General features: G+C 45.6%; 3 protein-coding genes across 5 annotated transcripts in view; all 3 read left to right on the top strand.

Annotated features, from left to right (window-relative positions):
* The window catches only part of PDILT (protein disulfide isomerase like, testis expressed), a 41,731-nt gene extending 7,785 nt beyond the window's left edge, over window positions 1-33,946 (top strand). The window contains exons 2-11 of the mRNA XM_004373306.1: window positions 6,610-6,816; window positions 12,544-12,677; window positions 13,874-14,011; window positions 17,149-17,259; window positions 17,344-17,469; window positions 21,710-21,907; window positions 25,700-25,820; window positions 30,675-30,853; window positions 32,304-32,393; window positions 33,722-33,946. Of these exons, the coding sequence (XP_004373363.1) occupies window positions 6,610-6,816; window positions 12,544-12,677; window positions 13,874-14,011; window positions 17,149-17,259; window positions 17,344-17,469; window positions 21,710-21,907; window positions 25,700-25,820; window positions 30,675-30,853; window positions 32,304-32,393; window positions 33,722-33,946 (1,529 nt within the window). The remainder of the gene's footprint in view (window positions 1-6,609; window positions 6,817-12,543; window positions 12,678-13,873; window positions 14,012-17,148; window positions 17,260-17,343; window positions 17,470-21,709; window positions 21,908-25,699; window positions 25,821-30,674; window positions 30,854-32,303; window positions 32,394-33,721) is intronic.
* Window positions 33,947-42,230: 8,284 nt separating this feature from the next.
* UMOD (uromodulin) lies at window positions 42,231-56,860 on the top strand. The gene is made up of 10 exons (XM_004373446.1): window positions 42,231-42,324; window positions 44,350-45,129; window positions 45,207-45,314; window positions 46,716-46,924; window positions 48,127-48,275; window positions 50,457-50,702; window positions 53,238-53,400; window positions 54,571-54,652; window positions 55,513-55,554; window positions 56,799-56,860. Exons 1-10 carry the CDS (start codon window positions 42,231-42,233, stop codon window positions 56,858-56,860), a joined length of 1,935 nt encoding a protein of 644 aa, XP_004373503.1.
* Window positions 56,861-63,022: 6,162 nt separating this feature from the next.
* GP2 (glycoprotein 2) lies at window positions 63,023-80,729 on the top strand. Of its 3 annotated transcripts, XM_004373305.1 has the most exons (12): window positions 63,023-63,176; window positions 64,204-64,217; window positions 64,490-64,613; window positions 67,419-67,427; window positions 69,035-69,145; window positions 70,712-70,923; window positions 71,420-71,568; window positions 73,295-73,540; window positions 74,435-74,597; window positions 75,814-75,892; window positions 77,463-77,507; window positions 80,671-80,729. In XM_004373305.1, the coding sequence occupies exons 3-12, from the start codon at window positions 64,532-64,534 to the stop codon at window positions 80,727-80,729; spliced, it is 1,155 nt and encodes a 384-aa protein (XP_004373362.1). In that variant the 5' UTR covers window positions 63,023-63,176; window positions 64,204-64,217; window positions 64,490-64,531. The 3 variants fall into 3 exon arrangements, with proteins under 3 accessions (XP_004373362.1, XP_004373361.1, XP_004373360.1); XM_004373304.3 differs by lacking the exons at window positions 63,023-63,176; window positions 64,204-64,217; window positions 67,419-67,427 and adding an exon at window positions 67,529-67,969 and having other exon boundaries at window positions 64,517-64,613; XM_004373303.1 differs by lacking the exons at window positions 63,023-63,176; window positions 64,204-64,217; window positions 67,419-67,427 and having other exon boundaries at window positions 64,532-64,613.
* Window positions 80,730-144,179: the final 63,450 nt, after the last annotated feature.

Below are 144,179 nucleotides of genomic sequence, written 5' to 3'. Positions count from 1 at the left end.
CACGTGTGTCCAAAACAGGCCTCAGTGTCTTTGACTCACTCTCAACGCTCTGCTTCCCCCCCACATCCTGCCTTAACTGACAGTACTACCACCACCCAATGTCAAAGGGAGACACCTCCAGGTCATTTTTGAGGCCTCTGTATATTCTCTCCCACTCCCCACATCTAATCCACCACTAAGTCCTGCTGATGCCACCTCCTAAGTCCCTTTCCAGTCTCCAGTTCTCCCCATCCCACTGCCACTGCCTCAGTTCTGGCCTCCTCATTCTTCTCAGCCACATAGCAGCCTCCAAGATGGTTTCCCTGCCCCTCCAACGCTGCCTCCACAATACACCCACAGAGGCTTTTTTCTAAAATGTAAATATGATTGTGTCACTCCCTGATTAAAAACCCTCTATGGTTCTCTAACATCACACACTCCTTAACATTGCTGTAAGGGTCTCTGCTTGCTCTAGCCTAGGCCTACCTTTCCACCCTACTTGAATGCTATGCTCTAGACTCTGAGTTATTTACGGGTGCCAGAATGGACTATACTCACTTAGGCCTCTGAGCCTTTGCACTTGCTGTTCCCTCTACCTATAGTGCCTTTCCTCCACGACTTCACTTGGTTTATGAGGTTTAAGCTCATGGAGCCATCTTGTCAGGAGACACTCCCATGCAGACTGGATAGGAGCCTGCCCACATGCTCACACAGCCCCCTGTACCCCCTCTCCATCATAGTTCTTGCCACACTGTATTGAAACTGCTTTTAAACTTGTAAGTTGCATGCGGGGCAGGGGCCAAATCTCATTAATCTCTTGATTCCTAACATGTGGCATTGTGCTTGGAACATGGTAGGCCTCCATAGATGTTGAATGAATGAATAAATTAATGAATAAATGAAATAAATGAGCCTTCCATTGGTCCATTATGTTCTCCATGGATGAGGCAAGAGAAAAGGAAAGGTTATCTTTAGTGGGGAGAGGTCAAGATGAAATTTATCAGGAGCTGTCTCTAGGGTCATTTAGTGATTGTCCTTAAGGCAGAGGTGGCAAGAGCCTGGCCCGGAAGCAGGTTAGATGATGATGGCAATGATAATGGTGATCTTGATGATGATAATAATGAAGATGGTGATGTGAGTGGTGACAGAGGTGAAGATGGTGATGATGAGGGTTATGCTGATGACTTTGATTGTGATGCTGACAACAATGGTGATGATGATGATGGCAGATAGTGATAATAACCACCATTATTACGCACTTGTGTTCCAGGCACTGTACTTGGTATGATTATCTTCATCTCACAGATGAGGCAAATAAGTCTCAGAAAGGTTAGATAATTTGCCCAAAGTCACAGTTAGTAAGTGATGAAGTCTGGATGTAAGCCTGGTCTGACACCAAAACCGGTGCTCAGTCCATCTTACAGCACCGCGCTAATAACCAGAACATTTATTTGTTCATTCATTATATATTTATTGAGCGTGTATTAGGTGCCAGATATACCCTAGGCACTGGAGGGTATAGTGGTGAACAAAGCAGACAAACACTCTTTTCTCGCATGAAACTTACATGCTGGAGGGGAGAGACACATGATAAACAGATAATTAAGTAAAATATGTAATATGTCGTATGGTTAAGGTACTATAGAGAAGAACAGAGAAGAGCAATAGGGAATGCAAGGTTGAGTGGAGATGGGCCTGCCAATTTAAATAAGGTGGCCAGGGAAGGCCTCCCTGAGAAGATGATACTTCAGCAAAGACCTGAGGGCAGTGAGAGAGCAAGTTATGCAAATATCTGGTGGTGGGGAGCAGGGAGAGCATTTCAGGCAGAGGGAACAGCAAGTGCAAAGGCCATGAGGTAGGAATGTGCCAGAGTGGTGAAAGCTGAGTTGCTGAAGAGGACAGTAGCAGAAGATGAGGTAAGAAAGATGAGATACAGATCTTTCAGGCCTTGGAGGCCATTGTAATGGCCAGAGCGGTATGTTGGCTGGACCCTGAGGAAATGCTGAGGAGCCAGACGGGGTTGACAAGCATCCTGAAGTTCATACCAGCTTGGAGCACCTCTGTACTCTGTAAATGGCCCTTTGGAATGGGGACTCATACTCAGAACACTTCTCTATGCTTGATCTGAGCTTGATCTAAAGAAGGATTTCTTATCCTCAACACTATTGACATTTGAGGCTAGATAATTTTTTTGTTTTGGGGGGCTATCCTGTGCATCACAGGATGTTTAGCAGCATCCCTGGCCTCTACCCACTAGATACCAGTAGCACCCATTCCCCTAATTGTGACAACCAAAAATGTTTCCAGACGTTGCCAAATGTCCCCCACTGAGAACCACTAGTCTAAAGGAAGGCAGATTCCAGCTCCCTATGCTGGCCACCCATTGTCCTCCTTTCCCCAGGAGCCAGAAGATCTGCTGGGATTGTCCATCTCCATAGGACTCTCTCTTCCCAGAGAGAACCTGGTCTGAGCAAGACCAAGGATTCCCCACCATTGTCATAGTAATAATAATTTTTAAAAAACCCATTGTCATCAAGTCAATTCCAACTCATAGTGACCCTATCGGACAGACTAGAACTTCTCCGTGAAGTTTCAAGGCTATAATCTTTATGGAAGCACAGTGCCACATCTTTCTCCCCTGGAGCAGCTGATGGGTTCAAACCACTGAGCTTTTAGTTAGCAGCCGAGCGCTTAACCACTGTGCCGCCAGGGCTTCTTAGGGGCCCCATGGATGTGCTATTTTGTCATCAAATCCAGTGAACTCCTCCAACAAAATCTCTCTAGATTCTGACCACTTCCCACCCTCTCTCACCTGGATTTTTATAGTAGCTTCCAACTGGTGTCCTTGCATCCAGCTTTTCCCAGCTTTGGTCTAATCTCCATCTACCATTTTGCTTTAAAGTAAGTCAGATTGCATCATAGTTCTGCTCCAAACCCTCCAGTGACTTTCCATGTCTTCAGAGAAAGCTCAAAGTCTGTTCAATGACCTTCAAGGCCTACTGACCCTCACTGCAGCTCACTCTTCTCAAACACGTCAGACACACTACAACCCCAGGGCAGCTTTGCCCTTGCTGTCCCCTCTGCCTGGGATGCTCTTCCTCTAGTTATCCACATGGCAGACTCCCCCAACTCCTTTTGTCTTTATCAAAATGTCTTTTCTCACCGAGGCCTTCTTTAACTTCCCTGCTTAAACTTGCAATCCCCCTGACACTTCCTCGCCTCCCGCAGTCTTGCACCTCTTTTCTCCATAGCCCCTACCATCTAACAGCATGCATTTTGCTTTTCTTTTCTGCCTTCTCCAAAAAGGGCGGGATTTCTTATCTGTTTGTGTCACTGGAGGCCTGGTGGCATAGTGGTTAAGAGCTTGGCTGCTAACCCAAAGGTCAGCAGTTTGAATCCACCAGCTGCTCCTTGGAAACCCTACGGGGCAGCTCTACTCTGGCCTCTAGGGTTGCTATGAGTTGGAATCAACTCGACAGCAACGGGTTTTGTTCACTGTTATATCCCCAGTAAGGGGCTCTGATGGTACAAATGTTAAGCACTCATCTGCTAATCAAAAGGTTTGCAGTTTGAACTCACCCAGTAGCTCTGTGGGAGGAAGGCCTGGTGATCTGCTTCCTTAAAGATGACAGCAAATAAAACCCTATGGGGCAGTTCTACTCTGTCACACGGGGTCGCTGTGAGTCAGAAATCAACTCAACGGTGCCCAATGACAACAACATATCCTTAGTATCTAGAACAGTGCCTAGCATGTGATGGATCTTAAAAATAATTTTTTTGAATAAATGAATGAGTGAATGAATGAATCCCCATTGCTATTATTGCTAGGTGCCTTTTGGAGGTCCCATCCACCTGGTTCTCAGATCTCAGCATTTCAGCAGTCACAGCCTCTTTCTCCCATTTTACTTTCAGACACTCAGAGGCACTGGGCCATGCGTAGAACATCCAACAACTCTGCTATTTGCACCATCATTCCAGGTGTCCCTCTTGTCCTGAGCTTCTGCCCTGAGAAACCCAGGTTTTGGGCATGATGTCTGCAAATGGTTTTAAAGATTGGCAGTTTAAACCCACCCAGTGGTGCCCCAAAGAAAGACCTGGCAATCTGCTTCCCTAAAGATTACAGCCAAGAAAACCCTATGGAGCAGTTCTATTCTCTAATACACGAGGTCACCATGAGTTGGAATCGACCCGGTGGCAACAGGTTCGGGTTTTTTGGGGGGGAGGTCAATCAGCAACCCTGTGCTGGGCCTGGCAGAATCCACAAGGAAGCCAGGGGAGACCAGCAGGCCAGACGCAGGCAAGAGTCCAGCGATGCTGGCGATGATGGATGGGGGCACTGCAGGCCATGATGGAGACAAAGCTGGCAGTGGAGAGACATCGATCCGTGGGGGAGGCGGAAGGGCCCATTTCCCGTCCACTGACTGGGACTTTAATGAAAGCAATCATTCACTTTTGGTGCCACTGCAGGGACAGGTGGGCTGGCTGGCAGTGGGGACTGTGTCAGCTGTTCTATGACTGGACTGCCTGGGCCACGCCTGACAAAACATCCTCTGTTGGACTTGGAACTTGCCCTCGGCCCGGGAGGTGATTTGCATTTTCTCAAAGGGCTCCAGATGGAAAGATTTGAAAAAGATAATGTGTTCTGGCTTGAAAGGGAATCAGTGACCTCTGCCCTGGCTAGGCCCACGTGCCGCAGACACGTGCCACGTGCCTCGCACACGTGCCACGTGCCGCGCACACGTGCCGCACACATCAGGCACCGTGGGGCTAGTTGAAGGATCTGCAGTCTCACACGCTATCAAGAGGAAGAAAGGCAGACTTAAGCGCCTTTTAGTTCCCTTCCATTTAGGGCATGAAGGCCTCTCCCACTGCCAAGGCCACTTGCCAGCTCTGAGGCTATTTCTAGAAAAGGGCTCCCGCAACCCCTTTGCAGAGCCCTGGTGGCGCAGCTGTTAATGAAAAGGTCAGCAGTTTGAATCCACCAGTCGTTCCTTGGAAATCCTATGGGACAGTTCTACTCTGTCCTATAGGGTCACTATGAGTTGGAATCGACTTGTTGGCAATGGGTAAACCCCTTTGCCCAGCCGTGCGAGGGGCCAAGAAAATGTGAGGTCTCTCAGGCCTGAGCATCAGGTCCCACTAAACGGGATGGCTCAGAGGGGTAGGGGGGTGCCATAACCTCCCCCATTACCCGACTCCTTTCATACCCAATCCCTACTCCCCCACCCTAGTTCTCTCACCCCAGTCTTCCTTACATGAGAGAGTCCTCAGATGTATTATGCAGCTACATGACAACTAAAACAAAACAAACACTAAACTAGTTGCTGTGGAGTCGATCTTGACTAGTCCCCAGTGGGTGGTGGAAACAGTTAAACATTCAGTTATTAACCAAAAAGTTGGTGGTTTGAATCCATCCAGAGGTGCCTTGGAAGAAAGTCCTGGCCATCTGCTTCCAAAAGGTCACAGCCATTGAAAACTCATGAGCATAGTTCTACTCTGCAACACATGGGGTCGCTATGACATAGCAACTGGAAGATCATGATCCCTCTCTGTTCTATAATTTTTGACTGTGAATTTGACAATAACGCTAATAATAATAATGTAGCATGTACGTACCATGTGCCAGACCTTGTGCTAAGTGTTTCTCATGCATAGTGTAGGTTGGAGAGTTGGAATTCTGCAATTCTGAATCCTGGCCATGCTTCTTATTGTCACAGGGCATTGGGCAAGTCGGTGATTTTGTTGCACATCAGTTTCTTCATTTGCAAAACTGAGATGATAATAATAATACCTACCCTAGAGTGGAAGGAGCCCTGGTGGCACGGTGGTTAAGTGGTGTCCTGCTAACCAAAAGGTTGGTGGTTCGAACCCACCAGCCACCCTGTGGGAGAAAGATGTGGCAGTTTGCTTCCTTAAAGATTACAGCCTAGGAAACCCTATGGTGCAGTTCTACTCCGTCCTATAGGGTCACTATGAGTCCAAATCGACCGGACGACAACAGGTTTGGTTTTGGTTTACCCCGTAGTGTTACTGGGAGGGTTAAATGAATTAATAAATATAAAGCTCTTAGAAAATAAAAACCTCTTGCCGATGAGTTGATTCTGACTCACAGTAACCCTATAGGATAGAGTAGAACTACCCCATGGGGTTTCCAAAGAGCGGCTGGTGGATTCGAACTGCCAACCTTTTGGTTAGCAGCCAGGCTCTTAGCCATGGTGACACCAGGGCTCCCTTAGAAAATAATAAGCACTATATCAGTGATTGTTAAATGACTCTTATTTATTTCTGACACCTCCTCGAGGTAGCCACTGTTATTTCCCCATCTTCCTTGCCAATGATGAAATTGAAGCGTAGGGAGACTGAGTAAGTTGCCCAAAGTTGTGTTGTTTCTAGGGTTGCTGAACCCAAATGTGTGAACCTTTATGTGTGTCTCTCCATTTGTCAATTTCATAAGCCATCATGTCTCATATCCTGTCGCATTTCTGAAAATTTACCCATCACCAGCTGCACAAAGGAAGGCTCAGGAGCTAGCCAACCCAAACCAAGAATCTTCCTTGGAAGATGGGGCAGGGGTTGGGGGGTGGGGCAAAGAGGCTCCAGCGAGTTCTGTCTTCATGCTGGCTTTTTCAGACAACCCATCCTCCAAGCGATCCAGGAATCTGGCTGAGGAGCTGGGCAGAGCTGTGGAGATCATGGGTAAAGGCAAGAATGGGCTTGGCTTCGGCAAAGTGGACATCACCACTGAGAAGGAGCTTCAGGAGGAATTTAATATTAAAAAGGCCCCAGAGGTGAAGCTGTTTTTTGAAGGCAACAGGTCTGAACCCATCAGCTGTGAAGGTAATGGGGCTTGTGGGTGAGTCAAGGTATGCTAGCTACAGAAACACATAAACACCAGAGTTTCAGCAGCTTAACAGAACAGTAAGTGTATTTCTTGATCACATAAATCCCAGTTGGCAGCCGGAGGGTGGACGTAGGGGATTCTACTCCACAGAACTTTTCTGGGACCCAGGCTCCTTCCTGCTTGTGGCTTTGCCCTTCACAAGGGCCTTGGAGCTACCCACTGTTTTCTCTGCATCTGGCCAGTATTTAGGACAAAGAAGCAGAGGGTCATCACCATGGGAGGTATCCATGGCCTCGGCCTGGAAGTGGTGAATATTTTCATTCCGTTGACCAGATTCTGTTACATGCCCACCCAGCTGCAAGAAAGACAGAAATACGTTCCGGTGCTCTGTCCATAAGGTTTTCCTTTGGGTTTTGGTGAATGTGTAGCTGCCTCTACCACAGCTAGTATGTCATAGGAACGCCATGAGGTAGGAGGGTGGGGTGCGTGGTTTAGAGCTATCAATTGAGTTCCTAACTCCAACCCCCTCGCCTTCTCTTTAGAATGATTTTGACATGGCTCCAGGCCAAGAAGTCCTGGTTTGTCAAAAGGAAGCCTGAGATGATGGAAAAAGACAGGCTTAGGATGGGATGTCTACTAAACACTGTAACTGCTCTCATGATCCATTTCATTCATTCACTTACCCGTTCATTTATTCATCACTCATTTACTGAGAACCTCCCATGTATCAAACCTTGTCTTGCTCTTGGAGATACTTGGAGAACGATGTGCCTCAGTGTGGCACATGTAGGCCCTAATTTAAAAATCGATGTTAAAATATATAAACGCATAAACGGATGCACATGGATGGATGGATGGATGGATGGATGGATGGAATAAAACTGGTGAACACAGTTCCGGTGAACACAGAAGTGTCCAGCACAGGTCCTACGGTGCTGACAGAATGTCCGCATTATATATGTGTTAGGAGCCTGGGTGACACAAGCATTTTGCGATCAGCTGCTAACCTAAAGGTTGGCAGTTCAAACCTACCAAGCAGCCCTGCGTAAGAAAGCCCTGGCAATCTGCTTCCATAAAGATTACAGCCAAGAAAACCCTATGGGACAGTTCTACTCTATAACACATGGGGTCACCGCGATTCAGAATTGGCTTGACGGCAACAGGTGATGATAACAGTATATGTATGTACTGAATGATTGAATCTCAGGCAGCTGAGACTGCCTTTCACAGGGCCTGGCATACAGAAGGCTTCTAAGAAGCGCATCTGAGTGTTGTTGCAAGAACCAAAGGGGCTGGAGAAGCACCACCACATGCAGGGGCAGCATGATGCCTTGCAGTTCTCAGAATGGACACCAGGGGGCATGAGAGACACAGGCTAGACTTGCAGGGGACGGTGCAGCAAACAAGAACTTTATGGCAGGTTACATAAGAGAGCTGACAGGCCTGTGGTTCCCAGCAGGCTTGCAGGAGGGAGGTGTGTGTGTGTGTGCAGGGGGAAGAAGAAGGGCAGATGAGGAGAGAGGGCAGGAGCAATGAGATAAGGGACAGAGACTGCTGCTTCCTATGAAAGCTGAATGCTGACCTTCAGCAAGGGGGACCTGTTGATCCCCAGCAAGGAGCCCTCAGGGAGGTGTTGGCTTTGAGAAGGACTCTAAAGAGACGTGAAGCCCCTAGGTTACTTTTCCAAGGTCCGTATATGCCCACAGAGTAGCTCAGGTGCTGTTGTGGGAGAAAGGGACCAGTTTTGCCTCCCAAAGGACAGGTGAGCTCTGACTCCCCAATTAGAGGAAATAAGATGAAGATGCGACAACTTGCAGGCTGTGGACGGGGCTGGTATAGAAGCTCCCGAGGCCTTTGGCCTCTGAGCCTCCTTCATGGTGGGAGCTAATACCTGGGACTTCCTCTGCCGTACAGGAAGCTTCATCCTCACCTCCTCCAGGAAGTCTCCCCTGATTGCCCTTCCTCTGTGATCCCACAGCACCTGTGCTTCCCCCACCAAGGTCCTCACCTCACAGAATTGCTTCTGTTGCTCATTTTTCCACTCCATGGAATGAGACCGCCACAAAGGCAGGGAGCTTATGTCCATTTCTGGGTCCTCTGAAAAGGCTAAGGAGCCCTGGTGGCACAGTGGTTAAACGCTTGGCTGCTAACCAAAAGGTCAGCAGTTCGAACCCACTAGCCACTCTGTGGGAGAAAGATGCGGCAGTCTTCTTCCTTAAAGATTACGGTCTTGGAAACATTATGGGGCAATTCTTCTCTGTCCTATAGGGTCAGTAAGAGTTGAAATTGACTTGACGGTAACAGGTTTGGTGTCTGGCTTTTGAAAAGAACTGGTGGGCTACCACGCCAAATTCAAATCCCAACACTATGCCTGAGGAAAAATTATTCTTGTTGAACCTTGTTTTCCTCATCTGTAAAAGGGGATGATAAAAGTCTCTACCTCCTAGGATTGCCCGGAAGATGAAAAAAATGTTTGCAGGGCACAGGGCCTGACACACACCTGCACGTACCTGTGTTCCAGGCACTGTTCTAGGCCCTTCTCAAGTGTCATGACAACTTCACGTGGAAGGTGCTATTTTCATCCCTCTTTTGCATATGGAGAAACTGAGGCACAGAGAGGCGGAATACTTTGCTCAAGACTCCCCAGCTAGTAAGCACTGGGGTCAGCAAATGTTTTCTGTAAAAGAGCCAGATAATAAATATTTTCGGCTTTATGGACCAGACGGTCTGTCACAACTACTCATCTCTGCTATTGTGTGAAAGCCTCGTCCTGTTGCTTTTGAGTCCATTGCAACTCATAGCGACCCTATAGGACAGAGTAGAACTGCCCCATAGGGTTTCCAAGGCTGTAATCTTTATGGAGGCAGACTGCCGCATCTTCCTCCCTCTGAGCAGCTGCAGCTATATGTAAATGAATAGCTGTGGCTTGGATCCAATAAAGCTTATAAAATCAAGTGATGGGCAGGCCAGATATGGCCCACTGGCTGTAGTTTGCTAACCCTGCTCTGCAATGTGCTACACTGTAAGTAAATGGCAGATGTGGTCATTATTATTATCAAGCCATTATCGTTGCCTAATCCTTGTCCCGTGCCTGGAGTCCCTCGGTGGTACAAACAGTTAATGTGCTTGGCTGCTAACTGAAAGACTGGAGGTTTGCGTCCACTAGAGATGCTTCGGAAGAAAGGCCTGATGATCTACTTCCAAGAAATCAGCCATTAAAAACCCTGTGGAGCACAGTTCTATTCTGACACACATGGGGTTGCCATGAGTTGGAGTTAACTCCACGGCAACTTTTTTTTTTTTTTTTTAATTTTTTCATCATCTTAGTCCAGTGCCCGGGACATTGTAGGATTGCAAGGGCGGACTGCAGGAAGTCATGGGAGCAACAGGCCAGTCCGTGCTTCAGCTGGACTGCCTGTCCCCCTTCTTCCTCAGGATTACCCAGCCAGGGAAAGAGGCAATGGATGCTAGGCTGCAGACTGGGCTGGGACCTAGGATGCCAGGGTTTTAGGACAACCTTTTGCCTGCACTAGCTGTGGGAATTGGAGCAAGCCTTTTAGATCCAACATTCCAGTTTCTCATTCTCTGTGGTTGTTGTTGTTAGGTGCCGTTTACTAGGTTCCAACTCATAGCGACCCCATGTACACAGGATGAAGCACTGCCCGGTCCTGCGCCATCCTCATCATCGTTGCTATGCTTGAGCCCATTGTTGCAGCCACTGTGTCAATCCATCTTGTTGAGGGCCTTCCTCTTTTTCGCTGACCCTCTACTTTACCAAGCATGATGCCCTTCTCCAGAGACTGGTTCCTCCTGATAATATGTCCAAAGTACATGAGACGAATTCTCGCCATCCTTGCTTCTAAGGAGCATTCTGGCTGTACTTCTTCCAAGACAGGATGAATAATGCCAGCAGCTCTGCCTCCTGAGCAGGGCTGCTCCAAGCTAACAGGAGAGATGGTGCTGGACATGGCTCCTGCAAAGTGACTTGTATTGAGATCTTCCTCAGCAGGCAGGAAGGATTCAGTCCTTGCCGGGTCAAAGCCCAGCCCCCATTCTCCTCTAATCTCCAAGGATTGATGTGGGAGACTTGGCCTTGGCTGCCTCCCTGGAGGGAGGGAGACTGGGTTGCCTCTGGGGCCTCTATTAATGAGGCATTCACAGCCTGTGCCTGCAAATATGCAGCCAAGCTCCGGCCCCAGTCAATCATTGACAGAGCTTTCATGTCTCAGTTGTCACCCTGTCCTCTGGGTCAGAGCCAAGCACCAGGGGAGACACCGTGACCAACAAGGGCAGGCACTCAGGAACAAAGTATTTGCCAAATTCAGAGCTCCTTTAGTCCTGTGGGGTTCAGAGGGACCAAATAGAGTTCATTCATCCCAGAGAAGATGGCCCAAGATCAAGTTTCCTCAAAGCCACATTAGCTAATGATTCATTCACCTCATTCATTCATCCTGTAATTGCTTCTGGGGTACCTAGTATGGGCCAGGCACCATAGGAGCTACCGTGAGCTCACATTAAACAAGTCTGCAAAAAGAATAATTTCAGGAAGTGAGAGACTCAATGAAGAAAATAAAACAGGTCATAAAGTAGAGAACAGTGGGCAATCGTAAGTGACTGAGGTGGGGTGGTAGGAGAGTGCTCTGCCACAGGGCCTTTGCACAGGCTGTTTTCTGTCTGGAAGCCCTTCCTTCTCCTTTTTGCCTCCATGTTAACTCCTATGCATCCTTCTGTTTTCAGCTCATACATGATTTCTTCCAGGAAGCCCTTGACCTCACAGTCTAGGTTGGGTATCTTTGCTACAGGTGCATAGAATTTTAGAATACTTACCTTGGGTGTGATTATACACTTGTTTGTGTGAGTGAAGGAAGAAACAAGAGAGTGAATGAATAAAGATCTGTGGATGTAGTCCAAATCTACTCCCAACAAACATGGCCTGCTAAAAATATATTGCTGTATGTTATAAACTCATTAAAATGTTCCATTCATTCTTTAGCAGGCTTTAATATAAAGTAATATTTTACATTACCTGCCATCATGTGAAATGAATGATCCGAGGAAACACACGTTCATCCGTAGCCTTATATAAAGTCTAGCACACCGTTATGTCTCCCCACACGATATATGTGTCCAATTTTAGAAGCTAAGACTATTGTGTGCCTGCCACACGATATTTGAGAAATGGAAGTCAGGATTGTATAATCTTAGAGGACATTTGGGTGTCAGCTGAGAAATCAGAGGCACAGGGGGATAATGGGATTTTCCCCAGGTCACAGAGCTTAGCTGGTCTCTATTTATACTTTACTTATTTATACTTAAAAAAAAAAATTTAATTGTGACCTTGGAGGGTAGATAAGTAAACAAAGCTGGAAATGTTTTCTCCTGGTTTGAGTCTACGGTTCACTAGTGGGTGTCTTTTGGCAAGTTGAATTTCTGTTTCCTTGCCTGTGTAACGGGGAGTATGTATTTCATGGGGTTGTTGTGAAGACTGAATAGGTGCAAAACACACAGCGCAGTGCCTTGCCCTTGGTAAGGGCTCAATAAAGTTTAGCTGCTGTTGTTAATGTTCATGTCTTGGGGCTTGGGGGAGGTGGGAGAACTGACACTGGCCTTCAAGGAAATGGGAGCCCAAGACAAGATACTTACATTCACTAAACATGGGGGAAGACAGGCCTTGCCTTGGTTCAAGAAGAAACCTTTGTGGGATCCACTGTATCTCTCTCCAGGTGTGGTTGAATCTGCTGCCTTGGTGGTTTGGTTGAGAAGACAAATTAGCAAGAAAGCATTTTTGTTCAACAACAGCCAGCAGGTTGTGGAGTTTGTGAGATCCAGGCCTTTGGTCATCGTTGGCTTCTTCCAGGTACTGGCATCAAGAGGTGGGGGGAGGCTTCTCGACTGGTGAGGAGTCCTATGTCGAGGAGGGTGGGTGATGAGGTGGGGAGTTCTTCTACTTGGGTTAATTCCATACCCATTCTTCCCCATCCGATGAGCTGGTTTTTGGAGGGAGCTGAAGGGTTAAAAATGAAGAACGAAAAACGGAAGCTGAAGTAGTAAGACAAGATAGCTAGAAAGGTACACAGGAACGGAGAAAGAGGAGAGAACACTGACGTATTGATTTAATTGGTTTTGACAGTAGCACTGATCTTTCCGGGGTCCATTTAGCACATCACTGAATAGAGGGATGTCTTATTTTCTGATTTGAGAGCCTTTCCTTTCTATGATTCTGAAAGCCATGAACCATGCTTGGGCCAGGCTAGTCTCTCTCCCTAACCTCTCTCCAATTATCCCCATACGTTGAAACCCATCACACATTATAAATATGCTGCCATTTGAAAATACGCTAATCCTCATCACAGGTGCATCAGGGGAAAATGTTTGGGGAAGGATATAAATAACTTAGATATGCTACTGAAAAGTCTCATGATAGTTTTCTACTGATTTTATTTTATGTATTGATACACACAAACAAAAGTTATTTTTTGCTCTTAAACAATGAGTTTCTCTTGTGTTTTAACTCATTTGATGTAACTTCAATGATACTTCTCCTTCTCTCAGTGGAAGTGAGAACGTTCAAGTTACATTTATACATGGGGAGAGTACGTGTCTTCCCCTCCCATTCTCTGACTGTTTTTTGTCCCAATTTTCTTTCAAACTAAAGAATTAAGGCTGATACTACAGCCCATATCTTGATACTGAGTTTATATTTTACACTATATGTGATCATACCAATTGCCTCTTCTGAAAGCAATTATGGAGAAAATGTTAAAATGCCTCAACCTCAGGATTAGGACAGCCTTCACTCTAATAATTGGAAAAGGTCAAGTTTATCAGTTCTTTCCATCAATCTCTGTGGATTTCCCTGTTTTGGTCTTAATCATAGCCAGAGAAGCATTCTGGGTATGAAACTCACATGAAAGGGGGTTTAGGTGACCAAGCAAAACTCTAGAACTTGGAAAAGTAAGGAGACAAATTGGCCACTATTTCCACCTTTGGCTTAAATAACCCAAAATTTTGCTTTTCTATCAAAACTTTACCAAGCATCCTTCCCTCAAACAGGATTTAGAGGAAGAAGTAGCAGAATTGTTCTATGATGTGATCAAAGACTTCCCAGAGCTAACTTTTGGAGTGATATCGATTCCCAATACCATTGGGCGGTTCCACGTCACCCTCGACAGTGTCCTGGTGTTCAAAAAGGTAGGACTTTGACCCCTTTGCTAGTGAGGAGGTCTCTAGTTCAATGCAGTGAGAAGCGTATGAGCTTTGAGTTCAGATTCTAGCTCTGCCGCTTGTGAACTACATGGCTTCGGACTAGTTGGCTTCTGTGAAACCACAATCTTCTGGTGTTTATCACCTTTCTAGCCATTCTCCACAGTAAGCTCCTTCTCCTTTCTTTAACCAGTAAAATGTTCATCCAGGCCCAGCCCTTGTGGTCCATGCTCCCTCATCCATCCATTGTCTGCAATTACCATCTATACACTCATGACTTACAAATATCCATCTCCTGTCAGCCTTCTCCAATCTCCAGATATTTATATCCATCACCAGGGGTTGATGGCTGAGCACAAAGTCTTAATCTGCCCTCCAGACCCTCTTCCAGGGCTTTTCTCCCTCTCAATGAATGGCACCACCATCTCTTCCACCCTGTTCAGCAAGCCAAAGCACCCAGGCATCATTCTAACACCTTCCTCTCACCATCTCTCATAACCAATTCATCACCCCAATCACACTGGTTTTATATTGAAAATATTCCTTGAGTGCATCCACTCCTCTCTGTCTTCACTGCTACTATCCTAGATGGAGTTGCTGCATCTACTGCAACAACCGCCCAGCTGGCCTGTCACATTCTCTCTTGTCCTCTAAAGAGCAATCTTCCCAAAATGCAGATCTGATGATGTCACTTCCCTCTCCCCACTGAAAGCCCCTTAAATGACTTCCTTCTTATTCTTAAGATAAAGACTCTAATCCTTCAGGAGGCCTGTAAGGTCTTTTGCAGCCTGGCCTCGATCTATCTCTCCAGCCTCATTGCACACCTTCCTTCTACTCCCTCTCTGAGCTCTAGACCTGCACTGTCCAATATGGTAGCTCCTAGGAAAAATCAGCCAATGAAAACTGTATGAATCACAATGGAACATTATCCAGTCCATAACCAATCCTGGAGATTGTGCAGGACTGGGCAGTGTTTTGTTTCGTTGTGTATGGGGTTGTCATGAGTTGGGGCCGACTCGACGGCAGCTAACAACAACCACATGTGGCTATTTAAATTAAAATTAATTCAGTTTAATACCTCAATTACACAGGCCACATTTCAAGTGCTCGCATGTGGCTTGTGGCTACCATATTAGACAGCACAGACTTATAGAGCATTCCAACCATCACAGAAAGTTCTACTGGGCAGTGCTGCTCCAGTTACTGTAGTCTTCTGGTTCCTGCAGTATGCCTTATTCCATTGCCGCAAAAAGCCATACCCTTGCAATAGCCATGTTGTTTATAGATCTGTCTCAGAGAGGTTAGGATAGTTTCCCAAGGCCACACAGGAGGTAGGTGGAGTTATACCCACATCTGCTTGACTTTGAAGGGAAGGCTCTGAACTCTTGTTTTTTTCCCAATGGTCCATGAAAGCCATTGAAAAGTTGTAAGCTGGGGAATAAAATAATCTGATTTGTATTTTTAAATAAAGCTGTATATAGCCCAGAATAGATTCAAATATATATGGAAATTTAGTATATAATAAAGATAGCATTTTAGATCAGTGGGGAAAATATGGATTAATCAATGAATAGTGAGGAGACAATTAGGTAGTCATCTGGAAAAAACAACAACAAAAAACCAAAAACTGAAGCTGGATCCTATCCATGTATCACATATTACACCAAACTAAATTCCAGATGGATTCCTAGTTTAAAAGTATAAAAAATGAAACCATGGAAAGACTATAAGATGACATGGGGGAGTTTGTTTTCTAACTTTGGAGTGGAAAAGCCCCTTTAGAAGCGTGGCATAATCCCCAGAACCCATAACAAGAAAATATTGATAAATTTCGACCATATAAACATTGAAAAGTTCTGCAGAAGAAACCCCATCTTCAAATTAAAAGACAAATAACAAACTTGGAAAATATATTTGTGAGGAATTTGACATATTTTAATGGTTAAGAGGATAGACCCTAGAATCAGACTGCTTGTGTTTGAATCTTGGCTCCATAACTTACTGGCTCAGCAACATTGAGCAAGTTAATTTACTTCTCTGTACCTCAATTTCCTCTTCTGTAAAATGGGAGGGGGATGAGTCAATGCATACAAAGTGCTTAGAACTGTGGCTGGCATAATGTGAGCTCTCAGTAAGTCTATTCAGTATTATTACTATTGCTACAAGCAGCAGAGAGTTTGGACTTTATCCAAAGGACAATAAGGGGCCTAAAAACTGTTTTAAGCAAGAGAATGACATGATCAGATTTGCGTTTAAGCGATTTCACTTTGGCTGAAGTGTGGGGAATGGGTGAGAAGACCAGTAGGAGGTTACTGAAGGAGTCCAGGTGAAAGATTTGGACTAGGGTGGGATTGGTGGAGATGAAGAGAAGGAGACGAAATAAAGAGAAATCAAGAGGTAGCTGCTTTTTTCTCCTTTCACTCAGACTTTGATCTTGGGCTACAAACCAAAAAATCCCATTGCTGTCGAGTCGATTCTGACTCATAGCAATCTATAAAGAACCACATAAGTTCCTGTGTTAGTCCAGGCCCTTCTGAGAAGCAATCACCAAGCAGAATTAGACATGCAAAGGATTTACCAGGGAGAACACCTGTGAAGGAAAATGGGGAGGGAGCTGGGAGAGACTCTGAGAGCCATCAGATCCTGATGTAGGTCTGATTCTTTTGAAGGAAGGAAGGTTGGGTGGATGGAAGAGGCTTAGGCTGCAGTGAGGTTCTAAGAATGTTCAGTGAAGTTGCCCATCAGAGAAGTCCCACATCTCCCAGAAATGGGCTTACTTTAGTATCCCTGGTGCATTCAGTCATTGGCTGAGAGCAGCATGTGACAAGCATGGCCTTAGCACAAATACAGTGATGGATTTCAGAGTGCAGCAGCTGGGGTTGTCATTCAATTATACTCCCTGTGACCCAAGAGCTAAAAGATTTTTCATAGCTGCCACATACCTGTGAACCACCCATAGGCTAGTCTGCTCAGCTTTCCATATTTATCAAACACCTAAGTTATGGATTACACACACCACCATTTCTCAATGCTTTTATCCAAAGAGAAAATTGTGCCATTTATATTTATTAAATGCCTACAGTATGGAAACTACTTCCTTTCATGTTTCTCTTTTTTTGTCCCAGGGAAAAGTTGTGAACCGCCAGGAGCTTATTAATGACAGTACCAATAAGCAAGTCCTCAGTCAAGTCATTAAACAGCACCTCACAGATCTTGTTATTGAATACAACACCGAGGTCAGTGAGTAAAGGGCCCCGGGAAAAGGGGAGATGGGGTGACTATGTGTGTGTGAGAATGACTGTTTTTCCTTGTAATTTCAGAATAAGGATCTGATTTATGAGTTGAACATCCTGAATCACATGATGCTGTTTGTCTCCAAAAGCTCAGAGTCATTTGGTACCATAATTCAGCAGTATAGGTTGACATCAAAGGAATTCCAAAACAAGGTGTGTGGAAGGTGTCACTGCTCTTTGGGGCTCTTGGATGGGGATCAAAGACCTGTAGATTCTGCTGCTATTCACCTGCCCTGCTTGTAAATTAAGCCAGAAATCATTCAGTTACCTACTCATCTTTTTAATAAGTATACTATGAAAATCTGATGGGTTGGCTCCTTTTGGATGGGTTACTTTCCAGCAAGAGTGGGAGACCACAGGGTGATCCTTGGGACAGTGATTAGGAATTAGGCTGGAGGTGAGAGGGAGGAAAGACCACTCCTGGCTGAGGTCATGGAATGTGAAAAGCATGAAAGAGTGGAACAGTACAGTTTGTTGAGATTGTGGGCTTTAACATCACACCGACCTGGGCTCAAATTCTCTACCTCTTATAAGCTGTATAGGATGAGTTTCTTAACCTCTCTGCCTCAGTTGTCTCATATGTTAAATAGAGAGTTGTGGTAAGAATTAGACATGCTTGGCGCGGTGGTTAAGAGCTCGGCTGCTAACCAAAATGTCGGCCTTTCTAATGTACCAGCTGCTCCTTGGAAACCCTATGAGGCAGTTCTACTTTGTCCTCTAGGGTCGCTTTGAGTTGGAATCGACTCGATGGCAGTGGTTTTGGCTTGGTTTATATATAAAGCAGTGAGAAAATACACAGTAAATGCTGTTTATGATTATTATCCTTATCATTTTTGGAAACAAATCCATTTCTCCTAAGTGTTCATTACTATATTTGTTGTAGTTACCACCATGCAGACTACGAGGGCTATTTATTTTATTTTATTTTTACAAGAAGGATGATAATGGCAGATTCTTTTTTCTTTTTGAAGAAAATTATTCTGATATTTAAATCAAACAATTAAATATTTTGAAACCCAAAATAAACATAGAGTAAAGCTACGAGGGTGTGAACATATTTAATGTCCATGCTTCGTCTGTCACATTGGTCTCCAGGAAAATTGTTCCAGTCACAGAAATAACCAGTTAACCAGTTGCTATCGAGCTTACTCCAACTCATGGTGACCCCATGTGTGTCAGAATAGAACGGTGCTCCATAAAGTTTTCAGTGGCTGATAGTTCAGGCCTTTTTTCAGAGGGGCCTCTGGGCGGACTCGAACCTCCAGCCTTTTGGTTAGCAGCTGAGCACGTCAACTGTTTGCGCCACCTAGGGACTCCATCACAGAAATACTTCTTGCAAACATATTTCCTGGTTTATTAAATTTTAAGATTTTTGACATAATTAAATTGATTACAATCTGAGGGTTTTCCCTCTATTTCTCCTGTGTTATAATAATCAATACTTAGCCATATTTTCTTCTAGTTTATGGCTTTATTTAACTCCTTAATCTAGCTGGAACTTATTTTGGCATATGTCTTAGTTACCTACTGCTGCTCTGTCATGGATTGAATTGTGTCCCCCAAAAATATATGTATCAATTTGGTTAGGCCATGATTCCCAGTATTGTGTAATTGTCCACCATTTTGTCATGTGATGTGATTTTCCTATGAGTTGTAAATCCTATCACTATGGTGTTGATGAGATGGGATTCGCAGCAGTTACTTAATGAGGCAGGACTCAATCTACAAGATTGGATTGTGTCTTGAGCCAACCTCTTTTGAGATATAAAAGAGAGAAGCAAGCAGAGAGACATGGGGACCTCATACCACCAAGAAAGCAGCACCGGGAGCAGAGCCTGTCCTTTGAACCTGGGGTCCCTGTGCCTGAGAAGCTCCTAGTCCAAGGAAAGATTGATGACAAGGACCATCCTCCAGAGCCAGCAGAGGGAAAGCCTTCCCCTGGAACTGACGCCCTGAATTCGGACTTCTAGCCTACTAGACTGTGAGAAAATAAACTTCTGTTTGTTGAAACCATCCACTTGTGGTATTTCTGCTATAGCAGCACTAGGTAACTGAGACATTCTATAACAGAAATACCACACATGAGTGGCCTTAACAAACAGAATATTTATTTTCTCATAGTTTAGGAGGCTAGAAATCTGAATTTAGGACACCAGCTCTAGGGGAAGGCTCTCTTTCTCCGTCCGTTCTGGGGAAAGGTCCTTGTCTCTTTTCATCTTTTATTCCTAGGTTCTTGGCAATCATGTGGTCCTCTGTTTGTGCTTGCTTAATGTCTCAAAAGACATTGACTTAAAATACACCTTACACTAATACTGCCTCATTAACATAACAAAGAAAACCCATTCCCAAATGGGATTATAACCACAGGTATAGGGGTTAGGATTTACAGCACATATTTCAGGGGGACACATTCAATCCATAACAACATATAGTGTGAGATGAATTTCTATACTGCTGTTACCCCCATTTGCAAGCTTCTCCAATGGGCTGTGATCCCTATTAGAGCCAAAGAGAAACAGCTGGATTAATATTATTATTCCAATAGATTGTACTGCCATGCCCGTTTTAGTCACCTCTCCACCTCAGTGCTCAGCATATAGCAGGTGGGCAATATTGGTTAAAAATACACAAGGGTGGTTTTAATATGTTCTTGATGTTTTTCACAGTCTCCCCAGCACCTAGAAGAGTGCCTGACATGGTGGGGCGCTTCATATTTTGAAGGATGTATGCCCTGAGAGCATCTGACTCCTAGTGGCTGCAGTAACCTCTAACTGGTCTCCCTGCTTCCACTCATGCTTCTTCTCTGCAACCCCATTCCCTGTGCAGAAACTAGAGTGATCTTTTAAAAAATTGTTATCATGTCACTCTCTGCCTTAAAAATCCTTCTGTGTCCTCTTAACACGTTCAAACTAAAATGCAAGCTCCTTACAGAAGCCACTAAAGTCCAACACATCCTTGACCTCATCTCCCATGACCCTCTTCCTCCTTCTCACTTCCTTACCCTTATGGTGCTGAAGTCACATGGGTCTTTCCTTTCTATTTCTAGAACATTCTAAACTCTTTTTTTTTCCTGCCTGCAGGCCCTTGCTTTGGCAGTTTCCATTGCCTGGATCACTGTCCCTTTGACCTGTTACTCATCGCCAAGTCCCTCCTCAGAGACTCCTCCTCCCAACCACCCTGCCTAGCACTGAGCCTCCACCTCGTCCCACCTGCACAGTCACTTTCTATCACTTTGCCCTGTTTTGTTGTCTAACTGGCACTCACCAATTATCAAGTTCGTCCACTCATTTATGGTCTGTTCTCCCCACTAGAACATAAGCCCCACAAGGGCAGGGATCTTGCCTTCCTTGGGCAGTGGTGTTCCCCCGTGCTTAGTAAAATGTTGAGCATGTAGTAAGCACTCCATGAATATCTGCTGAATGAATGAGGGAATGAAGTCATGCATTTTTTTCAAAGAATAATTCAGAAAAAGAATAAGAACAAGAGTTGATATATATGGAGCATTGTCCACCTGCTGGTCACTGAACTAAGTCCTTCGTATAGATTGTCCTATTTAATTCTCACAGTAACCCTCCGGAGTGGATAGCATTATAATCACCATTTTACAGGTAAGGAAACTGAGGCACAGAAAGGGAAAATTATTGTTTTGCCAAGGAGCTGGGATGTAAACTTAGGACTGTCTGACTTCCTGTGGTTGTGTGGGTGGTGTCCTGAGCAAGGGTGCTCTGACAAGCAGCAGATCGCTGCCACCTGGCACAGCTCGGGTGCAGGGCTGCACCACCCCGAAGGAAGGGGGCCTTTACTAAGTCCTACAGAGGTGCCCCATATGCTCCGCTATTTGCATTCCACAGTGCACTCCCAAAGGTCCTTGGGTGTTGCATACATTTTGTGCTCAGTTATTAACCTAAAAAGGTTGACAGTTTGAATCTACCCATCAGCACCATGATAGAAAGGCCTAGCAATCTGCTTCCCTAAAGTTTTTTAAAAAAGAAGCCAAACTCATTGCTGTCGATTCAACTCCAACTCATGGTGACCCTATGTGTTATAGAGTAGAACTGTTCCATAGGGTTTTCTTGGCTATCATCTTTACAGAAGGTCCCTAGGTGGTGAAAATGGTTTGCACTCAACTACTAACCTAAAGGTTGGTGGTTCAAACTCATCCCGCAGCTCCATTGAAGAAAGGCCTGGCTATTTGCTTCCGTAAGGATTACAGCCAAGAAAACCCTATGATGCAGTTCTACTCTGTAACATGTGGGGTTGCTATGTGTCGGAGTCCATTCAGTGGTAACGAGTTTGACTTTGGTTTTTGGTTAGTGCACTCCCAAAGTTTCCCAACAGTTTCTCTCCTTTGGCAAAGAATCCAGAGAGAAACAGATTTCATTTCATTTGGCAGATCCTTTTCATCCTTGTGAATACCGATGAACCCAGAAACAGACGTGTCTTCGAGTACTTCCGGATCACCGAGGTTGATATCCCATCTGTCCAAATCCTAAACTTAACCTCTGATGTGAGGTATAAAATGCCTGCGGAAGAGATAACCTATGAAAACCTTAAGAAATTCGGCATCAGCTTCTTGAGTAGAAGTGCCAAGGTAAGTTCCTTCTTGGACAAGATTTACCCAGAATCTCAGAATCGCCCCTTTCCCATAACTCTGCTGGCTTTGCTCACCCAAATGGGGAGGAAGGATAACGGTCAAACTCGTGGTTCAATGTGGAGAATTCTCTCATCTCCCTACCCCAAATCTGTCCAACTCCTGACCTGTCCTGAGCCTATAATTCCACCATTAGTACTTTATTCTTCTAGTGAAGTAATTTCCTCCCCAAGAATCTTCCCTTAAAATGCTGGCCCTCAGGAGGGCTAACTGATCAGTCTCTAATCCTTCTTTAAGACTCTAGTGTGAAAGTTATACTTATCCGCAGGGTAGATGCATGCTTATGAGGAGCAGAAGAGGGTGGCGCACAGAGCTATCGGCATTTAACCTCAAAGGTTTTAGGAGACATTTGGTTGGGTGGGGTGGAAGGGGGTCTACTTTGCCAAAAGGGAGAAGCAGCTGCAGAAATATCACCACATAACACACCAGCCACTGTTACTTAGCATCTACTGTATCCCTCAGCTGAGGGCAGTGGTGGTTCCATGGTAGAATTCTTACTTTCCGTGAGGAAGACACGGGCTTGATTCCTAGGCAATGCTCCTCATGTGCAGCCATCACCCATCTGTCTCACTCATTGTCTGTCTCCTTCACTAGAACATAAGCTCCACAAGGGCAGGGATTTTGCTTGCCTCGGGCAGTGGCGTATCCTCAGTGAAGGCTTACTTGTTGCTCTGATGCTAAACAGGTTTCAGTGGAGCTTCCAGACTAAGACAGACTAGGAAGAAAGGCCTGATGATCTACTTCTGAAAATCAGCCAGTGAAAACCCTATGGGTCACAACAGTCAGATCCTGTCATGCATAGGGTCGCCATGAATTGGGGGCCTACTCAACAGCAGCTAACAACAACAATACCCTCAACTACCCTGCTGAGTGAGGTGACCATACTGTTTATGGTCCAAACTGGGACACGTCTGAGAGTAAAGGGGACACTCTTTAAAGTATTCTGGAACAACAGGTGTAAATTGGGACTTTCACAAGCAAACTGAAATGTATGGTCACTTTACCTTTGAGGGCTTCCCTTATCTTCTGTCCATTCCCCTAAGCAAACTGCTTCCCTTGCACCTTCTCAAGAGGAAGCTGTTTTTCTCTTACACACAGTGTCATCAGGAGGTTGTTGTCTTTCCCAAACCATTCCTCCTCCTTCTACCATCCAAAACCCCAGATTCTTTGGATCCTATGCCTTTGGACTTTAGACCACCTGCTCCCTCCCCTCCTTGTTGTTCTCTGTCCGTCTCCCCTTCACTCTCTGAGGACTTAAGCTCCCAATCACAGACTTCCCTTCCACCTCTACTCCACCATCATTCCCAGAGACGTCAGTAACTAAAACCCTGGTCTCTCTTTGGAGTCCCTGGGTGGTACAAATGATTAATGTGCTCAGCTGTTAATCCAAAAGTTGGAGGTTCAAGTCTACCCAGAGGTGCCTCAGTAGAAAGACCTGGTGATTCACTTCCAAAGAATCAGTCATAGAAAACTCCCCGGAGTACAGTTGTACTCTGTAATACAATTTATTCCTGTTGTTCCAAATCGACTCTACAGCAACCGGTTTGGTTATTGGTTGGTCACACCTTTCCGATAACCAGTGTGTTCACTCCACCTCAGCCGCCTCTTCTTATGACCACACTCTGGAGATGGAAGCCCTTTGAAATCTTGATTTTAAGTTTCCTTCTCTAGTACCCACATAGCTACCATTTCTCAACTTCCTCATGGCCTCCAATCTTCCGATGGCACCTCTTTCACCACGTCAGCTCTTTCCTCTCTTTGCTGTCATTTTTGTGGACTTGGATTCTATGGCCCATCCCTCTGATGACAACTCCCTTAACTCCTTTACCCACTCCGCTTTCCACCTCCTCCATGCCCTAGAGTACTCACCAGGCAAAATCCAAACCCCAATTGAACCTGCTTACCTTCTCCATTTCACACCGTGAGCCTGGGTGGCTTCATGGAATCACAAACCAAAATTTCCCATGGGCTACCAGCCACGTTCTGGCATCTCTGTCTAACTTTCTCTTAATGGGTTCATTTTCTCAGTCTCTGAATCTGTTTCTCCTCATACATCATTTCTTTCACTGTTAGCTGAGTACTCTACACAATCGATTGTGAAGAAAATAGAAGGCTTCAGGAAGGTACCCCTTGTTTTCACCACCATATCTACAAACCTACCTAGAAAACTCCACCCATCTTCTGTCTTCCCTCTGGTTAGATCTGAGAACAGGTTAGACCTGCGAACAATACCTCCCTCTCAAGGGCCAACATGCCCTTTCTGCTTTTGGAAAGAAAATGGACATCCTTCATGTGCCTAGTGAACCCTGCCTGGTCTGACCCATTCCTAATTCCTAATTGTCCCTAATTCCCATTCCTAATTCTCCCTCATTTTCACTATTTCCCATCTCTGGCCCCCAGTCCTTCACCACTTTTATGCTCAGACTACAAGGGTGTTTTGGGTCTTTTCCAGAATCTGGGGCAGAGTGAGAGAGGGAATTGTGGGAGAAAAGGCTGGTGATCTGGGCAGAGGCCAGAAAACATGAGTGTCTTAAGCATATTAAGGATTTGGTATCCTAAGAGCAATGGGAAGCCAGGTTTGCATGGTGAACATAGAACCCTGCTTGTGGAAGAATAAGGGTGTGGAGAGGCTCAAGAGGAGATGCAGAAGGAACATTCAGGAAGCTATTTCAGTGGTCCAGATGAGAGATGAAGGCCACCTGGACTAAGGTGGTGGCAGCGTGGATGGAGAGAAGAGTGTGGATTCAAGCGATATTCAGCAGACAATAGTTCTAGAGAAAAATATGATATGGCCTGAGATTTGTACCATCTCCTTCAAGGAAAAGCAAGAGTTTGGTTTATTCTTTCATTCATTTATTCACAAAACATTTATTGAAGGAGCCTTTGGATGGCACAAGCAGTTAACTGCTTGGCTGCTAACCAAATTATTGGAAGTTCAAGTCTACCCACAGGCACCTCAGAAGAAAGGTCTGGTGAGCTACTTCCAAAAAATCACCTTTTGGAAACCCTATGGAGTGCAGTTCTGCTCTGACACACGTGGGGTAGCCATGAGTTGGAATCAACTGGACGGCAAGTGTGTACAACTATGTACCAGGAAGTGGATACTCAATGAGGGGAAAAAAGCCCTTCATGACATTCCGTCTACCTAGGAAGACACATATTAGTCAAATAACCGGACAAATAAATATAAATGATAATTTTGAATAAATGATACGAGAAAAAGTACTAAGTGTTATGGAGAAATTACGGTAGTGGGATCTAACCTACTCCGGGGGAGGGTCAGGGAAGGCTTCCCTTGAGTTCATTCTGAAGGATGAATCTGAGGAATTTATAAGAAGGCAGGGCAGAGGTGAGGAGTGGGGAAGACATTGCAGGCAGAGGGAACAGCATAAGCAAAGACTGAGGTTGGAGGGAGGCAGTCCTTTGTATTAATTAAAGATGTTAATGCGTGAACCCCACTCTCATCTAAAAATCCCAAGAATCATGTATTTGAAATGCTAGAGTCCATCCTAGTTTGGAGCTCTGTCTCCTCCTCAGCCTTCTAATCCCAATTTTCCCTGGACAATCCAGGGTAGTCATCAAGCTCACCATCTAGGTCAGCATTTCAAACTCCCTCCCAAGACTCTTGTGTAAGAATAAGAGAAAAACTTCCATTGTTTCCCATCAGAGTAGGGACCCCCAACTGCCAACCTCCTTCTGGAGACTGTTAGATCTCTTGAATTTGCTTCCTAGAAACATCAATCCAGTGAAGAGCTTCCAAAATATTGGGACCAGGGACCGGTTAAGCAGCTCGTGGGAAAGAACTTCCACATAGTCGTCTTTGACAAGGAAAGAGATGTGTTTGTGATGTTCTGTAAGTACCTCTGCAGGGGCAGAAGGGAGGCAATGCTCCCACGTTGTTACTTTTCAAGTGTTTCCTTCAATTCTTGGGCACTCATATCTCCAAAGCCCAACCAAGCAGCATGCCAAAGATGGTCTTCAGGCACCCAAAGAGTTTGGATCCAGATGCTATCAGCTACCTTGTGAAGCTGTGAACATGTGGAATATCTTCCACATAATCCAAGCTCTTGGCTATTTATAACAATAACAATGCGGATGGCTAACATTGATGGAATGCTGCAGTATAACTGAGCTGTTTTCTGTGTGTGTGTGTGTGTGTGTGTGTGTGTGTGTGTGTATACATATATATATATATATATATATGGAGCCCTGGGGGCACAGTGGTTAAGAACTCAGCTGCTAACCAAAGGTCAGCAGTTCAAATCCACCAGCTGCTCCTTGGAAACCCTATGGGGCAGTTCTAGTCTGTTCTGTAGGGTTGCTATGAGTCGGAATTGACTTGATCGCAACGGGTTTTGGGTTTTATATATATATGTATATATAATCTCATTTAATCCTTACAACATCCTTTGGAAAGTAGCTACTATTTTTGTTCCCACTTTGCCGATGATGAAGCACAATCTCAGGAAGATAAAGAAACCTTCCCAAAGTCACATAGATATTAAGTGCTGGAGATAGGGTTTGAACCCATAGAGTCTGACTCTTGGTGGCGTGGTGGTTAAAGCGCTTGGGTGCTAACTGAAAGTTGGTGGTTCGTATCCACCAGCCACTCTTTGGGAGAAAGATGTGGCAGTCTGCTTCTGTAAAAACTTACAGCCTTGGAAACCCTATGGGAGCAGTTCTACTCTGTCCTATAGGGTCGCTATGAGTTGGAATCGACTAGATGGCAACAGGTTTTTTTTTTTTTTTGGTTTAGTCTGACTCCAGAATCCACTCTCATAGCTGCTTTACAGAATGCCCCTGTTTCTGACTTTATGTGACTTATCAAATGTCCCATATTTAACCTACCTGAGTTGGTGTGGCTGAGGTGGGGACCCAAGTCCTGTGTGTAAAGGACTTAGCACACAGTGTCTGGCATATTATAAGCACTTGATGAATGACAACCATCGCTGCTGTTGCTGTTCCTCTAGTTTTAATTATTTCTGGTGCTCACGTTAAGTACTGTTGTCTTTTCTCCCGTTTGTGATCTGCACAGGAGAGCCAAAGCCAGGGGTGTTGTGTCCCATCCTGAGACACAGAGGAGGGTGACACTGAAGTTATCTCAGACATATCTGTTGTTTTTACAGAGGAGTTGCCATTGTTGAGCACTGCAATGAGCCAGGCATGAGTTTACTTTCGACATGTGTGCTCTGTCCTTCCTCACACAAGCCTGGGGGAATGTGTCTTCGCTCCCCTGGTGCTGCTATAACAGAAATACCACAAGTAGGTGGCTTGAGAGAACAGAAATTTATTTTCTCACAGTTTAGAAGGCTAAAAGTTCCGGGCTCTAGAGGAAGGCTTTTTCTGCTCCCTCCTGGAAAAAATCCTTGTCTCATCCTCTCTAGCATTCCTCTTCATGCTCCTTGGAGGTCTCCACGTGGCATGTAGCTTTCCCCATCTGTACTCCTTGCTTCTGTGCTTAATGGTCTCTTTTATAGCTCAAAAGCGATTGGCTTAAGATGCAGCCTACACAGATACAGTCTCATTAACATAACTAAGAAAGGCCTGTTCCCAAATGGGATTACATCCATATGTACAGGGGTTCGGATTTATGACACATACATGTATTTTTTTTTTTTTTACTTTTTTTCTTACTGTACTTTAGATGAAGGTTTACAGAGCATACGAGTTTCTCATTAAACAATACACATATTGTTTTGTAACATTGGTTGCCAACCCCACAACATGTCAACACATTCCCCTTCTCCACTTTGGGTTCCCCATTACCAGCTTTCCTATCCCCTCCTGCCTTCTCGTCCTTGCCCCTGGGTTGGTGTGCCATTTAGCCTCATTTTGTTTTATGGGCCTGTCTAATCTTTGGTGAGGTTGAACCTCAGGAGTAATTTCATTACTGAGCTATAAGGGTGTCCAGGGGCTATACTCACAGGGTTTCTCCAGTCTCTGTCAGACCAGTAAGTATGTGGGTTTTTTTTTTTTTTTTTTTTTTTTTTGTGAGCTAGAATTTTGTTCTACATTTTTTTCCAGCTCTTTCCGGGACCCTCTATTGTGATCCCTGTCAGAGCAGTCGGTGCTGGTAGCCAGGCACCATCTAGTTGTGCTAGACTAAGTCTGGTGGAGGCTGTGGTCCATTAGTCCATTTGGACTAATCTTTGCCTTGTGTCTTTGGTTTTCTTCTTTCCCCCTTGCTCCAGTCAGGGTGAGACCAGTGGAGTATCTTAGGTGGCTGCTCACAAGCTTTTAAGAACCCAGACGCTACTCTCCAAAGTAGAATATAGGACATTTTCTTTATAAACTATGTTATGCCAATTGAGCTAGATGTCCCCCTAGACCATGGTTCCCATGCCTCAGCCCAGTAATTTGGTCCCTCAGGGAGTTTGGATGTATCTATGGAGCTTCCATGACCTTGCCTTGGACAAGTTGTGCTGACTTCCATAGTATTGTGCACTGTCATACCCTTCACCAAAGTCACCACTCATCTATTGTCTAGTATTTTTCCCTCCCACCCCTACCTTCCCTCATAACCATCAAAGATTGTTTCTTTTTTTGTGTAAACCTTCTCATGAGTTTTTACAGTAGTGGTCTCATACAATATTTGTCCTTTTGTGATTGACTTATTTCACTCAGCATAATGCCCTCCACATTCATCCATGTTGTGATATGCTTCGAAGATTCATCACTGTTCTTTATCATTGCGTAGTATTCCATTGCATATGTATCGTAGTTCATTTATCCATTCATCTATTGATGGGCATCTAGATTGTTTCCATCTTTTTGCTATTGTGAACAATGCTGCAGTGAACATGGGTATGCATATGTCTATTCATGTGACAGCTCTTATTTCTTTACGATATATTCCTGCGAGTGGGATTGCTGGATGATATGGTATTTCTATTTCTAGATTTTTAAGGAAGTGCCATATAGCTTTCCAAAATCGTTGTACCATTTTGCATTCCCACCAGTAGTGTATAAGAGTTCCAGTCTCCCTGCAGCCCCTCCAACATTTGCTATTTTCTGTTTTTTTGTTTCGTGCCAGTAATGTTGGGGTGAGATGGTATCTCATTGTGGTTTTAATTTGCATTTCTCTAATGGCTAGTGATCGAGAGCATTTCCTCATGTATTTGTTAACCATTTGAATGTCTTCTTTGGTGAAGTACCTGTTCATATCCTTTGCCCATTTTTTAATTGGATTATTTGTCTTACTGTTGTAGAGGTGTTGAATTTTCCTGTAGATTTAGATTAGGCCTTTGTCAGATAAGTCATAGCCAAAAAATTTTTCCCAATCTGTATTTTCTGTTTTTACTCTTTTGGTGAAGTATTTTGTTGAGCATTAAGTGTTTAATTTTTAGAAGATCCCAGTTATCTAGCTTATCTTCTGGTGTTTATTATTAGTTACGGTTGTATCCTGTTAATGCCGACAACACATATTTTTTTGAGGATGCAATTCAGTCCATAACAGAAGGGCTAATGGCTTTCACCATGATATAGATTAGGGACCTTAGGGAGGTTAATTATTTTACCGCCTGGCCACATTGCACATACGTGGCAACAAGTTCAAAGGGAGGTCTGATGCCTCTACTTCCGTGAGGGTGAGACAAGGGCTCGACTGTATCAAGAAGCCTTTTAAATCTCACTGAAAGGGACACTCAGGCACGGGGCAAGGTGGTTAAGGTCTGCGGCTTTTCAGTGAGCAGCCGGAGCAGCCAATCTGTACTTACCTGACACTCAGAGTTAGGAGAATGCCCATTTGGTTCTTGTAAAAGCAGTCTCATTTTCTAGGAAGCAGGACTGTCAGATTGGCCCCCTGGGGCTGCAGCCATTATGCCCCTTCCTGTTCCAACCCAGGGGCCAACTGGCTCCAGGGGGCTGACGGGTTGTTTGTGCAGATGGAATGGAAATGGAGGCACTTGGTTTGTAAATGGGGGATGATCATCCAAATATAGTGTCCGAGGGTCTTTGAGGTCATTCTGCCCACAGAGCCAGAAACTTTGTGCTTCAGGCTTGAAAGGAAGGAGGAGCAGGCAAAGTTTGGTTTCCCTTTCTTTTTGGATCCGGGCACTGATTACTCACCAGAGGGCCAGGTGCCTGGGCCAGACTCGAAGCTCAAGGAGCTGTCCACAGAAGTCCAGTATCCCCTTCGAGGGGTAGTTGTACTGGTGACAAACTCCAGTTTATTTCTTGGGCGTGTTCTCCACTGGACTGAAAGGCAGTTGGGTGTAATGGTCACAAGTCCAAGCAGCCTGTCTTCATCCCACCTCCTCTGCTTGATAACTGGATGGCCTTGGACAAGTAGCTTAACATCTGTTGAAGAACCCTAACATGCACACCACACACACACACGCTTTTTGGCAGAGCATAAGGAATCATCTAAGGCAAATATTTTTTCTTGCTTTTCTTCTTCAGCAGGAGTGGAAAGTTATGTTAAAATAAAGGATTAAACAACAAAGATTAGCAGAGAACCCCACAACATGTTAAAGAGTCCCTGTCTAGAGTGGAAAGGGACTAGGCTACTTTTTAAAATTTATTTAATAATCATCTGGTACCATGTTTAAATGAAAAGAATTTACCTAATACACCATTAAAGAAAGAGGGAGTGCAATTTGCAAAGCAGCAGAAATATGAATAAGACACAGTGGTGGAGCTTACTGGGTGGTACTGGCTTCCAGATCCTCCGTCAGTGTAAGCCTGAGTAATGGCTCTTCTCTTCCAGATGCGCCCTGGTCTAAAAAGTGCAGGGCGCTATTCCCACTGTGGGAAGAATTGGGCAGAAAGTATCAAAACCACTCCACAGTCACCATCGCCAAGATTGACATCACGGCAAACGACATTCAGCTCATGAACCTGGACCGGTACCCATTCTTCAGGTTTTTCCCCATCAACTCTGAACAAGTAAGAGGCTCCTGGGACGCACATAACTGAAAATGTTATGTTGTCATCAGGCACTCAGTTTCTCCCTTTCTCCAGCTTTGCCTTCTACCAAACAAGCTTCATTCTCAGCTCCAGCCTCTATTATCCACCCATGTTCAAGTCCAAAGAGTATTTTCCAGTAACGTCTACAAAAGTTCCTAAGACTACCTATAGCTGAGTCTTGCTTAGATCAGTTGCCCATCTCTGACCCAATCATTGTGGCCAATGACTCCTAATAAACCAATGAGTGTTTTGATTTATCAGACCTGGGTTACATTGTTCCCTCTGGTATGGAGGCTAAGCCTGACCCTGACTGTATGGGATAAAGTGGGGGAATCTCCATGTGAATGTTGGGGGTGGGGTGCTACCAGTAGAAGGAAGAATGCACATTAAAGACAAACAGTGGCTTTTACGTCTTGGGATTATAGTTATTGACCATCACCAGTGTTGATGGAACATACTCTTCATGCCACTTAGACATGTTGGGGGGATGTGTCAATCAAAGAAGTGCAAGCAGAGGTCCCTGCTCCCAAGAAGAGTATGACTAAGTGTGGGCAAGAAGTCACCATGGTATGATATGGGCCTGTCTCTAAATGCAACTGGACTTGAGGGGAGGGACAGATTCTGGAGGGCAGTTATGGCTGGAGGTCTTCATGCAGACACTGGAGCTTTGAAGAATGGTAGGGATTTAAGCTGGATTAGAGGAGGGGATGTAACTATAGGTAGAGAAGGACAGCATGAGCAAAGAGGGCAGGAGGATAACCAAAGCATTTTGAAGAGATGCCATTCTCCTCGTGCAGGAGATCCAAGTGGAGGATGAGGCTGGAGTGAGAGGAAGGGTCTTAAGTCATCAGAAAAGGAGTTTAGATAACCAGCGGATAGTAAACCACTTCTCATCCTTCTTGAAGACTGAATGAGGAAAGGGAACTAGTGATGGCTGAGCACCCAGGATGTCCTGGATGCTTTGTGAAATTATTATTATTATCATTATTATTATAGTAATAGGAAATACATAGACTGCTCACTATGAGCCAGCCCTGGTTTTAAGTACTCTGCATATATTAACTTATTTAGTCCTTAAAACAACACTCTGAGGTAGATACTATTATTATTCCCATATTACAGATGAAGAAGCTGAGTCATAGAGAGGTTAAGCAACAAGATCACACCACTAAGTGATGAAGCTAGGCCTTGTGCCCTGGCAGTCTGGCTCCAGAGCCCATGCTTTGAACCATTACATTACAACCCTATGATGGAGTATTTGTTAGGATTGATATTTTAGAACCATGGTAATGGAGGCTCAGAAAGCTTAAGTAGTCTGTTCATGATCACTCAGGTTGTTAGGAATTTGAACCTGGATGTACCTATGGAGCAATTCCTGAACATCTTGCAGGAAAAGGCCACCGTCCTGACTGTTCTGTTTTCTCCCTAGGGTGTAATATATAAGGGAGAATATACTGTGAAGGGCTTTTCTGATTTCCTGGAAAGTCAAATCAATACCAGGATTGAGGAAGAGGACGAGGTAAGGGGAAACAGCAACACCCTGAATTACTCTGTCCCACAAAGAATTAGCAGGAACTCAATGGACTGGAGAAGAGTGTGCCAAGAGTTCTCATGATCTTGTCCACTCTGAAGATAGCTGAGGATGGGTGGGCAACCACTGAGTTTGGATGACTTTACTGTGGTTGTTTTTAGGTGCCATTGAGTCAGTTCTGACTAATAATTACCTTATGTACAAGGAATGAAACACTGCCTGGTACTGCGCCATCCTCACAATCATTGCTATGTTTGAGCCCATTGTTGCAGCCACTGTGTAAATCCATCTCATTGAGTGTCTTACTCTTTTTCACTGGCCCTCCACTTTATCAAGCATGATGTCTGTCTCTGGGGACTGGTCCGTTCTGATAACATGTCCAAAGTACGTAAGACAAAGTCTCACCATCCTCCCTTCTAAGGAACGTGACTTTACTAGTCACCTAATTTCAAGGGTATTTACTATGAGGAAGCAGAAATGGGAGGCTTTAAAAAACATGGGGAAGGGCAAAAGTTCTCCCATGGCTCCTACAAGCTGCTTCCCTTGGCCTACAGTTGCTGAGGTGGCAGCCAGATACTTTGATGGGGTCTTGCCTTCTGGCATTATGGATGGGACCACAATTCCCCTCTCCCAATCTTGCCTCTGTGATGCCATCTTCTGGAAGTTTCCATCAGTATTAATCAGGACCCATTCAATTGCAGATGTTAGGAACTCACTGGTGTGAAGAACAATGGGGATTTATCTCATGAAACTGGTAGACTGTCAGGCGGGGATAGATTCAGAAGCTCAAACAGTAATGCTAAGACGTTGTCTCTCTCCATCTCTGTTTTCTTCTACATTGGCTTCATTCTCAAGCAATGGCTTCGTTCTTAAGCAATCTCTTCCCCCACAAAGGACCAGAGATTGCTCCACAGTTCCAATCTAACATCCTACCACTTAGAAAGAAACCACCTCTTCTCAGCCTCAGCAAATACCCTGGGCAGAGATCTCATTGGCTAGGCCTGGGTCACGTGTGCAGCCCTGGAGCTAGAGATGGGGCAGCCACACCTGTGAATTTAGAGTAGGGGAGGGGTGGTTCCTCACAGGTGCTCTTACCAAAAGGGTAAAATCATAGTTAGACACTCCTGCATCCAAGCCAAATGGACCTTTTCCAGTTCTGAAGACCTCTAGGCCAAGAACTGATTCTTTCTGGGTACTTCCTCCCAGAAATAGAGGTCTTGACAATTGCAGTCACAATTATCATATATTTTTTTCTCTTCATTTCTTTGTGCCCTTTTTTCCTCCATTCCTTCTTCTTCTTCTTTTTTTTTTAATAGATATTATTTGTTGAGCAAAGCGAGCTGGTAGAAGAGAAGGTATTGCCTGAGGAAGAGGAGGAAACTTTTGAGAAGAAAGAGTTATCTGAGCAGAAGTTGCCTGTGCTAGAGAACGTGACCAGGCTGGAAGAGCCAGATGGGCAGAAGGAACTAGTGGAGGAGGTGGCTAAGCCAATGGGACCTCCAAGACAAGAGAAGAAACCAAGAGTCAAGGAAGAACTTTAGCTTCTCCAAAACCAGGGGGAAAAGCGTCCATCTTCCTGATCCTGGTATCATTTTCCGAGTGGATCTCCTCCAAATAAAATTTTGTATTATTGTGGTGGGGTGGGTAGGGGCTGGAAAATAAAGTTCCTAAATGCCTTTTGCTCTGTTTTACTCATTACCTCTTATTCCTGATTGATGCTGTCTTAGAAGAGCTGTTTGACCTGGAATTCAGATAGGCTGCAACATTTAATAAGTGCTTACAACTTGCTGGACATTCATCTAGTTCTCATAACATCATAGGGAGGTAGATTTTGTTATCCCCATTTTAGAGATGAGGAAACTGAGACACAGGAGAGGCTAAGTAACCACAGGATCACACAGGTAGGAAGCCATTGAGATTTGATCCCAGGAAATCTCATGCCAGCGACTGTGTACTTAACCACTATGCAGTACAGCCTCATACCAGGTTGCGGGCCCCAGAGTTTGGGGAAGCCTTTGGATTCAAGGGGATTGGTTTACTTGAGCTGCATTTTGAGCCAATAAGAAAGAGACTCAACCCCCACGTCTGTCCCTCAGCCTTTTGCGTCTCAGTAAGTGGCCCACTCACTGAAGCAAAAATCCCAAGATCATCCTTAATTCCTGACTTTCCCTTTACTACCACATCCAAGGCTTGTGGCTCCACCCACTTCCCTCCTCCTGACTGCTCCCACTTCCTCCCATCTCCACTAACATCACTCACCATTCTCAGCTGCTGAAGTCTCCTGTCTCTTTGCTACCATTCTGTACCTCCTTCCCCTTCCCCTGCCAAAAATAAATCCATATTCCACACAGCTGTTGGGGCAATCTTTTAAAAAGCCATAGCCATGAGCACTGACAACACTACCTTGTTTTAACCCTCAAATGGCATCTCAATGCTTTTAGAATAAGATCTAGTCTCCTTACCATGCCTCCAAGGTCCTGCAGATCTCTTCCTCCTCTCTCCCTCTCACTTCCTAGGCTCCAGAAACACTGCCTTCCTATTCTTCAAACAAGTCAAATGCGCGCGCGCTCTCTCTCTCCCCATCACTGTTCCCTCTGCCTAAATGCACTCCCCCAGCTCTTCCTGCTGCTGTTTCCTTTTCATCATTCGAATCTCGGCTCAAATGTCACCACCTTAAAAAGGTCTTCCTGGATCCTGATGTTTGAAAGCATCTTCTTACTTTGCTGTACACTGCTGTATTACCCTCTTCCCCCACTAGCCTATAAACCCCCAGAGAGCAGACATACCTCCTGTCTTCTCCACTGGACTCCCAGTGCCTAGAACTCTGCTTGGCACATAGTAGATGCTCAATAATTGTCAGTGGATCTAATGAAAGAAATTCCATACCAGACAGCACTCATCTCCAAGAGATACATGATTTCAAAGTCACCCCAAAAGGGGGAGGTGCTGACTGTGTTGCCCCCAGATCCAAAATGGACTCTGAATTAGTTTCCTATAACAAATTGCTACAAAATTAATGGTCTAGAACAACACAAATGTATTCTCTTACAGTTCTGGAGGCCAGAAGTCTGAAATCTATTTTACTGGGCTAAAATCAAGGTGTCAGCAAGGCTGGTTCCTTCTGTAGGCTATAGGGAAGAATCCATTCCCTTGCCTTTTCTACCTTCTGGAGGTGGCCTGCATTCCTTGGCTTATGACCCCTTCTTGGAATCACTCCAGCCTGACCCCTTGCTCCCATCACTGCATCTCCTACTTCCTCTGACTCTCACTTTTCCTGCATCCCTCTACTGAGGCCTGTTGTGATTGCATTGTGCTCACCTGGATAAGCTAGGATCATCTCCCCATCTCAAGATCCTTAATCACATCTGCAAAGTCTCTTTTTCCATATAAGGTAACATTCACAGGTTCTCAGGATGAGGATGTGGACATCTTTGGGAGGCCATTGTTCTGCATACCACAGACTCACACTGCTGGTTTGACATCATTTCTGCCAGGGGATAATAACCCTTCTCTTGAGAAAAGAAGGAGCCCTGGTGGCACAGTAGTTAAGTGCTTGGCTGCTAACCAGAAGGTCCACAGTCTGAACCCACCAGCTGTTGCATGGGAGAAAGACGTAGCAGTCTGCTTCTGTAAAGGTTACATACAGCCTTAGAAGCCCTACGGGGGCAGTTCTACTCTATCCTCTAGGGTCGCTATGAGTCAAAATCAACTCAACGGCAACAGGTTTGGTTTTGGCTTCTTGGAAAAGGGAGGGAGTATTATTTTAGGGGCCAAGGTCTCCACAAACCTTCTGGGCCTCTCCACATTCCACCCATCGGAGAAAGCAGTGGCTGTTTTTGCTCTTTAGTCCTCCAGAACCAGCTCCCCCCCACCTGGCCTGTTCACATCCAGATGAAGCAGGGAACAGCCTGGGGCCCTGGAACTCACCAGAGCCAGATGTGCCAACAGGGGCAGGTGTTAGTATTCAGGACACGGTGCAAGACTCACCTGCCTGGGCCTTAAGGCCATGTGGCTGCCAATGAAGGAGGGGCCCATGGGTGCCGCCAGGACAAAATCACATGCAACAGAGCCCCTGTGTGCTATTAGAGACAGAAATGAGTAAACGAGGGTCCACTGGAGGAAGAGGCCCACCAGCCACCCGTGGGGGTCAGCTGGAGGGACCATCTGCATGTCGGCTATAAATGCCCTAAATAATCTGGGCTGCTTGATTGAAGGTACAGTTTCAATACTTGCACACAAAGGCGGTGAAACAGAGATGTTTATTACTCGTAGGTCCTAAACTGGGAGTGCACATGAGCCAGGGAAGGGCAGTCCTCTGTTCCAGGTTACCAGAGAGAGACAGAGAGACAGAGACAGAGCAAAGCAGCAAGCACCTATCATTCAGAGGGGATTTAGGGCAGGGATCACTGGCTTACATGGGTTTAGTTCTAAGTGGCTATTTTGAAAAGTAACCCAGGAAAGCAAGGCAGGAAGCCAACGGTGGGAACTCTAAGGTTGGGGTATTACTTGAAAGTCCACGCCTTGGGTGTGTGCTGCTGTAGCAAGCCCTAAGATGCCAAGGCAGCAACTGAGAACAGCTGCTTCTCATCACACCCTGACGGCCATGAGCCAGGGAGTGGGTGTGCCACCTGCAGGCTCCCCAGGTGTGAGCAGGGCCTCTGGATGCGTGGGCTCAGATTGGGGTAAGCAGTATAGGTAGGTGGGGCAGGCGATGCCCCTTTTTTAGGGGAGAGGATTGTCTCCATTGGCTCATTTCCTGCCCTCTCTCAACCCACACCAATTTCTCATTGTAACCCTGTGTGTTCTGTTCGATCAGTTTTTCAAAACTCTGCGCCTTAGCTTCACCATCTGGAAAAAGACATAAAATCACTTGTCCCTCTAAGGGACAACGGAGAGTTTCTGAAGCAAGGACTAGTAGATGAGAACAATCCAGCAGATAAGTGAAGACTGATGACACAGGAGGAATGGGTAAGTGAAGCTGAGAAGTCAAGGTCATCCAAGTACACGGAGAGGAGCAGGCTGTTACAGGAAGAAGGACGCTTTCCTCCATCATAACAGGAGAGGCGATGTGAAAGATGAGTCCGGGTGCAGGTAGTCTGAGGAGATGGAGTCAGTGCTTCGTGGCCTTGAGGTCAATAGGTGTGTGGGGCTGGGAAGAGGGTGGATGCTTGAGACAAGAGTGGGAAAATGACCCACGAGAAGTATGGCAGGCTGCCCAGCTGTGTTGAGTGAAGGTGATGCTCACAAATAGGCTCCAGCTGACTTCTTGTTCTCCTGCCCAGGTCTTTGACTAGACAACTCCAGAAGCCAATTTTCCTTTAATCATCCAAAGACACTGTTATGGATTGAATTGTGTCCCCCTAAAATATGTGCTGGAATCCTAACCCCTATACCTGTGGATGTAATCTCATTTGGGAACTGGGTTTTTTTTTTTTGTTATGTTAATAAGGTCCTATCAGTGTAGGGTAGTATAGTGGTTAAGTGCTACGGCTGCTAACCAAAAGGTCGGCAGTTCAAATCCACCAGGCACTCCTTGGAATCCCTATGGGGCAGCTCTACTCTGTCCTATAGGGTGGCTATGAGTTGGAATCGACTCGATGGCAACGGGTTTGGTTTGGTTTTATCAGTGTAGGGTGTGTCTTACTTCTGAGATATAAAAAGAACAGATCAGGCACAGAAAAGCAAGCAGACACAGGGGAAAGATGGACCAATATCAGAAGATGGCAGAGGCAGATGTATCTACAAACCCAGGAAGTCTAAGCACTTTGGCTACTAGAAGCTGAAATAGACAAGGACCTCCCCCTAGAGCCACATCCTGATTTTAGACTTCTAGCCTCCTGAATTGTGAGACAATACATCTCTGTGCTTCAAAACCACTCACTGGGGGTATTTCTGTTACAGCAGCCGTAGGAAACTAATACATTTAGACTAGGGTTTAGACAGGGCCTCGTGTGTCCCAACCAGAAATGATGTACATCATAGAGGCCAGAGAAAAATAATATTAAATACCTTTACTTCTTCTAAAGCAATAAGAAAACAGCAACTATTACAACAAAAAGGGAGCAAGTCTACTGGGAACAAAAACAACAACAACAAACAATTGGCCTGGCACACAAACAGCCAGTTCAGAAAAGAAGAATAAATAATTAACAAACAAACGAAGAGATGACTTCTGTTTTCATCAAAGACTGGCAGAAGTAAACAACAGTGAGATATTTCTCACTTATATCTTTGGCAAAGGTGAAAAAAAAAAGCTAACCAAGCTCAGGATTGGTGAGTTCTGTGGATGGGACTGTAAAGTAATTTTCGAGAATCTCTCTAGTGTCCCGTTTGGGAAGAGGCAGGTGATGGTTGCACACCATGAATCATTGTAATTGATATCACTAAATTGTACACATGAAAAACGTTGAATAGGCAAATGTATATATTTTTACAACAATGAAAAATATGCAAAAAAAAAAAGAATATATTAAAAAAAAATTCTTAAAAGCTCTGCCACTTCTTTGACCCAGAAATTTCACTTCCAGGACTTTATCCCAAGGAGTTGATTGCACCAGCGTGCTGGTGCTTAACCCACGACTGAATGAGACAGGATGAGAAAGTTCCTGAAAAAGCCAACGCTATGGGTCATTGCTACATTCTCGGTTCAGCCCAAGGTCACACACATGTGGTTATTCTCAACGTGATCGATGTCTACTCTTACACTACCACCTACGCAGGAATGAGTCGGGAGAACTGGGCTTTCACCCAGGCGCTGGCATTTTCTATCTCTGTACAACGGCAAAGCAGCAGTTGCAGTGAGCACCACTGATGGAATCGTGACGTGCATCTTCACTTGCATCTTCTCCTTTAACCACCATGTCAGCCCTAAACAAACAAACACAAAACCCAAACTCGTTGCTGTCAAGTCGATTCCGACTCATGGCAACCCCATGAGTTACAGAATGGAACTGTTCCACAGGGTTTTCTTGGTTGTAATGTTTATGGAAGCAGATTGCCAGGCCTTTCTTCTGCAGCACTACTGGGTGGGTTTCAACCGTTAACCTTTAGGTTATCAGCTGAGCACTTAACCGTTTGCACCACCCAGGGGCCGTATGATGGTGCTAGGAGATGGGTCTTCTCATTATCTTTATTTTATAGGTGAGGGCAATGACCACTGGAAGGTTAGATAATAAGCCCACTGCCCTATAACAAGTGGCACATCCAGGATTCAGACCCTCTGACTCCAAACTCAGTGTATTTAATCCTGAAGCTATTCTACCTCCCAAGGGATCTCCCTCATAGGACCTTAGATTTCTCATTTCACAGGGTGGGTTAGACCCAGCGATGTCTGTGTTTTCTTCTCCCTTTGACTTTCTGCCATTCTCAACTCCTACTCATATCTGGGCCCAGGGAAGGTAGCTGATCCCCTGAGGATGGGGTACATCAGAAGGGTGTCCTCTCCAGGGCAGGGAAACCCAGTGATCACAGGGGCACACCTCAGTGGGGATGTGAACATTCCTTCTGTCCTTGAGCAGCCTGGCTGCAGACACTGGCCTCTGCCTGGTTCCTTGGGTCCACCTCGCCCTCGCCAGGCTCCTAGAAAACCCAGCACCTTGGCACTGCTTTCCTGGTTAATTTCTAACTAAGGAATCTCTTGTTCCCAAAGGGTACAAAACAGAGACCTTGTATTTCTGGGCACAGGTGTGACCCCCAATGTCAATCATTTGGGGTCTCTAGCTATTAGGAAAAAGAACAACAACCTCATAGGTTGGAAAAGGAAAACACTACGCCAAAAGAAAAAAAAAAAAATTCCGCTCCTAAGAAAACAATCTCAAGAATCAGAACCAGAGGATAGCTGGCGGAGAAATTTCCAGCCAGGAGTCAATGTATATATATATAGGAGGTACATGCTTGTGAACCGATTAATTCTACCTTTGTGGCTTCAGGTAAGGCTGTCTGCAGCTCTCCCCTCCTAACCCAGCTTGTCTTCCGTCTAGTCTTCCACCAGCACCCATTCTATTTGGGAGAGGGGGAAAGGAAATTAATTTGGACATTGGAGTCAGACCTGGGTTTGAATCATTACTCTGTTCATTGGCTCCGTGATCTTTGGTAAGTTTCTCTGAGTCCAAGCTTTCCTAATATCAATGACTACCGTGTTTGTCATTCATTCAGTGAGCATTTGTTAAGCCTCTGCTCTGCACCAGGTGCTGGGATACAGCAGTGAACAACAGCATTTGCTATGTACTGGGACCTGCTTTAAGGGACACTGGGGGCGCAGTGGTTAAAGTGATCGAGTACTAACTGGAAAGTTGGCGGTTCAAAACCACCAGTGGCTCTGTGGGAGAAAGATGTGGCAGTCTGCCTCCATAAAGATTTACAGCCTTGGAAACCCTATGGCGTTGCTATGAGTCGGCATCGGCTTGACGGCAGTGGGTTTGGTTTGGGGGCCCTGCTTTACACGTATCTCCTGAATTAATCCCCATGGCAACAATAGGCATTAGTGGATCATTAAATCATTAGTGGGTTGTATCCAGAAATTTCTTTCAATTAAATAGGATAGAAAATGTCCACAAACAATGCACATAGTAAGGATAAGTATTATTTTTTTTCACTTGTGTGTGTGTGAGAACGTGCGTGCGATCTCATTGGGTCATGACATAAATTTATGTTTTTCTTATTGTAGGTCATAGTGAAAAAGATTGTAAAACACTGATCTAGGATGAAAGTTCTTTGAGCACAAGGACGTCTTAGAACTGAGCCTGGCACATAGTAGACATTCAATTTATGGAAGCAATGGTTCCCATTTCACAGATGAGGAAACTGAGCCTTAAGGAATTGAAATACCCTCTCCAATGTCACACTGCTGGTTATTGGTAAAACAGGGATCTGAATCCTGGTTGCAGGCTCCAGACCCCACACTTTAACCACATGCTACCTTATTTTGCTGCTGTAAGAACAGGGGTAATAGCATCCATCTAGGTTTATTTTGCCGATTGGATAAAATCATATGTGATCACTCTGAGAATGTTAAATTGCACTGTGAAGGTTAGTTACCTTTCTAGTTGCTTACCTCAAGACAATTTAGGATACACGGGTTGCATGAGGGCAGGGGTTGGGTCTGTCCTGTTCATTGTTCTCCTTGGTGCCTAGCTCCGTGTTTGACAAACCAAACAAAACTCATTGCCGTTGAGTCAAGATCGACTCACAGCAACCCTATAGGACAGAGTAGAACTGCCCCATAGGGTTTCCAAGGAGAGGCTGGTAGATTCAAACTGCCGAACTTTTTGGTTAGCAGCCAAGCTCTTAACCACTGCACCACCAGGGCTCCTTGGCACATAGTAGCTACTGAATAAATATTTGTTGAGTGAATAAATGCATCTGGGCAGGTTGAAAATTTTCCCAGCAGGGGACGGGAGTCAACTGTTAAAATCTAAGCTGCCCCCAGTAAGGTGAGGAGCCCAGAACACCACCCCATCTTGCTGTTTCCTGCTTCAACTAAAGAGACTCAGTCCTTCCACATATGTTGAGCCTTGGGGAGCCAAGGTTGGAAAGTGGGTGGGAGTGAGGGTGGAACCACAGTGAGGAGAAAACCCACGAAAGCCAGGACTGCCACATTGCACCGTCTTTGCAGTCTGTATAAACGGTGCCTCCTGGCGTTGCGCAGTCCGCAACCAAAGCACTCCTTCCAACTTGGGAGGGGAGTTAAGTCATGGCTTTATCACACCCATCTCTGTTCACAGAACCTCAGGGATCAGAGACCAGGAAGAAACCCCAAGCGGCCAATCTGTCCTGTCTTTGGGCAGGACTTCCTAGCACCAGAAGCAGCAGTGAAAAGCAAAAAGGATGGGGCGACTTTTCTCGTTGACCTCAATGCTGACGACGGTGGTGGTGACCTCTTGGCTCATCATAGTTGCAGCCATTGGCATTTCAGAAGAAAGTAAGTGGCAGGGGGCAGGGATAGGGTACTACAGGGAGCAATGCCACCCTTAGGACAAGTGTTCTTGATGTCTCTCCTATCACGTCTGGGATTTGCAGTCTTTATTCTACATCAGTTTCTTAGACATTAATGTGCACAGGACTCACCTGGCATTTCGCTAAAATGCAGATTCTGGTTCATGAGTCTGGAGTGTGGCCTGAGATTCTGCCTTTCTAACAAGCTTCCAGGTGATGCTGTTGCTGCTGGCCAGTGGAATATACTTTGAGAAGCAAGGGGCTAGAATAGCTCTCCGGCACCAGCACCTTACCAGAAAGTCAAGAACATATTCAACTACACAGGGAGATTTGAACACACCCAGGTGGCTCCAAGATATCTCCCCTTTCACCCTTAAGAGGTCATTCACTGGATTGAGTATTGCCCGCATCTTGCCTTCAGGTTCTCCTGGAGTACTTTGCATGCATAGTAGATAAAAACCAGTTGCCATGGAGTTGACTTCAACTCATGGTGACCCCGTGTGTCAGAGTCGAACTAGTAGGCTCCATCAGTTTTCAATGGTTGATTATTTGGAAGTAGATTGCCAGGCCTTTTCTCCAGTGTGCCTCTGGGTGGACCTAACCATTTGCCCCACCCAGGGATTCCACATAGTAACTATCATTGTGGTGTCATGGTTAAGAGCACACATTCTGTGGTCCTGCCACCTGGGTTTATGTCCTGACTCTGCTGCTTTCCAACTGAGCAAGTGGCTCAAACCTTCTGAACCTTGGTTTCCTCATCTTTAAGATATTGTTGTTGTTAGGTGCTATTGAGTTGTTTCGACTCATATCGACCCCATGCAACAGAGCAGAATTGCCCTGTAGGGTTTTCTAGGCTGTAATCTTTGTAGGGGGAGCCGTGGTGACACAGTAGTTAAGCACTTGGCTGCTAACCGAAAGGTGAGTAGTTAGAACCAACCAGCTGCTCTGCAGGAGAAAGATGTGGCAGTCTGCTTTTGTAAAGATTTACAGCCTTGAAACCCTATGGGGCCGTTCTACACTGTCCTATAGGGTCGAGAGGAGTCAATTCGAACGGACAAATGGACTCTTCAGCAACTTTTTTTTTTTTTTTTTTAATCTTTATGGGAGCTGATTGCTTAAGACAGAGACAATAAAAAATTGACCCCACAGGGCCATTGGGAGGATTCAACGAGATAATGAATGACACTTCTATACGCCTATTAGTGCCTGGCACATACCTGTTGCCGTTGAGGCTATTCCAACTCATGGCGACCCTGCTATAGGATAAAGTAGAATGCCCCATAAGGTTTCCAAAGAGCAGCTGGTGGATCCGAACTGCCAACCTTTTGGTTAGCAGCCGAGCTCTTAACCACTGCACCACCAAGTGCTTAATAAACAGCAGCTCAGTATTTTTACTGTTATCATTGTTAAGGTGGTATCATGAGTGACTGACACTGCCAGGGGACTTTGGGGAAGACTTCAGGGAGCAGGGTCTTGAAGGTTCACTAGGCGGGGAAGAAAGCATGAAATGGGCACTGGCAGGGAAGGGGGGCATACATCCTGCCAAGATGTCAGGAACTCTGTGCTTTATTCCTCTGCACGTGGGGACGTGGATACCTTAAAAGAAGACGCGGCTTTTAGGCAATGCTTAGCATCGGAAGGATGAATGGTGGTAGTTCAGACACAGCAGCTCTGTTGGCACGGTGGTTAAAAGCTCGTCCATCCGCTAGCCGGAAAGGTGGTTCCCATCCACCAGCCGCGTGAGAGAAAAAACCTGGCGATCTGCTCCCTTAATTACCCCTAGGAAGCCCTATGGAGCAGTTCTGCTCTGTCCTGTATGGTCACTATGAGTAGGAATCGACTGGAGGGCATTGGGTTTGGTTCGGTTTTGTTCAGACATCATCAAGGAAGTTTTGTTTGTTTTGGAGGGGGGTCAGCTAGCGACTAAGTCTTGACACGGGGCGCGGGAAGAATCTCTGGGTAGCCACTGGCCCAGATGCCCCACTCTGAAGCTCGGCTCTCCTGTCCTCAGAAAGCTGCTCCGAGTGTCACAGCAACGCCACCTGCGTGTTGAACGGGGTGGCCACGACGTGCTTCTGCCAGGCGGGCTTCACCGGCGACGGCTTCCTGTGCGTGGACCTGGACGAATGCGCCACGCCGGGGGCCCACAACTGCTCGAATAGCAGCAGCTGTGTGAACACGCCGGGCTCCTACGCCTGCCTCTGCCCCGCGGGCTACCGCCTGACGCCCGGGCGCGGCTGCACCGACGTGGACGAGTGCGCGGAGCCCGGGCTCAGCGGCTGCCACCCCCTGGCCACCTGTGTCAATGTCGAGGGCAACTATTTGTGCGTGTGCCCCGCGGGCTACAGGGGGGACGGGTGGCACTGCGAGTGCGGGCCGGGCACCTGCGGGCCGAAGCTGGACTGCGTGCCCGCGGAGGGCGGCGCGCGCGTGTGCGCCGATCCGTGCCAGGAGCACCGCACCCTGGACGACTACCGGCGCAGTGCCGCGTACGGGGCGGGCTACACCTGCGACTTGAGCCTGAACGGCTGGTACCGCTTCGTGGGCCAGGGCGGGGTGCGCCTGCCCGAGACCTGTGTGCCGGTGCTGCACTGCAACACGGCCGCGCCCATGTGGCTCAACGGCACGCACCCGTCCAGCGACGAGGGCATCGTGAATCGCACCGCCTGCGCGCACTGGAGCCGCCACTGCTGCCAGTGGGACGCGCCCGTCCAGGTGAAGGCCTGCGCCGGCGGCTACTATGTCTACAACCTGGTGGCGCCCCCCGAGTGCCATGTGGCCTACTGCACAGGTGAGCTGGCGCCTTCTCCGACCCCATCCACTACGGGGGCTCATCCTTGCTGACTGACTGTCCCTTTGCCCCTGCAGACCCCACCTCCGTGGAGGGGACTTGTGAGGAATGCACCATAGAGGAGGACTGCATATCGGATAACGGCCGATGGTACTGCCAGTGTAGACAGGACTTCAACATCTCAGGTGAGGCCAGTGGGGAGGGCGCAGGTGATGAGAAACGGGTCAGAGACTGAGGGAGGGGCACGCTCCTGGGTGTGAGGTGGGGCCTGTGAGTCCGACCCAAGGGATGAAGTTTATCCGGATCTGAGTGAAAACGGAAGATCCAGTCATGCCCGCTGCAATCAGCAAGAAGCTCTTTAAGTCTCCAGAGCATTCTTACTCCCAGCTTTTTTTCTGAGGCCCCCACAACACAGGGGTACACAGATTACTGCCATTTGGTAACCAACACTTACCACAGATAGACGGTCACTGTTGTCCCCTTTCTTGTATTTTGTTAGTAAAAAAAAAAAAAAAAAAAAACAAACCACGTTGCTGTGGAGTTAGTTACAACTCATAGCGACCCTATAGGACAGAGTAGAACTGCCCCATAGGGTTTCTAAGGAGTGACTGGTGGATCCGAAATACTGACCTTGTAGTTAGCAGCCAAGTTCTTAACCGCTGTGCCCCCAGAGCTCCATTTTGATACTAAAGATTAAAAAGAAATTTTAAAAATGAATACAGTGAAAAGAAAATGTTATTAAATTACAGCAGCTTCAATAAAAGTGTTTAAAACAAAATTCTAGCTGGATGTTTTTCCCTGCCCCAAACTCTGATCCAAAGCCTGCTCTCTGTTAAAAGGATTAGCAAGTGTACTATATTAAAGACATTTAGAAGCAATTGGAGACTCTCTTCTTGATGTAGAAAGGCTGGAAAGAAATTGCAGTTCCTTTTTTTTTTTTAAATCTGAATTCAGTGTTATTTAATTCTGGGACAGTGAGCAACCCAAAACCATCCTGCGTTTTGTATATAGCCCACATTTAGGGTGGCAAGGGCTGGATGCTTGGCCGCAGAGTCCATCCAGGGATTCTGTGAAGCCAGTCTTTCTTTTTGTTGTTGCTGTTGAGAATATACACAGCAAAACATATACCAACGCAACAGTTTCTACATGTACAGTTCAGTGACACGGATCACATTCTTCAAGTTATGCAACCATTCCTACCTTCTTTTTCTGAGTTGTTCTTCCCCATTAACAGAAACTCACTGTCCTCTAAGCTTCCTATCTAATCTTTGGAGTTGCTGTTGTCAGTTTTATCCCATATAGATAGTTTTTAAAAGAGCCCGTAATGCTCAAGGCAGACATTTTTTACTAGTTAAGCTAAACTATTGTTTGGTTTTAAGAAGATTGCAGGGGTTATTTTTGATTTAAGGTTTATATTTGAAGCCAGTCTGTGTCTCCATCACTCAGGGAGGGGAGACTACAGTGTCTGAGTATTCCAAGGCAGTAGGCAACCTGACCAGTTGGCCTGGCCCCTGGCGATGTGCTGCGGCCCTGAGTCACAGACACAGCTCCCCCCACCCCCATCCTGTCCTCCTTGACTATTTCAGATATCTCCCACCTGGAACCAAGGCTGGAGTGTGGGGCCAATGACATCAAGGTGTCCCTTTCAAAGTGCCACCTGAGGAGCCTGGGCTTCGAGAAGATCTTCATGTACCTACAGGACAACCAGTGCTTGGGCTTCAATGAGAGGAGTGACAGGGACTGGGTGTCTGTGGTGACCCCAGCCCAGGATGGTCCCTGTGGGACTGTGATGATGGTATGTCCTGGCCAGGGTGGGGCAGGCTTAGAGCACTGCCTGGTTTGAGCCCCAGCTCCACCACTTACTAGTATGTGACCTTGGCTGAGTGGTTTAGCCTGGCTCTGCCTCAACTATAAAATGAATTAATGATAGTACCTCCTCCATACGGTTGTTGTAAGGGTTGAATGAGTAAAGTGACTAGGACAGTGACTGGCATATAGTAAGTGCTCAATAAATGTTAGCTTAAAATAGAGAAGGTGATCCATGGATGATCCAGCCCAAACCCATAGCTGTCAAGTCGATTCTGACTTATAGCATCCCTATGGGACAGAGTAGGACTGTCTCATAGGGTTTCCAATGAGCAGCTGGTGAATTCCAACTGCCGACCTTTTGGTTAGCAGCCTGAGCTCTTAACCACTGTGCCACCAGGGATCCCCATGGAAAATAGCTCTCCATTTTACAGACAGGAAAAGTAGGGCTCAGAGAGGGCAGTGAATTTTCCCTGCCAGTGGGTATCAGAGTTGGGCCCAGAATCAGGTCTGTTTGGCTTCAGTGGTCCTGGGAGGCAGGATCTGCTTATCTGGTGTGCTGAGAACCAAGACCTCACCTACAGAAAACCAAAATCCAAATCTGTTGCCGTCGAGTGAATTCTGACTCATGGCGACCCCATGTGTTACAGAGTAGAACCGCTCCATAGGGTTTCCTTGGCTGGCATCTTTACAGAAGCGGATCACCAGGCACAGCTTAGTGCCTTAGTGGTTTGAACCACTAACCTTTAGGTTAGTAATCAAGGGCAAACTGCTTGTCCCACCCAGGGACCTCTCAAATGGCAGCCAGGTAAATGTTTGTATGAGCAGAGCACTGCTTGCTCCTGCCCTCCTCACCACCACCACCCCCACAAAAAAAAAGAGAAGAAAACAAAAGAAAGGAAGAAAGAAATTAATTCATTTTCGTTTGCCAAGCCTGGTACCTGAAATTCCACCATTAATGAGTGACTTGGCACATGGTTTTTAGTCGTCTTGCAGAGAAGAAGCATGGGGTAATGGAAGGCGCGTTTCGCTCAGGGCCCAGCCCAGGACACTGCTGCTAAGTGGTCTCTGCTGTTGTAACTTTTTGCCATGGAGACTGCGAGGGCAGCTCACAGGTGGCCAGAGACAAACCCCTTTGGCTCTGCCGTCCTGCTCAGCATCTCATGCCCGTTTCTCCCACCCCCTTCACAGAGGAATGAAACCCACGCCATATACAGCAACACCCTCTACCTGGCAGACGAGATCATCATCCGCGACCTTAATGTCAAGATCAACTTTGCGTGCTCCTACCCCCTGGACATGAAAGTCAGCCTGAAGACCTCCCTGCAGCCAATAGTCAGGTGCGGCCAGAGGGGATCCCCAGCATCCCTGGGTGGCTCCACCCCACAGCTCCTTAACCAGGAGGCCTTCAGCTTCCCTGTCGATTGCCACCCATAGGAAGCTGGGTATGGACGGCTAGGAGAAGCCCTAGCTAGGAAGTCTGGAGACCAGATTCAAATCCAGGCTCTGCTATGTACTAACCAGATGGCTTTGAGAAGTTCATAGCCCCTCTTAGGCTGTCAGTCTTCTCATCTGTGAAAGGGGTTTAGCAATAGTTGTACTGCCTTTCTTAGAAGCACAACAGTGCTCTTCAGACGTGAATCAAATGGCAGGGTCTCAGCTTACCAGAGGAGCAGAGTGGTTGGACCAGAGAGAAGGAGGGGGTCTCAGTACAGCTCTACTGTGGGACTTCGGGCAAATCATGGCTCATATTTGGACCTCAGTTTCCTTCTCTGTAAGTTGAAGGAGTTAGATTAGAAGAGAGGTTTATAATTTAGGCTCCTTGGAGTCTGAGGTCCTTCAAGGAGGTGACTTGGGGGATGGGGGTAGGGTCCCTGCAGGGGTGAACAGAGCATTTCTACCCATATTGAATGCCACATAAGATTTTATTGTAAAAAATGATTCTGTTGCTAAATAAAATTGAAAATCTTTAAACAGGATGGATCACAGGCCAGTGATGTTGATGCTGGAAAAAATAATAGTCATAATAATAACTAGCATTCACTGAGAGCTTACTATATGCCAGGAACTGTGCCAAACACTCTACATGAAACATCTCACCAAAACCTCACAGCACCCCGAGGAGGTGTAGGTATCATTATTATTCCCTTACACAGACGTGGAAATTGAGGCTCAGAGAAGGTTGAGTAACTTGCCAGGATTTAATGGGCTTCCTTTATAATCTTATATATTTTATGCTTTTTATTTTGAGGAGGAATGCATAGGCTTCACCAGACGGCTGAGGAGTCTGTGACTCAGAAAAGTCTAGTAAGTGGTAGAGCTGGGGTTCAAACCCAGGCTATCGTGCCCAGAGCCCCCACTCTTTTATGACTTGCAGATTGAAGCTCACCTGTGGTTAGGTGTTCTCTGGGCCAACCAGGCATGGTAAGGCGCTGGGCACTAGAAGGTCTCGTGACTGACTTGGGGAAAGAAGGCTGCTCATTGGTCGCTCTTGTCTGGAACATCACCCAGCCAAATGGCACCGTGGACCAAAGTGCCATGTCCTAGACCTGGGATCCAAGGTGAAACACATCTGTGTGCAGATCTCTCTCTGGTTTGGGCTGGAAATCTCGTTGCAGGCCAACCCTTAGTCCATAACCCAGTTCTCACCTATGAAACGAATTTCTGCGTTACTGAGTACTTCTAATTTACCTTATTTCCTGAGGCATCTGTCTTACAATGTCTTTTGTGTGAGTGTCCAGTGAAGTGTATACCAGGGAGCTGTTTTCAGCATGGCTAATAATAACCCATCCAAAACACTCCCATCTTCTGATGTAAGTGCTACTACATCATAGTGGAGCTGGGGTTCAGACTTGGGTCTGTAGGATTTACCAGCCCAAAGCTTTTAACCTGTTCTAGGCTGAGACCAAGGAGCCCTGGTGGCACAGTGGTTAAGAGCTCGGCTATTAACCAAAAGGTTGGCCGTTCGACTCCACCAGCTGCTCCTTGGAAATCCTATGGTGCAGTTCTATTCAGTCAGATACGGTTGCTATGAGTCAGAATCGACCCGATGGCAAAGGGTTTAGCCTGAGACCAAAGGTGGGAGTTTGATACAAGCTCATGACTTTTAACCTGTTCTAGGCTGGCCCAGAGTTGGGAGTTTGATTCCTTCCACATCTTGAAGACTACAATGGTAGCAAGGGCCACCAAGTGAGGGCCTGGGCATGGTTTACATCCTTGTTGCTCAAAATATAGTTTATGCGTCAGCATGACCTGGGAGCTTGTTAGAAACATAAGACTCTTGGCCTCTACCCCAAACCTACCAAACTAGAACTTGCATTTGAACAAGATCCCCCAGTGACTTGTGCGTGCTCACTGCAAGTTTGTGAAGCAGTGGTTGGCACGTTCCAGTCCTACTGCTGGATTTAAAAAAAAATAGCACATAACTGCAAGGGGCTGTCCAGGAATGCAGAGCTCAAAGGGTGGGCCACCCATTGAGTCCTCAGCCCTGGTCCTCTCGCCAACCCCTCTCCGCCCTACAGTTCCCTGAACATCAGCGTGGGCGGGACAGGCATGTTCATCGTGCGGATGGCCCTCTTCCAGAGCCCTACCTACACGCTGCCCTACGAAGGCTCCAGTGTGACACTGTCCACCGAGGCCTTTCTCTATGTGGGTACCATGCTGGATGGGGGCGACTTGTCTCGATTTGCACTGCTGATGACCAGCTGCTTTGCCACGCCCAGCCGCAACTCCGCGGACCCCGTGAAGTACTTCATTATCCGGGACAGGTAAGGCAAAGGTTCTCACCTGGGGGCGCATGAAGGGAATTCCGAGGGTCTTTGAACTTGGCGGGATCCCTGGGTGGTGCAGAAAGTTAATGTGCTCAGCTGCTAACCAAAAAGTTGGTGGTTCGAGTTCACCCAGAGGTGCTCAGAAGAAAGGCCTGGTAGTCTACTTCCAAAAAAATCAGCTATTAAAAACCCTGAGGAGCCCAGTTCTACGCTGACACACCTGGGGTCACCTGGGGTCATCTGGGGTCACCTTGAGTCAGAGCCGATTCAACCACAACTGGTTTTTAGACTTGGATGGGGGACAAATATGTCTTTATATATTCATTAACCTCTAACTGAAATTTTACATTCTCTTCTATTATGAATGTAGGTAACAAACCACGGGACACGGGATAGCAGGGCATGTGATAACATTTGCATGCATCAGTACTTCTGAATCCTATAGTTATTAGGATTTCCATTAGACCTCATTATTTAATGCATTAATAAAGAAGTATATAGATCAAAGGTTTGTAATATTTTGAGCCCATTAAATTTTGATTTAATGGGCTTCCTTTATAATCGTATATATTTTATGCATTTTATTTTGAGGAGGGTTACATAGCCTTCACCAGACGGCTGAGGAGTCCGTGACTCAGAAAAGGTCAAGAAATGTGATTGAAGGGCATGCCCTGGCTGGGAGGAGTGAGGTGGGGGCACAGTTAGCCGAGAGCCAGTGGAAACAAGAAAGCAACAGGCGTATCTGCTTACTCAGAAGGAGTTAGATAACCATGAACCACATCAAGAGAAAGTACTGCACTTTTTCATCCATAAGTTGAACTGATAGTTTTGGAATCTTGCTGTGTGCTAGGCTCTGGGGAGACCGCAATGAACAGAAGAGACGAACATCTCTGCCCTCATACAGCTTATATTCAAAGAGGGGGTGTCATAGTTACCTAGCACTGCTGTAACCAAAGATTCCACAAGTGGGTGGCTTTAAAGAACAGAAGTGTATTTTGTCACAGTTCTGGAGGCTAGAAGTTCACATCAGGCACAGTTCTATTCTGTCTGATAGGGTTGCTATGAGTCAGAACTGACCATGTCACTTCCTTCTGTGAGCTTCTTTCCTGCTTTCTGGTAACTGCCAGTGATCCTTGGCGTTCCTTTGCTTGTAGATGGGTCCTCACATGGCATCTGTCTTCCCCCCGCGTGTGTCTATGTGCCTATTCTTCTCTTTTTATAAGACACCTCTCAGAAGTGATTAGGGTTACGACTCACCCAACTCTGACTTGGCCTCATTAACATAACAAAAGAAACACCCTATTTCCAAACAGGGCCATATTTATAGGTACAGGGTTAGGACTTCAACATAACTTTTGGGGGATACAGTTCAGTCCATAACTGGGGGAGACCAGCAATTAAACAAAAGTAAGTGTACAGTATGTGAGTGGTGAAAAGGTGCTATGGAAAAAGGAAGGAGGGAAAAGAGAAGGGCATTTGCCGATTTAATAGTGGAGTCAGAGAAAGCACCTCTGGGAGACAGTGACCTACACCCTCTTCAGTTCTCTTTGAATCTGCCTGGTCACATGAGGGGCAAGTTGCATTTTGATATGAACATTCACACCCCTCTGTTATTTGCTAATCTCCCTCTGTAATAAAAAGAAAACAGAAGTCTATTTTAGTCCCTTTTGTGGTCAGTATCAGTACCAGTGGAGCCCTGGTGGCGCAGTGGTTAAGAGCTTGGCTGCTAACCAAAAGGCTGACACTTCAAATCCACAAGCTGCTCCTTGGAAACCCTATGGGGCAGTTCTACTCTGTCCTATGGGGTCACTATGAGCTGGAATTGACTTGACGGTAACAGGGTTTTAGATCAGTACTAGTTGCTCTCAAATCACTTCCAGCTCATGCGACCTCATGCATCAGAGTAGAGCTGTGCTCTGTAGGGTTTTCAATGTCTGATTTTTTGGGAGTAGATTGCCAGGCTTTTCTTCTGAGGTGCCTCTGGGTGGACTCGAGCTTCCGACCTATAGCAGACAAGTGTGCTAGCAGCCGAGTGTGTTAACCGTTTGCACCACTCAGGGACTAGAAGCTAATGATTCCTGAATGCCATTTCCTAGGAAATCAGAAACTGCTGACTTTTGATAGTTTCAACTCTGTGCTGATGGCATTTTTACTTTACCCACTGCCGTCGAGTTGATTCCAACTCATAGCAACCCTAATGGGAATAGAACTGCCCCGTAGGGTTTCCAAGGAGCAGCTGGTAGATTCAACCACTGCGCCACCAGGGCTTTACTTTAGCATCATCTATATGTACCGTGTACCACATACTGGTATAAGCACTTTGTGAAATTCCTCGTTTAATCCCCACATCTGTCTTACGAAATGGGTGACAATTATGATCCCCTTTATAGATGGGCAAACAGAGGCACAGGGAGAGGAAGTAAGTTGCTCATGGTCGCACAGTTAGTAGGTGATGGAACAAGATTTGAACCCAAGAAGTCTGACCCTGAGTCTTTGCTTAACCAACCTCATTATATGATGTGACCCTCCCAGTTGTCCACGCACCCAGGACTCAACCATCCAAGTGGTGGAGAACGGGGAGTCCCCTCAGGGCCGATTCTCCGTCCAGATGTTCCGCTTTGCTGGAAACTATGACCTGGTCTACCTGCACTGCGAAGTGTACCTCTGTGACACCATGAATGAGAAGTGCAAGCCGGTGAGCCGCCTCCCTCCCTCAGCCCAGTTCCCCCCCCCACCCCCGCCCGCCCATCTCCCCTAACATTGCCCTAAAAGACATTTGCGCCACACGGTCTAAAAGAAAACAAGTACGCATTTCTGCTGTTTCTTTTGTACAGGGAGAGGATGAGCAGTAAGACGGGATGAGTGTGGCCAGGCAGGTGGGATCAACACAGTGCTTGCTGCAGGCTGGTAAAAGCTCTGGCTTATCTGCAAGCTTGTGTTATAATCACAGTGGCTGACATTTTTAAGTGCTATGTGCTCCTGGGCCCTGGCGGTGCAGTGGTTAAGTGTTCGGCTGCTGACCAAAAGGTCAGCAGTTTGAACCCACCAGCCGCTCCTTGGAAACCTTATGGAGCAGTTCTACTCTGTCCTATAGGGTTGCTGTGAGTCAGAATTGACTCGATGGCAACGGGTTTAGGTTTTTTGGTTTATGTACTCCTTACGCTGTCTTTTCAAATCTTCACAGCAACTCTGTAAGGGAGGTGTTGTAGTTGCTGTTAGTTGCCATCAAGTCAATTCCAACTCATGGTGACCCCATGTGTTACAGAGTAGAACTGCTCCAGGGTCTTCTTGGCTGTAGTCTTTACGGAAGCAGATCACCAGGGCTTTTCTTCTACAGTACCACTGGGTGGATTTGAACCTCCAACCTTTAGGCAGTCGAGCACAAACTATTTAAGGTCCCTAGGTGGCACTAACATTTAAGAGCTCTGCTACTATTGGAAAGGTTGGCAGTTTGAATCCACGCAGAGGCAACTTGGAGGAAAGGTCTGGAGATCTACTTCCAAAAAAATCAGCCATTGAAAGCCCTATGGAGTACAGATCTACTCTGAAACACATGGGGTCTCCATGAGTTGGAATGAGCTTGATGGCAACTGGTAAGGAAGGTATTACTAGCCCCGTTTTCTGTTTGGGGAGACAGACTCATAGAGGTTAAGTGACTGGCCTAAGATCCTACATGTAACAAATGGCAGAGCTGGGATATGAACCCAGGTGTCGAGAGCTCCTAACCACTTTGCCACACGGCCTGTACCACCCTCAAGAACCAGCCTGAGGCAGAAGGATGCCCCTTGGGGTACACAGCCTATGCCACAGCAGACCACATCTAGTCCCTCTCACAAAGCTTTTCTCTTTCGCCCTCTCCTTGCAGACCTGCTCTGGGACCAGATTTCGCAGTGGGGGCCTCATAGACCAAACCCGTGTCCTGAACTTGGGTCCCATCACTCGGAAAAGTAAGGGAGCCATTCCCTCCTCTATGACCCTGGTGGGGAATGTTCTCTGGAAATGAGGCAAGATAACAGAGCCAAGCCCCTGGGATCTGCCTGAGGTCTGAATAACTGGGAGCAAGTGGATTCTAGGGGGCAATATAGGACAGAAGCTGCCTTCCTTTTACCAGCTACCAGTCATTCGCTTGCTCATTCATTCATTGCAAATACTTGTACCAGGCCCTGTGTTAGTGGTTGGGCAACTTGTGATGAGTCAAAAGAGACACAGGCCCTTTGAAACATATGGACCAGATGGAAAGACAGTATTCAAATCACCCCTCTTACACATGTATAACTGCAACTGGGACAGGTGCAGTGAAGAAATGTAAGGAGCTTTGAGATCTTACACCAGGGAACCAGACCCGGTCTAGGGGATCAGGGAAGAATCACAAGGCGGTTAAGCTGGAGCTGAGATTTGGAAATTGAGGGGGAATTAACTAGGAGGGGCCAGGGAAGGAAGGTATAGGGGAGGGAGTCACAGGCAGAGGGTGAAGCCTGGGCAAAGGCTCTGTGGTGGAAGGGAGCACAGCCTGTTAGAAGGGCTAAGAGAAGGCCAGGAAGCTAGAAGAAGGAGGGTTGTGTGGGATGAGCTGATGTAGGCGGGGCCAGACCACATACGGCCTCGCAGCTCTTGGTTAAGGTTTTGCACCTTACTGCTGAAGGGTCTGGAGCAGAGGAGTGACATGATCAGGTTTGGGTTTTGAAAAGATCACTCCAGCTGCACAGCAAAGAACAGATTGATGGACCTCCCCCAGGTCCCTCCAGCCAAACTCGCGCCATCTCCGGGTACCTGGCCTTGCACTGACCCTTCTGTTTCCCCTCCACAGATGTCCAGGCTACAGTGTCCAGGGCTGCTCTCAGCGGCTCAGGTAGGTTTAGGTCCTCTCTGCAGAGGTCCTGGGGCTTCTATCCATGGGCCCCAGGAGGTACTGGAGGGCTGGCCTGCTTGGTCTGAGCTCTGAAAATGTATCTGTGGGAACACTGCACCTGCGACGCACATACGCACATACGCACATATACCCATGTGGTCTCGCAATAGTGTGTGCTTGTAGACGGGCACACAAGATCGTAGATCATCCAGACATGTTTTGCACACACACGTGCAGTCACTTGCATACGATAGTTGTGCCACAGATGCACAGACAGCAGCAGTTGCTCACGGGCATATCTGCATGCACAGAGGTGCAGGCCCTCACTACAAACCTGTACACAGATGGACATGCACGCACACTCTGGAGCTGGATCTTGAGCACCAGCTGAAGCTTCGTGGCTCATTGCTAACACCTTCTTCGTTCAGCAAGTAGTAAATATCTGTTGCGTACCTTCTGTGTCCCAGGCACCATGCTTTGTGCCAGGGTGAACACAACAGAAGCAGGAAACCCTGCTTCCCTGCTTCTTAGCTTCTCCAACCATAAAGGCCAGGGACTGGCGGAATTGTTATGGCCCTTTATTTTCATGGCTGCTGAATTGTCTGAAAATTTGGCTGGAAAGCAAACCCATGCAAATGTTACCCTTTTTGGCTCCTGGATCCAGGGGATTCCGGTGTTTGGTGTTGGGCTGAGGTGGTTCAGCCCAGCATGGATGAGCTCAGAGCAGAAGAGTCAGAATGGCCTAAGAAGATTGCCCTCTGTGAATATACCACAGGGTCACCAAATACGGTTGAGTGGGTTGGATCCGGAGCCCTCATGGTGCAGTGGTTAAGAGCTCAGGTTGCTAACCAATAGGTAGGCAGTTGGAATCCACCAGCTGCTCCCTGGAAACCCTATGGGGGCAGTTCTACTGTGTCCTATAGGGTCGCTATGAGTCCCAATCGACTCGATGGCAATGGGTGCGGGCGGTAGGTTGGGTCCTGCACAAGAGTGCTGCGTTGAGGATGGACCAAGACTAGTGGCCAGAGGAGAGTCTGACTTTTTCTAATTGGTCCACCTAGGAGGGCACCTTTTTCTGATTGGTCCCCAGGGCAGGAGATTCCTTTTTCTAATTGGTCAGCCAAGAAAGACTGTCCTTTCCTAACTGGTCATCCTAGAAGAGGTTTTTGTTTTTTGTTTTTTTTTTTGATTTGCACAAAAGCACATTTGTGCCAGCAGCAGCCCTTTAATCACTTTCCTTTCAGGGCTCCTGAAGGCCTGGCTGCTTCTGCTTCTGTCGGCCACTTTGACCCTGATGTCTCAGTGATCTGGTGCCTGAAACCCAGAGGTCTGTGGCTTCCAGCTCTCTTCCTGCTGGTCAGGGGGTTGGGGGTGGGGGCGTGATGCAGGCTAGTGTTCCAGTCACAGAAAAAGAAGTTCACGCTTCCCTCTGCTTGCTCTTATTTTCTCTCTTGCTGTGGTAAAACAGCCTGTGTCTTTAAATGCTGCTTTCCTCTCAAAATGAGATTTGTGACGTTCAAATGCATGAGTCCCCTGCCTCCTTAAAGAGTATGGCAAAATAATAATAATTTGTAGAAGTCCAGTCTTTGAAGTCATTCATATATTCATTCAACAGGTATTTACTGAGCACCTACTGTCTGTAGGCGGAGCCTTGGTGGTGCAGTGGTTAAGCTTTTGGCTGCTAACGAAAATGTCGACAGTTCGAATCCACCAGCCGCACCTTGGAAACCCTATGGGGGCAGCTCTACTCTGTTATAGGGTCGCTATGAGTTGGAATCGACTCAAGGGCGGTGGGTTTATGTGTAGGCACTGTCCATGGTGGGGGATGGGGCTGGTGAGAAAAGCCAGACCCTGCCTCTGCTCTTGAATTCACAGCCTGATCAGCCAGACCAGATTGAACCGTGATTCTGCTGTGTAACCTTAGACAAGACGCACGATGTCTCTGAGCTCTATTCATTTATTCACTAACTTATTCATTCATTTAACGGACATTTTCTGAGCACCAGCTATGTGCCAGGCACTGTGCTAGATGCTGGGATACAACAGTGAACAAGTCAGACACAACCCTTGCCCTCCTGGAGCTTATAGTGTGGCAGGGGAGGGAGAATGTGAACACGTAGTTACACGTGTGCCAGGTGTTTCAGAAACAGAGAATCGAACAGGCTGCTGCTTCCGTATAATGGGGATAATAATGATGCCCTCACAGGGTTCGTTGAGGCTTCCAGGAACATTTCTTTGAGCATGTAATATGTGCCAGGCACTGTGTGAGGTGCTGGGGAAACATCGGCGAATAAAACAGCTACAGCCCCTGTCTCCTGGATCATGATCCTTAGAGGCAATGTCAGAGGGCTGGCCTCTCCTAGGGACTCCCTCCATCCATTGCATTTCTCCATCCCAATTCCTAGGATGTAGACCTGTTTCCAGGACCCCATCGTCAGTGAAGAGTGAACCCAGGACCTCCACTGGGAGGGGATGTATGCAAGAAGGGGCTTCCAGGAGTCTCTTTGGAAGCCCAACCAGAAACTAAGGGGCTGCTGAGTCCAGGGAGACCCAGACAGCCCAAGGGTCTCTGGACTTTTCTGCCCAGTGGGCAAAAGGAAACTGGTGCTCATGGGAAATGTCTGCCCTGGTGCCATCTGCTTCCCTGAACTCCAGCTGTGGTGTTCCAGGAGAAGCCAAGGTCCTGTTTCATTATTAGAGCCCTCTGATGCGAGGGAAAAACACACGTGTGTATCAGCAAGTAGGGGCTGTAAGGACAGTGTGTCTTAGGTCAAGGGACCTCTTATCGGAAGCAGACACACATTGAGGATACGCATGCCTGCTGCCTTTACATAGAGTTTTACGTAGAAGGACCGCAGTGCTGATCCCAGCCCTGTCCTTGGTCAGTTCATGGTCAGTTGGGCCTGGCTGGGCCATGTTCGGATTCATCTGCACTTTGACTCAGCTACAGCAGAACATAAAGGAAAAATCTAGACCATGGGAGATAAAAACAAGGGCAGAAATCAAGAGTTGGGGGCAACGAAAGCACATCTGAATGAATCATTCGGCCCCCTCTATTCCTTTACTATCCTTTCTTTTCCTTTTCCTTTTCTTTTCGTTCTTGTTTTCTATCAGTCAGTTATTCAGCTCAGTATATTCAACAAGTATTTTGAGCATAGATTCAGTGCCAGGCTTTTCTTCTAGGCACCAAGCACATGGCAAGTAATTAAAACTAACAGAGCCCTTTTCATTAAAGAGCTTAATAAGGGGGAGACATATAAACAACAGCTATGTGATTCGTTAGGTGGTGACAAGTGCTGAGGAAAAGAAAATCAAGGAAAGGGGGATAGAGCAATGAGGGTGCTATGAATATAGGATGGTCAGGCAAGGTCTCTCTGATAAGGAAAATATAGGCTGAGAGAATTACAGGAGTGAACATGAGGGCTATCAGAATATCAGCATTCCAGGCAATGAGAACAAGTGCAAAGGCCCTGAGGCAGGATGTTGCTTCTTTTCACCACAGTTTGACTAAGACAGTGGCAGCCACAACCTTGAGGCATTACTCACTGGAGAAGATCTGGAGTGTCCATATTGTGATTTTGTCCCTTTGTTTACTCAACAAATATGTACTAGACATCAGTTCTGAGGCCAGGTGCTGAGGTTACAACTACAAAAACAGCCTTCAGGGCAGACAGATAAGTTAGCAGGTAGTTGAGCCTTATTGGAATCAGCCAGAAGAGGCACAGGAACACAGAGAAGGGGCACCATTCAGCCTGTGGCGTTAGAAAAGTCTACCTGGAGCAGGTGAACCTCCTTGGTAAGTAGGAAGAGACAGGCGGTAGAGTGCCCCAGGCAAGGGAATAGCATATGCAGAGGTTTGGAGGTGGGGAAGAGTTCAGAGAACCAAGAAACTGTAGGTGAGATAGGAGCTGTGAACAGGGTCAGAGCCCAGGGACCATAAAGCTCAGGAGGAGTGGGGATAATACTGAGAGATGCGTCTGGCTGCAGGGGAGATAACAGACTCAAAAGGGACATGAAAGAAAGTAGGGAGACACATTAGGCAGCTGTTAAAATCACCCTGGTAAGAGACAATAGTGGCTTGAATTAGGTCAGAGAAGTGGAGATGGAGAAGGAATGAGAGATTCAAGAAATATTTGAAAGGTCAAATGGCAAGTTCTGTTGATTATTGGAAATTAAGACTGAAGGCGAAAAGAAAGAACCTAGGAAGGAGGGAGTCAGATTTCCAACTTGGGTCACCACATGGATGGTACCACTGATTAAGATAGATGATACAATAAGGAGGAGGCGATTTAGGGGAATTGATGAGTTTAGATTTGGACCTGTTTGGTATGAGATGCCTCAAGCATCTCAGCTGAAGCAGAGAGGTTGAGCAGGCAATTGGGTAGATGGATCTGAAGTTGAGGGAGGTAGCAGGGCTGGAGACAGAGATTTGGAATTCACTAGCTTGCGGATGGTACTTGGAACCATGAGATAATTTGACATCTCCCAGGGAAATTCTATGGAGTGACAAGAACAATGGAGCCTATCAGCATTTTTATGACAGATGGAGGAAGGGAATCCCATAATGATAAAGCAAGAGAGTTCAAATATGTAGCAGAGGATCAAGAAAATAGTGTTACATGGGAGTCAAGGAAAAGCAGAGGACCAGAGGAAGCAGCAAACAAATGAGATGACAAGGGGACTGAAAAAATGTCTAAGAGATTTGTCTGTGAGGCAACCTTAACATGATTCTGGTTGGAATTAAGGGGTCAGAAGAAGGGTGGAGGAACTGACTTTGATAAGGAGGAAGACCGTTTCATCAGAGGTTGTGGGGGGAAGTGGAAGATGGAAGTGGATGTTTATCTTTCTAGAGGAAGGAGACACAAAGTTTAGTGAGGTCAAGGAGTGATGGCCTGAATTTTCTTGAAGTAGGATGCAAGTGACAAAGAAGAAAATCTCGTACTCTGTTAGGAGTGAAAGAAAAGGAGTTTTATTGAGGAGTAATACAGCTCTAGCTGGGCAGCGCTAAGTAAAAATACAAGGCACTCCACCATTCAAGTGAAGAGAGGGGTCTATATACATGGAGAACAAAGGAAAGGTAGGGGTTAATGATTGATAAGATCAGCTTCAGCTTGAAGTCCTTTGAAATGGAAAGGTTGGCCAGTTGGCTAGGAGGGAGTGAGTTACCACCTAGGTGAGTGGCACCAGCTGATTCAGTTGTACATGATTGCAGTCATGAACACATTTTTCCTGGGAATAAATTGTTTACATCTTGACACGTTCTTACAATTGCATCGAGAGTAGATAAGTAAATAAAAATTGACATAAGGCCGACTCCCAAAATGTGAAGATTATTCATATCCATGCTTTCCCGTTCATTCATTATTTCTGACACCAGCCAACCAGTGGCACTTTCTCTGTCTGACCTACACAGGGTTAAGTCAGACCTTACTATTAGAAGGACTCTGTCCTTCAGATTGACTGCCTGTTCAGCCATCTTCTGTCTCGCAGCCACCCAGAGCTGTGTCTTCACAAGTTAGAAGGACTCTTTCTTCTGAATACCAAATAGGCAGACACCAGGCCCTACTGGCTCTCACTGTCCCTGGTGGGATCAATAATAAGCTTGAACCACTCACAGAACTCAGGGAAACGGCTATACACACAACAAATTTAATATAACCAAAAAAGGATACACAAGAAGAGATGCACAGGTGAGGTAGGGGGTGGGGGTTTGGAGTGGAGCTTCTTGTCCCAGAGATGCCCCGTCCTCCCACATGCATCATCAAAAGGAACTTCCATGTTCAAAGTTTTTTATTGGCTTCATTGCATAGTCAAGTTTGACTGAATCATTGAACATGCATAATTGATTGCATTATGCCTCCTTCCCTTTCTAAGGTTAGTTGCCAGGTTTGATCTTTGGGTCCCACTTCTCTTCACATGTTTAAGTGTTGCCTGGCTCTTTAGAAGACGATAGCCCCTCTATTGATGGGGAATTCCAAGGGCTATCTTTCAGGAACCCAAGACAAAGCCAAGTTGAGTTCTTTGAACAAGAGTAGAGACGGTGGCTTCTAGCACTTTTTCTTCCCCCAGGTTGGGGTTTTGCTAGAAGATGTTACCAATGTCAGACCCCCACTTTCACACCCCCACCCCACCACCCTTGGCTCCTTAAAGAGTCCCAGGGTAACACAGAAGAGGCATGTTAATGGATTGAATGGTGTCCCCCAAAAATATGTACCAACTTGGCTAGGCCATGATTCCCTGTATTGTGTGGTTGTCCACCATTTTGTGATCTCATGTGATTATCCTATGTGTTGTAAATCCTAACCTCAATGATGTTAATGAGGCAGGATTAGAGGCAGTTATGTTAATGAGGTAGGACTCAATCTACAGGATTATGTTGTATCTTGAGTCAATCTCTTTTGAGATATAAAAGAGAGAATGGAGCAGAGAGGAGAGGGACCTCATACCACCAAGAAAGAAGAGCCGGGAGCTGAGTGTGTCCTTTGGACCTGGGGTCCCTGCGCTGAGAAACTCCTAGACCAGGGGAAGATTGATGACAAGGACCTTCCCCCAGAGTTGACAGAGAGAGAGAAAGCCTCCCCTGGAGCTGGTGCACTGAATTTGAACGTCTAGCCTCCTAGACTGTGAGAGAATAAATTTCTGTTTGTTAAAGCCATCCACTTGTGGTATTTCTGTTATCGGAGAACTGGATAACTAAGACAAGGCAGTAGCCATTTGTTTTGTCAAAGCTTTGGCTCTTTTACCAACCCCACAACATCTACCATGCCATAAAATTCAAGTCCAAGCCTGGATTTCAAAGTCTAGTGTTTTACAGCCTCCTCTCAGTTCCACACCTTCTAATCTCTAGGATAGCCAGCCTATCAAAGGGGATTGGAGAAGAGGCTATTCTGATGCTTATTTTGCCCTGAAGCCTTGTCTATCCTTTGCCACCTCATAATTCACCATCATTAAGTTGACCATTTTCAAGACTCCTCAACATTAAGTATCTAAAACTGGGTAGATTCTATGGGTCAAGTGCGGGAGACGCCCATTCCCCTTTCTTTATTTATTCCCTGGTTTTAACTAGTCCAAAGCTAAGTGGCCTCCAGACAGAGGCAGAAGATTCGAAGGTGATTAGCCAAGAGCACAAGGTACAGTTGAAAATCCCTTGTACAAAAAAGTCCCTGTTTGATTTTTCTCCACTTCCCTTTAAATATTAAGCTTCCTTTTGATTAATTAGTGTTTTGTTTTCGGTAGTAAATACAGTACCAGCTTCCTTGGTTTATTGTGAGGATTAAACATGAAGTGATGAGTGCAAAGCAGTCATCAACGCCCAGTATGGTCAACACTCAGGACATACTGCTGTTGTTCTTAGGGAAGTTTTGGATGAAAGTTAGACTGCTGGAAGGGTTTACATTGGAGTGGTGGTGGCAAAGGGTGCTTCTTTCACCATTCTTTGCAGTAAATTGCTTATCTCACAGTACTCAGCAAGCCTGGCATATGCCTCCTAGATTAACTTGAGTCATACCTCAGCACCAATCGTGGAGAGCCACATTGGTGGGAGATTGCAATAAAAGGACAGCCCACAGCAAGCTTGCTTTCCCATGGCTAGCCAGAGGAGGAGCGCCTCCCTCCTATGCTCTGTGATCTGACCCCAAGGTAAGTCCTGCTCCAAGTCTCAGCAGACTTTCTCCTGAGGGGCTTTCTTCCTTGACCCACTGGACTTGCTGGGCTTGTTTGTTTCTGGACATGTTTAGGACCCAGCAAGGAGTTTGGACCCTGGCCACTGTCAAGTGCTCCAGATATCACTCTATGTGCAGTTCAGCCCATCATTCTAGATGCCTGCTGGTGTGCCAGGCCTACAGGTGCCGTGTCTTACCCAGGAAGATAGGCATCTACTTGGGATCTCCTCTCCAAGAGGTACCAGTGCTGGGTGCCCTTCTGTCCCTGCTCTCTGATCACAGATTCATGATATCGCTTCCAGAAGCAGCTCTCTATCTTCAACTGAAATCTTCTGGAGGCTATAAGAAGTCATCCAAAGATTTGCCCATCCTGGGTAACAGGTTTCCAGAAGAAGAACTGTGATTTGAGCGTGGGTAATTCTCATTGCTCTTTGTGTTTCCATCCCCCCTTTATTTATTCACTCATCCCTCAACTTTATTGAGCACCACTTGTGTGCCTGGTACTGCGCTAAGTGCAAGAGACATGGGATTTGGTCTGACATGATCCTGCCCTCATGGAAATCTACACACGTAGAAGACTTCTCTGGAGGCTGTTGGATTATGTCAACTCTCATGGGATTATGACTTTGTTTCCAATTTATTCTGTGTCTGAGGCATAGATCCAAGAAAGGACAGCCACTACTTTTGTCTGTAGGTACTCACGGGCACCATAACCCTCCTCCATCTAATCTCCAGAGAGCTTCTACCTCACACCCAAGCAGGGACCATCCTGAGAAATTTAAAGGACATTCTGCAGTACTGGCCAGCTCCAAGCTTGCCTTTGGTTTTCTTTCTGTCAACTTCACCCCTTCGGCCAGTCTCCTACCTCCCACTTTCTTTCTCTAAGTCGGGCCTGCTTTAAAACAATACAATCATTCATGAAAGACATCAAAGGTTTTGTTTCTGAAAACATGGACCTTTGGCACGAAGCAAGCTATTTAACTTTTAGCACAGTACTTGCACGTCAGAGAGGCTCAGTAAATACTTATTGGATTAATGTTCTCTCTATCTTGGCTTCTTCATCTGTAAAATAGGGTGATAATAGTACTTTCCTTGTAGATAGGAATATCATGAATATGTTATCAGAGAGCCTGAAATGAGATGAGATGCATAAGGGGCTTAGTACAAGGCGTGTCATAGAGTAGGTGCTCCACTGATGTGAGTTCCCTTCTCGCCCTCACACCCAGAGGTCGTTGCCCTGGTCCTAACTGGTCTTTCCCTTCCCATAGCTGCAGAAAGAGTCTACACACTGCTGAGTGACCTGCACGCCTTAGCGTATGCCAAGGATGGAGGGCTCTGGACTCCTGTGGCTGACCTTGGCTTCCTGCCTTCTGACCTTGGTGTCTGCAGAGCAGCCAGGTGAGTGCTGTGCTCACCGGGGCATCTCAGACGCCCAGCAAGAGCTGTAGAGTGAATGCGGAGGTTCAGAGAAGAAAGTTCAGGGTCAGTGAGAGAAGGGGGCTGGTCTAAAGCTGAGACTCAGAGGCTAGAGGTCAGGAGAAATGTGGTGGTAGGAACTGGGATAAGTCATAATCCCTCAAAGAGTCAAGGGCCAAATCAGAAATCACCCTCAAAGGGCAGTGGGAGCCGATGATCTAACCTCTGCTCAGGTGTGGGAGAGGTTGGAGACCCCTGGTTGGAGAAGATTAATAAATGAATGATTATAGACGGCAAAGGACTGAGAACCGAAAGATTTGGTTGCATTCCTCTCTCGGCCACTCTGTCACTGTGTCCGCTTGTTTCGGCAAGTGCCTTCCCCTTCCTGGGTATCCATTTGCTTATCTGTAAAATGAAAGGACTAGATTGGATGATCTCTCTATGGCCTTTCCACAGATGTTCTAGGATTTGGGCATCTTAGATGCTTATACAAAGTATTCTCAGGCTTGACATCAGGGGAACGTTTCTGCCCATGTCACCTGTGTGTGTGGGTGGGGGGGGGGGGTTTGAGCTCATGTCACCTGTGGGGGGGCAGTGTTTGAGCTCAAGGCCTCTGGTGGGAAAGTACAGAGCCTGCAGGAAATCATCCAAGAACAACAGGTGTCGAGACACCTTTCCTTAACGTAAGCACAAACATGAGCGAGGCTTGAAAACCTCTCTCTTTGTTGTTGCGGTAAAATACACATAACATGAAACTTACCCTTTTAACCATTCTGAAGGGTACAATTCCATGACATTACATCCATTCATGATGCTGTGCAACCATCACTGCTATCTAGTTTTTACCCATCACTCCAAACAGAAACCCTGGACCCATGAAACAGTCACCCCCCTCCCACATGGACACATTGCCCTCTCCTCCCAGCCTCTGGCAACCACAAATACACTTTCTGTCTCTGTGGATTTGCCTATTCTTTGATACCACGTCTGTGGGCTTAAACCATCATTCAGGCACCCACACTCTTCAACAAATCAGAATTAGAAAAGAGAACTAGCTGGAATTCCATGACCCCAGCTCTTTGCTTGGCATTTAATACATATTATCTCATTTAATTCTCTAACAATCCTTTAAGACTGTATTTCCCCAAATGGGGCATACATAGCCCAAGATGACTCTAGGGGTGCATGGATAAGCTTAAAAAAAAAAAACAGTATCTATATAATTACTTTTGTGTGTAATAGAAAAAATATATATAACTAGTACATCATGTCTGTGGTTTCACAGATATTACTTTTTAGGACAAAACGTTATAAAAAAGAATCGTTGAAAGAAACATTGTAAGTAAGTAACAGGACAAGTACGCACGGATGTGGCAAACATCATGACCCAGGGCATGGGAATGGGTGAAGCTGGGAGCCCTGTGCTCGCAGGTGTTGTTTTGCAGATGAGTCTCAGGGGAGTCAAATCGTCTGCCAGCCCCAACACCTGTGGTCTTTCCCTTTCACATCTGTCTCTTTGTGCATTTAAAAGAGTGTATCACAATCCTTGAAACTGTTAAAAACCACAGAAGATTAGCAATCAGAAAATGGCTCTATTAGATCAATGGTTCACAGCTAGGGGTGATTTTGCTCCCCAGGGGAAGTTTGGCAACGCTAGGAGACATTTTTGGTTGCCACAACCTGGGATGGAGGGTGGTGCTACTGGCATCTAGTGGGTGGAGGCCAGCATTGCTCCTGAACATCCTACAATGCACAGGACAGCTTCCAACAAAGAGATTTATCCAGTCCAAAATGTCAATAGTGCCAAGGCTGAGAAATCCTGTACTAAATCTGTATCCACAGATATTGAAAAATGTCTACAATATATTAAATAAAGACCCAAGTGGGAAAGAGAAGCTGTATAGCACTGAATCCGTTTCTGATTTTGTTTTTTAAAATAGCCTGTATTTTAAACTTTGTGTAGCAGGAATCAGAAGACTATAGAACAAATTTATGGTTACTTGGCTTGGGATGGGATTATGACAACTTTCATTTCTACTTTATTTATTTTAATGATGCTTGTTTTTTTTTTTTCCCCAGTGAGCCTGTATTACCCTTATAATGGGAAATACAAGTACTGGATAAAAAGGCAGGTCAAGCCGGCTGCCATGTGTGGTGGAACAGGGAGCTGTGCACACTCCAGGGGGCGCCATTCACAAGCTCAATTGAATGATGCCCCCTGGGGTTGTGCAGAGAGGTGGCCTTGATGGCTTTAATGCTTATAAAATACTACCCAAAGCCCTCACGGATGATTCTGACCCCAAGGTGATGGACTTTGATGGTTAGTGCATGGACTGCGTGGCTGTTGACCTCATTAAGGTCTTTACCACCAGCAGCGGTTGCCATCCAGTCCGTTCCGACTCATGGTGACCTCATGTGTGCAGAGTAGAACCGTGCTCCATAGGGTTTTCATGACTGTGACCTTGGGGAAGCAGATTGCCAGGCTTTTCATCTGAGGTGCCTCTGGGTGGGATCGAACGCCCAGCCTTTCACTCAGTAGCCAGTAGCCAAGTGCTTAACAATCTGCACCACCTAGGGACTCCGTTTAGGGCCGTTGTTGTTGTTGTTGTTAGGTGCCATCAAGTCGGTTTCGCCTCATAGCCACTCTGTGTATAACAGAACAAACAATTGTCTGGTCCTGCGCCATCCTCATGATCGTTGTTATGCTTGAGCCCATTGTTGCAGCCACTGTGTCAATCCATCTTGTTGAGGGTCTTCCTCTTTTTCACTGACCCTATGCCACCAGAGTATCCAAGGGTCCTCAGCATTTCCAGAATAATGTCTGTGTGAGGGGGATAAAGGCCCAGTAGGCTTTGGGATTGTTCAGTTAACCCGAGTACAATCTGGCACTTTCCCAGGTACCAGAAACCTTACCAAAGCCAGTTCTTATGGGCTGGACGTGGAGTGTGGAGCCCCTGGCACCCCAGAGGCCGAAGTCTGTTTTGACCCCTGCCAGAATTACACCGTGTTGGATGAACCCTCCAGAAGCACAGAGAACACAGAAGATGTCCAGTCGTGTGATAAGAACCTGCAAGGCTGGTACCGCTTTGTGGGTGCAGGGGGAGTCCAGATACCGGAGACCTGTGTCCCGATGTTCCGGTGCCAGACGGCTGCTCCCATGTGGCTGAACGGGACCCACCCTTCCCTTGAGGAAGGCATTGTCACCCGCACTGCTTGTGCCCACTGGAGTGAAAATTGCTGCCTCTGGAATAAGGAGGTGTCAGTGAAGGCCTGTCCTGATGGGTATTACGTGTACAGGTTGGACGGCACGCCTGACTGTGACCTGAGATATTGCACAGGTAAGCAGCGGAGGCCTGGGGGCAGCTACAGGCCAGGACCACCCAGTGAAATGTCCAGGGGTCAGTAGGGTTTGAGTGGAACAGGTCAAGAGTTAAAAAAAAAAACAACAACACGCATGCCGTCTATTCGATTCTGACTGACAGCCACCGTATAAGACAGAGTAGAACTGCCCCATAGCGTTTCCACGGAGCCGCTGGTGGATTCAAACTGCCGGCCTTTGGGTTAGCAGCCTGAGTTCTTAACCACCACGCCACCGGCGCTCCAGGCTAAGAGTAGACGACACAAAACGCCTCAGCTCAGCTCTCCAGTTCCTGCTCAAGGTGATCATAGCCCAAGGGTTGTCAGGTCTTCCAACATTTCAAGTAAAGCCAGAAGCTCATGATTCAGGGGTGAAATTGATTTATAAACATTGTATGGCATGACATTAAGAACTCAAGCTCTTTTGGATACCTGTTCCATTTTGGGAAGTTTAATTTACTTCTCTGAGCCTCAGTTTTCTGATCTGAAAAATGGGTAATGGCAAAAGGAACAGCTATTACATAGTGCTTACAATGCCCCTGCTACTATTTGAAGAAGCACTTTAGACATACTAATTTAATCATCCCACCAACTTCATGAGATAGGGGCCCTAATTATCCCAGGTGAGTAATCTGGGGCACAGAGAGGTTAAGTAACTTCCCCAACATCACAGAGCTGGAATCTAGCAGAGCTGGGATTTGAACCCAGGCAATCTAGCCCCAGCATCCATGTGCTTAACCACTCTGCTACACTGTCTCATATAGTTATAGTGAGGATTGAATAAGCTAACCCATGGAAAGGGCTTAGAATAGTGCTGGGCACGTAGTCATCATTAAGATGGCAGCTCTGGGGTTCTCATTTACTCCACTGGATTCGGGGTCAGGAAGTCTGAGCTTGAGGCTTGGCCATTCCACTTACTATCACCCGACCTTGGGAAAGATTTCTGGGCCTCGGAGGAATGAGAAGGTTGGACTTAGTGACCTCGGGTCCTGCCCTGCCCTGCTTCCTGATCTTCTCTCTCCATGCCTCCTCCCTGATACAACCAGACCCCTCCACCGTGCAGGACAAGTGTGAAGAGTCCTGCCGCTCTGAGGAGGAGTGCCGCTTGCACGATGGTGTCTGGGGCTGTTTCTGCAGGCAGGACCTCAACAGCTCTGGTGAGCGATTCAGCAGGGTCTGGGCAGGGGAGTGGGGCTGTGGCTGCCTTCCTGGGTGGGCAGGGCCTGGGGGTGAGGCAGGAGGGAGGGAGCTTCAGAGGGTCAGGACAAGGTATGGACCAGAGAAGGAGACATGGAACTAAGGTCAAGGGAATTTGGTTCTCTATTCCAGATGATATGAAGCCAGTGGGTTTGCAAGGATGAGAGGGCAGGGATGGAAAAAGAGCCAGGCCTGCAGCTGAAACCAAGGCTGTGGAAAAGGGCGCTGGCATGGGTGGGCTTGACCCATGAGGGACAGTCAAAGGGACTGGGGACAAGAACTCTGCCAGTGTGGGAGATAAGTTCAAATGTCTGCAGAACCTTCATGTCAGGGACATGGACAGTCTCCTGTCCAGTCCTGGGTTTGCCATGTAGTAGCTTACTGGGTGGATGAGTCCTCAGAGGGTCGGATTCAGAGGTTGGGCTTTGAGGAAACCCACCTGTAACTGGCATCCTTGGCAGTTCTTCTTGGCTGAAATAGCTGTTCCATGGGTCCCTATTGTTTTCCAGACACAATCCCTTTATGATCTGGCTTTTCTTTCTTCTCTATGTCCCACAGCTCGGTCCCTCCCACTCTAAGTTCCTGTACCTCTGAACTCTGCGCTCTCTGACCTTCTACAAACACACCATCCTCTCACCAACACCTCCATGCCTTTGCCTCCGCAGTTCCCTGAGCCTGGAATGTCTTCACTTCCTCTATTCATCTTTAAAACTCCTACCCACTACCAAGATCCAACCCTTAGGAATCTTTCTCTGACTTAGCCAACAGACTTATATGTACCTTCTGGGTCATGCTCTCCCAACCCCCACCCCACACACCTGGAACATACTTCTATTAGTACTTTCATCATATTGAATTGTAATAAGCTGTTAGTAGGTTAGTTTTTACACAAGGCCAAGGAATCTCGATGGGCACGGTGCATACTTTATTTTTGTGTTGAATGAGCCTAGCACGTGGAGGAGGTGGTTAGTAAGTGTATGTTGAATCAATGCATCCATGAATTAATTAAATGTATTTCTATTTGTTTACTGTCTTCCCCTATCAGAATATAAGTTTCATATGGGTTGAGATTTTGTTGGTTTTGATAAGCGCTGTATCCCCAGTGCCTAGAACAGAGCCTGGAAGATAGTACATCTTCAAGCAATATTTGTTGAATAAATGTTTGAATGAATGAATGAATAGGATGGCTCTGAACCTGGTCAGCTGAGCTGGCTTCACAAAGATAGGAAGTAGGAGCAATATGTAGCTAACTTTGAGTCTAGTCTGCAATGCAGACTAGAAAAATCCCAGTCCCCAAGAGGGACCAGGCACAAAAACCCTAGCCAAGTCTGCACATACAGTATGCTTGGAAATCTTGGACCAGAGGCTTCTTTGCCAACCTCACCTAGCCACCAGCCCACGTGTGAATGCTATCTGGGTCCCTTCCAGCTTACCCATCTCCTTGTGGGCACAGTGGCTTTACCAAAGGTCCGAGAATGTAGGGTCTTTCCACTGTCCACGCCCCTTACCCCCTCTCGGCTTTCCAGATGTCCACAGTCTACAGCCTCAGCTGGACTGCGGGGCCAAAGAGATCAAAGTGTCACTGGGCAAGTGTCAACTGCAAGGCCTGGGCTTTGGGGAAGAGGTCATTGCCTACCTGCGGGACCGGAACTGCAGCAGCATCCTGCAGTGGGAGGAGAGGAACTGGCTGTCTGTGACCAGCCCTGCCCAGGCTGGTGCCTGCGGGAACATCCTGGAGGTGAGCGGTGTTCAAAGCATTGCTGGCAGAACGGTGAGAGGGGGGCTGCTGGGCTCTCCCATGCAGGAACTATAAGACTTGGGTAAATCACTTAGCCTTTTAGTCCTTTAGGATTATCTAAGATTAAACATGGTGGTCCATGTAAAGAGCTTAGGACAGGTATGACACTTGAGCTCAATGACTGTAATCTAAGATTATGATTATTTTAATTAGAGATGATTTGGGAGGGGTCAACAGAGGAGCAAGTACAGTGGTTCCTGACTCTTCCCCAGGGTCGGTAATTTATTGTTCTAGCTTTTGACCTGGGTCCTCACTCCCTTCCCCATAAAAAGTCAATGCCATTGGGTAGGGAGTCCCATTGACCTCCTTGAGATCAACAGGCAGTGTGGCAGAATGGTTGAGAGCACTGGTTCTGGAGCCAGAAACATCTGAGCCTGAGCTTCATCAACGCACACACTTACGTGAACATGTATGTGGTTTTATTTTTCTGCCAAAGAGAAATCAAACCCATGCCATCTATAGTAACACGTTCTACTTGGTCAACAATTTCATCATCAGAGACACCATCCTCAACATCAACTTTCAGTGTGCCTACCCACTGGACATGAAAGTCAGCCTCCAGACTGCCCTGCAGCCCATCGTAAGGTACAGCATTGACCCTTGCCCTTTGGCTGTAACTGTGACATTGACCACACCCACTTCAAGCACAGTATGGGATACCGTTGGAACACTCCCAGCCTCCTTTCATTCATTCAATCAACCATTCCACAAGTATTTGTTAATCGTATATTAAGGATGTTCAGTATGAACAAAGCAGACATAGAATAATACGTGGACGTTAAAGATTATTATTATGAAGCAGTGCAGCAATATGAAACAGTGTTTGTTAAGTGGGCTACGGGACAAAAACACAGGACAAGTACATTCATCTTGGGGATGAAGGCATTAAACAACTAATTATGCCAATAATCATTTACAGGTGAAATGAATGCTATGCGGGAGAAACATGGGGTGCTTTGGGAGCAGGGAGCAAGATTTCCTGACCTAAACTTGCGGTTGGGGGTGGTGGGGGTGAGAAGGCTTCCCTGCAGGTGTGGAATTTAAGCCGAGGCCAGAATACCCTGCATCTTGCTTTTAAGAAAATTATTTGATTGGATAAATAGCACCCCACCCACACCAGAAACAGGACCAAATGACAGTTTGGAGGCGAGTACATGTGGGCAAGGATTTTTGTCTGTTTTGTTCACTGCTGTATCTCCAGTGCTTGGAGCTGAACGAATTCCTTCTAATTCTTAGACTTTCCAGGGGACTTTCTGGGATGTCAGAAGTTGAGAAATCCAGGGTGCCCTTCCCATTTCCTCATTGCCTCCTGGATTCAGGGAGTGGCAGGATCAGAAGGATCTTTAGAAATTTTCCAGTTCTGTGGTTTTCAGACTGTATTGTGTTGGGGCTCAAAGTTCATAAAAAGTAAAAATTAAAGCCACCGACCTTGTTAAAAGGAGCCCCCGGGTGGCGTAAATGGTTAAGCGCTTGGCTACTAACCGAGAGGTTGGCGATTCGAATCCATCCAGAGACGCTTCAGAAGAAAGGCCTGGAGATCTACTTCTGAAGACTCACAGCTATTGAAAACTCTATGGAGCAAAGTTCTACTCTGAAATGCCTGGGGTTGCCATGAGTCATAATAGACTCAAGGGCAACTAGTCTGGTTTCTTTTAATCTTGTTAAAATTGGTGTTTCACTGAAGATTATGGAGGTGGAGAGATCTGCTGCTAAAAATAAATTGTGCATCCACAAAACTAGTTCTCAGCTCCATTCTACAGAGAAGACGACAAGGTCTGTACTTCAAGTTACTCTTTGAATGACAGAGATAGGTTTGACCTGTGCTGCCGGGAGGATTGACAGAAATCATGGAGACAGACTCTATGTTCGTCAAGTTTCCCTGAACCCCAAAACCAAACCCGTTGCCGTTGAGTCAATTCTGACTCAAGTTTGTGCCTCCAGAACAACCTGTTGCCATCAAGTCGATTCTGACGACCCTACAGGATGGAGTAGAACTGCCCCATAGCGTTTCCTAGGCTGTAATCTTTATAAAAGCAGATTGCTACACCTTTCTCCCGAGGAGTGGCTGATGGGCTCAAACCATTGACCTTTCGGTTAGCAGCTGAGCCCTTAACCACCGTGCCACCGGGGCTCCTTAGTCTGGTGCCTAGAAGCTAGCAGATACTCAGTTTAAATGAATGACCGAATAGTTCATTTACAGATCAAAGATATTCCTTTCCTCCATGAACTTCTACACATGAGGGGCTTGATTTATTTTGCTCCCTCAGGTTAAGACCTAATATTTCCACTCTTGTGGTTTTCCTTTTCTCAGTTCCCTGAACATCAGTGTGGATGGGGAAGGAGAGTTCATTGTTAGGATGGCCCTTTTCCAAGACCAGAACTACACGTCCCCTTACGAAGGGACCACAGCTGTGCTGTCTGTTGAATCCATACTCTATGTGGGCGCCATCTTGGATACCGGGGACACCTCCCGGTTTAACCTGTTGTTGAAGAACTGCTATGCCACACCCACTAAAGACAAGGATGACCCTGTGAAATATTTCATCATCAGAAACAGGTACTGGGTAACTTTGGGGTCATATTTTTGCCTTAATTACGTTTAGGAGGAAATGTTCACTTTATCCATGTCTGGCAGTTGTGTAGATTAGTTTATCTCTTCTGGAAAATTAATTTGGTGTTACATATCATGACCACATCCCTTGACCCAGGAGTATCACTCCTGAGATTTTATTCTGAAGCATTAATATAAAAGAGGTAGGCAAGGGAAAGAAATGCCAATTATTTTTCATTTTGGTATCTTTTATGCCTTTGGCAATAGGTTCATGTCTGAAAATAGGGGATTAATTAAGTAATGATGGAATATTATGTAGATATTAGCACCTATCAACATAGAAACAATACGGAAAATGTTGTGGAACACAATATTATTAAAAATATAATTAATTGACAAAACCAAAGAAAATGCATATTTATAGATTATTATTCAAAACATACTAATAATACTAATATCTATCACTGAGCTTAACTATGTACAAGCACTGTACTGAGAAATATACATGGATTATTTCATTAAATGCTCACATCAATGCTGTGAGGTGGATGTTACTGTCTCTACTTTACAGATAAGAAAATTGAGGCTCAGCAAGGTCGAGTAATTTGCTCATTATCACTTAGCTAGAAGGTGGCCAGGGCTGGAATTTGAAGCCAGTTTGTCTCCCTCCAGAGACTGTGCCCCTAATAACTTAAACCGTGTGAGTTTATAGGTAATATCTTGGAGTAAACATAGAGACATAGAAAAAGGCCATGTCGTCATGATGGAGGGAACCTGGGTGGCTCTTTAATTCTCTCTGATGCTGTTTTTATACTGCATAGAGATTAAAGGTACAGCTGAGGGCCTCAGGTCCCTCAAGCTGTTCTAGAAGTTAGATTCTTGCCCCTGTCATCCTCCCAGCTGCCCAAATCTACAGGATTCCACTATCCATGTGGAGGAGAATGGGGTGTCCCCGGAAAGCCGGTTCTCCGTTCAGATGTTCATGTTTGCAGGCAATTATGACCTAGTTTTCCTTCACTGTGAGGTTCATCTCTGCGATTTCCTTAATGAGCAATGCCAGCCGGTGAGTGTCTCTTTGGACTGGACTGTTCAAAGCCTGGCATGGGGCCTGGCACTTGGTGGGCTATCCATAAGTATTTATTGGAATTACGGATGGGTAGGTGGGTGGATTGATGAATAGATGGAAGGAGGGAAAGAAGGAAAGAAGGAAGGAGGGAGAGAAAGAAGGAAGGATGGAAAGAAGGAAGGAAGGAAGAGAGAAAGGAATGAAAGAAGAAAGGATGGATGGAAGGAAGGAAGGCAGGAGAGATGAAAGATGGATGGGTAGATAGATTGATGGGAGGTAGAGAGAGAGAGAGGAAGCAAGGATAGATGGATGGACGTTAGGCCTCCTAAAAGCCCATGTGTAAGCCATTCTTGTGTCCTCAGGAGGCAGATCAGATGTAGGAGCCTCTTCATTAGGTTTCCTTGTCACAGACATATTTTAAATGATTATAATAATAGACCTTTTGTGTGTCAAGAGCTGTGCTAAAACTTTTACATGTCATATGTAATTTAATTCTCACTACAATCTTTTAAGTAGTTTCTTTTATCAACCCCATTGTACAGACGGGAGCCCTGGTGGCACTGTGGTTAAGAGCTCGGCTGCTAACCAAAAGGTCGGCAGTGTGAACCCGCCAGCCGCTCCTTGGAAACCCTATGGGGCGGTTCTACTTTGTCCTGTAGGGTCACTGTGAGTCAGAATCAACTCAATGGCAATGGGTTTGGTTTTTTTTTTTTTTTTTTAATTGTACAGATGAAATTGAGGTCACAGAGTTAGAAAGTAGCAGAGCTGAGATATGTCCCCAGGCAGCCTGACCCCAGTGCCCCTGCTTTTAACCCCTATTTGGCACTGACTCCTAATAGTTGGCATTTGTTGAATGCTTACTAGGTGTCTGTGCACTGTGCTAAGTGTGTTGCTAACATACCTCATTTTAATCATCAAGGCAGGGAGGTACTATAATTACCCTCATTTAATAGACAAGGAAACTGAGGCTCAGAGAGAAGAACTCATTTGCCTAAAATTATACAGATAAAAGATAGTAGAAATAAGATTCAAAGCTGGGTTTGTTTGGCATGAAGTTTGGAATTCTCTAGATTAAGATAACCACGGCATCAGAGTTAGGGCTGTTTGGTGTGTGGGGCCCAGTTCTTAGGCTAGAGTTGCTCACCTCAAGGGCAGTCTGGAGAGCGACTGTGCATTTAGGTTTTGATATAATGGGAGCTTTCCACCCCCACAGTCATGCTCGAGACGCCTCAATGATGTAGTGGCCATTGACCCAGCCCGTGTTCTAGATTTGGGACCCATCACTCGGAAAGGTAAGTGGACCGAGTCCTGGCGACAAGGGTCGGCTGGCCAAGTACTGACAGTTAACCTACAGGTGCCCAGGGTCACCAGCCCACCTGCCCAGGGCCTTTCTGCCTCCTCAGTACAGCCTCTGGGGGATCTATCTTCCCATGAGATGCATTTATGGTGGCCTTCCTGTGTGCCAGAGACCACACTGAGCACTCTGCATCCATTGGTTCTCTTACTCCTCCTAAGAGAGGCATAGCTGTGTCCATTTTACAGGTGAGAAACTGAGGCTCAGAGAGATTACATGACTCACCCAAGATCAGCCAGCTCGCGAGTGGCTGGAGTTAGGCTTGAACCCAGCTCTGTCTGATTCCAAAGCTCATGGTTTTTCCTTCTCCCACCCTCTCCCAAGTCTCCATTAACTCAACCCCTTTTCGGTGACATCCGAGTCCTAACTCCCACTTAAATGCAACGTTGCTTTTTGATGAAAGGCTGTGTTTTTCAAAATCCAGTTAGAGTATTCTGGATCATCGCGTACAAAATTTTTCAAACTTGTTCTCAAATTTTCATCCATCCCACCCGTGAGTTAGGAGTACTGTCACGGTTTTTATGGAGGAGTCCAGAAATCCAAAAGAATGAAAGCATTTTTTTGTGTGTGTGTCTGGCACCATACCAAACACCATTATATGTACAGGTAGTCCCCGGATTATGAACAAGTTCTGTTCCTAAATCTGTCTTTAAATCGAATTTGTCCATAAGTTGGAACAGTTAGGTACGGTTTGTATCTAATGTCAGTTAGTCAAATGTTTGTTGTAGTATACAGCATATAGTGTACCTTTCCATGCATACAAACATTAAAGAAACACTTTCAGATACACTAAAACATCTTTAACTGAATAATACAGTAATAATAATAATGTTTTGATGCACATTGCCAAGTAGGGCCCATTTGTTATCATGAACTATTTTATGTACCTCGAAGTTTTCATATCATAAGCTTGACGGGGGTTGGTTTGTAACTATGAGTTGTAGGTAAGTCAGATGTTCGTAATCCGGTGACTGCCTGTGTATCACAGCATATCACATTTATATGCTCACGCAGCTGTAGGAGCTAAGAACTATTACCGCTCCCATTTTCCAGATGAGTGAACTGAGGCTCAAGTCGCCTGCCTCTTGAAGAAGGCTCTACCCTTGCCCCTTCACTGAGACCTCAACCTGAAGCCTCGTGTAGTGTCACAGGGTAGCGGGAGGGTAGGAAACTTCCCCTTTGGAACAGACAGACTGGGGTTCAAGTTCCAGCTCTGCTCCTTACTGGCAGTGTCAGCTTGGCAAATCACTTAACGTTGCTGAGCCTCAGTGGTCTCATCTATCCAATGGGGGTGAGAATACTTCCCTTGCAAATTTGTTAGGAGGATTAAGTTTCAAACACATGAAACATGTTTAGAAAGGTGCCTGTCAAATGAACGGATGCCTCTGAAATGTTAATTGTCAGTGGTTGCGATGACCAGATTTAGGAGAACTTGGAGCAGCTACAGTGATGGGCCACAGTGATTGGAGAGTGGCCAAGGAACCCTCACCTTTTGCTTGTGTTCACAGGTGCCCAGTTGCCTGGTGTCATGAGTGGAGCCCCCAGCACCAAAGGTACACCATTGTCTCCTGCCAATCCCATACCCCTCCCAGCTCCCTCTCCCGACTCTTTCAATTCAGTGCACATCTATTCAGCTCCTTCTGTGTGCCAGGCCCCATGTCAGAGACTGTGGACGCTGGAAGTAATCAGACCTAAGACTTTGGGTCTTGAGATGCTTACAGCCTAAAAGAGGAGGCAGTTATTTAACAGCAAGTATTTACTGAGTGCCTAGTGTATGCCCGCATTGTTCTAGACACTGAGAATATAATGGTGAACAAGACAGACCAGGCACCTGTCCTCATGGAGCTTGTCTTGCAGTGTGGGAAACAGACAATGAAAAGTAAACAAGGTAACTTAGATAGTGATAAGTGTGCTGAAGAAATAAAAGAGGGTGATGTAACGGAAAGTTACTGGCATAGGTAATAGTGCTTTAAATAAGACAGAAGTTTATTCCTCCCTCGAGTAAATGAAGTCCAAAGGCAAACAATCCAGGATAATATGGTGGCACTCAAAGTCATCAAGGATCCAGGCTGCTTCCAGCTCACCTCTCCACCCATATTAAGGTGTGGCTTTCATCCTCATGGTTCAAGATGGCAGCTGGACTTCCAGCCTTCACATCTAGGCAACAGGGTGAAGGAAACCTGAAAGAAGTGGATGTTATGTTAAGGAACATTCCTGGAAGCAAGCACCTCATACCTCTATGCACATCTCATTGGCCAGTGTTTAGTCACATGGCCACACTGGCTGCAGAGGAAGCTGGGAAATGTAAGCTTTATTCTGGGTGGCCATGTGCCCAACCGATGTGTGATGTTTCTATTACCAAGGAAGGAAGGAAGAATGGTGCATGGATAATTCATCATCAGAATGGATAAGAGGTCAGAGAAACTTTCAGAGGAGGTGATATCTGAACCAAATGATAAAAAGGATTCACATGTACGCATACTTGTGGGACAAGCCTTACAGGTAGAGGGAACAAGAATTGCAAAATTAAGAAAGACGCATAAGCAAATTAAGGATAAGCAAATAGATGATGCAGAAGGAGCGCAGAGAAGAGTAATCAACCAAGGTTAGAAAAAATTTTCAGCAGGTGGTAACTCTGAATGGGGTTTTGATGGATGAAGTGGAGTTCAACAGGCTGACAAATCCAGGAAATGTATTTTGGATAAAATGGAAAGCATATGCTAGTAAGGTCTTGCTACCTCCCAAAATGACCTCTGTTGGTGAACCTAAACATGAAAAAGTTCTTCCCATCCTCCAGCTTCCAACTAGATAGGAGAATAAAAATTTCCAGATAAGTCCAAGATGGCTTCTCCATGCTTAGTGCCAATATTGCAATATGCTGATAAAAGTTGGAGAGAATGGTTAGAGCCCAGACAGTAAGTAGCTTGAGGGCAGGGACCTCAAGATCATTTCTGCCAGTCCTTGAGATTAACACAGTGCCTGGTACAGGATGGCTTCCCAATAGTGTTTGCCAAATTGACTTATTTCTAGGGTGGGTGGTAGATTGTGGAATCTTCTGGAAGGAGGAAGGAGCCCTGGTAGGTTGGTAGCTGGGTGCTTAACCATGGCGCCACTAGGGCTGCTTACTGGTGATATAATGAATTGCAAAACAGATATGATCCCAGCCCTCCCAGACCTTTGAGTCAAATTTTCAAAACCAATATACCAACACTTATGTGATGTTTGGAAACCCTGGTGGCATAGTGATTAAGACTTTGTCTGCTAACCAAAAGGTTGGCAGTTCGAATACACCAGGCGCTGCTTGGAAACCCTATGAGGGCAGTTCTACTCTGTCTTATTGGGTTGTTATGAGTCAGAATCAACTCAACAGCAACAGGTTTGGGTTTTGTTTTGTTTTGTTTTTTATGTGATGTTTGAGGCAGTGGTGGTTAAGTGGTAGAATTCTTGCCTTCTAGGCAGGAGACTTGAATTTGAATCCCGGACAACGCACCTCATGCACAGCCACCACCCATCCGTTAGTGGGGGTTTGAGTTTTGCTGCGGTGCTGAACAGGTTTCAGCAGAGCTTGCAGACTAAGATGGACTAGGAAGAAAGGCCTAGTGATCTACTTTCGAAAATCAGCCAATGAAAACACTATGGATCACAAAGGTTAGAGCCTATTGTGCATGGGGTCACCGTGAGTCGGGGACCAACTGGACGGCAGCTAACAACAATCAAACCACATACAGTGTTTACCAGGTGTCACCCACTGCTCTAAAGGATTGTTTGAATTCATTAATTTAAGCCTTACAAAAATCTAGTGAGGTGATAAACCAAAACCAAACCCGTTGCTGTCGAGTTGATTCCAATGCCTAGCAACCCTATAGGACAGAGTAGAACTGCCCCATACGGTTTCCAAGGAGCACCTAGTGGATCTGAACTGCTGACCTTTTGGTTAGCAGCCGTAGCTCTCAAACACTATGCCACCAGGGTTTCCAGGTGAGGTGATAGGTGCTACTAATATTTCTATTTTTTCGTATGGGGGAAACTCAGTCACAGAGAGGTTCAATAACTTGCCTGAGGCTGCACAGCTAGTTGAAGAGCTGGGATTCTAATCTCAGAAGTCTGGCTTCAGAGTCAATGCTTCTTAACCTCTGTGCTATTCTGCCTGTTGAACATGAGTCAGGATAAGTAATGCTAGGTGTTGTAACAAACAATCCCCAATTCTCCATGGTTTTACACAATAAAGGCTTATTTTTCACTAAATCATTGGAGAGTGGGTAGAGTTCTGCTCCATACTGTCATTAGGAACTCAGGTTCCCACTACCTTTTGGTAACTCAGAGTCCTAGGTTGCATACTCTGCCTCTGTTCTCTAGACGGTGGATGAGAGAGCGTGGAGGGTCATGGAGGAGGTTTTCAGAACCAGGCCTAGAAATGACTTCCACTCATGATCCATTGGCCAGAAATCAGTTACATGGCCCCACCTACCTGCACAAGAAGGCTGGGAAAAATTGCCTCCCAGAGTTCCCAGAAGAAAACAAAAAAGCATTTGGTAATTAGATAGCTTTGCCTCTTCCGTATGACCTGTTCACTGCCTCCCAGGATCTCTGACCCAGACCAGGCACCCTGAATACTCTACCCTTCCCAGCCTGTGCAGCCAAAGAAAGGGAGGCCAGCTCGCTTTGGCTGCTGAGTTTCAAAGCCCCACACTTGACATCATCTCTCTTGCATTTCAGGCTTCCTGCTGGCCTGGCCCATGCTCCTCCTGCCGGTCCTACTGGCTTGGCTGTTCTGAAAGCTGGACATCTGGCCTTGAAGCTCCTGACCTTCCTTCTGACAATGGCTTCAAATCACGTAGATAGTCTTGGTATTAACAGACTCAAGGCCAGGCTAGGTTTGGGGAAAGGGATAAGCTTTCCCCCTCTACCCTCTCAGTGCCTGTAGATTTCCTCTTTGTTTATGGTGGGAGTCCTGTTGGCTTGACCCGGGCTGATGTTCTCATTCATTGGTTGGACCGTGAAAGCACACTTGCCTGGTGCCTCAGTGTAGCCCTGGCCTGTACCACACGTGTCGCACGTGTCTGTAACCCCAGGGGAGAGGTGTGGGGGTGGCTGGTTGGTTGGGGAATGAGGCACGTCCTAGGATACCTTCCTGAGCATCTCCTGCTCTAACTGTTGATGAATTGAACAGACTGATCCTTGCTTGCACACTGCCTCCTCTGATGTATTTCCATCATGGTCTCAACAATCGCCACGTCACTGTGTCATAAAGGTGTGGAGACTCTGCTCCAGGGAACCCTGGTCCCCACTGCTCTCCTGCCCCCCACCCTACCTCAGCCATGCTTTAACTTGCCTAAACCAAAAAAACCAAACCTACTGCCACCTAATAGACTCTGACTCATGATGACCCCATGTATTACAGAGTAGAACTGTGCCCCGTAGGGTTTTCTTGGCTGTAATCTTACAGAAGCAGGTTGCCAGGCCTTTCTTCCATGGTGCTACTGGGTGGGTTTGACCCACCAACCTTTAGGTTAATAGTTGAGCGCAAACTATTTGCACCACCCGGGGACCTCCTTGACTTGCTTGAACTATAAAAAACTATCCTTGGTATCTGGACCCTGCTTGCTTTTGGGACAGGGACGCTGTCACGACAGCGTACGCTTCTAGTTGTGAATAGTGGCTGCGCTTGTTCCAAAAGGTTAAGCAAGGATTCCCAGCAGAAAATGATGCATCGATCCTGCAATGAGCCTGGGAGATGGGTGAAGCCCCTCTCTGGAAACTTCTACCAAGTCTTCACAAAGCACCACACAGACACCATAAAGAAATAATGCTTCCCCTTCCCACAGCTACACATTAGGCCTTTCCAAGCTGCCCTCAGAGAAAATGGCGGGGAGTCAGGGCCAGACCACTGAGTGCTGGGAGGAGACCTTCCAAAGTGGCTGCTGTTCAGAGACACCGTGGTTGCAAGAAACAGAAACCCACTCCAAGTAACACAGGCAAGCAAAATACCAATCCATTCCATTGAGTTGTTTCCAACTCATGGTGACCCCATGTGTGTAGAGTAGCCCTGCACTCCATAGGGTTTTCCAACCCACCAGCCACTCCGCGGGAGAAAGCTGTGGCACTCTGCTTCCATAAAGATTACAATCTTGGAAACCCTAGCGGGCAGTTCTCCTCTGTCCTGTAGGGTCATTATGAGTTGGAATTGACTCAATGGCCATGGGTGTTGTTTTTATGTTTGTACGTATGTATGTATCTACCCACCTACCTACCTATCATCTATCTATCTAGTTATGGTTTTTTATTGTCTACAAATGGGCATGCTATCCGAGTAACAATTTCTGAATGTCAAGTCTACTTCATTCATCTGGTCAACACAAATGTACTGAGTAACTGCTATGTTCCAGGCCCAGGAGCCTGGGTATAGTAATAAACGAGAACAGTCCCTGACCTGAAATGGTTCACAATCTTGGAGGAACCCAAACACAGAGACACTCACGTGCAGATCACCTCAAACACACACCCACTGATGCTCAGACTCTGGAGACACAGATACTCTAACAAACACACACATCGGCCTCATGTGCCCAAAGGTGTGCTTCCACATGCAGAGATTCTGCCCTGTACCCTAGAGCACAGCCACTTACGTAGTGATTGCCGTGAAGAACTTAGTAACAATCAACATTTTTGAGCATGACCTATGCAGCAAGGATTATTCTAAGTGCATTATGGGCATTGTACCATTTCACACTCACATTAGACCTTAAAGATATGAACTATTATCATCCGCAGTTTAGAGTTGAGTGAACCAAGGCTTAAAGAAGATAACTGCTCACCCAAGGGCCTATATCTCTTACATCCTAGATTCAGGGCTTAAAGCCAGGCAGCATGCCTAACTAGGCACTGTATTCTTCTCTCCTTTATACACAACACTAACACTCAACACACACACACACACACACACACACACACACACAGTGACACTCATATATACACACGTGTCACCATACAGTGGAAGCCTGAATGATGCAGTTGTGTGCTTAGCTACTAACCAAAAGGATGGCAGTTTGAGTCCACCCAGAGGTGCCTCAGAAGAAAGGCCTGGTGATCTGCTTTCAAAAGATCACAGCCATTGAAAACCCTCCGGAGTGTAGTTCTACTCTGGCACACACGGGGTCACCATGGGTTAGAATCAACTCAGCAATGGTCTGGTTTTGTACCACCATACATGTATGCACCAACTTGCATACCGGTACCTGGGAACGAATACATACTCACTGACACTCAGAGGTGGACGTGCACATTTTTCCACACAGTGGCTCTCTCTCCCACACCCACACCCACATACACATTGACATTCACAGACCTACAGTGATACTATCGTATGCACATGGATTTAAGCATGGGCATTAGATGCAAACCTACACTCAGACCCTCATATATACTTTAACATAGAAAAAACACAGGAATGCTCACATCCTACACACACACGTACATAAACACACGCACGCACACACATACATAAACATACACAGGCACACACATATGTACATAAACATACACATGCACACACATAAACATGCGCATGTACACACATATGTACATACACACATGTACACACATATGTACACATAGACATGTACACACGTACATTAACACGCACATGTACACACGTACATAAACACGCACATGTACACATACACATAAACACACACATGTACACACACATGTACACAAACATACACATGTACACACGTACATAAACACACACCTGTACACACGTACATAAACATACACACGTACACATGTACATAAACATGCACATGTACATAAACATACACGTGCACACACATAAATACACACATGTACACACATAAGTACACAAACATACACATACACGTACATAAACACGCACATGTACATAAACATACACGTGCACACACATATGTACATAAGCATGCACATGTGCACACATAAGACACAGGACGGATTCAATGTCCCACGATCAGGTCCTGTGTACTCCCTTCCCCATTAGCTGTCCTCTTCCCCATCTCCCAGTCATGCCCAGCTGGGCACTGGGGCAAGAAGAAGTCCAGCCCAGGGTTGGGGGGAAGGACAGTGCAAATGGACTCTAGACCCAGTATCAGGGAATTCTGGTGAAGAAGGATGAGGGAGATAATGACTCATGCTCAGGAAGACTGGCCTCCAGTTGTGAGGGATGCAGGGAGGTGTGGGGGGGGGCAGTCCTGCCCGCTAGGAGTTCAAGGTCTACCTGGGAAAAACAGGCCCTGCACATTTCAGACAGCAAAGCTAGGCAGTGTACGACTAAGGCAGACATTGCTGCAGGATTCGGGGAGGGAAGGCACCACCACCTGGGAGAAGAGGAAAAGGTTTCGTCCCCGTGAGTTTAGTCTCTTCACTTCACAGGTGGAAACTGAGGTCCAGCAAAGAGAAGTGACATGTCCATGCTTACTCTCTGGTACTGAAATGCCTCTCTGGTGCTGAGGAGGGGGTGGCTCAGAACCCAGAGATGACTCCCCCCACTGACTCCTTCAAGCTCTTTCTGAACAGCCCTGCAAGCCAGGTCGTTGGACAGTATCCTTGACTTTTCAGGGACTCCATGGAACCGATTTACCTTGTCAAGTGTTCCTTTATGATTGGAGCTAACTGCTCAGGTGGAAAAGTAGCACTTAGGGTCTTGTCCTCAAAACATTGGTCGCTGTTGTTTCTGCTGGTGGTGACAGTGAGTGTGATGGTGATAAACAAGGTGTCGATGCCACATTGTAGCCACATGATGCTTTTTCTACATTTTTGCTGGGATAGAATACATATTATGTACATATCATACATATATACCACGGACCGCCAGAAGAACGAACAAATCTGTCTCAGAAGAAGTGCAGCCCGGATGCTCCTTAGAACCGAGGATGGCGAGACTCGGTCTCACGTACTTTGGACGTGTTATCAGAAGGGATCAGTCCCTGGAGAAGGACATCATACTTGGTAAGGGAGAGGGTCAGCAAAAACCAGGAAGACCCTTGATGAAATGGATTGACACAGTGGCTGCAACAATGGGCTCAAACATAGCAACGATTGTGAGGATGGCGCCGGACCGGGCAGTGTTTCGTTCTGTTGTACATGGGGTCACTATGAGTCAGAACCGACTCGGTGGCACCTAACAACAACAACATCACACATAAACAACTTTAGGAATTTTAACAAAATGCACACATACCCGTGTACACATACCTGTGTAAACAGCAGGTCCCTGAGCGGCAAAAACAGTTAAGCATTCAACTACTAATCTAAAGGTTGATGGTTCAAACCCACCCAGCAGTGCCATGGAAAAAGGCCTGGTGATCTGCCTTTGTAAAGATGAGAGCCAAGAAAACCCTATGGAGTACAGTTCTCCTCTGTAACACACAGGGTCGCCATGAGTCGGAATCAACTCAACAGCAACAGATTTGGGTTTGGTGTTTTTTGGTGTAAACAGTACCCAGATCAAGAATTAGAACATTCCTAGCTCCCCAGAAGACCCCCTCTTGCCCCTTCCAGTCACTACAACTCCCAAGGTTAACCACACTACCCTGCCATCTAGTATGACAGATTAGTTATGTCTGTTTAAGAACCTCATATAAAGAGGAACCATACAATATGTATCTTTTTAACCTGGCTTCTTATGTTCAACATTATCCTGTGGGCTTTATCCATGTTGTTGTATTTAATTACAGTTTGTTCATTCTCATTGCTGGATATTGTTCTATTGGAAGGACAGAGGCTAATTCATTGATTCATTCCACTGTTGATGGACATGTGAGTTGTTTTCAGTTCTTGGCTATTGCGGAGTGTGCACATCTTCTGTGAGCACATGTACCTGTCTGTGTTGGGGGGTATATATATTCAGCCTTAGTAGGCACTGCGAAGCGGTTTTCCAATGTGGGTGTACTGCAACCTGCCATAATGATTTTAACAAGTCAAGATTCTTCAGCCTCCAGCATCTAGTTTGTATCTCCTAGTCATTGTTGACTCCACTTCCTTTGGTCCCTTGAACACATCAAGGTCTTTTCCTCCTACAGGGACTCTGTGCAGATGCTGTTCTCTTCACCCATCATAGTCTTCTAACACATCTTCACAAGGGCAACTCCTCCTCCTTTAGACCTCAATGTAGACGTTGCCCCTTGCAAAGAGGCCCAGTGCCCGTAACTGTGATCACTTGACCCGAAGCATCTAGCCCACGCCTGGTAAATGGTTAGCACTAAATACATGACAGCTAATATTGCTGTTGTGGCAATAAATAGTCTTTACATTTCTCTTTCCAAAATTTGAGACTTTGGGAACTCAGATTTCCTGACTCTGGGTGCCAGTCCACATGTGTCCGCAAGGTTCCATGAGAAGGACAGCCGACAGGCCCTGCTTCCTGAGGCCCCTCCAGCTGTGAGCGCCCAGCTTTCTTGGGGTGGGTGCAGTCCCTGTTCTCTGATGACTGGCCAGTAGAGGGCACTGTGGGAACACATCCACAGAGGAGGAAAGCGTAGATTAGTTAGGATGACACAGTGACAGCTTGAAAGGACCTTGAACACCCATAGAGTTTAAAACTTTCATTTTACAGATGAGCAAACAGATGCCCAGACAGGAGACGTGACTTGCCCAAGGTCACACAGGTACTGCTGGTGGGCGGAGAGGATTCTTAGTCCATTGGCCTTCTCCACTCTGCCGGAGAGTTGCCAAGCTCTGAATGAAACAGTGCCCTTGGGTGTTGCAGCCCTGAGTGTGCCAAGCCCCACACCGCCCCACGTGCGTTCCTTCCTCCCTCTATTCCATGAGAGAAAGGATCAAGATTTGGAGAAAGGACAAGGCACACACTCCCCGCTTTGATTCCACAATGATCGTGGAGGAAGCGTTTTATTTTTCATAATAATTTAGTACCAAAACCGGTTGCCACTGGGTTGATTCTGACTCATGGTGACCCCATGTGTGTCAGAGTAGAACTGTGCTCCGTAGGGTTTTCAATGGCTGATTTTCCAGAAGTAGACTGCCAGGCCTTTCTTCTGAAGGGCCTCTGGGTGGACCGAACCCCCTAACCTTTTAGTTAGCAGCCAAGGACATTAACCATTTGCCCCACCCAGGGACTCCTTCCAGGGCTTCAAACTCCTTCCAGGGGTTCTGATTCGAACCCCTACTGAGAATTTGTACTTCCACCCCAGATATAGTGAATTGGAACCTGCATTTTAACCAGTTCCCCCGGTGATTCTTATGTATAATAGATTTTGAGAACCCAGTGCTCTACTAGTGGTTCTCAGGATTGGTCCCTAACCAGCAACATTAGCATTGCTTGGAAACTTGTTAGAAATGTAAGTTTTCAGCAGGGGTTCGAACTGAAGGAACCGGTTCGAAGCCCTGGTTCTACTATAGCATGCTTTCTCCCTACTCAGGTATGGTGCACAAAGAAGGACAGTCAGCCCCATACGCATCTACCCACAAGGGACTAGGAACAGGAAGTAAGGTCATTAAGGATAACATTTCAAGAAGCTTTTACTTAATGGAAGAAAGCATTCAGATTACCCACAGACACAATACACCTATTATCAGCACACTCCACGGCTACTCCTGGGGCACTAAAACTTCTCAGCAATTCCCAGGGCTCAGTTCCCTGTGATCCAGAGAGCACATGGTCTAACCCTGAAGTGTGTCTACAGAATGGACAAAAGAACTAAGATGAGAGACATCTCATTAACAAACATACATACAGTGCTTATCATGTGGCAGACAGTGTTGTAAACACCATACTAATATTAAGTCTTTTCATCTTCACAGGGAAGGTGTATCTCCACCTGTAAGAAGGGAAACTAAGTCATGGAGAGGTTAAATAACTTGCCAAAATTATACAGCTAGCAAGCAGTAGGGGCAGGATTTGAATCCAGGTAGCTGAGTTTCCGAGTCCACATTCTTAGCCCTTATGTTATTCTACCTTTCTGAGCCCATCTGCTTTTTAGGCTCCATGACTTCTCTTCTCCTAGAGACTTGGCATCCTGGTTTGAATGGTGTGTTTTGTGCCTGGAGCAGAGACAGTCAATGCTGCTCTCATTGACAGCTGCTGAAGTCCAACCAATAATGAGTCCAGCCAATGGGTTGCCAATGATGGGGCTTCAAACTCATCCTGAAGGACCTCATAGGATAGATTCATGGGACAGTGCCATCTGTTCTGAGTGGGTCTACTTCCTAGCACCCCTTGAATTTTTTTTCTGTCCCCAAGCTAAATTCCAAGGCTGTCATTTCCCCTTGTCTTTCTGTTGCCCTCAAACCTGTTTATTTCACTGTAGCCCAGAAAAGTCCTCAGCATGGCAGGAGAGTGGTGAATCACACTGTGCCTTTCATCTCATTGGTGCTGGGCAAACAGATCACCACTGCTAAGAGATTCTTCCCACACCTCTTAGAACTCACTGCTATTATGGCCTGCCCTGAACTGTGATGATTTATGTGTCTCTCTCTACCTCTCTGACTTGTGAATTCCTAGAGGAGATGAAGCATCTTATTCACAACCATATCTGGTATAGAACTTGGCATTTATATTTTATAAATGTTTGTTGAATGAATGGGTGGGTGAGAGTGGATGGACTGATGGATGGATGGATGAATAGATGGATGGATGGATAGGTGATTTAATGGATGGATGGGTGGATGGGTGAATGAATAGATGGATGGATGGATGGATGTATTTTTGGATGTTTGGATGGATGGATGGATGTTTGGATGGATGGATGGATGGATGGATGGATGGATGGATGGATGGATGGATGGATGGATGGATGGGTATCTCAGATAGCACTGAATGTGACCAATTCTCATCACCATACTAGTCCAAACTCTGCTCAAACAGGGCTCTTCACTTCCACTCGGGCCCCTCTACAACCTCTTATTCATACAGCATGCAGAGAAATCTTTGTAAAAATGCAGATCTGATCATGTCAGGCTTGCCCCACCTCTGCCAAAAACACGTCAATAACTTCTAACTGCCTTTAGAATAAAGTCCAAATTCCTCACCAGGGCCTGTAGCATCTGCTGACTATTCCAGCCTTATCCCACACCAGCTTCCTCCCCACTGATGATGTCTGAACACTCTAGCCATCTTTCACTTCCTAGAATGAGCCCTGCTCTCTCCTGCCTCAAGGCCTGAGTCTGAACTTGCTGTTCTCTCTGCCTGCAGTGTGCTTCCTCTGACTTTCTGCATAGTTGGCTCCTTCTCCTTCAGGTCTCAGCTTCAAAATCAACTATGGGGAGAGCTTCTCTGCCCCTTCCCGTCTAAATTATACTCTCCACATTTTCTTTATAGCAGTTCATAGCACTTGTGCAATACATCCACTTTCTTTGTAGCACTTTGTTAAACATGTGAATAATGATTTGTTAATGTCTATCTTCCCAACTGAACTGTAAGCTCTAAGAAGGCAGAGAGGGCAGGGACCACGTCTGTCTTATTCACTGCTGTGTCCTTAGTACTTAGCAGACAGTAGCCAAGTGGACACATAAAATTACCTATTACAGTAGGTGTTCAAAGATATTTGTCATAGATGGATGGGTGAATGGATGGACAGGCATAGGATATGCTCTGACATTTCATCAGGCTGAGGGACCCTGGAGCATTGCATAAGGGATAATAGCCAAGTATTTTCCCTTTCCCTGATCATCGCTGATGATTAGGTTTAGGTACCAAAAAAAGAAAAAGTCATTGCAACTGAACCCATTGCTGTCGATTCTGGCTCATAGTCACCCTACAGGACAGAGTAGAACTGTCCTGTAGGGTTTCCAAGGAGTGGCTGGTGGCTTTGAACTGCTGACCTTTTAGTTAGTAGCCAAGCTCTTAACCACTGTACCACCACAGCTCCACAAGTTTAGGTACAAAATCACAAATCTGATAACATTAGAGCTGGATGGAATCTCATTTATCATTAAATCCAACTTCATTTTTCAATTGAAGAGGCAGAGCCTGAGAGTGGAAATGACTAACCCAAGGTCCTTGTGGTAGAGCCTGCTTATTACCACTCTCTTCTTCATTCTTCTGAGCAGAACTCCGATTTTGTGGCTGCTGGTAATATATGCAGCTAAAAAGAAACATCCCCAGCCTCCCTTTCAGGAGATTGCCATGTGACTAAGTTCTGGCCAATGGGATGTAAGTGGGAGTTGTTAAGAGAGGCTTCCAGAAAAGCTTCTAAAAAGAGGGTATGACTTAGCAGGCATACCATTTTGCTTTTCCCCCTTCCTTCTTCTGGAATATAAGCATGGAGGCCGGAGCTGACGTGGCCATTTTGTGCCCATGAGGAGACCTCAATGATAGAAGCCACATGGTAAAGAGGGTAGAATAGAAAGTTAAGAGTCTGGAATATTGAAGACATCAGGGAGCTACCACACTAGCCCTGGAACTACCTCTGGGTTTTATGTCACATGAGACAAAAGTAAACTCCTATTTTGTACAACCCATTGTTATTTGGAGTTTCCAGTATATGCAGTCAACTCAAGCCAAAACCAATACGGTCATTAGTGGGGCTAGTGGCACAGCCAAGTCTGGAAGTCAGGGATCTTTGCTCCATACCACATGCCCCGTTCATCGGGGTTGCTGAGGAAGCCAGTGCTCTGACCACAATGGGCATGGTTACAGAAATGCTGTCCAGAGACATTACTGTAATACACTGATTCTCAAATCGCGAGCCCTAGACCACAGCATCAGCATCCCCTGGGAACTTTTTAGAAGTGCCAATTCTCAGGCTCCACCCTGACCTCCGGGGTCAGAAACTCTGGGATGGGGCCCAACCATCTAAGTTTTAACAAGCCTTCCAGACGATGCTGGTCTATGCTCAAGTTTGGGAACTGCTGCTGAGGTTATGGAGTGCTGGTGGCGCAGTGGTTAAGAGCTCAGCTTCTAACCCAAAGTTCAGTAGTTCAAATCCACCAGCCGTTCCTTGGAAACCCTATGGGGCAGTTTTACTCTGTCCTATAGGGTCGCTACGAGTTGGACTCTACGGCAATGGTTTTTTTTGGTTTGCTGAGGTTATACCTCTGCACTGCTTGAGAGAAGCAAGAATGAAGCAAGTCATTTCTGCAGCTGGGCAGTGTGTGTGTGGGGAGGGTGGCAACTCTGGGATGCAGAGGGCTTAGAAGTCATTCCTGGGGCAGAAAGAAGGGAGTCTTCCCAAGTCCAAGAACACATGGGCTCCCACAGACACACATTAGTATAACAGACACATTATGCTTACATTTTTATTCACTTGCTACTCAGACTGTGGCCTGCAGACCACCCGCATCGGCACCACCCAGGAGTGTTGTTGGCTGCCGTCAAGTCGGACCCTGACTCATGGTGACAGCACGCACAAGGGGACAAAGTGCTGCCCTGTCCTGTGCCATCCCCATGATCGGTTACACATCAAACCATTGTGAGCCACAGGATTGTCACTGGCCGATTTTTGGAAGCAGAATGCCAGACCTTTCTTCCTAGTAAGAATTTGTTAGAAATGCAGAATCTCAGGCCCCACCCCAGACCTACGGAATCCGAGTCTGCATTTAACAAGATGCTCATAAATGTATTGACTTGATGGCAGCAGGTTTACATATATAGTAGTTTAAGTGCCCAGTTCAGTGAAGACTGGGGCCAAGGATGAGGTCACCTAGGTCCTGGTCCCTAGAAGCTCACGCACAATGTGGTTGTGAGAAAATGGCACCCACACCCGGTGTCAAAGGAGATGGGGACACAAAGCTGACAATCAGAGTAGCTGTCCACGTGGCACCTATTACCCACCCATCCACCCACCACCTCTCCCTCTCCATCTTGCTTTCTCCCCTTTCCCCCTTAACACCCTCCTCTCCAACTGCAGCCTCATGGGTAACAGAGGTCCTGTAGCCAGACCTGTCTTGATTCGACTGTACACCCTCTACCCGTGTGAGCTCTGGCATGCTATTTCATCTCTCTGTGCCTTGGTCCCCACTTTACGGAGTTGTCATGGAGAGTAAATGAGTTAATACTTCTAAGAGCTTCTCAATCCTGGATATGTATTTGCCTCACCTGAGGAACTTTAAAGAAATACTGATGGATGGGCCATCCTGACCAATTAAATAAGAATCCCTGAGGATGAGGACTAGCATTCATATTACAACACATCAGACACCTCCTCAGGCTGTTCTAATGTGCAGTCAAGATGACGAACCACTGACCAAAAGCAATGCCGGTCACATAGTAAACGCCCCATAAAAGCAAGTGATTGCTATTCACACTGTGTGCCCTGCCCCACTCACCGCAGACTGTGTCGAGGCCTTTGCTTCAGCTATATCCTTTGCCTTAAATGACCTTCCTTCCCAGATGGCCTGGCCAACAATGCGTCCGAGATTCTGCAAGAGGCTCACCACCTTCATGGAGCCTTTCTTGATTCCTCCAACTGACCATTTCCTCCTCCTTGTTCCAATGTAACTGCACCGATGGTAAACAGACTGACATTTATCCTTTTATGGAGTATTTCATCTATACAGAGCATTGGGCTGGGGGCCATGTGTGCATTTTCTGTTTACTTCCCACAACAGCTCAGTAAGATGGGCACCACTGAAAGCCTCATTTCACAGATAAGGAGACAAGGGTTCAGAAAGGTGCAGTGACTTGCCCAAGGTCACCCAGCTGGTAAGTTGGGGAGGTGATAGTAGCACTGAGACCTAGCTGCTCCCAGTTCTGGGCTCTTAACCCCACACTACACCGCCCTTAGTGCCTGCATGTCTGCTTCCTGCTACGGCACCTTAAGCCTTTCAAGGGTAGGAACTAAGTGTAATTTATCATCGCATTTCTAACACCTGAGACATATTTAAAAACAAACACAAAACCAAACCCTTGCCGTCGAGCCGATTCCAACTCATGGTGACCTCATAATAAATGATTTATTTATAATAAATGATTTAACTAATTAACCGAGAGGGTGGTTGTTGCTAGACGCCATCGAGTCAACTCCAACTCATGGCAACCTCATGGACAATGGAACGAAATGTTTGCTGGTCCTGTGTCATCTTCATGATTGCCAGCATGGCTGAGTCCATCATTGTGGCTACTGTATATCGATTCATCTCACCGAGGGTCTTCCTTGCCCTCACTGACCCTCTACTTCATCAAACATGATGTCCTCCTCTAGCGATTGATCCCTGCTGATAACATGTCCAAAGCAAGTGAATTGAACAGTGTTCCATTGTGATCCATGAGGTCTTCACTGGCTAATCTTTAGATCTCCAGGCCTCTTTTCCTAGTCTGTAAACTCTGCTGACACCTGTCCACCATGAGTGAAGCTGCTGGTATTTGAATTATTGGTGGCATAGCTTGGGCATCACAGGAATACACAAGCCTCCACAGCACAACAAACTGACAGAAGGGTGGTGGACTGATAGGGTAGGGGGTGATACATATTCACTACTTCACTACTTACTGTGTACCCGGCAATCTGCTTGCCACCTGCCGAACACCGGGGACAAAAAAAGTATAGAGTTTGAACTCAAAGACTCCAGTAGCAGCCGCACTGGGATCAAAGACTGCCTCCAGGACTCCCAAGATGGCAGCCTTGAGTAAGTCATGTAGCCGCTCTACGTTTCAGTCTCCTCATGTGTACGTGGCACCATAACTATGGCTACCTCACAGGACTGAGTTATATATGAGCACCTAGCACTGCGCCTGGTATAGCAAGGGCTCAGTCAGTGTGAGCTCTTACTGGCGTCTCATTTTGTACTCACAGCAACCCAGTGAGGTGCTTACTGTTATCATACATTTATTTATTTTTTCAGATGACTAAATTGAGGCCCAGAGAAGTTGCCATTTGCAGAAGTTGCAAAGTTAGCAAGTGGCAGAGCAGGGACTAGAATCCACGTGCCTCTGACATGAAGGTCTGAACTCCTTTTTCTCCAGGCTCTCGCAGGCAGACAGAATGGCACAGTGGCCTTTACCTCTCCCCTAGAGGAGGCTGCAAGGAGCGCTGGTGGTGCAACGGTTAAGCGCTCAGCTGCTAACCGAGAAGTCGGCAGTTTGAACATACCAGCTGCTCCGCGGGAGAAAGATGTTGCAGTCTGCTTCTGTAAAGATTACAGCCTTGGGAACCCTATGGGGCAGTTCTCCTCTGTCATGTGGGGTCCCTATGTGTCAGAATGCACTCAGGGACACCCAACAACACAGGAGGCTGCAGACTGGGGAGCAGGAAGGAAGAAGGTGGCTTAAACATCCTGTTCCCTGCAAGTCTGCGTGTGCCCAGGGAAGAACGGCCTCAGTCTTACACGTGTGAGACCCCAGGGCCTGGATGGCCGACAGGGACAGAGGGCAGGGAGGGGAGTGAAAGAAGGGACAAGAAGAGAGGAGGAGGATGGGGGAGCAGGATGGAGGGCGGGCGCCCTGACAGGACAGGGTGATTGTCAAGGGCAGATGGGTGACTAGGACAGAGTCGGGGCAGGAAACTGGGGGCCTGAGGAGAGGGAGGGGCTGTCTGGGAAAGGCAGGGCTGAGGAAGGCCTCGTGGTGGCGAGCTGATCTCTCCATGGAAGAGCGGTTGCCATGACAACGCGGAGAGCCAGATCGATGCTTGGCGCTGGATGGAGCTCTCAGTCACTGCCAACCTCCTCCCCTTCTCTCTCCTGAAGTGGGGAGAGTGTGTGTGTGTGTGTGTGTGTGTGTGTGTGTGTGTGAGAGTGAGATTGTGTGTGAGAGTGAGTGTGAGTGTATGAATGAGTGTGAGAGAGTGTGTGAGTGTGTGCATGTGGGAGTGTGTGGGCACGTGTACAAGTGTGTGTGTGAGTGTAGGCGTGTGATAGTGTGTGGGGGTGAGTGTGTGTGCATGTAGGAGTGTATATGTGTGTATGTGTGTCACAGAGGCGGCATCCGGATCATCCTTCACTCCCTAGGGCCTTCTGGAGTGATGACAGGGTGACCACAGCCCCTGGCTGAGCTACCCCAGCTCTTGTCCAGAGGTAACTCTGGCGGGAGCTAAGGGACATGGTGGGCCCGTCTGCCTCCTCCAGGCCCCTTTGACTTGGGAGAAGGGGCAGGGAGGGAGGACAGGGAACCCCTGGCTACTGTCACTGAGACTGAAGGACACAGAAGCCAAGCCCCACCTGGCTGCCTTCGGTCATGCAAAGAGACTCGGGTTCACACTCCCTTCTAAGCTGCTTCTTCACTACGTGGGAAACAGCAGCAGGAAGAAGGTTTTCTCTGAGCTTCCTTCAGGCTCTAAAAGCAATGTTTTTGTTGTTTTTTCCCATTAGCCTTATAAGAAGGGGTGGCCCTTCTGGTATGTCTGCAGGACCCTGTGAAGCCCCTTCCTATGTCAGTGCTGGTCTCCCCACTGGTCAGTCCAAACAGCTGAGGCTCCCTTAGAGAGGCTCTGCTTTGGCTTCTGGCAAAAACATCAATACCCCAGGGCAGGATACTGTGTTAAAATATTGCCTGGGTGACAAGCCAGAGGCTCCAGAGTTTGTCAGGCCCGAGTATCCCTGCCTGGCTGTTTGATCCTGGCAAGTTACATAACTTTTTCAAGCCTTTGTTTCCGCCTCTGCAAAAGGTTTGAGGAAATATACAACAAGAGTATTGTGGACATTAAGTGAGATAACAGAAGTAAAAATATATTTATAAGTAAAAAACCAGTTGCCATTAAGCTGACTCCAACTCACGGTGACCTCATATGTGTCAGAGTAGAACTGTGTTCTGTAGGTTTCCAATGGCTGATTTTTCAGAAGTAGATTGCCAGGACTTTCTTCCATGGTGTGTCTGGGTAGACTCGAACCTCCAACCTTTAGTTTAGCAGCCAAACACATTAACCGTTTGCACCACTGAGGGACTCGATACTTATAAGTAGAAATCATTGTTGGTATTTTTAATTATCATCAGTCAGAACTGAGTGAATTCATCCATCATCTTGACAGGGAAGGGGTTTTTCATGAGCCTGGTGAGATGTGAACAAGCATTGAGCACCTACTATGTGCCAGGCATTTTACAAACGGTATCCTGTTTAATCTTCTCAACAACCCTGGTGGGCATATTATCCCAATTTTTCATATGAAGAAACTGAGTCTCAGACAGGTTAAGTGTGTTGCCAAGGTCACACCAAAAGCAAGGGTTCAGGCTGGGATTTGAACTCAGGCCTTTCTCACTTCCAAATTACCATTGGAAGCATAGTTGTACAGCTCAGCCTCCTGTCCAAGGAGGCCTCGGCTTGGGGGTCATGGCCACCTTGGCATAAAGACATAAGAGATTTGGGCAAGGAAGGCAGTGGGGAGCAGGTGGGTGAGAGAGTGAAGATAGTTTTGTCCACCTCCCCTGTGTAGGTCCCAGAAGGAGAACTTCTCAATGAGCCCAAGCCAGGAGTTCAAACTGGTTCTTCCCAATCCATAACTGAACCAAGAAAGTGAAACCAGAACAGACCTGAGTTTTTAAAATTTGGGGGAACCAGAACAATAACCAGAATCAGAAAAATTATGGGTTGAAGCTGTGAGAGAAGCCTAATCTCCCTCTTAGAAAGCAAGGGCAGCATATATGCTGCACAGCAACCAAATCTCTTGCCCGTGGAATTTTGAAGAAAGTCAGAAACAATGGTGCCCTGCCCAAAGATGGCGGCCAAGCTTACCACTTTGAATGTGTGTCGCTCTCCACAGTCCTGCCAATAATCCAATCTCATGTACCAGGCTCCTGACAGGGCTCACTATGCCTCTTCCAAGTCTCCCATTCCAGGGCTTTGACCCATAATTTTTCCCGTTCCAGTTATTGTTCTGGATCACCAATTGTAAAAATTCGGGTCTGTTCCATTTTCGCTTCATTAGCCATGACTGAACCAGTTCAAACCAGTTTGAAACCCTGGCCCAAGGTCAAGAAGGGGGGCGCTTCAGTGTGATAGTTGTGAGTAGTTTGTCACTGATTTCAGCCAAGGAAGGAAGGAAGGAAAGAAAGAAGGAAGGAAGGAAGGAGAGAGGGACAGAGGGAAGGAAGGAGAGAGGGACAGAGGGAAGGAAGGAGAGAGGGACAGAGGGAGGGAGGAAGGAAGGAAGGAGGGAGGGAGGGAGGAGAGGAGAAAGAAGACAGGAAGGGAGGAGGGATGAAGGAAGGAAGGGAGGAAGGGAGGGAGGGATGAAGGAAGGAAGGGAGGGAGGGATGAAGGAAGGAAGGGAGGAAAGGAGGGAGTGGCGAAGGAAGGAAAGAATGGTGAGCAAGAAATCTTGGCTCCAAAGTAATGAACTCCTTTCTCTAGTCCAAGGACCTCAGGGTTTCCCTAAATGTCCCTCTGGGACAATCCAGAGGCACCACCTGGTCACGTCCAACATCCCCCAAAGTCTGGCCTCCTTGGAGTTCAAGAGTAGGGCATGGGGACGCATTTCAGAACAAAGTGTGAAGTTGACAAAGAAAGTGGGGCTCTTCCAGAGGGGAGGAGGGAGCACTCATCATCTGAAAAGGGGAGGAGAGAGCAGAAAGACCCACATAGATCCCTGAGCCACCAGGAGACGTCAGGACACTTAAAGCTGCCAAAAGGCTGGCAGCAGCTCCCAAGCATCCAGTTACAAAGTCTGGGAGGCTGTGGGTGGGAGCTGGCCCTGAGGTGAAGGAGAAAGGGTCTAGGGGAGAAGGCTTGCACCAGGGAGAAGGCAGTATGCTCTGCTGACAGCTATGGGTGCCAGCCTTCTGCTATCTGCTTTGTTTTGGAAAACAAATAAATTAAAGAAAAGGAGTATGTTTCTGTCTCACTTTGAAAGTGAACAAGTTGCCTGCCACATGGTGGGCAAGTTGCCTGTGAAGACTGTGGTCTCCAAAGCCAGGGGATCCTGGGTTCTGCTCCTGGCCCGGCACCTTGTTAGCTGCATAAGGTGCCTCTGAAAAATGGGCACAGGGTATATCTACCTTTGAGCATGGTTGTGGGGATTAAATGAGATGATGTGTGAGCATTATTGGCATGTAGTATGTGCTCAATAAGTGGTAGTTTAAAACAGTTTGTGTCTTGTGGATAAAAGGGCTGTGGGATTTTTCCTAGACTTCCAGGGTCCTGGGATGAGAGCTGGAACAGGATCCGAGGTGCCTAAGAGAGACATATCATTGAGGTTAAAAGGAAGAGACTGCAAGGCATGGCGGCAGACTTGGTGTCCTGCAGGGGTCAAACATTTAATTTCCACATGAGTGAGGTATCATTAGCTCCATTTTACAGATGAGGTGACTGAGGCTGAAGGGGTCACTACATACCCAAGCCCACCTGGTCACCAAGTGGCAGACCCAGAGTGCAGGTCCAGGTGTCTCTGCTTTCAGAGCCCTGGCCTTCCCCATGCTGTCTGCAGAAAGGGCAGCACTTGAAGTCAGGTAGCCCTGGGTGCCAGTTCTACGTTTGCCACCTGCTACTGGGTGGCCTGAGGCAAGCAACTTCACTCTCCGACCCTGTTTGCCCATCTGGAAAGCAAGGGTTAGATAAGCCAACATATATTATGGAGCTCAGTACTGTTCCTGGGGCAGAGTAGATGATCACGGGCACACACACACGTACACACAAAGGTGTATGGGGAAGACACTGTTCTGACAGCCAGGAGTCCGGGGCTCTAGTCTTGCTTCTGCCTCACCTTACTGTGTGACTGTCTTAGTCATCTAGTGCTGCTATAACAGAAATACCACAAGTGGATGGCTTTAACAAAGAGAAGTTTATTTCCTCACAGTAAAGTAGGTTAAAAGTCCAAATTCAGGGCATCAGCTCTAGGGGAAGGCTTTCTCTCTCTCTGTTGGCCTTCTTCTCATCAGTGTTCCCCCGGACTAGGAGCTTCTCTGTGCAGGGACCCCAGGTCCAAAGGACGCGCTCTGCTCCTGATGCTTCTTTCTTGGTGATATGAGGTCCCCCTGTCCCTCTGCTCACTTCTCTCTTTTTTATCTCAATAGATTGCCTCGGGATACAATCCAATCTTGTAAATTGAGTCCTGCCTTACTAACACAACTGCCACCCATCCTCCCTCATTAACATTATAGAGGCAGGATTTACAGCATATAAGAAAATCACACAATACCGGGAATCATGGCCCAGTCAAATTGATACACACATTTTTGGGGGGACATAATTCAATCCATGACAGTCACCTTGAGCAAATCATGACCTCTCTGGGCTTTAGGGTATCAGAATCCCCAGAGAAACTTTAAACACACCAGTAGTCTCACCTTTACCCCTACAGATTATGATTCAGGTACTCTGGAACAAGGTCTGTGCAGCTGGATTCTTTTAAGCTCTCCAGGTGCTTTGAATGGGCAACGAGGGTTGACTACAACAGTGATTCAGGTGATTTGAACATGCAACCAAGGTTGATTACAACAGTGACGTGTGGTCCTAAACCAGGACCCTGAACCAGTTAGTTCTGGTTTGACGCCCTGCTGAGAATTTGCATTTCCACCCCAGATATACTAAATCAGAGTCTACATTTTAACAAGATCCCCCAAGTGATTCTTATGTACCCCCAGGTGATTCTTGTGTACACATAAGAATCACTTGGGGATCTCATTAAAATGTAGATTCTGATTCAGTATATCTGGGGTGGAAATGCAAATGCGCAGCAAGCGGTCAAACCAGAACAAACTGGCAACATCAGTACGATCTGGGAACTTGTTAGAAATGCAAAGTCTGGGACCCCACCCCAGACCTACCACACCAGAAACTTCAGGGATGGAACCCAGCAAACTGTATTTACAAGTCCCCCAGAAAGACACTGATGTGCGTTAAATTTGAGAACCCCTTGACTACAGGATTCAGCCCTAAGACCTTATCATTTTTACGTCGTGGGGATCAGAGGAGCAAGATGAAAGATCTAGGTAAGAGCGTGAGAATGTGTGGGTGAAATTGGGAAACAAAAAGGGCGGGGAGAAGAGACCCAAAAAAAATCAAGAGGTGACCTTGGCTTTGTCCCTGGGTGTGTTGACATTGCAGCTATGAAATCTGCTAAAAAATTTAAACAATCTCCAAGGACATGCTTCTCAAAATGAGGCGCGCAATGGGGGTGGTTAAAGCCACAGAAGGAAGATGGCACAGCTTCCTGGAAAGTTAATTTACCAGAAGATGTTTTAGGGGAAAAATGTTAAATTACGTCATCAATGAGCAACTGAAAACATGCATATTAAATTAAAGCAAACAGCTATATTATGACACAGAATACCACCTGCTATACATTTTTAAGATAAAAGAAAAGTCTCGAAGGCATTTCATGCTTATATTAGAATGCATCCTCAGAACCCCAGGGGGACCAGTTCACTTTTCCTCGACCTTTGGACAACTGCGGTGCAAAACACAACCACTAATGAATGAATTAATGGATTGATTAAATGATTAATTAGACAAATGACTGAGTGCCTACCTTGTGCCAGACACTACAGCAAAAAATCAAAACTGCTGCCGTAGAGTTGATTCCAACTCATGACAACCCCACGTGTTACAGAGTAGAACTGTGCTTCATAGGGTTTTCTTGACTGTCATCTTTATGGAAGCAGATCTCCAGGCCTTTCCTCTGCGGTGCCACTGGGTGAGTTTGAATGATGAGTGAAAACGACTTGACGACTTGTGCCATCAAAGGACCTCAGACACTGGGAATAAAGCAGTAACAAAAAATTGGCAGTTTTTACCCTTGAAAAGCTTATAGTGTAATGGGGAGTGGCAGGAAGGATCCAACAATCCAATTATTATACAAATAAATACATAATTACAAATTGTGGTAAGTGCTTTGAACAAAAAAACCGAAACAGGAGATATACAAGAGCGTTTGACAAGGGGACTAGACCTACTGTGAGGTCAGGAAAGACTTCTCAGAAAATGCGACACTGTAACTAAGACCTAGAGATGCATGAGAAGCTCTGTCCCAGGGGGTGGCGTAGCAGTACACCATGCCTCTGCTCACTCTGGTTTCCCTACCTAGAACTGTCTGCAGCCATTCAGCCCTGGCCTGGTTAAGAGCTTGGCTGCTAACCAAATGATCAGCAGTTCGAATCCACCAGCCACTCCTTGGAAACCCTATGGGGCAGCTCTACTCTGTCCTATATGGTCGCTATGAGTTGGAATCAACTGCAATGGATTCGGTTTTGGTTTTTCCTGAGGGAGTGAGCCCTGGTGGTGCAGTGGTTAAAGCACTCAGCTGCTAATCAAAAGGTCAATGGTTCTAATCCACCAGCTGCTCCACCAGAGAAAGATGTGACAGCCTGCTTCCATAAAGATGACAGCCTTGGAAACCCTATGAGGCAATTCTACTCTGTCCTACAGGGTGGCTATAAGTTGAAATCGACTTGACAGCAATGGGTTTGGCTTTTTCTTTTTTTTTTTCCCCTTGAGGTCCCAGATCAAGCCCAGCACCCTCCACGAAACATTTCTGGACCAACCCTCACCACTCTGACCTCTCCAGTCTCGGAATCTCTGTGCTGGTCTCTAGGTAGTGCAAATGGTTTGCGCTTGACTGCTAGCCTAAAAGTTGGTGGCTCAAATCCACCCAGCAACACTGCGGAAGAAAAGGCCTGGTAGTCTGCTTCATTAAGATTACAGACTTGAAAACCCTTTGAAGCAGTTCGACTCTTTAACACATGGGGTCATCATGAGTCAGAATCGATTCAACCACAATCACCACCACCACCACCAACTCAAAATGACTTTCAGCCTCCTGGAACCCCAGACTCTTAATTTCTGCCAATTGGGTTTCACCTTCATGACGTCATCCACACCCAAGTACTACCAACACTAGAGCTGACTTACCGTTTGCATCCATTTTGATTTATATAAATGGACAGTCATGTGCTACACAACACCTGTTTGGGCAACGTCCCACCGCATATACATCCACGGTCCCATAAGATTATAATGGAGTCCAGAAATCCTGATCAGAGAAGGGGACATGGCAGACGTAACTGGACATAGCAAATGCAACAGCTTCCTGATGGCTATTTAGTCAATACGGGTATACTACAATATTCCATATAGCTTTGCTAAGTACACACAGTGCCTGGGTTAATGTACAACCCATAGTTATGAACCAACCTCTGTGAAGCCTATTATATAAAAAATTCGAGGTACATAGAATGGTTCGTAATAACAAACAAGTGCTACTTTGTGACTCGCATCAAAACATTACTCTTATTATTACTGTATTATTATGTCAAAGATGTTTAGTGTATCTGAAAGTGTTTATTTAATGTTTTTATGCATACAAAAGAACACTATATACTATATACTAAGACAAACATTAGACTAACTGACATTAGATACGAACCCTACCTAACTGTTCTGACTTAACGTACAAATTCAACTTAAAGATAGATTTAAGAATAGGAGTCGTTTGTAATCCATGGACTGCCTGTATATAATATGGTATTTGCACAACATCTAAATCTTATAATGTCCTATTTCACAGAACGTATGTGGACATTAACTGACACATGAGTATATTTTGAATGGAAATTTTCATTCGATACCATTACAGGCAAACCAGTACTGTTTGCCGTAAGTAAGAGGTAACTATCAATCTAACTCTGTTTCTCCCTTTGTTATAAAGAAAAAAACAAAAACCAAACCCAGTGCTGTCGAGTTGATTCCAACTCATAGCGACCCTATAGGACAGGGTAGAACTGCCCCATAGGATTTCCAAGGCTCACCTGGTGGATTTAAACTGCCAACCTTTTGGTTAGCAGTCAAACTCTTAACGACTATGCCAACAGTGTTTCCTTGTTATAAACAGAGATTAGCAAATGTTAGAAAGGTGTTAAAGCTATATCCTTGGCACATCAGAAAAGCTGAAGAAAATAGGAAAGGGAAAAATGTTGCCACTGTGTGATTTATTAGTTCTGTCCTTGTAGCTCCCAAACTAACCTCATGTTCCACTAATGGTACACAGCATTGCATTTGTGGGTGTGTGTATGTATTTCATGTTTTGTTTTGTTATGTTTTGAGGATACCAAAAAAAAAAAAAAATTCTTTGGCGTTGAGTTGATTCTGACTCATAGCAACTCTACAGGACAGAGTAGAACTGTCCCATGGGGTTTCCAAGGCTGTAACTTTTATGGAAGCAAACCGCCATATCTTTCTCCCTAGGAGCAGCTGGTGGGTTCGAACCACCAACCTTTCAGTCGGCAGCCAAGCGCTTTAACCACTGCTTACCAGGGTTCCTTATGGAAGATACAGGACTCTAATAAAACTGTAGTGTCCTCAAGGACAAAGACTCTTACATGCCCCATACCACCTACATGTTGTTGTTAGGTGCTGTCAAATCGGTTCCAACTCATAGCGACCCTGTGTACAACAGAATGAAACAGTGCCCAGTCCTGCGCCATCCTCACAATTGTTATGCTTGAGCCCATTGTTGTCGCCACTATGTTAATCCATCTTGTTGAGGATCTTCCTCTTTTTCGCTGACCCTCTACTTTACAAAGCATGATGTCCTTCTCCAGGGATTGATCCCTCCTTATAACATGTCCAAAGTATATGAGACGTAGTCTCACCATCCTTACTTCTAAGGTGCATTCTGCCTGTACTTCTTCCAAGACAGATTTTTTTCATTCATTTGGAAGTCCATGGTATATTCAGTATTCTTCACCAACACCATAATTCAAAGGCATCAATTCTTCTTCGGTTTCTGAACACTTACTACGTAGGCGGTATACAATGAATAATGAATACCACCTACATAGTAAGTGTTCAAATGTTTCTTGATTAAGAGTATATTTTTTTTATTTGCCTTGACCCAGGAGAGCTGATATGTGTTGATTCCTTAATCTTGTCCGTGAACTGTGCTCAATGCTCTACACACATTACCTCATATCATTCTCACCACAATCGCCCTGGAGACAGAGGTAGTACTGTGATCTCAGTTCTGCAGAAGAGGAAACTGAGGTTCAAGAGAAGGGGGCAAATGGTGGGATTACAGTCATTCAGGAAGTGAGAGGCAGGGCTGGGCCTCAAACCCAGGTCTATCACTGAAGTGTTCATAACCACTGCAGTCAGCTGGCTCAAATCATTTGGACACAGAGGCGTTGTTCAGGCCTTAATCACAGATATTTGTTCTAATTAATGGCCGTCACTTTTTCAGAGGGGCCTCATCCCATTGGACTGTTATGAAAATAAAATGAGATAAAAAATTTGAAAAAGGTTGAAAAGGAAAGCATGATGCACGGTACTGCACACAACCAATCAACTAAACAAAACCCACTATAAAAGCTCCTCACCTCCTCAACTCTTCTATGACTCCCCATTGTCCAACACATGGGTCTCAGACTTATGACTTATGTGTACCACCATAATGATCTTCACCATACCTATTACTTGTACTGTTCTTAATATCAAATAATTGAACTGTATGTTGAATGCATTCATGTGCTTCAAAATGCAAAAGCTGTAAGAGGGTATATAGCATAAATGTTCCCACTCACTCTTGTCCACCAGGCACCCTTCCCAGAGGCCGTGTATCCTTCTGGAAAAAGTCTACTCATATATATACACAAATACACGTAAGTAGGCACCACCAGCACACACACGCAGTTTTTTTAACACAAAAGGAAGCATACCAGACACAATGTTCTGCCAACTGCTTTTGTGATTTAACAATACATCTTAGAGATTATTCTGTAATAGAATACAAAGAGCCTCCTCATTTTTTAAGGTTGCATTGTATGCACCTGCCCCAGACTTTAACAGTCCACAAATATGGACTTAATTTAAGTAATGTTGATTGACTAGTATCCTCCAAAAATACGGGTTATAAATCCTAACCCCTACACCTGTGGATGTAATCTCATTTGGGAATAAGATTTTCTTTGTTATGTTAATGAAGTCATGTCAGTGTAGGGTGTGTCTTAAATTAATCACTTTTGAGATATGAAAGGAGCAGATTAAGCTTAGAAGCAAGGAAGCACAGATGGGGGAAGATAGATGCCATGTCACATGAAGATCGCCAAGGAATGGAGGAACAGAAGTTGAAAAGAGATAAGGACCTTCCTTCAGAGCCAACAGAGAGAAAGCATTCCCCTAGAGCCAGTGCCCTGAATTCAGACTTCTAGCCTCCTAAGCTGTGAAAAAATAAATTTCTGTTTGTTAAAGCCACCCACTCATGGTACTTCTGCTATAGCAGAACTAAGAAATTAACAGATGCAGCGCTGGAGATGCTCATTCATCTATGCCAAGAAATTTGGAAGACAGCTACCTGGCCAACTGACTGGAAGAGATCCATATTTGTACCCATTCCCAAGAAAGGTGAGCCAACAGAATGCAGAAATTATCGAACAATATCATTAATATCACACACGAGTAAAATTTTGAAGATCATTCAAAAGCAGTTGCAGCAGTACGTTGAAAAAGAACTGCCAGAAATTCAAGCCAGATTCAGAAGAGGACGTGGAACAAGGGATATTATAGCTGATGTCAGATGGATCTCGGCTGAAAGCAAATACCAAAAAGATGTTCATTGTGTTTTATTGACTATGCAAAGGTATTCGACTGTGTGGATCATAACAAATTACAGATAACATTGCGAAGAATGAGAATTCCAGAACACTTAATTGTGCCCATGAGGAACCTGTACATAGACCAAGAGGCAGTCATTCGAACAGAACAAGGGGATACTGCATGGTTTAAAGTCAGGAAAGGTGTGCATCAATGTTGTATCCTTTCACCATACCTATTAAATCTGTATGCTGAGCAAGTAATCTGAGACGCTGGATTACAAGAAGAAGAATGCAGCATCAGGATTGGAGGAAGACTCATTAACAACCTGCGATATGCAGGTGACACAACCTTGTTTGCTGAAAGTGAAGAGGACTTGGAGCACTTACAGATAAAGATCAAAGACCACGGCCTTCAGTACGGATTACACCTCAACATAACGAAAACAAAAATCCTCACAACTAGACCAATAAGCAACATCATGATAAATGGAGAGAGTATTGAAGTTGTCGAGGATTTCATTTTATTTGGATCCACAATCAACGCCTAAGGAAGCAGCGGTCAGGAAATCAAACGACGCATTGCATTGGGCAAATCTGCTGCAAAAGACCTCGTTAAAGTCTTAAAAAGCAAAGATATCATTTTATGTACTAAGGTGCACCAAAGCTATGGTGTTTTCAATCGCCTCACGTGCGTGTGAAAGGTGGACAATGATTAAGGAGGACTGAAGAAGAATAATGGTGTTGGTGAAGAATACTGAATATACCACAGATTGTCAGAAAAATGAACAAGTGTATCTTGGAAGAAGTACAGCCAGATTGCTCCTTAAAAGCAAGGATGGTGAAACTTTTGTCTCACATACTTTGGACATGTTATCAGGAGGGATCAGTCCCTGGAGAAGGACATCATGCTTGGTAAACTAGAGGGCCAGCAAAAAAGAGGAAGATCCTCAACAAGATGGATTGACACAGTGGCTGTAACAAGGGGCTCAAGTATAACAACGATTGTGGGGATGGCGCAGGACTGGGCAGTGTTTTGGTTTGTTGTACATAGTGTCACTATGAGTTGATTCAATGGCACCTAACAACAATAACAAAAGAAATTAAGACAGGTGGTTCATAATCTTTTGATCCATAGGGTAAACATACTGATGATCCTGAAGATGGTGCAGACCAGGCAACATTTCGTTCTGTTGTACATGGGGTCACCATGAGTCGGAGGTGGCTCAAGGGCAACTAACAACAACAACAAATCTTTTGATATGGCAGAAACAAAGCAGCCTGAACAATCTCCAATTGTACTATTAATAACATAGCATCTTTCTTTCAATCAGCTATTTTAAAAAAAGTATTTCCCATCCTAAGCAATATCTGTGAAGTTACAGGTTTCTAGTTCACATTAAAATAGATAAGTAACCCATAACTTTTAAGGAACACTGCTAGCCTGTATATCACCAAGCATAGGAGGCCGTTAGAATCCACCTTCTATCTCCCTCTCCAAACTATCCTATGTTATAGTCTTGTTGAATCAAATACTGTTTTTAGCTCCATGCCAAGCTTGTTCTTGCCCCAGTGACTTTGCACATGTTGTTTCACTGCCTGAATGGCTTCTTGTCCCCCGGAGAACTCCTATTCTTCTGGTCACGGTATCCATGGTTTATCCCTTTTTATTGATGAGAGGTGTTACACAGAATGGACGCACCGTCATTTGTTTATCCATTGGCCAGTTATGGCCAATTATGTTTATCCATTGGCTATTACGAATAATGTTGTCATGAACATTCATGTATAAGTTTTTGTGTGAACATGTTTTCATTTCTCTTGGAATGATACTTAGTGGAATTGCTGAGTCATTTGGTAACTGTATGAGTCCAGAGGATTTTAATGTCCTAAGACACAGCTCAAGGAGCCCTAATGGTACAATGGTTAAGTGCTTGGCTGCTAACTGAAAGGTCAGCAGTTAGAATCCACCAGCCACTCAGCAGAAGAAAAGACCTGGCGATCTGCTTCCATAAAGATCCCTACTGCCACTGAGTTTATTCCGACTCATAGTGACCTTATAGGACAGAGTGAAACTGCCCCATAGGATTTCCAAGGCTATAGTCTTTACAGAAGCAGACTGCCACAGGGGGGCTGATTAACCAGTATGCATAGTATGCACCAGTTTATAGTAAGCAAGGTAAAACCTGGGCATACCCTGCTTATTGAGTAATCCATCCCTGCCAATGCCACATCTTTCTCCCGAGGAGCAGCTGGTGGGTTTGAACCGATGACCTTTGATTTAGCAGCTGAGCACTTAACCACTGCACTACCAGGGCTCCTTCCATAAAGATTACAGCCCAGGAAATCCTATGGGTCAGTTCCCCTCTACCACGTGGTGTCGCTATAAGTCAGAATCGACTCAACAGCACACAACAAAAACAAGAAGACACAACTCACTTATAGAGCCTCCAACGAGATCTGTAAGAAAATGCTCCAAACATGGTAGAGGAAAATGCATGTAAAACTCAGTTTGAGCTGTAAGCTCAGCTCCAAGTCCTAAGTGCATGACCAATTAATCATGCCTGTATTTGAAGTCAATTTGAGCTGTGTTTGATGTATTGTCTGTGGGGAGACAGTGAAATTTGCCAGCCTTCAGACTAACAATTAAGCCTAATTTTTCACCCAATGATTCTAAAGGAGTTTCTTCTTGGCAGAGGTTTGGGCAAGGAACAGTTGATGAAACTGATTGTGGCAAAATGAGGTGGGAAGAAGGGAGCCATTCTTTACCATGCAAAGGCTCAAGCGAAAGGAGAGTAACTAGCCACAAGTCAGCACAATCGTGTGACTGCTTCCCTGCCCCCTTGTGGGACTGTGTCTCCAGACCCTGCCAAATGTCCTCCATCCCCGTCACCATCCTATGGTTGCAGTGGCCTTGGCACCCGAGCTTCATCACCCAAGATCTCAGATCCCACAAGGTGCACCCTGACAAACTCCTGCTTCAGATTCTAAACTTCGTTTATTAAACTGATAGCGAGGCTCATCATGAGCCAAAGCTTGCTTGGGTTGCAGAATCCGTTGACAGAAAGCTTCCTGGCTTTCATCTCTTGCCTCACCACAGAAATCCCATTTCACTTTGCTTTGTTTTGGTTTCAAAACTTGGTTTCAAATGAGAGGAAGTTGACCTTCAAGGAAAGTATCAGGGACTGGATCCTCTCAGCCCCTGTCCCTATCCTTCCCCATGAGATAATGAAACATTCACCCAGCTCTCCTTGGAGATGTTTTGCAGCATATAATCGGACTTGGTCCTAGGATATAATCTTGGCTTCAAAAGTCAATCTCTGATATTCCTGATTGAACAATGCCCATTTGGAAAAAACAAAAACAACAACAGACTGAATGCAGAGGTTCTCAAAGCTTTGGGTAAATAAACATTCAGCCTTCCTGCAAAAAGAGAGGGCACTGAGAAAATGGTCCACCAAGTGGACAGATTTCATAAGAGTTTGTTGTTGTTCCTCTTTGTTGATTTGGTAAATGTAACAGGGATTCTAGCTGAGCACAAGGAAATTCAGGCTGTCTTGCAGGTCTGATGTGTTGGGAGGTTGAGCAAATCCAACCCATAGCCATCAAGTCGATTCTGACTCATGGTGACCCATGTGTTATAGAGTAGAAGTGCTCCATAGCATTTTTTTGTGTGTGTGTGCTTTAGGTGGGGGCCAAGATGGCAGAGTAGTCAGATGCTTCCACTGGTCTCTCTTACAACAAAGACCTGAAAAAACAAGTGAATCAATTATATATGACAATCTAGGAGCCCTGAACATCAAAGGCAAAGTTGAGGAATCAGATTGAGCGGCAGGGGGAGGGAGAGATGGTTCAGAAACAGTGAGGAGTTGCCAGACCTGACCCAGCAGGAGCTGGCACCCTTCAGGCTGGATGAGCTGATGTGCATGGTGAGGCAAGCAGTGGCACTCGGGAGGTGCTCTCCATATTGAGAGAGACCCAGCAGCAAAGAGTCTACTCAGGCCTCCAGAACCAGTGAAAAGCAGCCCTCGATCAGCAAAAGATAAGTACATGCATCTGACCTACCACATGGATCAAAAAACACCCCCTTTGGGAAAAATCTCTCTCCCATTTACCTGACCCTTCCCCTGGGCTGGAAGTAGGACCTGTCATGCACCCTGAGCCATTCTCCTGGCCTTGGAGAAGGAACAAATTAACAAACAGGGAAAAATAAGCTGCCAGATCCCCTAAGCCAGGAACTCAGGGTAGGCACAGCTTCTTTGCCTGGGCATGGGCGTAAGGGGTCTATGGACTTTGAATGCCTTTCACCCCTGCATAGTCTCTTGTGGGCCCATTTCAACAGCATAGGCCCTCATTAGCACAGTACAACAGGGTATATACCTGAATCCTAAGTTCAACTGTATCAGCTATGGTGGAGTGGCAGCACTCTGCCCATTAAGCAGGGTCCTCACCTACCCACAACAGGGGCCTGAGGACTGGTAGCTCCACCCATGCCACCTAGCCACCTATGACAGGGGTCCAAGAATAAGTGGTGCCTCCCAGTCCTTACAGCCAACAGCACTGGGTGCCCAAAGTCCAGCTCCAAAACCCACCCACCTATGCACTCTAGGAAACAGGGACATGCTTTTCTCCCAGACACTCAGGGGCAGCCTTCAGCCCCCTGCTTTGCTCAGCATGTGACCTCCTACTGCAGCCATATACCTGTGCTTACACCAATCACCCCTGCCCATCTAGGATTGTAGGTGAGAGCCTGCACCACTCACTTGGTGACCAACTACGTGGACACCTGAGCTGAATCCATACAAGAAAAGTAAACAGACTCCTGGGCTCACATACCTAGTAACAGATCTAACCACCTGGTGACAGGATGTTTGAGCTTCAAAGGTGCCCATAATCAAACTAGCTCACAGGAGCAGTCTATTTGGGCATATCAAAACAAAACAAAACAAGAAGCTGAGACACAGTAAGCAAACATAAAATAAATATAATAACTTATTGATGGCTCAGGGACAACAGTCAATATCAAATCACATAAAGAGAGAAACCATGATGAATTCAGCAAGCTCCCAAAATAAAGAATTAAGAAATTTTCCAGAGGAAAAGAACTTCTTGGAATTACCAGAGATAGAATACAAAAGATTAATATACAGAACTCTTGAAGACATCAGGAAGGAGATCCATCAAAATGCAGAACAAGCCAAGGAACACATAGACAAAGCAATAGAAGAACATAAGAACATTATAGAAGAGCATAATGACAAATTTAGCAGGCTGCAAGAATTCACAGAGAGACAGCAAACAGAAATCCAGAAGATTAACAATAAAATTTCAGCATTAGACAATTCAATAGAAAGTCATAGGAGCAGAATTGAGGCAATGGCAGTCAGAATTAGTGAGATTGCAGATAAAGCATTTGACATCAATTTATCTGAGGAAAAATCAAATAAAAGAATTTTTTAAAAATGAAGAAACCCTAAGAGTTATGTGAGACTCTATCAAGAGGAATAACCTACGAGTGATTAGAGTACCAGAACAGGGAGGGATAATAGAAAATACAGAGAGAATTGTTGAAGATTTGTTGGCAAAAAACTTCCCTGATATCGTGAAAGATGAGAAGATATCTATCCAAGGTGCTCATCGAACCCCACATAAGGTAGATCTCAAAAGAAAGTCACCAAGACACGTTATAAATCAAACTTGCCAAAACCAAAGAGAAGGAGAAAGTTTTAAGAGCGGCTAGGGATGAACGAAAATCATCTACAAAGGAGAGTCAATAAGACTAAGCTCGGACTACTCAGCAGAAACCATGAAGGCAAGAAGGCAATGGGATGACATATATAAAGACTTGAGGGAAAAAAATTGCTAGCCAAGAATTACATATTCAACAAAACTGTCTCTCAAACATGATGGTGAAATTAGGGCATTTCCAGAGAAACAGAAGTTTAGGGAATTTGCAAAAACCAAACCAAAATTACAAGAAATACTAAAGGGAGTCCTCCAGTTAGAAAATCAATAACATCAGATAACAACTCAAGACTAGAACACAGGACAAGGCATCGAGATGTCAATCCAGATAAGAAAGTAACAAAAATAAATCAAAGCTAAAACTCTGTAAATAGGGAAACAGAGGCATCAATATGTAAAAGATGACAATATTAACACAAAAAGAGGGACTAAAAAATGTAGTCACAGATCTTTCATATAGACAGGAAGTCAAGGCAATATAGAAAGAAATAAAAGACTGGTTTAAACTTAGAAAAATAGGGGTAAATATTAAGGTAACCACAAAGGAAACTAACAATCCTACAAGTCAAAATAAAAAACAAGAAAAACATAAAGACTCAGCAAATACGAAATCAACAACAATGAAAAAAAGGAAAGAAAATACATAAAGAAAAATGACTCAGCACAAAAAAATTAAGTGGAACAAAGAAACTGTCAACAACACACAAAAAAAGACATCAAAATGACAGCACTGAACTCATATCTATCAATAATTACACTGAATGTAAATGGACTAAATGCACCAATAAAGACAGAGAGTGGCAGAATGGATAAAAAACATGATCCATCTATATGCTGCCTACAAGAGACACACCTTAGACTTAAAGACAAACTAAAACTCAAAGGATGGGAAAAAATATATTAAGCAAACAACAAGCAAAAAAGAGCAGGAGTGGCAATATTAATCTCTGACAAAATAGACTTTAAAGTAAAATCCACCACAAAGGATAAGGAAGGGCACTGTATAATGATTAAAGGGTCAATACACCAGGAGGACATAATCATAATAAATATTTACACACCCAATGACAGGGCTCCAAAATACATAAATTTTGTTGTGCTGTAGGTGAGTTTACTGCCCAAGTTAATTTCTCATTCAAAAATTTATACACATATTGTTTTGTGACATTGGTTGCAATTCCTACAATGTGACAGCATGCTCCCCCTTTCCACCCCAGGTTCCCTGTGTCCATTCGTCAAGTTGCTGTCTCTTCCTGCCTTCTTGTCTTATCATTTGGTCTCATGTACTTTATTAAACTAAGAAGCACGTTCCTCACGTGGGTTATTATCTGTTTTATAGGCCTGTCTAATCTTTGTCAGAAAAGTGAGCTTTGGAACTGGTTTCAATTCTGGGTTAGCAGAGTGTCCAGGCGCCATAGTCTTGTGGGTTTTTCCGGTCTCTGTCAGACCAGTAAGTCTGGTCTTTTTTTGTGAATTTGAATTGTGTTCTCCATTTTTCTCCTGCTCTGTCCAGGACTCTGTTGTGAACCCTGTCAGAGCGGTTGGTGGTGGTGTGCCATAGGATTTTCTTGGCTGTACAGAAGCAGATCGCCAGCCCCAGGTTATCCATGTGCAGCAGTTGATTGACATGGATTGGGGGCAGAAGAAAGAAGGCAGGGGGATCCAGCTGGCTGAAAGTCTGGGGTCTGACCTCTGACGAGAGAGACACTGCAGGAGTTCTTGTGAGACTCAAGGGACCTGGAAAATACAGCTTTGAGGGACAGAGGCAAAGTGGGGGATGGGGCGGGGGGCTCTTTCTGCACAGTCCACAGTGTGGCTTATAGTCAGGAAAGACGGTAGGAATGCAGACTGCAGTCTCCAGGGCTAGATGACCTGATTTTGCGTCTTTCTAACTTGACTTTGAGTAAGTTACTGAGCTTCTCTGTACCTCAGTTTTTCTCATCTGAAAAATGGTTACATTAAGAGTGAATACCTCAAAAGTTGGCTGTAAGAACTAAATGAGATAATACATGAAAAGTGCTTAGAACCATATCTGTTGTGTGGTGAGTGACTGCTAAATGTTGGTTATTTGATATTGTTGTTGTGGACTTCTAACTTTAGGGAGCATCAGATGACACCACTCTTGGCATACAAACTAATGCAATCAAGGTGGTTCAGCAGGAGCTGGTGAGGCGTGGACACTGAGAGGGCCTGGTGCAAACACACCCTGAAAGGATCATTTGAGAGCTCATCTGAAACCCCCTTGGGACACTGTCTTAGTTATCTAGTGTTCAAACCAAACCTATGGCCATCAAGTCGATTCCAATTCATAGTGACCCACAAGTGGATGGCTGTAACAAACAGAAATTTATTCTTTCAAAATGTGGGAGGCTAGAAGTCTGAATTCAGGGTGCCAGATCCAGGGGAAGGCTTTCTCTCTCTGTCAGCTCTGGGAGGAGGTCCTTGTCATCAATCTTTCCCTGATCTAGGAGCTCCTCAGCACAGGAACCCTGAGTTCAAAGGACATGCTCCACTCCTGGCTCTTCTTTCTTGGTGGTATGAGGTCCCTTTCCTCTCTGCTCGATTCTCTCTTTTATACCTTGAAAGAGATTGACTCAAAATACAACCTAATCCTGTAGATTGAGTCCTGCCTCATTAACATAACTTTCTCTAATCCTGTCCCTTTATCATAAAAAAACCCATGCCACTGAGTTAATTCTGACTCATAGCAACCCTATAGGACAGAGTAGAACTGCCTAGTAGGGTTTCCAAGGAGCGGCTGGTGGATTTGAACTGCCAACCCTTTGGTTATCAGCCAAGCTCTTAACCACTGCACCACCAGGGCTCCATTAATATCATAGAGGTTAGGATTTACAACACATAGGATGATTGCATCAGATCACAAAATGTTGAACAACCATGCAATACTGGGAATTATGGCCTAGCCAAGTTGACACACAATTTTGGGGGACACAATTCAATCCATAACAGACACACAGAAAAACCTGGGTAAGATTTTGCCTGGGATGGGGAGAGCCAGTTAACTAGCTATTCCCACTGTTAGTAATGACCTCATTAGGCTCTCAGCTTGCGGGTGGGGGCACTGCTGGGGAAATATGGTACCCAAAGAAGAGGATTTTGGATGCATAGTCAAGGAAAGTAACTGCACACTAGTTTAGTGGCTGAGAAGCTGAGAGCACAACCACCCACACTCCCTGGGTTCAAATCCCAGATCTGCCACTTCCTAACTATATGTTATGGGCAAGTTACTTAAATTCTCTGTGCCTCAGTTTCCTAAACTGCAAAATAGTCCATGTTTCATAAGGTGTTTAGGAGGCTTCAAACAGGTAATTAAAACAAGGCACTCCAGCCCATGGGCCAAATCCAGCTCACTGTCTTTTTTATAAATAAAGTTTTATTGGAACAGGCCATGCCCTTTCATGTACGTATTATCTATGGCTGCCATCATGCTACAACGGCATAGTTGAAAAGTGACTACAAAAACTAGCTGAAAATATTTACTATCTAGACCTTTTCAGCAAAAGTTTGCTGACCCCCTTCGTGAAGGATGGAGCCCCGAGAACGTCTGAGCACAAAGAGCAACTGCTGAACAGTAGGGTACTCAGGAGACTTCTTGGGAAATGCTTAAGGTGAGCCTGACAGGGGTGGGGAGCTTCTCTGTGGTGTCTCAGCCTCCCCATGGAGAATCTGAAGTTCTCTGGGGACTAAGAGATAGCCTGGGAGTTAGAAGGTCTGCTCAGCCAAAGGCAGTCCCCGCCACCACACTGTTCACTCTGGGTCACCCCCACCACACACACATACACACACACACACACACACACACACACACACATTTACATCCCAAGTCCTAGGAGACCCTCTCCATTTCTCCCATTCCATGCCAGTCCATTCTTCAAAGCCCAGCTCCTCATTCATTGATTCAGCATGCCTTTAATGAGCATACAGTGTGCCAGTCCTGAGCATCCAAGACCTCGTTCCCGCTCTCACAGAATTCACAGTATACGCTGGGAGACAGACAACAGACCAGCTACTTACAACACTGTACAGTAAGGGCTACACAAGGGCATGCTGGGGCTTTGGGGAATTAAGGAAGCCTTCCTGGAGGTGGGGATGCCTGAACGAAGGCCTGAAGGATGCGAAGGAGTGAGCTGAGTTAGCAGATTAGAAAGACAAGGAAGCAGCTTGTGCAAAGGCCCAGAGGTGGAGAGGCAGCTGAGCCCCAGGCTTCAGCTGGGAGGCAAGGCCTGAGGTGGCCACTGCCCTGGAAACCACAGGCCTGTCCTGTGCTCACAGGGTTTCTCTTCACAAAGGAAGCGATGAAGAGCAAAAGGGGGATTTCTGGGTCAATCGTAAAGGACCTTGTATGTGTATTTGTCTCACCAGCTAAATTGCAAGCTCTTTGAGGGCAGGGACCTTGTAATTTTATCTTTGTACCCTCTGCACTTATTGCCACGCCTCAGACGGAATGAGTGCTAAGTTGTTATTTGCAGGATGTTGTTAAAAGCACTGGAAAAAGCTCCAGACGAGGGTTCTGGCCTTTACTGGTTCACTCTGAGATCATGGCCAAGTCATGCCGTTGATGCCCAGCTTTTTCTAGACCCACAGAGACCATGAAAGGGATTTCAGTGGTGAGGAAACAGGAGTCCAGAAGATGGGAAGGACATAGTTAATGCTAAATAGTAAGTTTGCAAGAGTCAAGGCTGGAAACCAGTTGTCTCTACTCCAGCATCCCATTCCCACCTGATTTCTCACAGAGCAGATCAATGACGGATTTTGCTGTGTAGTTGAACTTCAGATCCTTTATTAAGCTTGCATATTTATTTTCAATGAGCTGGCCAATTTATCTCAAGACCTGATTCTTCCAAACCAAGCTGACAGGCAAGATGAGGAGACTGTGGTAGAAACACTGTCAGTCCAGAAAAACCTGAGGAGACACTGAGGGAGGCTTAACCTGGTGGGCTCTCAGGTTCTCATCCTCTGGATCATACAAATGGAAATGATCGTTTTACTTGGATCGATAATGAACACCCATGGAAGCAGTAGTCAAGAAATCATACGATGTATTGCATTGGGCAAATTGCTGCAAAAGATCTCTTTAAAGCATTCAAAAGTAAAGATGTCACCTTGAGGACTAAGGTGCACCTGACCCAAGCCATGATACTTTCAATCGCCTCATATGCACGAGAAAGCTGGACAATGAATAAGGAAGACTGAAGAAGAATTGATGCCTTTGAATGATGGTGTTGGAGAAGAACACCGAACATACCATGGACTGCCAGAAGAACAAACAAATCTGTCTTGGAAGAAGTACAGCCAGAATGCTCCTTGGAAGCCAGGATGGCAAGATTTTGTCTCACTACTTTGGACATGTTATCAGGAGGGACCAGTCCCTGGAGAAGGACATCATGCTTGGTAAAGTAGAGGGCCAGTGAAAAAGTAGAAGACCTTCAACGAGATGGATTAACACAGTGGCTGTAACAATGGGCTCAAGCATAATAACTATGAGGATGGTGCAGGACGGGGCAGTGTTTTCTTCTGTTCTACACAGGGTTGCTATGGGTTGGAACCTACTCGATGGCACCTAACAACAACGAAAACAATCCTCAAACCGCCCTATGGGGCAGATGTTTGTATCCCCAGGTCGCAGATGTGAAAACTGAGGCTCAGAGATGTTCGCAAACCACTCAAGGTCACAGAGAGAATAAATGGAGTGTGGATTCAAACCCAGGTCAGCCAATCTCCAATGCCTATCCTCATTCCACACATCCAGTTTGCCTCTCAGGAAAACAAAAGGAAATGGAAAAAAAAAAAGCCCACAAGTCAATTCCCTGCAAAGACTCAAATGACAAGTGTTCCCAGTTGAAGGCCGCCCTGCGGGGACTTTTCCTCTGCACGAGTGTCTCCTTGGCTGAGTTTCCCCAGCCCACTCTCTGAAAGCCTCCACTCATTAAACTTGACACTGCCTACTTTTCATGAAGCTTGGTTTCAGGTATGCTCTGTCTTCTGCAGCCAGATTCCCAGGTTTCCAAATCTCTAAAGATTGTTATTGGGGCTCCCCTAAACTGCCTCTTTTCCAGCCTAAAAGAGATTTTATTCTCTGCCTTTACTCACGTATAAGCAGGCCTTTGGATCCTGTCCTCAGAACACACTTCAGTTTATCTATGCCCCTCAAGTGCAGCAGCCCAAACAGAACACATCAAAATGGACCCCATCTTCTCTAAGGGCAGTAGAGTATGTGTCTCCAAAGCTTCTAAAACCTGCATCTATTTCATCCAGCCTTCCCACTTCAGGGGGTTTATCCCAAGGACATAATCAGACAGATGTGCAAAGATGTCCATCAGATCAATGACTTTTTATTGGCAAAGGTTTTTGTAATAGGGAAAAGTTGGAAACAATCAAATATCCAATAATAGGGGATTGCTAAAATAAATGCGGATACATCTCTATAGTGATATACAATGTGGTCATTAAAAATGACAATGGAGACTTTTACTGACAATGAGAAACGTTCACAGTGAGAAAAAGTATGTTCTGAAGTAAATTGTATAGAATGATTTCATTTCTGTAAAAATACAGATTTTTCTGTTCATTCAACAAAAATGTTTTGAGTGGTTGCTAATAATCAGGTTGGAGGTTCGAATCTACCCAGAGGTGCCTCAGAAGAAAGGCATGGCAATCTACTTCCAAAAGATCACAGGCATTGATACCCTGTGGAGCACCAGTTCTACTCTGAAACCCATGAGGTCGCCATGAGTTGGAATCTACTCAGTGGCAACTGGTATGCTATGAGATTGGGATATGGTGATGAACAAAATACATTTCATCAGGGGATCAGCAATTCACTGGCCATTCTCCATTGGTGATCTCTTAAGTCAGTAGCTCAAATTCTCTGAGCCTTGGTTTCCTCATCTATTAAAAGAAGGTGGGGGGGGGGGACACAATAACAGTATCTACAGAGATGTGTGAAAGCCAAACATGTTTATGAGCTGATGTATGAATACGAGGGCTCAATAACTGTAAGATGTTAATGTTTCTCACAACAAAAGCTACTCGTGACTACCATTCCCATTTTGCCATGGAGTACTATGACCTTATATAAAGACACTGAGGCTGAATCTCAAGTTCCAGTTTGAATGTGATGGCTGTACAACCCAGGGTAAATCATTGCGTTCAGTCACTCTGGTCAGTTGGTTAGTTAGTCATTCAACAAACATGTATTGAGCACCTGTTATGTATTTTACCATAGCCTATAAGACTCTACACTACCTAGTCTCTATTGACCTCTTCATCCTCTGCTCCTACCTTCCCCCTTCCAACACTGGTCTTCTTGAAGCTCCCCAGACACACCGAATTTGTTCCCACCTCAGGGCCTTTGCTCTTGCTATTCCCTCTGCTCTGAATGCTCTTCCTTCTAGACATCGTGATTGGATCCTTCTATTGTTCAGGTCTCAGCTTGAATAAGTTCTCTCAGAAAGGCCCTGACCACCGTAGGGCATCCTAGACCCCCTACTCATCACTGAACATTAATGTCTTGAGAGCAATTATCACTATCTGACACGATCAAATTGGCTTATTTTCTTGTTTATTGCGTCTTCCCCACTACAGCGTCAGCTCTATGAGAGCAGATACCTAATTTGTCTAGTTACCTCCTGTATCTTAACTGAAATACAGTGCCTGACACATAACCAGTTGCCGTCAAGTTGATTCTGACTCGTGGTGACTCCTTGTGTGTCAGAGTAGAACTACGCTCCATAGGGTTTTCAATGGTCGATTTTTTGGAAATAGATCACCAGCCCTTTCTTTCAAGGCACATCTGACTGGACTCGAACTGCCAACCTTTCTGTTAGCAGCCGAGCACATTAACTTTTGAACCACCCAGGGACTCCTGGCACAGTAGGTGTTTAATAAATGTTTCTCAGGTGAATGAATAAGTGAACGGCTGTTCCAGGCACTGTGCTAAGTCAGAGGATACAGCAGTAAGCAAAGAACATGTAATTTCTTACGATTATCACTTTGTGATGCCTTAGTTTCTCAGTCCTCCAAAAGGGAATTATTCTTGCCCCTGTCTCACCTGAGAATTCTTCATAGTTATGAAACCAGCATTCATTTAAATATGAACAACCCCCATCAGATCCTTTCTCAGGGACTCTCCTCTGCCAGAATGCTGAGTAATTATACTTTAGAATGTACAATGGCTCCAAATCTTGATTAAACGTTTTCCTGGCTTTTAAAAGTCCAGGCCAGACTATTAGTCTGTATGCTGCTCTGGCTTTACCTGGTACAATGATTGACCGAGATAGACCTCGTCCCCCTCTTACTTTGCAGCTATTTCCTTGAGTATTTTGATCCGGGCAAGAAGTATGACATTATTGATTTGCTGTGCTCCACTCACCAACTGCCTCATCTGCAAGAGCAAGATCTTTATGGCTTCAATCATTTCCCGGAGTGCAGAGAACTCTTTGGTATTTTTGCTTGGTGCTTTGCAGCCCTGTAAATTTTTTATGGACTCGGAGGTTAAGTTTCATCCCTTACTCCCTCGCTCATTGGGATGTCTGCTTGGACTCTAACAAAGAGCCTGGCCCTTCTGTATCCAGTCATGTCTTACCCATCCCGACCTTTACGGAGGAGGGAGAGAGGAAGAGAGAGAGAGAGAGAGAGACAGAGGAAGGGGCGGGGAGAGAGAGAGGGGGAGGGAAGAAGGGAGGATGGGAGGATGACCGACAGAAGAAGGGAGACAGAGCTGGGAGGGAGAGAGGGAGAGGCAGAGGAAGGTGGAGTGGGAGGGGAGGGAAAGACACACACGGACTGATGGGACGAGGGAGAGAGGGAGGGAGAAAGGGCAAGAGAGAAAATAGAATTTTGGAGCTCTTTAAGTCCGACATTTTACTGAAAAGGAAAAAGCAACTCAGAAAGGTTTAGTGACTTGCCTAAAATAGCACAGCCAAAAAAATGGGATCTGCTCTTCTGCTTCTGGGTGGTCTCTGGTGCTTTTCACCAATATTCCGACTCTTCTGCTCCTGTGCACAAGTCGTTTTACCCTTCTCGGCCCCCATAAGCCCATGTGACTTGCTGTGGCCAATGAAAGGTGAGTGGATGTGACCTGTATCACTTTAGGTGGAAGCTTTAAGAGCTGGTCCTTATGATAAGGTCCTTCCCACCCCCAGATGGTGCAGACTCCATCTACCTGTGTTCCTAAGTGAGAACAGAGACCCCAAGGATGGCATGTAATGTGAGCAGAATATAGACTATGACACTTTGTATGTATTTCTGTTACCTACTGAGCTACGGCATTATAATTACTGGTTCACATGTCCGTCTCCCTCACTAGACTGTGAACTCTTTGAGGGTAGAGGTCATACCTTTGTCATCTCTGAGGCTCTAGCTCATGGTCTGTGTCATGGAGGAATGAATGGATGAAAGAATGGTGTGATTCAAACATGCTCTTCTTTCTGATTTGCCTTTCAACATCCTAGCATCTTCACTCTCCAGAAGGGAAGATTGCCACACCCAGAATCCTAGAGATCTGGCTGAGCTGAAACGTAGGTGGGCTGGTGGGGGTGGAGAGCTGTTGAACACCTGTGCACCTCCTGGCCCAGGAGAAGCAGAGACCTCATAACTAAATCCCTTGCCATTGCATCGATTCCAACTTACAGCGACCCTATAGGACATAGTTGAACTGCTCCATAGAGTTTCCAAGGCTGTAATCTTTACGGAAGCAGACTGCCACATCCTTCTTCCATGGAGCAACTGGTAGGTTCAAACTGTGCCACCAGGGCTCCTTAGAGACCCCGTGGATGTGCTATTTTGCCTGTGTGATAGAGGGCCACCAAGACTGGCTTGCAGAAGGAGCAAATGCCACTTACTGAGCAGGAACCACCCTCTTGGAGGCCCCAGAACGTAATCATGCCAGTGGGGATATCTCCTTTCTCTGCTTGCGTTTCAAACATAATAAATCCTACACCACCCTCCTGAGCCCAAAGCTTGGATCCCGATGGCCGAGCATTATAAGGTGCAGTCTGTCCAGCGAGCCCTGTCGTTTCTCCAGCAACATCAGCACCATTGATCTGTTGAAGTAACCGCAAGTCAACGGAGCCTTCTGATGGCCACCTCCCCCTCGCTCACCCTCCTCCCCACACCGCTGCCTACACAGAGCCTGGGTTTTCTGTGTTGGTTTCCTCCACCACATTTGACATAATCCATATTTTCTGCTTTAAATATTTATAGCAAACTTGGAGAGAAAACATTCTCTTTTTAAGAGCTCTTCTAATTTCTATTTTAACAGTCAAGGTCACAGAAACAAATGCTCTGGAAAGAAATTTAGCTAGTCATTTTCAGCCTATGGCAACAAGAATCAAGGACAGCAATCTGAGAGTCCTTTTACCCAACTTCATCCTCCATGCCCTCTGCTACCAATCATCTGAATGCCTCCTGTCAAGGGGGGAAAAAAAAACAGCTGGGAAATTACCATTTTCATAGATCTGTAGTATTTTTCTGATTATAAAAAAAGGCATGAACATTGCAACAAATCCAGAATATATGCAAAAGTGTCTAGGAGAAAATAAAGGTCACTTTTAATTCACCACCTCAAAAAGTCAAACCAAACCATTGCTGTTGATTCTGACTCATAGTGACCCCCATAGGACAGAGGAGAACGGCCCCATAGGGTTTCCAAGGCTGTAAATTTTTATGAAAGCAGACTGCTACATCCTTCTCCCACAGATCAGCTTGTGGGTTCAAACCGCTGACCTTTTGGTTAGCAGCTGAGTGCTTAACCATTGCACCACCAGAGCGCCACTACACAGAAAGGATTATTAAAAATTTGGTGTCTAATCTTCTAAATCTTTCTTGTAAAATGGGATTATACTATTTTTTACTAAAATGAGATTATATGAAGCATACTGTTTTGTAACCGTCTTTTTTCCAAATTATATTGTGGAGGTCTTTCTTACCAGTGAGTGTGTGTGTATGTGTATAACTCACATAATTTTATTGGCTGCATGATATTCTGTTGTGTAAAAGTACCAGAATTTATTAATCAATCCCTTATTACTGGACAAGTAAGTTGTTTCCACTTGCTCACTCTTATTATTTTTTAAAAATTTTAATTTTGGTAAAAATATACACAGCAAAACATACACCCATTCATCAGTCTCTACATGTACAATTCAATAACACTGATTACATTTTTCTCATCCTATCACCATTGCCGCTATCTCTACCCACATTGTTTCACCCCCATTGGCTTAGACCCACTACCCCCTAAACTTCTCATCTGCGCTTTAGAGTTACTGTTGACAATTTGATCTCATATAGATAACTCTTTACAAGAGCGCAAAGCTCCTGTCAAACATTCTTTACTAATTTAGCTCAACAGTTGTTTAAAGATGACTTCAGGGGATAATTGCAGTTCATGGATGTTCATTATTATTTTAAAAAATAATTTAAGGTTGTGATGAATATCCCTATATAAACAGATGTGTGCTCTTCTCTTACTTTTCTTTCTTAGAAATGTCTTGATGGGCTGAGTCAAAGGACATAGGTCTTTTTAAGATGTCTGATTCACATTACCAAAAGGAAAGAAAGGACCAGTTTGCTTTCACCAACAGTGCCTATTTCCCTACAACCTTACCAGTTCTGAGTATTAATAATTTTTAGATTTTCGACAGTCTGATTGCAGAAAAAATGATTATCACATGGATGTTGCATTCTTAATACATTTGATTAATATTAAGTTTAATTGTTTATTAAACTTTTTCTTTCGTGAATTTGCACATTTAAGCATCTGGCTCCTTTTTTCCACTGGGGTGATTTGTTATACTGTCGTTTAACATCTTAAAGAAAAATATGCTGCAAATATTCTTCTCAGTATGCCTTCTGTCTTTTAACTTTCTCATGCTTTTCTGTACAGATTTTAAATTTTGTGTAATAAAATCCATCAATGCTTTTTCCTCTATAGTGCCTGGCTTGGATTTCAAGCTTCAAAAGACCTTCTCCTCTCCTAAGAGAGAATGGAAACTTCATCTATATATTCTTACAGAAATTTGTATTTACTTGTTTGTTTCTTATGTAAGTATTTAAACTATATGAAGTTTATTTTGGTATAAGGTGTGAGGTAGGGAAGCTAACTTTATTTTTTTCCATAAAGGCAGTGTGTTTTTCTGACACTTTTTAACATGTGACTCATCTTCCCACTGATTTGAAATTTCACATTTACAAAATAAAAACAACACACACACACACACACATATATTTCTTAACTCTTTCTTAAACAGGGAGAGCAAGTTTCTTCACTGTTCTTTTCGGTTAAGCATTTGGCTGTTAACTGAAAGTTTAGTGGTTCAAACCCAAACACTGGCTCCCCAGGAGAAAGAGCTGGTGATCTGCTCCTGGGAAGATTATAGTCTAGAAAACCCTATGGGGCAGTTTTACTCTGTCACATGGGCTTGCTATGAGTTGAAAATCGACTCAATGGTACCTAATAACAGTAACATTCCACTAGATGAACTTTATAGTCCCATCAAGTACTGAGAAAATCCTGCTGATATTTTAGTTGATAATGGCCTATTTTGGTTGCATAATACTTATATTATTTTGGAGAAATGGGATGATTTGGCCTGTATCCAAGGCTGAAACACGGTTTCCATTTATTGAAGTCATCTCGTGTGCTTCAATAAAGATTTGTAACTGTTTTCCACAATATAGCATATACACGTTTCTTATTAAGCTTATGTCTATGTATTTTACACTTTCATTATGATCAGAGTTCTGTTCTCCTTTTATTTTGTTATTGATTTGTACTGATCTATAGGATATCTATTGGGTTTCTTGTATTTTGAACCTGCAGTTGCTGGTGGCTAAAGTCATCTCATTGTACTTCCCAGTTTCAGTTTTATTACAAATAGGCATAAATTATACAAACTTGTCTGGCAACCCCGTGGATATAAAGATGACTGTGTGGCTTGGATGGTCCACCAAGGATAGTTTTGATAGAATCTCATGAAAAGACAGCCTGATACAGGAGCAAAAGTCTGGGCTTTGGAGTCAGACACTCCTGGGGCTGAATTCTACTGCTTGACTTGCTAACTGTGTGACTTTGGGCAAGTATCTTATCTCCTCTGGTAGTCCATTTCTCTCTGCAAGATGAAGGTTTCACTCTGAGAAATGGAATGACTTGCTGAAGGTTACCCAGGTGGGAGGTGGCTGCGCTGGAATCTAGACTCATGTGAGTGTGACCTCAAGACCCAGGCCCCGTCCCTGAACCATGTTGTCTTTCCTATCATTGTGATGACTGCAGGTCCTGCAGGGCCCAGCCACCATTTTGAGTCTCTGTTCCCACCATCTGGCCTAACGCTAGAGTCTAAGATGCAGAAGAGAAGGAGCAAAGGTAGGGGCTTTCTTCTACCAGCTGAAGCCTGTCATTCCCATTAACTGAGGGTTCGGATAAGTTGGATTCGTATTAATTGAAGTGAGGCTGTTCTGAGGCCAAGACATGTTCTACGTATGCAATGTATCATGGGACACCCCAGCAGCCATCTTGAACAAGCAGGAAAGCAACAGTGAGAGTAGTGGCCTGGATTAAAATGGCTGCTCTGTGATTCAGGAGCAGCTCAAGAACCCACCCTCCCCTCAGCTTTTGAGAGGTGTGAACAAAAGGGAGGGCCCACGCAAGGTTCTTCTCCTTTACATGCACCTACCACTTATTAAGAGTTTACTTCTTGCCAAGCACTGGGCTAAAGAATTTATCATCACTAATTTATATAAAAGGAGACCTGGTGGCACTAAGGTTAAGTGCTTGGCTGCCAACAATAGGTTGGAGGTTCTAACCCACCCAGCAGATCTGTGAGAGAAAGACCTGGTGATCTGCTTCTATAAAGATTACAGCCTAGGAAACCCATGGGAGCAGTTCTATTCTGTCCTATAGGGTCACAATGAGTTGAAATCAACTGGATGGCACCCAACAACAGTTCATAGAAACCTCACAACAATTTGAAGAAACAAAGATTCAGACAATGAAGAGTCTCACTTAAGATCATATAGCTAAAAGTTAGAATTTGGAAAAGGCCTGGCTTTTAACCACTTTACTGCCTTCCTTCTGATGTGGTTGGCAACCCACGTCAATGCCAGCTCCAATCCTGTCACTGATAATGTTCTGATTGGCAAATTTGCTAGTAGTCTCATTGGCCCAATAATAAATCACTAATGAACATTCATAAGCGTGCAGGTGGCATGATCAGCACTTTTGCAATGACTTCATGTTGTATCTGTTTTATATTTTAACCAATACATAAGAGTTTTTATTGGTTTTAAGGAAAGATCTAACAAATGTCCAACATAATGGATTCTGGAGACGAAATGCTCCCACACCCACATAAACCAGTTGCCTTCTAGTCAGTTTTGACTCATGGCAACCCCATGTGTGTCAGAGTACACACATACAGTTCTCCATACAGTTTTTGATGGCTGATTTTTCAGAAGTAGATCAGCAGGCCTTTCTTCTGAGGTGCCTTTGGGTGGAGTCGAACCTCCAACCTTTCTGTTAGCAGCTGAGTGTGTCAACTGTTTGCACTACCCAAGGAAGGGACTTCCAAATCCGCATACCCAACCCATTGCCATCGAGTCGATTCCAACTCAGAGCGACCCTATAGGACAGAGTAGAACTGCCCCATAGGGTTCCAAGGCTATAATCTTTACAGAAACAGACTGTCACATCTTTCTCCCACGGAGCAGCTGGTGGGTTCTAACTGTTGACCTTTCGGTTAGCAGCTGACAGCTTAACCACTATGCCACCAGGGCTCCTTCCACATCCACATACCCCTATAAAATAACAGAGTGCACACAGTGAGGATGAAACATACTTATGCGGATGAAGCAGAAGCATGTTGGCATGCAACCCACGATGGAGTGTTCCTTGTTGTCCACTTAGACCAGCGGTGCTCATTGGGGCCTAGGGGGGCCCTTTCACTAGAAGACTTGGTCTCACCAGTTAGCTCAGAGCAGCCTCACGTCTGACCACTCACCCCCGTTGTCTCTGAGGTCAGAAGAGTCATTCTCAATCCACATAATCCCAAATGCCAGCCCAGGGTGCTGACCTACCATGACCTCCTTTGTTGGGAGCACGCGGTCTGCCCTGGGATGCTGGTGAAGCAGCACTTGGGAGTGAGCAGGAACAGGAAATCCCTCTTCTGAAATGTTATGCATTAATGTGAGAACAACATCTGGCCCGGAAGCCAAGGACCCCTAATCCCTTTGGTTTGTGTGTGACCTGGGGAGCCCACAAACTGCCTGGGGTGGGGTGAGCCTTACTCATCATAGCCATTGCCTCAAACCACACCAAAAGGACACTGCTCTCTGCTAAGGACACTGGCTCATACAGCCCGCAGAGCATATGGTGGAGCAGATGAAGACGGCAAGAGAGACTTCCTGTGCCAAGTCATTGACCTTACTGACATGGATTAGCATTTATGGGGGAAGTCGTTTCCTCTCAGTCAAAGACTGAGGGGCTTGGAGGCCAGAGTGGGACCAAGGCAGGACCTCAGAAGGGGGAGAGTTCCATCTTGTGACTTCTCTGATTTGGCAATTTCTGATGAGCAAACATCTATTTGATCTGATAATTCTGGGGAGAAAGGGATGTCTGCAGTATTTAGAGACAGGGATCCCAAAATGCGGGTGTGGCATTCGGTGGCCATCATTCAGATGAACCTTTGACTTGGCTATAGGGATCTTCTGGCCAAGCCTCAAAATCCCTGCTTTCTTCATTACCAGGTAACTGTGACTGCAGCACCTCTGAGTGTCACCCCCAGCTCTCACTCCATCCTTGACTCTCTCAGCCTTTCCCTCGACCCAGGGATGGACGGCCCAATAAGCAAGGTACGCATGGACTTACTTGTGCTTACTTACTGATCTGTAGAGCACAATTTCACCTGTTTTTCACCACATCCTGGATGTGGTGAAACCCATGTGAAATTGTGCAGTATAGTAACTAAACACTAGTAAGCCCATGCATACCTTGCTTACTGGTTAATCTGCCCCTGGCCCCACCTCATCCATTTCCTATGTGCTAGGTGCTATTAAACCCTTAAAACCACCAGTGTAGTGACAGCATATGAGAAGCAGCATAGGAGAGGAGTTAAGGGCACACACTGAGCCAGACCGATGAGGTCACTCTGGCACCTACTTTCCCTGTGATCTGTAAAGTGGGGTGTAGTGGGCTGAATGGTGACTCCCGAAGACATCAGGTCTGCATCCCTGGAACCTGTGTATGTTACCTCGTATAGTGAAGTTTGTGCAGATATGATTAAGTTAAGCATTTTGATATGAAGAGATTATCCTGCATTATCTGGGAGGGCCCTAACCAAAACCATTGCCATAGCAACCCTACAGGCATTCATAAGTGTCCTTACAAGACAAAGACGAGATTTGACACAGACACAGAAGAGAAGGCTGTGTGACCACGGAGGCAGAGATCAGGAGTGCTGTGGCCACGAACCAAGGAATGCCAGGCAGCCAACAGAAGCTGGAAGAGGCAAGGAATGAATTCTTTCCCCTAGAGCCTCCAGAGGAAGAGCCGCCTTGATTCTGAACGTCTGACCCCACCGAACCGTGAAAGAGTAACTTTAAATAGCCAAGTTTGTGGTAAGTTGTTTCAGCAGCCACAGGAAACTAATAAATAGGGATTATAATATTTCCTACCTCTTAGAGTTGCCAGAAACCCTGGTGGTGTGGTGTTTAAGAGCTATGGTTGCTAACCAAAAGGTCAGCAGTTTGAAACCACCAGGCACTCTTTGGAAACTCTATGGGGCAGTTCTACCCTGTTCTGTAGGGTTGCTATGAGTTGGAATTGACTCCATGACAATGGGTTTAGGTTTGTTTTTTTTTTTCCCCAGAGCTATTAGAAGGAGCCCTGGTGGCAAAACGGTTAAGTGCTCGTTCGTCTGCTCACTGAAAGGCTGGAGGTTCAAACTCACCCAGCAGCTCCATGAGAGAAAGACCTGGCAATCTGCTCCCATAAAGATTACAGCCTAGAAAATCCTATGGGGCAGTTCTACTCTGTCACATGAGGTTGCTATGAGTTGAAATCGACCTGACGGCACATAACAACAACAGGGCTGCTGTAAGAATTAAATGATTCAGTATGTTTAAACCATTTGCAATAGGACTGGAACACAGTAAATGCTATGAAAGTCTTTACCAAATAGGTGTCGGCACCATTTTTTAAAAATTTTTTTAAAATTTTGTTTTAGGTAAAAGTTTACAGCACAAATTAGTTTCTCATTAAAAAATTTATACACAAATTGTTTTGTGAAATTGGTTGCAATCCCCCTAATTTGTCAGCACCCTCTCCCTTTCACTTTACACCCTGGGCTCCCTGTGTCCATTCGTCCAGGTTTCCTGTCCCTTCCTGCCTTTCATCTTTGCTTTTGGGCAGGTATTGCCCATTTGGTCTCGCATACTTGATTGAACTAAGAAGTACATTCTTCACGTGTGTTATTGTTTGTTCTATAGGCCTGTCTAATCTTTGGCTGAAAGATGGACTTTGGGCAGTTCTGAGTTAGCAGGGTGTCTGGGGGCCATAGTCTCAGGGATTCCATCAGTCTCTGTCAGACCAGTAAGTCTGGTCTTTTTTTATGGATTTGAATTTTGTTCTACGTTTTTCTCTCACTGTCTGGAATCCTCTATTGTGATTCCTGTCAGAGCAGTTGGTGGTGGTAGCTGCACGCCATATAGTTCTTCTGGGCTCAGTCTAGTGGAGGCTGTAGTTCATGTGGTCCATTAGTCCTTCTGATTAATATTTTCCTTGTGTCTTTGGTTTTCTTCAGTCTCCTTCGCTCAGAATGTAATGGGACCAATAGATGTATCTTAGATGGCTGCTCACAAGCTTTTAAGACCTCAGGTGCTACTAACCGAAGTAAGATGCAGAACATTTTCTTTATGAACTATGTTATGCCAATTGACGTAGATGTCCCCTGAGACCATGGTCCCAGCCCTCAGCCCCAGCAACTCAGTCCCTCAAGGTGTTTCGATGTGTCTAGGAAGCGTCTATGACTTTGCCTTGGTCAAGTTGTGCTGACTTCCCCTATATTGTGTGTTGTCTTTCCTTTCACCAAAGTTAACACTTGTCTACTATCTAGTTAGTGATTTTCCCTCCCCACCCCTCCCCTCCCTAATGACCATCAAAAGTTGTTTTTTCCTATGTGTAAACCTTTTCTTGGATTTTTATAATAGTGGTCTCACACAATATTTGTCCTTTTGTGATTGACTTATTTCACTCAGCATAATGCCCTCCAGATTCATTCATGTTGTGAGATGTTTCGCAGATTCATCGTTGTTCTTTATCGCTGTGTAGTATTCCATTGTGTGTATGTACCATAGTTTGTTTATCCATTCATCTGTTGATGGGCACCTAGGTTGTTTCCATCTTTTTGCCATTGTGAATAATGCTGCAATGAACATGGGTGTGCATATGTCTATTTGTGTGATGGCTCTTATTTCTCTCAGATATATTCCTAGGAGGGGAATTACTGGATTGTATGGTATTTCTATTTCTAGCTTTTTAAATTATATTTATATTTATAATTTTAAAACAAATGAACAAACCGAGGCCTGGTGACTTAAAAGCCTGTGTGCTAACCCCTATGACACACTGCTTCTCTGGCTGGAGCTCAAGTCTTAGAGACCTAAACCCCAGCAGCAGCCTGATGGGCTGGTCCCTGCTATATCCTCTCAAACCCTTCATGGAAGGAAGGTTAGGACAGTAAGGGTCAGACTAAAACCACATGGTCAGAAGGTCACACTCAAAACCCGGGCTGGAAGTCGGGGGCATGGAGCTGAGTCCCAACCTCCTGCTCCTGCTGTGTCCCTGGTCCATCCATGGCACACAGACCAAGAGCAAGGTCTTTCCCCTCCTCTTAGATCACCCACTCCTGCCATCCACTCTGGTTGTATCTGGGGCCTGCGCCAGTCAGTGCCATAATAATAACAAACACAACTACTACTACCATTTGTGCTCATAGTGTGGCAGGCTTTGAACTAAGCACTTGAGACATTTCACTACATGTAATTCTCATCATCATCTCCATTTTATAGGGTTAAGTGGCATGGCCAAGGATGAGCGAAAATCAAATCCAGGTCCATCTCCCACCATATCCTTAAGTCTAGCACTCTTCCTCATCACGAGACTAGCTCCGTGTGTGTCAGATACTTTGCTAAATGTCTCCGTGTATTCTCCCCAGGAGTCCTGCTGGTTTGCTGTTGTCGTTAGCAGCAGTCAGGTTGGCCCCCGACTCAATGGAATGAAATGCTGCCTAGTCCTGAGCCATCCCCGTGATCGGTTGCAGATTGGACCTTGATGATCCATGGGGTTTTCACTGGCTGATTTTGGGAAGTAGATCACTAGATCTTTCTTCACTGGCCATCTTAGTTTGGAAGCTCCACTGTAATCTGTTCACAGCATCATAGCAACACGTGAGCCTCCACAGATGGGTGGTAGCTGCACATGAGATGCATTCGCTGGGAATACAACCTGGGTCTCTTGCATAGAAGGTGAGAATTCTGTCACTGAATCACCGATGTCTCATTGAGTCCTGTCAGGATCCCTATTTTATAGGTGAGGGAACTGATGTTCTAACAGGGTAAACTGCCCAAGGTCACCTAAAGAGCAGGATGCTGAGCCAGGACTTGAGCTCCAACCTCTTACTCTAGAGCCCCAGCTCAGCCTCATCTGACTTCATCTCCCTCCAATACAACGTCGACTGACATGCAGATGTCGGCCACTTGGAGTTTTAGAAGATACTTAACTCACTCTCTGCCTGCCTTCTTCCATCAAATTGAGATGAGGCTGGCAAATGGGAAGCCATAAACCTGGGTGTGTGCAGTGTCTACAGGTTGATGTTAGCTAACTCCTGGAGATATGCAGCGTCTCTATCATCTGCTGGAAAAAGGCTTTGCAGTAATAGGCGACCCTGGCTCCTTGGGGCTGGGCGGTGAGGGCTGAGGATGCTTTCCCTTTGTCACAATCACAGACGTAGTCAGTGGTGACTGTCTCCATAGGAAATGGTCACTGCAGTCCCTTCCCAATCATCCCTAGCTCCTGTAGGGAGCCCCTCCAGCCCACTGGGCTTGGGTCTTGTGGCTTCTCTTCTGCACAGCCCTGGATTTCTGTTCAGTGACTACAGCATCCTTCAATCTTTCCCACAGTTCTGTCTTTCCCAACCAAGACTTGGACAGCCTAAGGGCGAATAGCTGGGTCTTCCCTCTCTTTACCAGGAAGGGGCTTGTGGAAGTAGCTAGAAGAAGAGCGCTGATAGAATCTGGGGAGCCACCTGCAGGGCTGCCACACACGCTGTAAGGCATTTTGCATACACGTTCTCATGCTATTCTCACAGCAATCCATTATCTCCATTCTACAGCCCCAGGTCCTTTTGATGCTGAAGACGCTGCTGCTGAAGATGTTAATAATAATACCAACAGGCGCTGAACCCTCACCATACAGCAGACACTGTTTTAGGAGCTCTTCATGTGTTAACTCACTTAACCCTCACAACAACCTTATAAAGTATTATAATTCTGATTACTATTATGAGGGGTTATTATTCCTGTTTTACAGATGTGGAAACTGAGACACAGAGGGGCTCAATAAGGTCACACAGCTGGTAACTGGAGAAGGCAGGAGTTTCAAACTCAGGTGATTTAGTCAGGGATTGACAAATTATGGCTGGCCGGCCGCCTGCTTTTGTAAATAGTTTTATTGGAACACAGCCGCAACCATTCTTATTGTCTATGGCTGCTTTCACACTACAAAATCAGCGTTGAGTAGTTTCACAGAGACTGTATGGCCTGCAAAACTTAAAATATTTACTATCTGGCACTTTAAGGAAAAAGATTGCCACCACCCCCCATCCCCCGCCACCCCATCCAGCTCCAGAGCCCATGCTCTGAAAAAGCCAAATGTCACCCCCTTCGGGGTGTCTTCCCAAAGCCTAGGTGGAGTGGTGAAAAGCAGAGAGGCCTTGGCATCAGATACACCCGAGTTCAAATCCCCGCTCTGACACACCACCTCTCTGCAGCATCTTGAGTTCTTCATCTCTGAGTACGCCATTTCTTTCTTGTGGGGATGTGTGCAGAGAGGATTATACAAGACACCATAAGTAAAGTGCCAGGCACACAGTAGGTACACAACAAGTGCCCAGAAATCACCAAGTGGCACAGGTGAAGTGGGAGACTCCCTTCACCTCCCCTGCATCCCAACCGAAAAGTGTCAGCTCTATCCTCCACCTTCCACGGAGCAATAACACCCGTTATTCCACTGAAGTGCCAAACAGCCCCCATCTATTTCGCATTTGCAGGCGATCATCCATATGCTGCTCCAGCTTAGCACATGCAAAGAGAATTCGCCACTCTCCAGCACAGCCAGCTGTTGCCCCAAGGAGGGAGGAGGAAGAGAGTGGGAGGAGGGAGAGTGGGAGAATGAGAACAGAACCAGGGCCCAGTACTCAGGGGCCAACTTTGCTAGACAACTGGGGCCTCCACCCACCCTTCCGTCCCCCCTCAATGTCCAAGTGGCTCCTTCCAGCTGGGACAAAGGGCCTTTTAGAACCTGGAGGTGGGGTTCTCAGGATCTCAGGAGCTGGTTTGTTCCACCAAATCCTTTAATAACTGGAATCTCTGAACAGGACAAGAGGACCTGGAAGCTTGCTAAAGGAGCCGTCTATCTTCCTGCCCTTTCTCTGTCTGGAACCGCCGGGGTAAGAGACAATTGGGGATGCGTTATAAGACTGGCTTGCCTAATTTCCCTGGACAGATCCTCCAGTACAGCGCTGAACAAAACGGCAAGTGAACATCCTTGTCTTATTCCTGTTCTTTGGGAAAAAATTCTCGATATCTTACCATTGAGTATGACGCTAGCTGTGGGTTTTTCATAGACGTCCTTTATCAGGCAGAGGAAGTTCCCTTCTATTCCTAATTTGCTGAATGTTTTTATCATGAAAAGGTGTTGGATTTTGTCATAGCTGGGACGTGTCTGATGAGCTGGCTGAGGCGGCAGCGTCCCCTCCGCTAAGCAGGCAGGTGGGAGGCACCTGGGCCTTCAAGCCCTCAGGTCAGTCTTTCTGTCCATCTCAAAGCCACATGCCTGTCTGGCTGACAGGTCTGTCCACCTGTCTTCATATCTCAAAACCTGACAATGTAACCTGGTGCAAACGGTTACCATGCTCAACTGCTAACCAAGAGATTCAAGGTTTGAGTCTACCCAGAGGTGCCTTGGAAGAAAGGCCTGACGATCTACTTCTGAAAAATCATTCACTGAAAACCGTATGGAGCACAGTTCTGCTCTGACACACGTGGGGTGGCCGTGAGTCACGGTGGACTTGAGGGCAACTGGTGGTGGCAGTAGTGACTCCTCCGTCACCTATGTGTGCCTCTTCTATTTGAATCATTTTCTCTTGAACGTTTCTTCTTTCTAACATCTTTTAGGATGTGTGGACTCCTCTTCTGCCTTTGCTTGGTCCATGTGCTCTGTTGATGATGAGAGAGCTGAGCCCAAGTTTACGGCACTTGAACCACGGCAGGCACCAGGCAGTCTCCGAACTGGGAAGGATGCTCACACAGCTTAGCAGAAACAGAGCCACGGGCCATGAGCCTTGCCATGCTTGGGAAGACCATGGACCAAAGGGCCCAAGTCAGGCATCAAGAATTCACTCTAAGGAGAGCTTGTAGCAAAGGTCCTAGACACCTTCTCCAGAGTTCAGCATTTCCTCCAGTCTCGCTAACTGGTCTGCTCCTCCTGTTTGGGGAAGGGAGTATATTTGTTTAAGTGCCCCTGTAATATCCTCATATCAAAACACTGGAAGCCAAAGGTTTATTGACATCACAAACTGACTTCACAATATGCAAACAATCTGAGGGGTGAGTTACTAATAACAAAGGTGACATCTCTTCCAAGAAGCTTTCCGTGACCACCTCTTATCTGCCCAAGACTAGGACAGGTGTCCTTCCTCGGTGCCTCCACCCTGCCTATATTCACTTCTTTCTTAGCACTTATTACACTGTCTTGTATTGCAGGCTAATGTTTTGTCCCCCACCCAACTGTAAGCTCCTTGGGAACAGGCCAGTTCTTATTCACCTTCATATCTCCAATGCTGTGGTGGGTTGATTGGTGGTCCCCCAAAAGATACATCCATACCCTAATCCCTGGAACCTATGAATATTACCTCATGTGGCTAAAGATTGATAAAGTTGAAGACTTTGAGAGGAGGAGCTTATCCTGGATTGTCCTGGTGGGTTCTAATTACAATTGCATGTGTCCTTCTATACAATAGAAACGTGGAGAAGAAGATACACAGAAAACAAGGGGAGTAGCACTACCCTCAGACCAGTTGGGTCCTCTCTTTATGCTGAGGTTGGGCTCAGCTTCCTCTGAGGCTCATATGGGAGGGTCAGGCCACCACTATAAGTTACCATTCTCCCCTTGGTAACCACCACTGAACATTGCAGATAGACCCATTTTCGAATAGTGACTTAGCCCATTTCTGTCCAAGAATGTTACACATTATCCAAGTGGGGGTGGTCACATGGGTCATGAATACCGTTATCATCGAAATGATTCTCTTGATGCCAAAGAAGTTGTCCAGCTGGAAGGGACTGCATACTGAATGATATATTCTCTCTCATTCATTCAGCATATATTGACTGCTCACTATGGTGCTACTCACTGTGCTAGGTGCTGGGAATATGGCAGAGGACTGGCCCCACCGTAGAATTTGTAATCTAACTTATTTACCATCTACTTTAGTGTTTCTCAACCAGGGATGATTTGGTAATGTCTGGGGACTCTGTTGATCACAACTAGGGGGGTTGATATTGGCATCTATTGGGTACAGTCCAGAGATGCTGCTAACATTCTGTAATGCACAGGACAGCCCTCTATAACAAAGAATCATTCTCTGAAACTACTGCCCGGAGATAATATTTAAACCTTAATCCAAAAACATCCCCTGAAGTCTTCTTAAAACCAAACAATAGTTTAGCTTAACTAGTAAACAATGTATGCCTTGACTATTATGCTCTTTTAAGAACTATCTATACGGGATCAAACTGATAACAACTTGAAACATTAGATAGGAAGCTTAGCGGGCAGTGAGGTTATGTTAATGAGGGAGGAACAACTCAGAAAAGGAGGGTGAGAATGGTTGCACAACTCAAAGAATGTAATCAATGCCACTAAATTGTACATGTAGAAACTGTTCAACTGGTGTATGTTTTGCTGTGTATATTCTCAACAACAAAAACAAAATAAGTAAAATTTAGAAGGGGGGGAAAAAGGAACTCATATGACAACCAGAACAGAATTAGTAAGAATGCTGACACATTGTGAAAAATGTAATCAATGTCCCTGAATAATTTGTGTAGAAATTGTTAAATGGGAATCTAATTTGCTGTGTAAACTGTCACCAAAAACACAATAAAATATTATTTAAAAAAATGCATACGTGCTCATTCTTCTGGCAGTCTAGGGTATATTCAATATTCTTTGCCAACACCATAATTCAAAGGCATCAATTCTTCTTCAGTCTTTCTTCTTCATTGTCCAACTTTCGCATGCGTATGAGGTGACTGAAAATATCATGGGTTGGGTCAGGGGCATTCTTAGCCCTCAGGGTGACAGCTTTGCTTTTTAACACTTTAAAGAAGTTTTTTGCAGGAGATTTGCCCGATGAAATATGTCGTTTGATTTCTTGACTGCTGCTTCCATAAGCGTTGATTGTAGAGCCAAGTAAAATGAAATCCTTGACAAATTCAATATTGTCTCCATTTATTACAACATCCTTAAAAATTACAGCCTTGGAAACCTGTAATCTTTCTACTCTGTCCTATAGGGTGGCTATGAGTCAGAGTCGACAGCACTGAGTTTGGTTTTTATTTTCTGATTACCTACTGTGAAAATGGCTTGGGGGCAGTGTCTGACCTCCTCCAACCCCACAAGGGTGAAGGAGAACCAAGATCAACAGTGCAAGGCTGACTCCCACGAGGTGGAGGTCAGACAAGCTTCCTCTCTCCACCATCTTTACTAATTCTGATATCAACTGTCCCTCGCACAGCCTTCTCTACTTCTCTGCTGGGTTCGATAGTTCAATGCAATGGCCACACAGGACTAGCTTCTCCCTGGCCATAGCCCTCTCCCCAAAGGCACTCAGCTCTCTCTCTTCATGGGCTGGGAAGCCCACCGTGCCGTCTCCTGCTGCCAGGTCTCTGCTGCCAGGTATCTCCTGCCACCACTTCAGAGTTACAGCTTGCTCTCTCTCTCTCTCTCAGTCTCCTGCTTCCAGGAGCTTCTCAGCACAGGGGTCCCGGGTCCAAAGAATGAGCTCTCTGCTCCTGGCTATTCTTCCCTGGTGGTGGTAGGATCCTCCTCTCTGCTCTGGAATTGGCTCTCTTTTAAGGCAAAACTGATCGATTCCCTTGGTGGGCAACAAATACCCTATCACACAGTTCTGCCTAATCACCTGGGTGGGAGTCAGAAGACCACGGCTAGAAAGGCCACACAAAAGTAATCAATCGCACCGCACCTACCATCTGGTATGTTTGGCTAATAGTTCATATGTCAACTCCCTGAAAACCAAGGGCCACGTGTGACACCTCTGTGTGACCCTATCCCTATCTCACCAGACACTGTGATCATTTAATGAACATTTGTTGAGGCAGAAATAAAAAGTCAATACTTGACTAAAATGTCAGACAGTATCATGAAGCTGATCAGTGGACTAAATATATAGTGGGAGCCTCAGAGTGGGAAAACTTAGCAACTCTGCAATGGACAAGGTAACAGTGGACTTGGAAAAGCCCCAAGGCTGCAGTTTGCTGAGTTGACTCTTTGCGACCAACTGAAAGGAGATCCTCAGGGTGCAATGAGGGCAGCATGTGCTAATTGAGGCCAGAAATTGTCTTCATCACCAAAGTGTTTCTGTTATCCTTTACATCTAAATGAGACCCAGTGGGGTAAGTTTAGAACATGATTATCAGAGATTCTGCAAGGTGATTTATTAACATAATTCCCCCTAATTAGAAACCAGAGAAGATCTTGTTGAAAATTTTCCACTAAATATTACAGGGCCATAATTCCTACACCATTAGGTGCCTAGCTCTGAATTCTATTTTCCAACCTTCCCCAATAATCTCTGAAGGGCTCTGCTCTAGAGGCCCTTCTTTCATTTAACAAATATACATTGACTCGTATGTGTCAAATGGGAGGCCCTGGGTGGTGTAAATAGGTAAGGGCTGGACTACTAACCAAAAGGTTGGCAGTTTGAGCCCATCCAGAGGCACTTCGGAAGTAAGGCCTGGTGATCTGCTTCAGAAAGGTCACAGCCTTGAAAACCCTATGGAGTGCAGTTCTACTCTGCATACCTGGGGTCTCCATGAGTTGGAGTCAACTCAGTGGCCACTAGCAACATGTGCTGGATGCTGGGTTAGGTGTTGAAGACACAGAGATAAAAGACAGTCCCTGACCTCAAGAAGCTCTCAGTCTAGGCTGGAACACTTATACACTGTTGGTGGGAATGTAAAATGGTACAATCACTTTGGAAATCCATTTGGCGCTTCCTTAAAAAGCTAGAAACAGAAGTACCATATGATCCAGCAATCCCCCTCCTTGGAATATATCCTAGAGAAATAAGAGCCCTCACACCAATAGATACATGCACACCATGTTCATTGCAGCACTGTTCACAATAGCAAAAAGATGGAAACAGCCTAGGTGTCTATCGGCGGACGAATGGATAAACAAATTATGGTATATCCACACAACGGAATACCATGTAACGATAAAGAACAACAATGAAGCCGTGAAACATCTTATAACATGGAGGAATCTTGAGGTCTTTATGCTGAGTGAATTTAGTCAGTCACAGAACGACAAATACTGTATAAGACCACTATTATAAGAACTCAGAAAAGGTTTAAACACAGAAGACAACATTCTTTGATGGTTACGAGGGTGGGGAGGGAGGGTGAGGGTTATTCACAAACTAGATAGTAGACAAGTATTATCTTAGGTGAAGGGAAGAACAGCATGCACTACAGGGGAAGTCAGCACAACTGGACTACACCAAAGCTAAGAAGTTTCCTGAATACAGTCAAACACTTTGAGAGATAGAGTAGCAGGGGTAAGGATCTGGGGACCATGATTTCAGGGGACATCTAGGTCACCTGGCATAACAAAGCTTATTAAGAAAATGTTCTGCATCCTACTTCAGTGAGTGGCATCCGGGGTCTTAAAAGCTTGCAAACGGCCATCTAAGATGCATCAATTGATCCCAACCACCTGGAGTAAAGGAGAATGAAGAACACCAAAGACACAAGGAAAGGATTAGCCCAAGAGACAGAAAGGGCCACATAAACCAGAGACTTCATCAGCCTGAAACCAGAAGAACTAGGTGGTGCCCGGCTACCACCAATGACCGCCCTGAAAAGGAACACGACAGACTCCCTGATGGAGAAGGAGAAAGGTGGGGTGCAGAACTCAAATTCTATAAGAAGACCAGACTTAATGGTCTGACTGAGACTGGAGATAACCCCAGAAAGCATGGTCCCTGGATTCTCTATCAGCCCAGAACTAAAATAATTTCCAGGGCCAACTCTTCAGACAGGGATTGGACTGGACTGTGGCACATAAAGTGATACTTGTAAGGAGTGTGCCTCTTAGCTCAAGTAGATACAAGAGACTAAATGGGCAGCTTCTGTCCAGAGGTTAGATAGGAAGGCAGAGAGGGTTAGGAGCTGGTTGAATGGACACGGGGAATCAGGGGTGGAAAGGAGGAGTGTGCCGTCACAGTATGGGGAGAGCAATTAGGGTCACATAACAATGTATGTATAAATTTTTGTATGGGAGACTAACTTGATATATAAACTTCATCTAAACTACAACAATAAAATAAAAGCAGCTCTCAGTCTAGTGGGAGTGACAGACAAGTGAGCAGGCAATTACTAGGCAAAGGACATATGTTATCTGTGTGTGTGTGAGAGAGAGATAGAATGAGCAAGATGCTTTTGGGAAAACCTAAGTTAGCTTCTTGGCTTGGTGGAGGGAGTTCTGGCTCCCGGTGGGATGCGTGGGGGATGAGAAGGAATGGTCAGAAGAAGGCTTTCTGGAGGAGGCTATTAGCTATTTTAAAGATGAGTAGGTGAATATGGGAGTCTCTGTGTGGCACAAATGACTGAGTGCTCTACTACAAGCTGAAAGGTTGACAGTTCAAACCCACCCAGAGGCTCCTTGGATGACAGGCTTAGCAAATCTGAAATCTGTGACTTTCTGAAAAGTCACAGCTAAATTTGGCAGCTCCTGGACAAGGTGGGTAGCAAGGGTTTGAGCGATTCTTGAGGAAGAAGGATAGTATAGCTAGAGGACAAGAAACTTGAGGAGAGATATTGGCCAATGAGAAGCCTCCTCATGCCCTGGAAGGTCTGGCAAAGGCATCTTAGAATATATGTCTAGTAACCCATCTTAAGGGTCCCTGGTGGTACAGATGGTTAGGCACTCAACCACCAGCCCAAAGGTTGACAGTTTGAACCCACCCAAAGGCGCCTCAGAACACAGGCGTGGTGATCTGCTTCTGAAAGGTCACAGCCTTGAAAACCCTATGGAGTTCTACTCTGCATGCGTGGGGTCACCATGAGTCAGAATCTACTCAACAGCAACTAACAACAACGGGTGATGATGAAGGAGGACAGTGGTGGTTCAGTGGTAGAATTTTCACCTACCATGCGTGAGACCTGGGTTCGATTCCCAGCCAGTGCAGTCACCATGCGTGTACGCCTGTGTCTTGCTATGCTATGATGCTGAACAGGTTTCAGCAGAGCTTCCAGAGTAAGACAGACTAGGAAGACAGGCCTGGTGACTTACCTCCAAAAAATCAGCCAGTGAAAACAGCCCAATCCCATTGTGCATGGGGTCGCTATGAGTCAGGAGCAGACTCAACGGCAGCTAGCAACAATGACAGGTGAAGATGGGAGGAAAAGTACTTATGGTTGGGGGAACAGCATATACAAAGGCCTAGAGGCATGAGAGACAATGGTCGGTCCAGGGACCCGCAGGTAGTTCAGCATGTCTGGAAGTTAAGAGAGCAAACTGGGAAGTGGTGGCAGGCATGTCTGTTCTGGTGGGTGGGTGGGGTCAGATCACAATACTCCTTGGAAACCACAGTAAGGTGTTTTCAAGAGAGAGAAGAGAAAGCGTGAGAAGCAAGGGAGCCACTGATAAAAAATGCTTTATATTTGATGCCTAGAGGATTATCCTCCCAGCAAAAGCCCCTTCCTCTTATCCCAGAAATTTTTCCACCCTTGCCCCATCCCCACCAATGTAACCATTTTAACATGGCTACAGCCAGAGAAACCAGTACCAGTTGCTACTGAGTCAACTACGACTCATGGCAACCTCCTATGTGTCAGAGTAAAACTGTGATCCATAGGGTTTTCAATGGCTGATTTTTCAGAAGTAGGTCACCAGGGCTTTCTTCCAAGGTGCCTCTGGCTGGACTCAAACTTCCAACGTTTTGGTCAGCCAATCATTGACGTTTTGTACCACCCAGGGACTCCCACAGTCAGAGCAACCAGCTTACAATTTGACCTTGCCTTCTGGCCACAGTTGATTGGTTTGGAGGGAGATCACCTGTTTCAAACTGAACCAATAGGCTCCAGGAATTCTCTGATGTTGGGTGCAAACTGTTGAGTGCATTTTAGGGGACAGAAGAGTCCTTAAGTTTTCTCAGTTTATCAGAGGGTTAGTCCAACTCTCTCATTTTCTGAGGCTAAACTAAAAGTAGAAGAGGGGTAGGTAACTTTCCAAGAACCACACAGCAAGACTACCAGGCCCATAGTTTTTCCACTTGCTTGGGAAAAAAGGAAGAATGATTTTTCAAAGCACACACTACCCTCTGCCCCAAATTTTCTGCTAGCCTTTTCATTATTTCATACCTGCCTCCACCTCACTTATTTTTGTCTGACATGATACATTATCTATCTTGTGAGAAATGGTGAACTGGAATATAATAAATATATTAAGCAAAGAAAGTTGACAAGAATATAAATATGGGGCATGATATGTAAAGCCCCACACATCCCAATGGCCTCATTTGTTAAAATCTTGCCACGCTAAATTTACGAAGAGCACTCATCTCTATATGTGTTCTCATAAAACACCGCTTATGAAACTGCTCGTGTCTAAACCCTCTCTGATTTCACTGTTTGCTGACCTTTCTCTGTGTAAACCTCAAGGACTGACTAATGTCCACCAGGGACGCGGCCTTTAGGCATCTTAAGGGTAGGATTTAGATTTCGATTATAGTGAAGACATGAAGCTAAGGCGAAGGTTAAAATGAGAATTAAAATGGAATTTCTCAAGGAGTGTCTCTGTATCATTCCCTTCATCAGCCACCCATCTAATTAATGCTGAGCCAGACCCCAAATGAACAGTTCACCTATTTAATTAGTATTTCTCGAACACCTGCATGTGCTAAGTATTGGCAGGACTCAGATGAATTATCCATAGCTCTTGCCTTTAAAGTACTCGCAATAGAATCAGAGAAATAAATACACAAGTATGTAGTTTTGACACACTGTGGTAAGTGGTAGAAATGATTGGCAAGGAAAATAACCCTAACAGTCACCATCAATGGGAGCCTTTGGCAGGCCAGGCACTGCTGCTGTCTTTATGGCAGTGTCTTGTATGTACGTATGAACTCCACTTGACAATTGTGGAAAATGAAACTTCATAGAGGTGAAGGAACTTGCCCAAGTCAACAGTTAGGAGCAGTGGACTTGAACTCAGGTCTGTCTGATTCTAAAGCCTGCACTTTATTCCCTGGTTTGTCGTTAGCTGCCCTCGAGTCAACTCTGACTCTTATGTATAACAGAACAAAACGTTGCCTGGTCTTATGCCATCCTCACAATCGTTGGTATGGTTGAGTCCATTGCTGCAGCCACTGTGTCAATCCATCTCAGGGAGGCTTTCCATCGTTTTCACTGACCCACCACTTTACATTAAAGAGCCCCGGGCGCAATGGTGAAGCAATTGCCTGCTAATCAAAAAGTTGGCAGTTCGAACCCACCCAGCAGCTCTGTGGGACAAACGACCTGGCGATCTGCTCCCATAAAGAGTATGGCCTAGGAAACCCTATGAGACAGTTCTCCTCTGTTATATAGGGTTGCTCTCAGTCAGAATTGACTTGATGGCACCTAGCAGCAATAACAACACCACTTTACAAACATAATGGCCTTTTCTAGTGATTGGTTTATTTAAAACAAAAACCAAACCCGTTGCCATCAAGTTGATTCCAACTCACAGCAACCCTATAGGACAGAGTAGAACTGCCCCGTCAGGTTTTCAAGGAGCAGCTGGTGGACTCAAACTGCAGAGCTTTTGGTTAGTAGCCGAGCTCTCTGACCACTGCGCACCAGCCCCAGGCCTTAAAATGGGTTCTGGATGCCCAGGTAATTTCAGTAAGTTCAGTACTGGAGGTCCCCCTGCTTACCTGCTTCTACCTGACCTCTTTCCCTACTACCCCCATTCCCAATATGTACTTTAAAGGCTTCTTTGCATTGACCTTGGTCCATGCTGGTATATATCTGTGGGTTATTGCCTGCCCACAATCCCTTCCCTTTTCATCTTGTAATGGGACCCTGCTTTCTCTTTCCCTCTCTCTATCCACATGGTTGAGATGAAGCCAACCCTGCTCACCTGACCCAGGTCTAGGCAAGCCTAGTCATGGTGACTGTTCAGGGAAGGCTATGTGATCTACCTCAGGCCACTAGGAATGAATTTCGGGGCTTTTGCTGGGAAAGAGGTGCTGCCTTTTAACCAGGTTTGCTAAGGAGATGGGGTATAAGCCTGGAGATGCCCATGGCCATTCCTGCCTCTCTGTGGGGAGAACTTGCTGGAAAATGAAGTCAACACAGAGACAGCAGAGCCAAAAGATGGAAAGAGAGCGGTACCCAATTTGATTTTCAGCATTGGATACAGCCCTGCTTGAAGCCTGTACTACAGTGGACTATCAAGGTACACAAGTCAATAAACGCCCTTTTTAGGTTAAGCTAACAAGGTAAAGGAGCCCTGGTGGTGCAGAGGCTAATCACTCAGCTGCTAACCAAAAGTTCGGCAGTTCAAACCCACCAGCCACTATGCAAGGGAAAGATGTGGCATTCTGCTTCCACAAAGATTACAGACTTAGAAACCCTACACGTAGTTCTACTCTGTCCTGTAGGGTTGCTATGAGTTGGAATTGACTCGGTGGCAACAGGCTTTTAACTCAAGGTAGGTTTCTATCATTTGCAATCAAGAGTCCTAATTAATACATCCCTCATGCCTACCTCTGAGCTGCGTAGATTCCACTTACGTTGTCTAGGCTCTTCAAATCCCCACCACCCAGTCTGCCGTCTACCCAGGAAAGACAGCAAAGGTGATTCAGTTGATCTCAGACCCAGAATCCTCTCTGTCAATTAAACCTACCATCTTCCTCAGGGAAACTCAGAGGGAAAAGTTGAGAAGGGTCTCCTTGTATGGCCTGAGAAGAGAACACTGCAGTGTTGGATATTGTTGAAGCTACTCTAAAATACAGGCTCCTACGAGAAAGGTATGTGGTGGAAAGCTATATATCTGGTCTTGGAATAAACAACACTGCCTCTCTTTGTGGTATTAAATTTTGAAGAAAAGTGGGATACGGAATTATATGTGAAGGATGATTTAATCCATGGGAAGATACATAGAGGGAAAAAAACCGGAACAGAGCATAAAATATGTTAAGTCAAAAAAAAAAAGAAGAAGAAAATGGAATAAGATTTATAGTACAATACCACTTAAGTATATAAAAATCACTACACATACAAAATGAGCCTGCATATTTTATAAGTAAACATGCATTAGGGACATATATCAAAAACATTAGAGTAATTCCCATAGGGGAGGGAGTGAGGTGGGAATAGGGACCGAGGATGAATGGGAAAAATAAAATAAAATGAAAGGGGCACTGCATGAACCAATTATGACACTGGGAATCATGAGTAACTCAGCTGTCTGCATCGGAGGTGAAAGACAAGAATGCAAGGGAGGGAGGGAGGG

This window comes from Trichechus manatus, unplaced genomic scaffold, assembly GCF_000243295.1.
Source record: "Trichechus manatus latirostris isolate Lorelei unplaced genomic scaffold, TriManLat1.0 scaffold00024, whole genome shotgun sequence".
NCBI classification, from domain to species: Eukaryota; Metazoa; Chordata; class Mammalia; order Sirenia; family Trichechidae; genus Trichechus; species Trichechus manatus.
The sequence above is the reverse complement of the archived record's forward strand: the minus strand, read 5'-3'. Positions and strand labels throughout refer to the sequence as shown.

What these genes read in the sequence shown, in the direction of transcription:
- UMOD (XM_004373446.1), top strand. Translation starts at nt 42,231, where the DNA reads ATGGGGCGACTTTTCTCGTTGACCTCAATGCTGACGACGGTGGTGGTG. An exon ending in CCTGTGGGACTGTGATGATG is followed by an intron (nt 46,925 to 48,126) that starts GTATGTCCTGGC and finishes CCCCCTTCACAG; the next exon opens with AGGAATGAAACCCACGCCAT. An exon ending in GGCTGCTCTCAGCGGCTCAG is followed by an intron (nt 55,555 to 56,798) that starts GTAGGTTTAGGT and finishes CTTTCCTTTCAG; the next exon opens with GGCTCCTGAAGGCCTGGCTG.
- GP2 (XM_004373304.3), top strand. Translation starts at nt 64,532, where the DNA reads ATGCCAAGGATGGAGGGCTCTGGACTCCTGTGGCTGACCTTGGCTTCC. An exon ending in GGTGTCTGCAGAGCAGCCAG is followed by an intron (nt 64,614 to 67,528) that starts GTGAGTGCTGTG and finishes GCACTTTCCCAG; the next exon opens with GTACCAGAAACCTTACCAAA. An exon ending in GCCCTGCAGCCCATCGTAAG is followed by an intron (nt 71,569 to 73,294) that starts GTACAGCATTGA and finishes TCCTTTTCTCAG; the next exon opens with TTCCCTGAACATCAGTGTGG.